Genomic DNA, 144,179 nt, shown 5'->3' on the forward strand with positions numbered 1-144,179 from the left:
TACCAAAAATAACTACTTCATCTACAAAAGGGAGCCTTTTGGCTTGACAATCTGCACATTAGTTGGTTACTGTTGCTTAGAGCCAGTAACACAAAATAACACAACTGTCACTGCCCAGTGAGGAATTCCAGTATGTGCACATACTCAGAGTTGGCATTGGGAAAATGTCTTACAGAAGTTAATAAGTAAGCCTGCACTGCTTTGATCCTTAAATCTTCATATCCTGCATGTTATGTACCATGCTCATTTATAGTTAGCAATTAACTAACTGATCATGTCATAGCAATGGCAATTATTAAACTTCCAAATTAAGTTGAACAAAATTATCTGTGTGCTTCTTTTGTATAAAGTTCCAAATGCAGTCATCACTAAATGATGCATTCCAATTTACACTCATCTATCTTTATTTTAGATCTATGTATGTTTTATTTAGTTTGGGGACAAGGATAGCTTTCTATAAATCTATCTTACACATGAGGCACTTAATTTGGACAAAATATGCAAGCAAATGATATTATGTCATTGTTCAACATTAATTCTTATTAGAGTCACATGTGGTGACAAGAGAGGGGTTAAATATGTGGATTTCCCAATACAGAAAAGAAAAAAAAAGTGAAACAAGTAATCTAGAATCCATGCTAGTGTGAGTGAAGTAGTATACTTTCTGTGCATAATCCAATCAGGTCTCTGCTTTTGGTTGTAGAAATATTGCCTCAGAGTTCTCCATATCCATGAATTCTTGGAAAAGTAAGTACGCAGGAAATTCTGGAAAGAGATCTTTTCATGATTTGATTGTTTTTCATGGTATTCTTTTTTTTTAACGTTTTTTATAATTTTTTTTATTTTACATATTGATCCCAGTTCCCTCTACCTCCCATCCTTCCATACCCCCCACAGATCCCCCCACTTCATCCCCCATCTACTCCCCAGGAAAGATGTTATGAGTAGGTTTTTCCTGCCAGTCTTGTCCCACCACCACACCAGCCCCCAATAATAAACTGAGACTCTCTGTATTAGATATAAAGCTGTAGGCCAGTTACTTGTTTCTTATCGGCTAGTTCTGTCTTAATTATTAACCCATTTCTATTAATCTAAATATTTCCACGTGGTCTTATCATACTGGAGACAGGGGCTGGCATTCTTTTCTCTATCCTCCATCTTGGATCTCCTCCCTCCTACTTCCTCTCTCCTCCTAGTCTCCTAGTCCCGCCTATCTTGCTTTCCTATTGACCAACAGTGCTTTATTCATTAACCAATAAGAGAAACATATTTACAGAATGACATTTCCCATCATCTTCTCTTTTCTGTCTAAAATAAAAAGAAGGGTTTTAGCCTTACCATAGCAAAATGTATAACAAAACAGTTATCAAATAAGAACCACAGTTAACAATATTTAGTCCATTAACATTTAGCAAGATTTAAAGAAAATATTTCATCATCTATCTTATCTTTGTGAGTCTGAAGTCCTATATGTAACTTATCTTTAATCCTAGATAGTGAATTTCATATATAGGCATGTAAATTAATATGAATGGCAATATTTAGATCATTTGTACCAGTTACTAGATTAGGTGCAAAGGAAGATATGTGTAAGAGAGTGAAACTCTGGCGTGCTCATCCGTGGATATATTTATCACATCCCCTCCCTTCTAGGACTGGGAGTGTGGGAGCACATGGAAAGATTGCAAAAGGCAGATATGGTGGATGATTTTAAGGAAACATTTCCACACACAACAGGACAGATGCATATATGAGCTCACAGAGACTGTGATGGCATGCACAAGACTAGGAAAACATAAGACAGACAAAAATTTTAGCATGAAGATGGGGAAATGGGTGTGTAGCCCTATTTCTGCCAAGAATGTATTTGCAACTGATAACTTCTGGGAGAGGCAACATCAGTTTTCTCCAGTGGAGTCTCACTGGGTATATCATCCACACTCTAGGGCAGGAGTAAATTGCCAACACAGGAGTGAGCAACCAACACAAATCAGGCTTTCGGGGGGAAGGGGTGCTATTTTCTTGTTTTTGAGAAAGTATATGACTTGAGTGAAGAGGATCTGAGGAGTTTAGAGGCCAGGAAAAATATGATTTAAATAAACTTTATGAAATTCTCAAAGAATAAACACTGAAAAAAAGAGAGATTTAAAAAAAAAGATATTTAAGGAGAAAGTAAACAAGATATAGGAATTTTATATTTTTTGTACTTTTAGATACTGCTCTTTAACTAACAAATCAAAAATCTAAACTATATATTTCTTAAATAGGTTTATCTTCTATTATAGTTCCATACTCTAACAGGTTAGGAAAGAGTTAAAGATGTCAATTGAAAAGTTTGGGTAAGAAGATTCATTCTGCTTCAGATTAGGAAGTTCTGAGTGTTTAAACAAAAACACAGTGAAAGATGGAGAAGGCTTGCCAACTTCATCCCAGTAGCCAAATTTCACACTAATTACATGGTAGCACAAATATGACATGTTTTGAAATTCTTTCTTTAAAAAATATTATCTAAATTGCCAGTATCCTAGAGAACTTTATCACACACTAGATATTGTTCATTAATAAAAATCTCTCAGTTCAAACTAAAGAAAGATGAAATCAAAAAGTCAATTAATAATTTGGTGTGGATTTTCAAAATATAAATTACATTTATTTATTGGGCATGCATCCTTCCCACCACACATGTGTGGAGGTCAGAAAACAACTTGACGGAGTCTGGTCTGAGTCCTGGAGATCAAACGGAGGTCATTTTGCTTGACAGTGGTGCCTTTACGTGGGAGCTATTGCACTCATCCTGATATGGTTTATCTGAAGGATCTGTTTGCATTTGTTAGAACCAATTAAAAAAAGGATGAGTTGTGTAAAAATACTCAGCTGTCTACTTAAACATACATTGTTTTCCTAACAAAATTATTGGACTATTTAGAGATTTTCATTTTTAACAATGATATCAAACTATCATATAAATTTAAGCGAGCCCTTTAATAAGTGAACCATGATCAAATTTTAAATGTAACATAAATTTTTGCAATGCTTATATATTTCAGACACTAATATACAACTAAGTAACAATTGGAGTATTTTAAAGAATATCTTGTCTAAGAAAAGTTAAAAAAAATGAAAATAAGTGGTTATATACTCCTCTGAATATTATTACACTGGATGTTAAAATACTATCCAATAAGCAGATTTATTTGTTGTTGTTGTTTTCTTTTATATTGAAGAGGAGAGGATTTCAAGACAGGGTTTCTCTGTGCAGCTTTGAAGCCTGTCTGGGAACTCTCTCTGTAGACCTGGCTGGCCTCAAATTAATACAGATCCTCCTGCCTCTGCCTCTCCAGGGCTAGGATTAAAGGTGAGTACCACCTGGCCAGCAAACAGATTTAAACTTGGATGTGTTTTAACTATTTTTCCCAAAATATAGAAAATTTAGCTTAAAATAAAAATAAAAAATAAAAAAAGAAAATGTTTCTGTGGTCCATTACAAATAGAGTAACAGTGTTGGGACAGGAAGCTCAGCAGCAAAGCCTTGCCTTGAATGTGTTAGGCCTGAACTTATTCTTGAACAAAAGATGACATTTTGCAGATTGAAAATTCCTGTCACACACATTATCTTTTCTTGTTCTTTGCAAATTAAATCCTCATTTCCAACTTTCTATGAGATGGTTTTACCAGAGATTTTGGAATATTTGCCTGTATATGATACTGTTGTCACCCCTTAGCAGAAGTAGGACATAACAACTGAGTCCTGCTTGCATAATACTTCATGTTTTGTTTAGTTCTACTTTGAAATCACTTTCGTTGCTTCTAAATCATGTCATTTATCCTTTTGTGCTACAGTTTTCTGAAACCCTTTTCCCCCTTCACCTAACTGTATGATGTATACAGCTCACTGAAGAGTGGAGCATGTATACGCACTTCTTTGGTGAACATTAGTCTGGAACCTTCTCCAATGGAAAAGCATCAAAGCTTACTTTGTTCATTTTCATTTGTCATTGTTGCTGCTCTAAATGCTATTTGACTTATTTTTAACCTTTCTATATGAAGTGTTCAAGAGGTATGACTGAGCAACCAATCAGAAGCACTGTTTCAGCCACTCATGCTATGAGAAGCTAAAACAAGAACATAGCTAAGCCCAGGCAATGGATTTCTCCTGACATCTCAACACAATGTTGTTTATTTGTCAGCTCATTAGACAAACCAAGCACAACAGAAGCAGTAGAGACAAGTCTCATACCCTTGTTGATGTCCCACAGTTCTGATTTTATCCTCAATGAATTTATTGGGATTTAATAAAATGTAACTAAAAGAAAAAACTGGAACACAACTAGGAATGTTTATTAAGTGTCATGGTATATAAGTCCTTCAGAAAATGAATGGAAGGAGAAATGACAGAGGTGCAGAAATGTTACAGTCTAGTCATTAACTGTTCAAACTATAGTTAATTAAGAGGCTGTTCAACATCTCTAAGAGGCTGATGACATCATAGATCTTTGTGTGCCACCATTCCAAGTGATCACAACAACCCAATATTTTCAATTTCTGGGCTTTTATTTTAGACTTAAATTTTGAGCATTTTTAATTTGTTATCAGCACATGAACTTCATAATGTTTTCTCAAATTGTAATTATAATCTTAATACAACCAAGCAGATTTAAAAAAAAATCTCCCTCATAGAAACAAATTTTTTGAATGGAACTAAGTAAGAATATTGGAGTTTATATGCAAAAAGACCTACCTTATATATGGATTCTTAAACCACAACTATTATATATATATTTTCATTGAACAATCCAAAACCATCAATATTTGCATAAAGGCACCTGCTAGGCTAACCAGAGTTTCTTCTTAAACTATACTTTTCCATAAACTGTTTTTTTTTTTTTAAATGAAGTGTCTAAGTCAGTCTCACTCTAAGAAAGAATCAAACCCTAAAAGTACTAGTTAAGTTCTCACTAAATTTGGTCAGTTTTCCAAAGAACCCAGGAAGCAGCCTCCACCTCTCCATCCTCCATTGGCAGCATCTGACTAACTCTTTTAATGTTAAATACAAGACAAACACCTTTATGAAACTTGGCTTCTCCACAATCCTTATTGCAATTGTCCAGCATACCTATCTGCTGTCATTAAATTCAGCCCCCCCCCATATTTTGCCTATTTTTAATCTTTCTCCTCCATATCAAACTGGCAGGAAAATAGCCTTTTTGTTTCTGATTTTAAGAATTTTAAGGACTAAAATAGGCATTTAAGTTCTTCCATAATGTTTAGTCATTCTATAATTGGGAAAGGGCTTCATGATATAAAACAGGATTCAACTTAAAACACTATAGTCTGGACCAAATACTGTGACATCAGGCAAAAAAAAATGTCCTTCATTGTCATAAAAAGAGACATCAACTCCAGTTCTGAGAATTGTTCCTTTAATTAACAAGAAACATATTGTTATCGTTCTTATTGAATAAGCAGTTACCATTTGCAGATGTGAAAATCATAAGGAATCAGCTCATTATTGATACTAAAAAATTCTTTTTGACAACATAATATGGCATGAGAATCAGTTTAACTGTTCCATTGCCATTATTATCACAGCTTAGTTATCTTTCCTATCAAAGTGTGCTTAACTAGGATAGGAGAAATCTTTAAATCATAAAGGCTTGATGTGTAGCCCAGACGATTTACTAGAACAAATGAATTTTAATACAGAGAATTTTTTCAAAAGTTTTTCAAAAATAAGGGGAGATAATCTGAATAAAATGACAATACTCCTTAGTATATACTAATCTTAGCTACCTCAATATAACTTTTTGCTAATGAAAAAAATCAATTAGGATTTTCCTCCCTGGGTCTTTGTCTGTGTGGGAAGCTGAATAAAGCAGCTTCCCTCAGGCCTGCCTGGTAACTACATCAAGATCCCAGAAACCTATGGATTGTTTACCTGTCAAAAAAGATGTGGCATGTGATTGAGAAGGCTGGGAGGGCAAGATCAACTGTATATATATATTTTTTTTTTTAGTAAACCCTAAGTATAATCACAGGTGTCCTTGCAGGAGATGTGACAGCAGAAAGGAAGGTATGTGATCCAGGAGGCAAAATTGAAGTGTTATAACTAGTAGTCAGGACATGCTGGCAGCCCAGAAACTGAAAACAAACAATGCTTCTCTAGAGTCTCCAAAAGGAAGTGGCTTTCCTAACATCTTGATTTTAGCCATTTAAGGCTGACTTTGAAATTTTTACCTCCAGAAATGTAAGGAGGTAAATCTATGTTGGTACTAAAGTTATGTAACTTGTTATAGCATCTACAGGAAGCAAGACTTCTGTGATTTGAAGAAATACTACACATTCTCTTGTTCGTGGTGTTTCATTTTGAAACACCCCAATAAAATAATTTCTCACTGATTATTTGGAAAGTAATATTCTTTGTTTTAAGAAATTGTTGAATATGTGCACATCTTCAATGAGACATTAAAAACTAGGGGATATATATTTTCATTTCTTTTACGAAGTTGAAGAGAAACATTACTTTACCAATTTGGATGTTTGGTAGCCAAAGCTATTGAAATACAAAATGCAAGAATCTTGCAAAAATCAGCTGCTAGATTTATTAATCTTCCTGAAAGAAAAAGAAAAACCAAAAAATCAAAATATAAAGTCTTTCATTTTGCTAAAATTTACGATGCTATATTTTGAAATTGTCTGTATCAGGAATATTCTTAATGTTTGCTGATGATTTATTTAGCTCATTAAGTCACTACCTATAGCAACAAAACCTGTAGTTGTCCTTAGATATCAGAATGAATACATTTATTCTTGTGATCCTTTAAAACAGCTCATGGTCCAATTCTTCCTCCCTGACTGACTAGGACAAGCATATTAAAAATGAAAAAGAAGAACAATAGAAAAAGAAAAGATTCCTCAACACAATTTACATTTAAAGATGCACTTAGGATTTCCTTCTATTTTGCCAAATAGCCCAATCATGTATCTCAGTTGGCTTGGCTGTCCAATAAACATTTTGCTTGTTATTTAGAAAGTCGTTTTCCATTCTAAGTGCTATAAGTAGCCACATGATCGTGGTGGGTGTCCTGACTTTTAAGGTGTACTTATCAGCCTGTGAAGAGCCAAGTGACATACATTTGTAGACATACACAGGCATCGAAATATTTCTGGAAGATACTGATAGTACAGGCTTGGGCGTGTGGAGAGTGAAAGAACTGTTGATTTAGAGAAACAACTGTAATAATCTGTGCAGCATAGAAAATGGCTACTGACAGCTCATCTTCCCAAAGTCTTTCTTGTGCTCAGAAATGCTTTCCTAGGGTTATTTGGGCTTTGAATTTAAGGATATTCTAAACAAAAAAAGCATTGTTCTATAGATTCTTCACAAAGTTTTTCTCCAGAATATTAACAAACTGAGCGCAATTCACTTCCTTTGCTTGGATGTTGAAAGCAGCTACTCAAGAGTTAGACACCATTTCTGTATGGTTTTCAGAGTGAACGTAACATGGCACACGTTTAATGCTGTTGTTTTTAAATGTAAAACAAAACAAAGGCAAAATCTTTGAAACGTCAGATCTTTGAATTGTTCTTTCATACAATCTGATCACATTTACAGGCGTGTCCAGAAGGAGATCATGGACAACATCAGTACCAGCACCGTCACACAAAGACTTCCTCATATTCTTTAACAGTTCATAAACAATGTCCCATTTCCCCAAAAGTTACAAAGGTTTCCACAGTTTCCCTTAGCAAGCTGAAGCTCACTCCTCATTTGTCAATGTGCATAAAAGCTGCTTATAGCATAGCATGGTGTAAGCTATTTCTTAAGCAATAAATGGTTTGAGTCATCTATTTTGTCCTGGAATGCTATCTGTAGTTAACTGCATTGCCTATAAATGGTCATATTAAATTCAGCATGAAAGAGAATATTACAGAAAAGACAGCAGCAGAAGCATTAGCATTATCTAATATTTATATATGTTATCAACAGAACACAGCAGTGAAACATTTAAATGCATATCAATGGGTACCATGTCTAAAAATTACTATCATACCTATTTAGTGTAGTGGATATTTTTCTTAAAGAGTGCTTGCTGTAACTAGAACAGCATTGTATGTGATTTAGTACAGTTAATTCTTATTGATTAAATAATGTATTTATGTACGGAGGATAGTGAAAGGAGACAGGTAAATTTTTTTTCCTTTTTTTTTCTTTTTTCCTTTTTTTTCTTTTTCTTTCTTTTTTTTTCTTTTTTTTTTTCCTTTTTTTTTGCTTCATTGTGATCCCAGATTTAACACTTAAATGAATATTCCAAAGGATCATGACATGTCATTATTTAACTGAAATGGGCATCGACATATTCAAAAGACAGTATTTGTACTGAAACAGTAAGATGGCACCAGATATATGTAATGCTACTGGCCTATGACTCAGTGGGAGCCAGAGTCTAAAACTGTGCCCCTCATTTACAGTCAAGGTGATTACTCAAATTTCAGAGAATTGCCCACATTTATGCTTATCTTTCACAAGTCATCTGTAAAGCAAATTGGAACAGAAAGAACAACAAATGCAATTGCTAAATATTTTTTTTTCTTTACAAGAGGTGCAAAAACAGTCATTTCTAACATTAAACTGCCATTTACAGTATTTTTTTTGTACACCTGCAAAGACTTCAGTAATGATGAGGAAATGCTCAAGGCAAATGGTCTCCAAGTAGGTATTTACACAATATCAAATCAAATGTACCGTAGATACTGAGAAAATTATCTTACGTTATTATGAAATCGAACAAACATGATATAGCTTCATCATACATAAAACCAGTAGGACCCCATCCCAAGCCTACGTAAAAAGAAATTTCTAGTTCCCTCTGCCCATTCACCCTCCGTCTTCCTGTTACAAAGAATGAATATCTAGATTACACCCACCCACCCTCAAATAAAGTGCGCAGTCCATGGCAGACCATAGAATAATGCAACAGGAAAAGCCCCCTTTTGTATTATTATTATTTAAAAAATAAAATACAAACAACAAAAATAAAACAAAGATTGAAGAGAGTTCGGTGACTCTAAGTTGAAAAAAAAAAAAAAAAAAAAAGAGGCGAAGCACAGGGTGCCCTGCTTGACTGTCATTCATTTTAGTACACATAGCCTTCGTTGTAGGGGTGGGGGTTGCAGCAGCCCCCTTCTGGCATATAGGCCATGCTCTCATCAAAGTGAGATAGAGGCACCGTGTCCTCCTCGTTGATGTGGCGTTCCATGTCCGTCTTCAGCAGTGGGCGCTGGTTATCCGGAAAGGCCATGGAGAAAAGAGCTTCCGGGTCACAGACAAATTTGTAGACATATCTCTCTCCAGCCACCTGAGAACATCATGGCAAAGGCCAGTGTCACCATAGGTAGGGGAGAGAGAAACAAACACTCATTAATACGCCAGCAGGGATGGAGGCCAAAAGAGAACATTTGACTACATAACAAACACATCTTCATGGAAACAAAGTCTTAATTTAAAGTGAAATAAGCCATGGTTCAATCAAGAGAAACACAAAATGTTGACCTACAGTAATAATTAATTTATTCCACAAATAGCTAGGAAACTCAGCAGTTTTATTTTTTTTCTTCCCCCTCTTTAACATAAAGGTGTGCTTACACTGTCATTTGGGAAAGAAAAATCAATGATGTAATGCAAGCAATTCACATTGAAGGTTTTGTTAAAATGGTAACATCTATGCTTTTGAAAATGTCTTTGAGCTTTATCTTCCCCTATTATATTTCTACAACTTGCAAGTTTTAAAAGCAAAATGTGCTTTATTCATAATAAGACTCCACTAGTCATCACTAATTCCTAAGATGCACTGCTTCCTTCCCCTTCATCTTTCTCCCGACACTGTGTATTCTCATCTAAGAAAACTCTAAAGATACATAGCCTTATTTAAATGAAGGATGGAGCAAGAGGACATTATCCTGAGCACATCACTTTTTAAAATGAAGGCTAGATACATTAGATGAAGCTTAAGGATGTGTGTAAAGTGTCAAATTGAAGTAAGAGGCTTAAAAAAAAAAAAGTGAAGGGAATCTAAAATACACACTGGGAAGGGAGGAAATGAGAAAAGGAAATGTGACAACTGCTTGAAATAAAGGAGATATAGCACAATTTGTAGAGAAAGACATGCCCCAAACTTAAGTTTTGAAGAGTAATGCTTCTGTAGAAAATGATAAACAATTGAAGGAGACAAGTGTACCTGCCATTAATAGACCCAGGGGTGCAATGGGAAGCAAAGGCAATTCCTTGTGCTAACTTTGTTCTCTCTCTCTCTCTCTCTCTCTCTCTCTCTCTCTCTCTCTCTCTCTCTCTCCCTCTCTCTCTCTCTCTCTCTCTCTCTGTGTGTGTGTGTGTGTGTGTGTGTAGCTTAAAATTTCAGAAAGCTGAAAAGAACTGAACATCTCATGTTTCTGTGCCTAAAGGTCTTGCTAGTTGATTTGTGACATGGGGAAACAGTGTGTTCACAGTTTATAAACTCTCTGTACATGTTTGGGAGAGAGGGAATGACTGCCAAGGATCTCTGCTGCTCTGGACTCAGATTTAGAATATTTGCTGCCCTGAATTTAAGTAAAAGGAACCATGTTAGCGTCCAAATAATCTGGATATCCAGAGGTTTGAAAGAGCCAACACTGAGCAATGTTTATGAGTCTGGACATGTTTCTTAAACTGCCCTTTAGTTCCTTGTCTTGTGAAATGGAGACAGGAAGGGCTCCTTGGAAAGCCTGCTGTGATACATAGAGGGAAGTCTCTAGCACAATGCAAAGCAAATGGAGACATCTAGCTTAATTCTTTTCCTTTAGTTCTCATTACAAAAGAAAAGGGGAGGGGCTAATGAAATGACTGTAAAATATGAAAACCAGGCAGTATCAATCAGACAAAAGCTGAGAGATAATTAAATCTTTGTTTCATTTCAATTTTTCTTTAGTTTTCAAGAAATAAAAGTAAAATAATTGCTATACTCTGTATACCTCTGAGTGTTTTATATTTTATAGCCCACTCTGTTTAGGGCTGCAAAACATAATTGTTTGACTTGGGTACTGGACCTGACATTTTGTCTGACATGTTGAGGTCTTTACTTAGAAGCAATGTTAATAACTGAAAAACATTTCATCATGAGGAATTTAAATGCACAAGAAGCAATCGACATTATAAAATCTCCTAAGGATTTTTGTCTTATGCTTCTTTCTAGTTTTCTCTAAATAAACATTGTTTTTAGTGCTACTACTGTATTTATTCCACAGTTAGATATTGCTGAGTTTAGAGAACTGATAGACAGAGTAAAGGATGCCTTCCTTTGTTAGGGATATAACCACAGTGTAAGAATATTAGGTAAAACTTAAACAGTGAGATGAAAAACTCAGGAAGTTTGTGGAGGAATATATCAGAAGTAAACAAGGAGGAGGCTGTGTTGTCAAATCCTAGACAGATATTTAAATTACATTTCAACTTTAAAAATGTCAGGGTAGCTCAGCTGGTTAAAGCACTTGCCTCCAAATCTGACAACCTGGGTTCAGTCCCTCAGACCCACAGAGTAGAAAGCCAGACCTGGTTACTACAAGCTGTCATAATGATTTGCACACATACACTGATAGTACACATAAACATAAACACACAGCAAAAAATATAATTTTCAAAATTTGGGGGAAAGGGAATGGAAGTATATTTGACCCAATTAAAGTATATCTGTGTAGGAACATTAAATAAAATCTCAAATGAAAACGGTAAAGCAAAAAGAAGCAAATGATTATATATGCAGAATACAAACATTACTACATTAGTATACCTTCTTCTAGATATTGTTAAATTTCTGACTAGGTGTGCAGATATTTTTTTTCTACAAAGTACAACAAGTATTTTTCTAGCACTTCTTATTTCTATTTCAGAATTACTGAAATTAATAATTTAAAATTTTTTACTTGTATTAACCCATTTGGTTAATTGTATCTTATTCTCCAGGCTTCTTATAGAATTGTTCTTTACATACATCACAAATGTCTAATTAAAGTTCTAAGCTGATGAACAAATACCATCACACAAACTTGGACTGTAATTCCCCATTATATATTTTCTATGTAATGAGAAGGGGAAACATGGAGTTCTTCTGAATAAACTATGCTACAATTTACTTAACCACCAGAAGGGTCCATACAGTAATAGATGCAATGAAAAAGGCAGATTATTCTAGAAAGAACTCCTACAGGAAGCATGCATGGGTCTTAGAGAAGCAGGGAAGTGGCTGTATGTGTATAAAGATGAAAAGTACATGTTAAGGGACCCTGGTTGGTTACTACCTACATGTAGAGTCCAAGCTCTGCAAGTTTGTATGATAAACAACCTGCCTTCCTCATGCCGAGCAATGGCATCTAAAAAGTCTGTTCTGTGAAGTATTCACATGAAACTGCACTGCCTGGATAAGCAGTAAACCACCCAAGGCTGAAGGAAATAACAAATATCCAAATGGTTTATCTTTATATATTCATTTATTCACAGCTCCTTTATTAATGCTATACTCTAAGTACATTTTGAATTTTACTCAAAACAACTTTTAAATATTAAAAGAAGCTCATTTGAATTAAAAGAAATTGAACTTTGTTCTACCAACCAAATACGATGAAACATTTATTTCAAGTAAGTGGTTTGGGATATTAAACTGCCAGGTGATAAAATCAGGCAAAATCAGGCAAGATATGGAGCAAGGAAAACAAAGTTTTTTTTTTCTTTTTCTAATAAGAACAAGTGATGCCTGAGTGTTTTAAGAATCAGAACAAAACAAAACAAACAAACAAAAAAAAAAAAAAAAAAAAAAAAAAGGAAAAATACAAGCAGCGGGGCCCACTAAAATTACAGCTTCTAGAGACATGTAAGTGTCCATGACTTGTGATGTCCCAAGTGTCCTGCTTGTGATGTCCCAAACAGGAACCAAGAATCTACTAATACCTGTGAAAGCCTATCTGGAGCAAGGCAGTGATAATGTGACTTTAGGACTGACTTGGAGACCAGTGGTGGGCATTATCACAGTGAGTTCAAATGTAATATCACCTCACCTTCTGCATGATTCCCTTCTCATAGTAATAGCGGAGAGAACGGCTAAGTTTGTCGTAGTTCATAGCTGGCCTGTTCTTCTGAATGCCCCAACGCCGGGCCACCTGCCACCAAACAGAATCACATTGTCAGTAAGCAGTCTTCTGCAATCACACTGTTCAGTGTTAGTGGCTTACACACACACACACACACACACACACACACACACACACACACACACACACAAGTTCATCAACGTTTGACTTCTAAATACACAAAAACGCCTGCAAATCCAAGGCATAAGTCAAGCAGCAATGGCTTTCATGATCTGAATTTCCTGTGCCCTGGTTTAAACCAGGCATGCAGTCCTCTTTCTTAAAGGTCACAATAGAATTCTTTGTCACCATTGTTTTGGGTAGAAATTAAATGGAAATAAGGGAATTTGTTTACATCAGGAAAGAACAGGCTGCAATTGACCAAAACGAGGCAGATTTTCCCTTCTGTAATACACAGGCAGTCTTTTCCTTCCTGGACATTCAGGCAGAAATTCCAGATGAACTGCTTAATGACCCCTTTGTAAAGGTGTTTTATTGCATTTGTGACAAATGATAGAGGAAAAAAAAAGAGAGAGAGACCCTGCTCACATTGTGCAAAAAGAAAGGACAACTGGCTGTGTGTCAGCCGAGGAAACAGAATGCCGATTAATAAGTTGAACTACAAATAATTGTTGTTGCCCAAGGCGGCCTCTGAAAAAAAGCTAGAGCCAACAGCAAACTGGAAAATTACACTCATTTAGGAAAACTTAATTGGATGCTAAAAATAAGGTGGAAGTGGAAAAGACACCATGAATATGAGTCTTTTTTTTGTTTTGTTTTGTTTTTTTTTTTTAAGCAGAATGTCCAGTTGTCCAGTGTGGTTTAGTAAAGGTCTCAGGAGGTTTACTCTTTGGCTATGTGGAACATGGCATCAGGTTAAGGAAGAGCCCTGCAGCAGAGCTTTGGAAGCACTTCCCAAAGGTGCCATTTGCCTCATCATCACACTGGGTGGATGGAGGCAGACAGAGGAAGTGAAGTCATGATATCTTTAACCCCTCTCCTTGGTTGGCTGAGGAGAAACCACGCACAGCCTAAGCAATGCCAGGACAGCATCTTCACCAGAGCCATGGCCTTTTGTTTCCAGGAAATTCTGAGTTGTCCTGTCCCACAAAGGAACTCCTCAAAGACATCTGTCTATTCCTCTCCTCTTCATTAGCAACAGCCTATCTGTTGTCCCCCACCCCCACCCCGTAATCTTTAAAAACAACAATTCTTACTGTTTTTCTCTGTCACTAGTTTTTATTCTTGGAAGGAACATACAATGGTCTTTAATCACATGTCATGGTATACTATTTGTAAGTACAGTGACACGATAGAGCAAAGACAACTATCCATTCTAGCTAGCAGTCATGATGGTGGATACATCTTAATTATCCACAAACTCTACAGTAACTATTTTAAGTAATAGTGAATAGAGCAGGGAAAAAGATGGCAATACAAAATAAATGCAAGCCAGGAGTGGTGAGATATGCTGGTAATTCTTGCACATGCGAGCTGAGTATGAGACTAGGGCTATGGCAGGAGAGTTATGAGTTCCAGATGACCCTAGGCTATGAAACCCTGAAATGTCCAAGAGAAAGGAAAGGAGGGGAAAACAGGAAGGAAAAAGAGGAGGAAGGGAGGGAAGGAAGAAAGGAAGGAAGGAAGGAAGGAGTGAGTTTGGGTTTTCTTTTTTTAAATAACAAAAGATGTCAGTGGCTCAATTCCCTGCATGGGAATCTCAAGGAATGTGAAGTGTTGGTAAGCAACAAATCCCCAAAACATTCATTTATAAATGAGTCTTTTCTAGAATTTTACCAGAGTTCACTTCAAAATTAAAATGCAACAAACTTTAAGGCACCATAGAAATCTCTGGAGTAACTTGGTAGTTGGAAATACTGTAAAAGAGGTTTGTAAGAGTTTGATTCCTATAATGCCAATTAATTCTCAGCACTATGGATTACTAGTCTGGGCTTTAGAAAGTATGCTCTTAGAATTATGCTGTCATAATTGGCATGCACCCTTACTGTCAATTTCATTAAGTAAGTCAGTATTTTAGTTTAAGTGTGACTCCATACTTATATTAGTGTATCTTTCTGGTGTTGGTGTTAGAACTCAAGGCCCTGTGTGTGCCAGGCAAGCACTATGTCAATAACCTACATCATCCAACCCACTAACTTTGGAAGGTAATGCTTGGATAAGAGACAGCAATCCTAAGTCAGGGTCTGGCAGTCTGACTGGTATCTATCTAGCTTGAGCATCATCAAGACTGTGGAATGGAACCCTACAGGTGTCTTACTGGGTTAAGGAATGTTTCTGGATGACTGATTAATTTGGAAATAATATACCGTTATCTTGGATACCTGGAAGAGACAGCCGTGTTTGCTAACGTTATCCTAACACACTCAGCTGATAAGTAGGACAGATTCAGAAGTGTACTCATCATTTTAAACTAAGAGAGGAAACACGAGAAAATAAAACCTATAAGCAGTACAACATGGTGGTTCCCATAACATCACTCATGGATTGTGGTGGTCACAACACTGAAAGGTCCGTTATATAGCAGAGGGTAAGAGAGGCAGTGTGGGCCACATAGATGAAAACCATTCACAGTTAGAAACTGGAAAAGATAACACAGTCATTGACTGATGGATATGATTATAAGTGTGAGCTAGGCTAGGCAGCAATCAGAAATAGGATATTTCATTTTTTAAAATTTGTATTTGTTTATTTAGTGTGTGTGTGTGTGTGTGTGTGTGTGTGTGTGTGTGTGTGTGTGTGTGTGTGTACATGAGTCTGATGACAGTGTCTTCATCAATCACCCTTGACTTCCTCTTTTGAGACAGGGTCTCTCACTAAACCTGGAACATGCTGATTCAACTACACTAGTTAGTTGGCCAGTGTGTCACTAGTATCTTTCTGTGGCTGCCTGCAGAGCACGGGGATTAAAGGTGTCTGGTGCCACACCAGGCTTTTATGGTGGCTGCTGAGAACAGAGACCAAATCTTCATGCTTGTGCAGAAGCACATTATTTACTGAGCCATCTTCCCAGGCCCCTAGGAATGGATATTGACCAAAAGCTTAGGAGACACGTGGTACCTATTGCACAACTCCCACTGAGCTAGTTACCATTTGGAAACAGTCAACCGACTGAATGACTCGGTCTTGCTTTTGACTTTATGCACCTGTGACAGCCAAGTTGTTGAAATGTCAGCTATATAAAACAGATGTGATTGCATATCTTCCCCGCATTTAACTGATCACAGAAACTCAGGATGACGGCACTAGCTGGCCAGCTAGTCAGATCTTCCACTCTTTTATTCAGACCCAAGCATTTAAATGTCACGGGTTGTTGTATGAAGAACTTCATCACTAGGAGAATGTGGGTTCTTCTGAGTGGCTCAATGTCACTGACATCATTCAGTAATGTCTCCTGTCCTAACAAATATGACAAAAGTGAAATGTCTGTTCCTGTTCAGTTTATTTTAATCACAGGTGGAGGGAAATGGCTGTTTAACTGACACAAATCCCTGTTGAACTTTCGCAGTCCAAGTCCTTTTGGTTATTAAAATCTTCCATGAAGGGGGAGCACACAATCCCTGGTCATGGAAATGGACTTTGGGATTATTTTGCTAGGCATCTTCAGTCTCTGCAGCCTACATCATATTTGTGTGGTTCTTCATTTAACTTCATTTCAGTACAGCTACAGAAAACCAAAGCTTCTTTATAGCCAAATGGAGCGTACACGCAGAACTTAAACACCCAAATATTTAGCAATGGTATTCCCACTTTTGAGTCCTCTGTGTGTGTTTGGTGTGAAGCCAGGACTCTGCTGCAAAACCAGCCCTAGGAACAGATGCAAACTGTTGTAAACTTAGAGAGACCATTACATTCATTGGTAAAGACCATGAAATGAATTAATAATGTTACATTGTTTTGACCTACTTTCAAATTTAAAATATGTGTATATAGTTTTAAAACTTTGTATATAACTTTCTAGCATATTAACCAAGTCTGTTTATATTATAGGACATTTTGATTTCCTATTCAAGATCTACTCGACTAACCTCTTCAGGCTCAATCAGTTTAAATTCCATGCCTCGTCCAGTCCAGGCAATGAAATGAGAATTTGAAGGGTCGTCCAGAAGAGCTACCAAAAACTGCCAAAGCTGAAGGGATCCTCGCCTCTGGTATGTGGGTCCTTCCCGGTACATTCCTGGCTCTTGCTTAATGTCCCCTAAGTTCAAAAAATAAACTATTATCAGCAATATTATGTCATTTGTATACAATTTACACCAAATCGGCCATGAGAATGGTTAAACACAATCACTTCATGTATTTTGTAACAGTGCCAATTAAATATAGATTTAAAATAATCAAATGTTTAAGTGCAGACCAACAATCTACAGAAACTTGCAGACAGCTTTAACAATATATATTCTCACTGGTAGGAATAAATTCATAAACATCATTTACTTATAAAAACCTAATACAGATTGTCTATCTTGCCTTCCCATCTTTAAAAACCATGGTACCTGATCACACTCGTTTGATTCTGCTGAGTTACTGCTGTTTCTCTCTCTCTCTCTCTCAGAAGACATAATCAGCTTTAAGCTCTGTGCATTTTACTTGTATAAATTAATTTCTACAAACTATAATTTGTAAATACCTTATTGACCCACATATGACAAGCTACTGAAAATCTGAGGGCACACATTTCAACGTAAATTCAGTAATATCATAAAGTCTGAGAGACCTGCACTTTCTATGAATTGGGAAACTCAAAGGAGTCTGTAGCATTATGGTTCCACCTATCCTGCCTTCCTCTGGAAGTGACTGCTTTTCACTGGGCAACAAAGGAAACAATGTTCTTGATATATGCACCTTGCCTGCATCTTGTTCATTTAATTCAATTTTTGGTCTTTTGATGTGTTTTCTGAGAAAATGGTTCTCTGCATAGCCCTGAACATCCTGGAACTCACTCTGTAAACCAAGCTGACCTGGAACTAAAAAATCTGCCCACCTCTGCCAGCTGAGTGCTGGGATTAAAGGCGGTCTACACCACCCAGTTTGCTAGTCTTTCCTTTAAACTTGAGAATGAATGTATATGAATGTACATGAATTCCTTTTAAACTAGATGGCTCAGAGACCTAAGGTAGAAGCAAATACAATTAACCAAAAAAGCAAAACAAAAGACAAACCAAGAAACTAGAAGAAGAAGAAGAAAAGAAGAAGAAGGAGAAGAAGAAGAAGAGAAGAAGAAGAAGAGGAAGAAAAGTAAAGATCCCTAAGGATATTCTGCTATACTCTTAGCCTTGATATGAGGGTATGTGCTTAGTCTTACTGCATCTTGTTACACCATGTTTGGTTATTATCACTGGGAGGTCCACTCTTTTCTGAAAGGAAGGGAAATGGAGGAACAGTGAAACTGGGTGGGGAGGACTGAGAGGTGTAGATGGAGGGAAGGATGCAGTCACGATGTATTGTGTGAGAGAATTAATAATTTTAAAAAGTATGTATACCAGAGCATTCTATGAAATAAATATTTTAAGAAAAAAATGTGAGCTCTATGTAGCTGGTATAAAAGCATAAAAATTTAATATGGGTAAATGTGTTAATAATGCTTTTGCTATATAACTGTTTTGGCTTTTCAATGCAAAATACTAAACCAGAACACTTGGCGTTGTGACCAGTAGTTATTTTCTTCTAATTCTGGCCATGCATTTCAAAACTACATGAGCCTGCCTGTAATTCACAGGGCCTGGCTAAAGCCTACAGATAGGTCAGATCTCTTCTTTGTTGAAGAAACAATTCAGGCAAGTAGCTCTATTCACACTAAGTGTGAACTACAAAATAAACTAAACCATAAGGTATCCAGTAGTCAGTAAGTAGAAACACACCTCATCACATGATCAGAAAAAAAAAAAGCAACACTTAAACAGCAACACAAACACACAGAATTATTCAGTCAATGACCACTAAAAAAATCAGGAAGTCCTTTTTTCTTTTTCTTTAAAGAGGCAATATAGGAGTATGTCTTTATATTGATTTCAAAGTCAGTTCAGTTTTCTTTATCTCAGATTATTCCTTCTAATATTTCCATTTCCCCCCCCCATGAAGCAAGTGAGCACTCATGCAGACAGAGTGAAACCTTGTGAAATGTAGTTTCTATGGTGTTGAAGTCCATACATACAACTTATTCAATTCACTACATGCAAAAATTCCTCTTTCCTTTGCTTCTTGTTCCCTAACACTTAAAATGCAAGACATATAACATATATCGTGTGTGTGTGTGTGTGTGTGTGTGTGTGTGTGTGTGTGTGTGTGTATGTGTGTGTGTGTATGTGTGTTATATAACAAAATCACAGTATTTGAAGTCAAAGAAAGCAAACTAGGATAGCCAGGTGCCAGCATTCTACTTTGCTCACAGTTTTAAGGTACTTTCCCTCTTTATATACCCATACTAATTTTAAGATTGTTTAAAGTGTGAAACTCACAATAAATGATACAAATTCCAAAAAAGCAAGTTTTAAGCACTATGTCAAAAAAAAAAAAAAAAGAAAGAAAAGAAAAAAAAAAAAAGCTGAATTTTAAGAACTATGATGGGGTGCTAATAAGTGTAGTTAACACAACTCACATTTCTGAAATACTATAGAAGAAAGCCAGAAAAGTGATTTCTTTTGGGGTTCATTCCATGACCTTTAATAAATTAGGCTACCTTAAGGGAGGCTAAAGAAACAGATTTTCCTAAAACTTACCATCCTTTCCAAAAACTACAAGAGCAGCAAGAAGCTTGGCAGTTAAGCCCTCAAGTAACTAATTATAGGAGACTGAACAGCAGTCTGAGCATACACTTTGCTGTTTAAATAATGACAATTAAAAACTCTGAGAGCACCAAATCATTACAGCCGAGATCCCCAAAGTTTTTGCAATCAGCTAATCAGAGGGCCCCTGCTCATTTCCTGTTTGACAATCAAAGCAGGAAATATGGAGACCACTCCGAAGAACCAGTAAATGAATTAACCGTTCACTTTTCCTCCAAGCTTCTTTGTAAATGTCGGCTTTTGCCACCACGCATGTCAAGAAAAGAAGATTCTATCTGCTTTGACGCTCTTTTCTAATATCTGGGACCCTTTCATTGCACTAGCAAGAGATGTTTAAAAGGTAATGCTTTCCTTACTTCCTTTTAAGCAATTACGACATAATGCTACATTAGCAATGTACATCTTCCTTGGTGGGAGAGTGGGGGGCAAGCAATCAGCAGACTCAATGGGCAGTTATGTAGGTCTTGTGCTCCATAATGCATCTTTTCATGAACAATAAAAAGAAAGGAGGCTGCATTAGTCATCAGTGCATCCACAGTAGCATGCTTTCTGTTCTGCTTTGTTAATTACAGGATCAGCTTTCAGTAAATCTCAAATAACAAGCTGCATGTGCTCAGCAGGGCAATGGAAAGATGCCTTGCTCTACACAAAGCACAGCAACAATGTTGTACTTCTGCTCAGTCTCCAAAAAAAGGACTCTCATGGAACCACAGAGAGGAGAGAAACAAAGGGAGGGGGAAGTGAAGGGAATGCTTAGTAACCTCACTAGTCCTTAGTGCTTAGTGTGTGATAAAGGATACGCATGGAAACCTCTAAGTGCTTTCAGAAAAGGAAAGTGTGTTCTGCACTCACAAAAATCAAACAATGTACCTGAGAGAAACCTACCATCGAACTTCTCTGGGACAACACAGGTGTCATCATAGAACTGCCTGGGGCCCTTTTCAAACATGCAACCTGTTGGGGGAGAGCAGGACATAGTTATAAATGATAGAATATGCAATTAAGTTGTCAATTTCCACATCTATCAAATGGGAATGAGAGTAAGAACTGAATAGTTTTTGTGCATTCCAGTTTAGAAGGACATGGTAGCATAGTGATGTGTAACCAGTAGAGATATGCTGACTTAACCACACCTTGCCAAAAATACTGGCACACCTGGGCTTTATAATGCTTCATTTAATTTTTGGACATTTTATTTCATTATTCATTATTCAAGAAAAGGACAGCAAAGTGAATTTCTGGCATTGTCCTTGATTTCTGGTGTTGTCCTGGCACTCAGAAACTGATTTAGTTTACCCTTTACTTTCTTGTAGAAATATCTTGGAATGAAAACCTTCTCACTTTAAAATCATTTTTATTATACTTTGTTTATGTGCTGTGCATATAACACAGCATGGGCCTGTCAGTTGTAGGACAACTGGCAGTAGTGGGTTCTTCCCTTCTGTCATGTGAACTCAGCTCACTAGACTTGGTAGCAATCACCTTCACTCACTGAGCCATTGGACTCACCTAACCCTTCTCATCATTAATAGCCAAGAGAGTAAGAACAGGGGTTTTATTGTTGTTTCTCTGCTGTGCTATAATATAACTGTGCTCACAGAAAAAGTAAAATTAAGCTGATAACTTTTATCATCTTCTCTCTCACATATACTGGATTTTACCTAATTGTCATCTTTAATTATGGGCTGAATTTCATAGAATCTAAACATAGCTTTACTTCTCAAATGTAATGTTCTTTACAGTAGGTTGGTAATAGTAATAACACCAGCAACAGTAATTATATCATTGGTGCAAAGCTTTTTCTCTGAATTATTCAAGATTTACTGTCTTCTGCTGTCACTTTAACATCTATTAACATCCTTCACATAACATCATGGATATTAATCCTAACTGAAGATGTTCTATCTAAGGCAATTTTTCTGAAGAAACATATTGTTTAAGTCATAGTTCCAGAAATCCTTCAGGAGGTAATATCCACATAAAATCAGTTCTTGTCTATTACTTTGCAGATGTCAAAATCTATTAGTGCAGAGAGTTCCACTGTGCTTACCTAAAATAATAACTCCTCTATACAGCTAATGTCAATCTGTTCTTAATAATGACTTTTCCAAAAGGTACAAAATCCAGGACATTGAAAGGCAAAATCATCCTACCATGTTTTACTACAAAACTGTGACCTTGGTTCATAAGGTCATAGCTGAATTATTCTTTAAGATCTATGTCCATCGAGTGGAGTAAGTTACATAATCTGTAAAGAGTAATTTCTAGTTAAAAAGATTGCCAGGTGCTGGCAGAAAAGAACACAGATATTGGTGTGGATAAGGTTCACTCACGCTAACACCCACGTACAAGCTACCAAGATGTTAAAGACTATCCATTTATTTTCAAAAGATAGAGTGTGGTTTGTGTTTATCTTTGCCTTGGTAGGGTCTGACTCCAAGGCCTTGAGTATATTAGCCAAGCATTTTGCCACTGATCATACCATGTCCCCAAAGTATAATTTTTAAAATATTTTGGGAACATAAATGTGTTTCCCAAATCACTCAATGAATGAGTAAGACAATCCAAATTTGTAATGTGAGATTGTTTTTAATGTTACTTATAAGGAATTTTTTAAAAATGGAGAACTTAACTTCTGTTCTGCTTGGATGAGCCAGGAAGCCTTCTTGCCGCATATAAATGGAGTGGCAGCTAGGCACTTCTGCAAGAAAAAACAAAATTTGTCAAGGAAAGGCAGGTTAGAAGGACAGGACAGGTGGAAGGTAGATAGAAACGAACTAAAACATAGAAAGTCGAGATAAGCAAGTCTGTCAGCACAGGCTGAACATTTTTAGTGGGAACATCAAGAAAGTGAGGCTTAATGTATCACAGTGAAGGAAGACTCTCTTAAATAAGCAGGTGAACATAGTTTTACCAACTCAACTTTGCTGAAGTTTACTAATACCATATGGATATCATATCAGTGCATTTAAGGGCAAGTGTAATTAATTTATATACTCCACATTAGTCTGTCTGTGCACACTGCAAAGAGCAAAGGCTTGGCAATGGATGACTTCACAAATACTAGAAAAAATAGAAACGATAGAATAATTTAATCTCATGAGTTATTTTGAGCCTTCTAACGTTTTTAACTGTCTTAGATAACAGCGTACCTGGCTTTTCACTTTAATTGGGAATATGTTCAAAGCTAACAATGAAAGTACATAATAAACAGTTTCATAATGCCCTTGCTAAGAAAAAGCGCCACCTATAGGGTCCAGTGATCTGGAAGAGAAAACAAACATGGCTAACTGTGAAGCTCGACTCAGCACTGACTCAGAACTGAACAGGTTTAATGATTTGACATGGAAAACAAAATAAACATAGTTCAGGAGACATATGATTCCAATTCAAGTCCTTATTAGTTTGTAACCTACTTAAGTTTGGACAAATATTTTTTTTTGTTTATTTTTCTTGTTATTTCTATAAAATAACGGGTTGAGAGATGTTTCCTGACCCCTATTACTGTTGTCTAGTTCCCTGGTGCTGAGGGCATATTCACTCAGAAACCAGAGATAGGTACAAGGCAAACCCCAAAATTAAAGGCCTTCCTGTACATGGGGAGTCCCTTCTGAGCCCTACCTAATACTTATTTTTGTACTTCATTTGTATCTATTTTTCTTAAAACTAGTTCTTCAAAACACAAGTTTCAGATCTTCCAAACTGAGGCATACCCTTGAATGTATAAACAATTGATCAAGTCAATTGTGTATAGTTTTTTGCAACACTAATAAAAAAGAAAAGGAAATATGCACCACAAATGCAAAATTTAATACAGAAAAAAAAAATCCATCCCTCCCAATGCTTGTCATTCAAGTACACCATCCTTAAAAAATGATTCTCAAAGGCCAGTCTTTTCAGGCCTGTTCATCTACACACTCATTGTAACAAGAGATAATCAATACCCTGTATTTGGCCTGGTTTATCCCTTGATCTAGAATTTCCCATTTTCAAAATCAGTATTTTTTGTTTGTTTATTTGTATGGTTTTGTGCAAGTGATAATTTTTCTGGACTAATGATTAACATCAACACACATATGAGCAATTTTAACATAAAAATATATAATCCATGTGGTTTTAAGCTAAAATGTTTCACCAATAAGCCATAATTTTAACAACATTTTAGAAGTATGGTTTTGGTGGTACATGCCTAGAATCCCAATAGTCAAGAGGCTGGGGAAGAAAGCTTGTGAATTTAAGGACATTCAGAGTTATATAGACTCTCTCAAAACAAAACAAAGCCAGGGATGGAAGAGGCTGGGCATACAGTTCAGGAGTAGAACCCTTGCATAGCAAGCATTGTTCCTATGCATAATTCCAGCATCAGAGGAATAAAATTAAATACTTACATGAAATAAAAGCACATAAGAAAGCATAGTTTATGTGGTAAAGACAGTGGAAAACTTTCGAATATGCACTTTTCTATAACATTGTACAATTTATCATTAGTGCACAATTCTGAGTCTATGAGGGTAAAGTAACTCTTTTCCCGACCGTCTTGATAACAGGCCAAATAGTTAGCAATCACTTTATTCCAACTTAAAACTAATGATGAACCTTCAAATTAATTTTTAATGTTATTCTGATTTATTGCCAGGCAGAAGGTCCCTCAAAACAGCTGGGCCTAGAAGGGACAGTGTTAATGACTTCAGTCAGTGCAACAGCTGCTCAGAGGCAAGCATTTTGCTGTACTGATGTTGATACCATGCCACAAAAATACTCTTAGTGATTTCAGCACACCTGGAGTATGGCTGTAAGAACAGCTGGCAGGCTCTGAGGAAGCTAGAGGAAAAGACAGAGGCTGAAGTCTATTACATGTAAGTGTGAGTAAAACCGCTATCCATCCCAAAGGGAAAGAGAAAGAGGAAACAAAAATATTTCTGAGGAAGCCAGTACTGAAAGATGCAGGACACTTATAGAGTATTCTAACGTGGTGCAAAAATAGTGTAATCCTGGAAATCTAGACATAGTGTTAGATATACTTTATGCATAATTTGTTTAATTCTCCTCATCTAGAAAAGCAGCTGACATCTCAATTGCTGCTCTCCCACTGTACTGTTCTTCAAAAATTCTAGGTCTACTTAGATATTTAAAACAAATTGTTCTAAAATTTATTTTAATAGTCAGCAACGTGTAATAAGGCTCAGACTAGAATTTTCATCACAGTTTTCATAAGACCAATATGTGATTTACATTTTTAAGAAGACAATGGGTGGCAATTTATGGAGAGAATTTTGCTTTTCCAAATCCTGCCATTTATTACACAAGAGTAAATAAAATTAGCAACTAGCTTTTAAAGGCAAGGCCTTGGCTAGCATTTTTAAATCCAGTCTGCCCTTTAAATGGATGCCATTTATATAGTCTACAGAAGCCAGAAAAAAAAAAAATCAAATAAAAGAAAAAGCTAGGAGGTTTATTCACATAGAATAAATGAAGTCATGTTATTCTAAAGTGATATCAGTTAATTTATGACTATCAGAGTGGGTCAGACTCTAATCAAATTGTAGAAACATTTCCAAAGTGATTATTCAATCAAATGACTAACATGGTTAATTAGGGGCCGTAAACATTGCTCTGAAGTTCATCAAAGTAATGACTTGCCCAGAAAAATTACTGCTAATTAAATTGCCTGCTGCTTTCATTTCTACCTTATCTAATAAAAAAAAGTCCAACTGGTGAGACTTGGCATTCCATTTGAACTTTTGCTAAATGTTCCACAAAGATCCAAGTTGGACTAAGTAGTGATTTCAAAGGACAATGTTTGGTGACAGAGAATGGAGGTGTCGCTGGGCAGGGCCTTCCATTTTCCTGTGGAAGGAAGGACAATGTAATAGCAACAACTCACTGTGGCCTGACCTATGCAAACATGCTAGGACAGCAGGACACATATATTATCCTATCTGGAATCCTCTGATTAAAATTTTAGGATAACCAGCTCAGCACAGTGATTGCCAACGGCCACTTTGTCACCTACTAGGCACAAAATTGAAATCTAAGGTCTCTCATTTAATGGGAGTGTGTAACAGCTTTTTCCTCAACCTCCTCATCTGTAAAATGGGAGTGCTTGTGATACTTTTAAAAGTGATGTTAAGAGGAACATATGGAATGAGTTGATGTTATATATCTACTAGTATATGCAGAAAGAATTTAGAATATAATTACATATTTAATAATTTACTTACAGACCTTAATTTTGTGCTCCTACATCACATGAACTGCTTGATTTTTTTTGGTTAGTGCAGTTATTCTGGGATAGACTCTGTAAATCTATCTCTTAATCTATGATATCTAAAACTATATTGATTAAACAGTCATCATGAATTTATGATTAAGCCAGAATTTCCACCAGATATTTTAAATACCCAAGGATCCATCTTTGAACTTCATATTTTTGCAATATTAACCCTTGTTGTTTGTTCTTAAATAACACTGGCTTAAGAAGGTTAAAAGTAAGTCTATAAATTGGATTATGTAAATTGAATTTAGGACAAAGGATTTTTATTGATGTAGAAACTTGTGGATCAAAGCATTCTAAAACTGGATATTAGTGCTGACCAAATCAGCTCACAGAAATCACAGTGCCTGTAATTTGTTACAGATGAGCTCTTGTGGTGATGACAGCTGATCTAATATGCTGTAAAAATTCAAAGCAGTCAAGTGCTGCTGGCATCTTCAGGCTTCCATGCACGGTGGTGGAAACAAGAACAAAGGACTGTAGGTCTCCAAACTTCCCACTTGGGTTAGGCATCATGTATTATTACTTTTAAAGGCATCAGATTTGAAGTGATACAAAAATATCATTTCATATCAGGATACATGTGCAAGAAACTTAAGAGAAAAAGCTGTTTTCTCCCTCTTTGCATTACAATGTACAGTTTGATGCTGGAAAATACAATATTGACCTGGGAAGCTTTACCAAAAGTTTTATCACAAAATGCAGTTTTGCATTCACACATGTAATATGCCAGGCACTCCTTTGATTTGCATATTTGCTGCTCAGTTGTACAAAATGAAAATTCCCCTAAGGTATCATTTGTGTAAGCTTCCAAAAGCCATGCCAGACCCAGAGAAGGAAGATTAGTCATGATTGGGCAGGGCATTTTTAGTGGTTGCTGAAACTACTTTGTTACCAAGTAGTGTGTAAACCTGGGATTATCTCATATTACAAATGGAATAAGGAGGTTGGAAAGGGAGTCTCCTTCATTCGATGCTTTTGCCTGGATCCCTGCAGTAATAATCATCGTACAACTTAATTCAGCTTTCCAATGTCTTATGGTAAGTGAGAAATCCCAGGAAAGTAAGAATGGCTCAAGATGGTGTCTTTACTTTCCTTTAAATCAGAATGCAAAAGTTAACTGGCTGTAAACTTTGACTCCTTGTAGAAGTGATAGGAATAAGTCAAACCCACATGGAACTATTCATTCTTTCATTCATTCACTTTTAAGATAAGGTCTTACTCTGTCCTCCTGACTGACTCCAACTAGTACTAGGATCACAAACATGAACCACCACTCTAAGTTACATTCAATACATCTGGATAATGGGAGAAAATTTAAAATGCTAAACATATGAAGTCAAAATGATGTATTCTGAAAGTAATATGTATGTAGTATGTGCACTTGCGTGTGCACTTCAATGAAAACCTGGAGGATTTAACCACTTTTTGTTAGTATTATTATTCAACAATTTTCTGAAAATACATCTATTAAATCCTCACATAGCTGGGGATATACACAGTGGTAGAATTCTTCCTAGAATGCAAGAAACACATGGTTCAAACTCAAGCACTAAAAAAAAAAATCATAACATAAGCTATACTAACAATTAATGACACCATCTTGACACAAGAAAGATGAATATAAGAACATTATTCTTTTCATTCCCTTCAGTTCTTCAAGTCATTACTTCATTAGTTTGTTTCTTCTCTCTCCTATGCTATCTCGTATTATTTTAAAGACCCAGGTTGGCATGGTGGCATGGGCCTCTAATCCCAGCACTTGGGAGGGAGAGACAGATCTCAGTGAGTTGAAGGACAGCCTGGTCTACTACACAGAGACAGAGAGAGGAAGGAAGGAAGGAAGGAAGGAAGGAAGGAAGGAAGGAAGGAAGAAAAATTTAAAAGGTGTCCAGGGCATACATAAAATAAGCTTCAGGAAGATATATATGAATGCAAATACAGAAATACCAACATTACCATTTAACTCTGCCTTTACATTTGATGCATGAATGAACTTGTATAGTTAATCAAGAAAACTACATTTTATAGTTTCTTAAAAGACACAATCATGTAAAAGATGATTTTAGCACCCATATAGTACTCTATATTGAAAAAATCTGTAGGTTAAGTTCAAGATAAGTTCCAGCAATAGCCTTGAGTCACATGAGAAAGATGATAAACAAAGAGTTAAAATAGTGATGCTTTAGGGACCAGCTGGTTTTCAGTCACAAAGTTCTGAATATAACAGTCTAAATATGCGGTGGGAAGGCTGGAAAGATGGCTCAGTGGTTAAGAGCATTTTTTGTTGTTGTTGTTTATTTTTTGGAGGACATAGGTTCAATTCAGAGCACCCACATGGCAACTCACAACCATCCATAATTCCAATTTCAGGGGATCCAATACTGTCTTCTGATCTCCCTAAGCACCAGGCACATGCTTGGTACCCAGACATACATGAAAGCAAGCACTCATACACATATAATAAAATAAATACATCTAAGAAAAGAAATGATGGATTTGGACATGGCTTAGGTTTTAAAAAGGGAGTTTGAATTCAGTATTGCTTCATCCACACTTGGGATTTTTTAGTTTTGTTTGTCTTTGTAATTATTTTCCTATTTATTTGAATTACTTGTTTTTATAAAATGTACCTGGTAATATTAAAATCAATTAAATAGAAACATACACACATGCAATGAAAACGATAAGTACCTACTTAACCCAACACAAATTGTTTGTCAATTATTTCAAGATATTCACATCCTACCTAGTTGAAAATATTTATGAAACCCATTCTTCCTCTTACCTAGCTAACTTATTTGAGTATGGAAGTTCTTCAGTGCCAAAATACTTAATAAGAATATTAAAAATCCAAAAACATACATTCCAGTAAATACACCACACACACACACACACACACACACACACACACACACACACACACACACACACACAGAGGAGGGGAGAGTTTTGAAAAGAAGATAATCTTTGCTTTGCCTCTTTTGTTTACTCTAAACAGCCAACAGTCTTTAAAGTGTTTCACTTAATTTCAAATCTCAGTTCCAGTTATAAAAAAACTAGTTATACGTTCATTTCACCAACTGGCAGTAAGCAACTCGAAGCCCGTGTCCTGGTTGTTTTGTTTAAAAGAAACCATAAATCACAGACTGTAAAAGTGTACTCCACCCCCTTCAAATTCCCTTTTCCAAGCTAGTACAACTCGCAAGCGCATTATCCCTCCCTTCCCCCTTTCCTGCCTGTAAAATCCGAGTTAGACAAACACAGTGGGGCTGAGATGACATATTTGAATGGAATTCAGACCCACCAGTTCCTGTTTATGTTTCTGATTTGAGAATGTTGTCTTCTCAGTCACCATACATTAGGAACTCTGGAAGGCCATAAATAGTGTCAGGTTACACACAAGCAAAACCAATGAGCATTAATCATTACTTCCAGGCAACTGGCAAAAGCAGCAGCTGATGGAACACTACACCCTCCAGCTCTACATAAATGACATTCCAGAGAGCCAAGCTGTGTGTGTGCTTGTGCATGTGTGTGCGTTTCCTTTCTGTCTCCATTTTATGAATGAAACTCTAGGCTCTATGGAGTCCATTCATGGAAGAGAAATGCTTACAAGGCTCTGCCCCTAGGGATCAATCAGTCATGGGCAAAACTGATATGATTGGTTTAAGACAGCCTTCAGCCTTCCATTACTGACTTAAAATGCAGTCCCTGTCCATTTGACCTGTGTTAATGCATAAAGAGTAAATCCAGACTGTAGTCTCAATTCTCAAATCAAATCACTCGCCAAGGCCACTTACAGTAACTGTAGATTTAGAGTATATGGAAGCATTTCTTAGAAAAACTGGTAGCATAGACCTGGTTTGGTAGAGTTGCTGCTTTAACGACAAACCCACATAATACATGGTAGGCAATTAAAAGCAGTCCAATTTTAAGACTGACCCATGACAACTATTATAATAATGAGATCAATTAGATAAATGCCACTGTCACTTTTCATAGTTCAAGCAACTAAAATAAATATCATCCTTCTTGTCCACAAATCCCTGGCTGAGCAAAATAATAATAATAATAATAATAATAATAATAATAATAATAATAGCAACAACAACAACTTTGGATGCTAGAGCAACAAATAGGAGGTTAATATCTCCCACAGAATCAATAGCTCATTCCTTAAAATTCCCAAGTGATTCTCAACTTGCATTTCCTCAAGCAACAATGTTAAAGTTAGGGAGAGGGAAAAACAAGCTGCATTATTCCATGAAATAAAATGTATCCTTAAATAAGGATGATTCATATGGAATAGAGCCACAGCTCAGCCTGTGGGAGCATCACATCTCAGGTACAAAAAGCCAGAGTTCATGGAACCATAATTATCATTGCACTGGAAATTACCAAAAATGGCAATGTTCAAATTATTTAATCTAAGCAATTATGGCAATGAACTGGAAAGGCCTGGTGCTAACCCAAACAATGTTATGTGGGTTTTATGTGCAATCTCTAGCTTGGGCTTTGTTTGTTAAGGAAAGAAATCATGTCTATCTTCTGGTGACTTGAAGCCTCATGGGAACATAGTTGTAATCAAGAGGCCCCGTGTTCACACCTGACCAGTTTGCTAGGGAACCATGTCATGCCCATAGAGGGCAGATGAGGAAGTCAGAAACAGTAAAGTGAGCCTGTTTTAAATCTGTTTCTACTATAGCATTATGGCAGTTCAGCATTTAACTAACAACCTCCAATATCAGCAATATCAGCAAATCAAGGCTTGAATTACAGCCCTATCTTCCAGGCTCAAAATTTCAATCATTGAAGAAGTCATGTGGGAAGATGAATGGTAACCCACCATAGGGAGTGCTACTAATGAATAAATATACACCATTTTGTGTGGAGTACTTTGTTTATTTGTTTGTTTTTTAAAAAGACAGGGTCTTACTATGTATATGTGAATGGCCTGAGGTTTCCTTTGTAGACCAGATTTGCCTCAAACACATAGAGTTCCATGGTCTTTGCCTCTAGAGAGCTGGGACTAAAGGCATGTGCCACTAGACATATTGTTTCATATTTTTTAAGAATTTAATGTGCTGCATAACCTCTGTGACTCAATACATTTGAAACCTAATTATAACAGCTCATGGAATATAACCTAACAACTATTTGGGGATGGATAATAAGATATTGGCATGTTGGTTGATGACTTAGGTTTAGTACTTGTACTGAAATATAGACAGCCTCTTACTTAACTTTAACTTTGTGATGGCGCAAGACCATTATGCAGTTGGAGGTGATGACTTAGGTTTAGTACTTGTACTGAAATATAGACAGCCTCTTACTTAACTTTAACTTTGTGATGGCGCAAGAGCATTATGCAGTTGGAGGTGCTATAATTCAAACTTTGCATTCTGTGATGCTGGGAAGAGGCAGTGGACCACAGGTCCTTGCAGTCACAAGACCACAAAGATCAGCAAACTATAACACGGTCCTACTCATAACTCAACAGGTATGTAAGTTAAATATTTTAAACATGTTTCACTTATTTTTTTTTCTTTCTGGATATGATCAAAGGCATAATTTCATCATACATGAAGGAACCTGTGCATTTTTTGAAGAGTTAAACAGGTCTAGACATTGTGACTTTTCCTACTTTAGGTGGGTGTTACAGTCTACCCACAAGGAGGTGAACTGAGATAAAGGTGTGCCTGAACAGAGAAGGTGTACATTAGGAAGGATGTGGTAACTCTCGTAGCTTTCTTAGATATTGCAAGCAGAAAAACATGTTCCACCTCTTTGCCCACTTAATTATCTAAATAGATTTGATTTTTAAAATAACTAAAAGTGAAAAAATGGTTTCTTCAATATGAAACCAGTGACGTGCCAATGGCATAAGAATGTTCATCAAAGAGAAATTAGACATTTCTTGCATTTTGAAACTAATGACAGCTGATATATTATGATGGCTTGGAATATTGCAACAAATACCAAGATCCTTTGCTTGCTACATCCTGTGTTATACCGATTCTATTAGAATGTTTGACAACTTTCTTTTGTGATCATTACACTCCGTATATTTCCTAGATGATATTCTTCTCTTTCTGAAAATACCCAATTATTGAGAACTTATTAGAAGGTATGTTTGAGATTAACTTTGCTAGGATGTTTGTCTCTTTCTGCAAGCAAATTATAAGTTGTTTTTTAAAGTGTATCTTTATATTGTGATTGGAGTATGCCTACCCCTTATTTGCTCCAGTATTGATGACTCGGTCTCCTGCTCTTAGGCTATTTGGGTTGTTATGGAAATTAGGAGTTGAGGAAATTAGTCTCCAGAGAAGGAACTTTGAAGGGACAATCTTGTCTTCCTCTTCCTCCCCACCTCTTTGTGGTTGTACTGGCTAACAGAGTCTCCTTTTCCTCCTCCCTCAGACATTCCCACTGGGAGGATGATTCGTTGCCTTCTTTCACCATAGACCAAGAACCAATGCTGCCATGGACGATGGATTGAGATCTTAAAACTTGATGCAAAATAATGTTACCCTCCAAGCTCCTCCATTGTTTGGGTTAGGCTTACTGTCCGATGAAAGAGTTTTGAGATATTGTTAAAGGGGGAACTCACAGTAGTAGAAATCATAATCTGCAGGCCCACTGTAAGTAATTTTAGCCTTCTTAATATTTTTATTCTTTTCTTCTGTGTTTTAGAAGGTTAGTCAGTACATTAAGTTTCTGACAAATCACTTCCAAACACATAGAGGCCTCTGTACTTCTACATAAATGCAAAACAAAAAATAAAACAGCAACAACAAACAAACAAAAGGACATTGTTCTTACTGAGTTTCCCAATTATTTCATCTTCAACTTAAAACCATGTCCTAAACCCCAAGCTATGCTCACTCATTGTAGAGGTAGGACTGACTTCACTGCTGTCCATCTAAATCAGCAGTTCTCTACCTGTGGGCCCTGACCTCTCTGGGAGTTGAACAAACTCAAATCATCAGGAAACACAAATGTCTACATTACAATTCATACCAGTAAGAAACTCTCATGCTCTGAAGAAGCAACAAAAAATAATGCTATGGTGGGAGTCAGCACACCATGAGGGACTGGATTAAAAAGTGGCAGCATCAGCGACATTGAGAACCACTGACTGAGGTGTTTAAGATGACTACTCACCAGCAAACCATGAAGTAGAACTCATGACATAAAAATCCCCCAGCCAGCTCCTTTGCTCAAACTGCAGAGGACTCAGAGCTCTTTATTAAAATGGCAACTGAAGCTCACAGAAATCCCAGATATATACGTCAGCTCTGACAGTAGAAAGTTAAAACAGATTCTAGTTTTGACATATTTAACCTGAAGTAAATAATTTGGAAGTATTTATTTTCCCATTTCTTTGCCTACACATCATATTTTTACTAGCTAATGACAGAAAACCAAGTCTTTATATTTTTCTAAGGTGATAAAAGAAATATATGTGGAATATTAGAGGTTGCCAAGGCAAAAAAAAAAAAAAAAAAAAAAAAAGGATGGAATGAAAAAATGGTCTGCGATGAAGAATGAAAAGAGGGACATGCTATTCTCCTAAGAGCTTCCTTACATCTGTTTTGGACACTGCAATACCTCACAAGCTTGCTCGTGTAACGGGAACATAGCTGACAGAAGTTTCAAGTTTTCTATTCTGGTTTAACTGTATGTATCACATATCAGGATATTTGAATAAAAGTGTGAAGTCCGGTGAGAGAACTTAGACAAAATCAAATTTCCTAAAAAGGACTTGAAACTAGTGGGCTATTAATTTGCTTCTCTTTTTTCTAATTATTACTGAGCTTTTGCCAGAACTTTGTAAAGGGACACCTCTGTGATACACTCAATTATTTCTCTTCAAGATCTATTTGTTTTTATTGTATGAGTATGAGGGTTTTCCTGCATATATGTATGTTTACCACATGTGCATCTGGTGTCAACAGAGGTCCGAAAACAACTTTGGGTCCCTAGAACTGAAGTGATATGCAATTGTGAATTACCATGTAGGTGCTGGGAACAAATCCAGGTCCTCAGCAAGAGCAGTGAGTGCTGTGAACTTCTGAGCCATCACTGCAGCTGCTGATAAACCAATTTTTAAAAAATCAGGGTCCACACAAGGTGGTACATGACTTTAATTCCAGCGTTCCTGAGACAGGTATCTGTGAATTCACTGTTAGGTTCACAAATTGAATTCCAAATGATGCAGACCTACACAGTGAGGCCCTGTCTCCAAAGGAAAAGGGAAGTTTGAGATAATCATATTAGAAAACAAAAAGTAAGAAAGAGAGAGGAAAATTCATCTTTTACAGGCTTTGAGGTCTGATAATTTGCTCCCCCAAAGCAGTGAACACGTAAAATTAGTGGAAAGTTTGATCACTGGCCCATGTGAAATATGTTCTTTCCTCAATTAGGGAAGCATATTGGCAAAAGTCTGAATGCAGTTGATGCTGTTCTAGCCCCTGGATATCATAAAGAGCCTTCCACCAAACAGACCTTCTTAATCCAGATTATGGTAAATGATAAGAGTACATGCAAAATTCTGTACCACACTCCCCTTTACTCTGAACAAATACAATGAAAGACAATGAACTGAGCAATAAGCTAAGAACTACAAAGAAAACACATGCATCATTGGCATTCTACAGTGGCATAGATAGTGACAAACACAGGCAAAGTGCCTCATACAAGTGGGATATTCACTAAAGTAACTGTTTCATACATGCTGAACAAGGCACTCTATACATCCTAACTATGTGGTCACTTGGCCACATAGTTATATCAAATTTTAGAAGGCAACTAAATAATAAACAAAATCCTGTGTGGTGCTTTACACAGAGCTACCTGGCTAGTGGAGAGGAACAAATCAACTGAGAAGACATCCTGCATTAACTTTCCAAAATAGTGCCATGATGTAACTGCTACAATATGTAGCTGGCTCCTTGAATATACAGTTCTTTTTTCTTCTCTGTTTTCTGATCCAAGGTTTTCTCCCATCTCATCCCTTGAATAAAGATTTCTACTCTAATAACATAATATTTTGAATTTTTTATCTTAAATATTCGGCAGTTGAAATTGCATTCCTGTAATTATAATTATAACTAATAGACCTTCCATTTCCCATGTCATAATTAATGTCAGGTTTTATTAGAGCACAATCATGCTGTCTTTTCTCTTTCAAGACATCTTTTATTGTCACAACATTTATAGTATATTGAATTAACTAATAAAGTATCCTAGAATCCCTCTGAAGTGATAACTTTATACCATAGATTCTAGATTACTTACTTAGAAAAATACATTTTTGGCATTGTTTTAAAATCACATATAAAGTATTTCCTAATGTGATACTGGTTCGAAACCAATAAGAAAAAGACAGAGTGGTGATTCAATGATAAATACATTAGAGTTCCTAAAAGGTTGTTTAATGTGCTTTTAGGAAAGATGAATGAGCTAATGACAACAAACAAAATATCCAGAGATCATCCTTGTTGGTTGCAATATAAGACATATAGAAAGGATCAAACTTTATAGCAGCAAAATGCATTTTGGTACCAACAGATGAATGATTTTCTTCTAAGTCATACCCTGACATGCTTTTTTTTAGATCATATCAAAGCTCAATCTTTACCTTTTAACTATTCATATAAAGCTGAATCCAACAGGCAAAACCGAAATTAGAATTAAGATATGCTGTGTAACTGTGTCAATTTCAAATATAATTGGAGCATAAAATTATTAGCTTCTCAAAAGGTAAGAAGTATTTTATAAGCCAGTTGCAAGATACATGGTGCACTTAGAGAGCTCACACTTAAGGTGGGATGCTGGATAGTTAGTTGGAACTCATGAGGAGCAAACACTTCTGAGGAACATACAATGTAGTCTCTACTACCCACACTATATTTGACCCATAGGCAATGCAGGCCATTTCTTACAGTGCTGCTCCTAAAAGTTTTATCTCATTAGAATCCTTAAATCTCTTCCTGCTTGGTTCACATTGTATAAACACTCAATTCCACAGTATACATATGTGTGTTTGCAATATATACATGAGGAGACACATGGGCACAGAATCACAGAATCACAAAAATGTTTAATGTTACTCTTTTTCAGCACTATACATTTAAAAACATAACAAAAACAAAATTCTGAACATGTTACACAAGTCTTAGTGATTGACTGTTTGAACTCATTTAAGTAATTTCCATCTGTACTTTTTTAAAGTCATTGATGAATTCAACTCTATTGCAGCAAATGCAAATACAGTTAGAGATAAGCATAATAGCAGCTAACAGAATTTGAAATTCTCAGGAAGAAATGTTTCCTACCTAAAGTAAAGTCTGTTGGCTTGCAAGGTATTTAATTATGGAGATCCAATGGTAGATATGGAAAGTCTCTAAAAAACTTAAATCACCAGGAAGAATTTCAAGTTCCCAAGATGCCTACCCTCACTGAACAAGCAGGCTTATTTTTCTAAATTGTAAATCATCTACAAAATAGATATCAATACGTCCTTTCTCTTCTTTAAAAACATACATTGAGTACAACCTAAAAGTCCAGATCTAATTTAGCTTTTAAGAAAACCTCTTAAAGGTAGCCCTGGAATAGGATGGAACCAACCTTTCTGCAGAGACTTGCCCAACCACCTTCCTATCCCTCAACCCAATGCATCCCCAGACCTAGCAAGGCCTGACATACAAACTTAAAGGCACTTCTGGCTCTGCCCCCTGGAAGACCCTGTGGACCTAGGTAGGGTCACAAAGAAGTGGGGTATCAAGAAACCAAGCCTGGGGTAAATCTACACAGGCCCTAGGAGGGTCAGCTGGGCAGGAAACTCAGTGTTATTGGGAAATTACTGTGTTTTCAGAATGGCGATACATGCTGTAGAGTAGCCAATGCCCTCGGTCCTTTACATTCCTGTCCTTTGAGGCTAGAGGATAAGGGAGAGCCTTTAAGTCACAGGACCATATTGTGTTGAATTCTAAGGGACATTCATAATACAGCAGCTTGTTTTATTCAAATTGAAACCTGGAAGCAGCTTTCTGCCCCCTCAAGCAGGACTCAGCACTTATTAGCACGGTGCAATAGTTCTTTCATACACTCACATCCACATGGAAGGAAATTGCAATGCACTCAAGTATCTCCACGTCTAATAGCTACCATAATGTTTGCAATAAAAATTTACAGGTATGTGGTGCCCTCCTTATAAAAATTACCCTTTACTTCACACATTTTTTTTCAAAATACCTAGAAGTGTAAAAAGTGTATGTCCTAATTTCACAGATTTATAGCAGGAACAACTTAATAGAGATGAGTTAGGTAAGATTTATGTTTCAAAACTAAGTGTTATCCAAACTTGAAAATAACATTTGAAACCATTTTTAAGCTTCCTTTACCTTCTGCAAGACCCCTTTCCTCTGTCAGATGGTATGCAGTAGAATTTTCCTGCTCTCTGAGACAAAGTTAAATCCTATGAAAGAAGCTTATGCTTGTGTTTGTTTGTTTTCCCTATTCCCTTTGTAATATATAAGAATTCTTACTTTAGTGCCACAGGAACATTTTTAAGTTACCAAGTGTAAATGCTTATCATAAAAATACTATTACTTTGCAAGAATTATTTCTAAATAACATTATCATAGTAAAATAATAAAGTAAAACACAGAATCAAGAAAGAAATTACATTTTGCTGCTCTAGGTGAATATATGTAATTTTATACATTGTTCTTTCTTTTGAGAAACTATTTTGATCACCATCTCACAGCAAAGTCATTTGATAACCATATGGGATAAAATCAGGAAGATGCCACTTACAAATCAATGGTCAGATGCCACCCAGTCTGACAACACTAATCAAATCGGCAAGGGAGGAGAAAAGATGATTTACATTTAATTATATCCAAGGATAGGCCTACCTGAATCATATGCAAAGTCTCTGGGTTCCTGTTTGATCATCAGAGGAGGGGGGAAGCTTTGACTGGCTGCACCTCCAACCATGGTGTTATGTTCATAGACTGGGTCATGGTACTCCTGCTTAAAGCCTTGTGGTGGGAAGGGGATGTTTGGCTCAGACATCTGCCGTTGGTACATAGGACGCCCTTCCCTTGGCAATGTCGGCAAAGGAGGAAAGGAATTACAGGGTTCAGAAAGCTGGCGACGAAATCTGGAGAAGAGAGAGTGTTTCAGATGAGATGGTAACACAACATTGTCTTTAAAGGACTGACATAATGCCTAATTGTTAGTGAGTAGTTTAATACCAAACGCCCAAAGTGAATAGACTTAATGAGCCTTAGATTTATTTCTCTTCCTTAGAACAGTAGTGCTCTGCTTTTGAAATCATACAATGACGTGTGCTCCCCTTTTAATCCATCCATTGCAAACACTTCAGCAGATCATGCAATTAAAGGTATACTGCCAGTAGCTGTAGAACAATGACCTGTTTGGAATAAATATGAACCCTAAGGGATAAAATGACCAATTTTAAGCTAATTGGATCATCTACATAACTTCTGGAAGAAAGGGTTCTCAAAGAATTACACATAAGAAAAAGCAGGAACAATGGAATCTGATCTCAAATGGCACTCTTTCTCTTTAGGTTCTGTCACCAAAGTAACCAGCAGCCAGACAAAAGGCTTCTTAGCCTTTCCTTCCACAGCCATCAGTAATGTGGGAAGCATGAGTGATCCGAACCTCTTCTCAAATAAGCAGGCCTTTAAATTTTTCAGCAGTGTCCAAATTAACAATGCGTTCTTGTAACAAATGTATTTTGGCATTATAGGAGCTTATGTTTATTTTTTAAAGATTATCTCTATGCTGTCCACGAACTCCAAACTGTTGAGTTGATAAAAACACTAAACATATGTACACAGCTGGCCTTGAAAGATGAAGATAGTAACACACAGAGGCTGCACAGATCTGGGATTAGCCAGGCTATGAGGACATGAGGAAGCTCTAAGGCCTAGTCTAGAAGTAAGGCCCATGCTCCTCCGTTCTTGGTAACGATTGGCTAATCACATAATTGTTCTGGTCTGTGTATCTCATCCGTGATATCATCATTGACCCACCACAAAGATGTGGACTAATTAAAGATTTAAAAGTACTCTAAAAATGTCCCAGGAGTGCTTAAAAAAAATAACCTCTAAAACATATCCATAAGCAAATATTAGCCTATTAACCCCCACACTAAAAGCATTCCTGAGGCTTTAATTTTGAAAGTTAGCATTTAATTTTAGTAATGTTAAATGAAAATAAGGTAAAAGCCAAAGGATGGCAAAGCAATTGCTCTAGCATTTTGAAGCAGGGCTTAACTCTAGGTATACCAGCTGCCATGAAAAGCATGGAAATTCCACTTACACCTGCACAAAATAAACTTAGAAACTCGGATATTGTGAAACAGCTAGGCTGGCTGGCACTGCATTCATTTCCCTTCTCTTGCTTATTTCATTAGCCAAAAAAAGAAACAGAAATTATCATTAAGAACTGTCAAGGAGTGAATCAGAAAATTGAAACTTGATGATAAAATAAGAAGCTGGCTCACTTGTGAACCCTTAAAAGGAAGCTAATAATGCCTGCACTAAAAGCTTTGTAAGGAAGGAAGCCATTTGCTTTTACAAGTCAACCTGATTTGTACTTGTTCTAGCTGGAGGCCATGTATGTGTTGGTGACACACTTTGCAGGAAGATGTATGGTCTGGGTATCATTCTGGCTAGCAACTGACCAGTGGGAAAGAGAAAGAGATGGAGGAAAACTTTTGGTGGCTGAGGGCAGAATGCTAACACGCTGGTGGGTAAAGAGAATCTGGGTGTGCACTGGGGACACTGCTGAGGAAAATAGACAGGTCTCTTGCACAGTGGGTTCAAGAAAACGTGCCAAAGGGCTGGCTTGAGGTATGCAGTGAGGCTGATGAAAGGAAGTGAGGTACAGGCCAGCTGGCCATAAACCGTTCCCAGAGTGAAGTGGGGTGCCGCCTGGAGGTGGCTATCTGGGGAAGGGATCTGTTCCCAGAGCAATTTTGCCATTTATAACCAAGGGACTGCCATTTGTTGGCCAGAGCCCTCTAAGAAATCCTCATCAGAAACATAAGGTATCAGAGATTTTCCTGGGATTGGCCAGCTGGTGCAGTCCTCAAAACTCAGTAGGAAGCCTATGGGAAAAGACCCCGAGCTTCCCTCTTGTAGTTCCGGGCCTGCTGTCCTCAGTCTCAAGTACTTGACTTCAAGTTGAGATACCAAAATGGATTTGGCTAAAGCATCTCCAGTTTGTTCATCTAAAAACAACCACACTACTTACACAGCAGTCACCTTGCCTTAGAAATAACCAGCCTGCACAGGGGGTAGAAGACATAACCCATAATCTAGTGCTCATTTGAATGGGGAAGGGCTTGGTGATGACAAATCTTCACAGCAGTGGACAAAAGCAACCTTGATAGTGTTTCATTGCCCCAGTCAGGTTTTTTTTTTTTTTTTTTTTTTTTTTTTTTTTTGGCCCTGCACAATGTGCTGCTTCTGTTTAATGGCCCACCCTGCAATAGGCATTCTTTCATCTGTGTTTACAAAACTGTTTACACAGATGCTTGCAGCCTTTCACTCTCAATACATCTCAAGTCTGGGGATGAGAAGGGAAAGACAATAGGCAGCATTTAGTAACTAAAGCAGGGGAGTCCCCGGGGGACAGGAACAAAGGTAGAATACATGACCAGATTTCACATGGGAAAATATGATTTCATTTTATTCTTTTAAAGTAAGAAGTGACTGTATTTGTGACAGAGATAATGCTCATTAATATATACATCCAGTTTTGCCTGTGGCACACCTGCTTCTTCTGATGTCTAGGAGTCCTTTCAATCAGCTATTTTAACAGTGATGTACCTCAGCCAGTTATGGCTATAGTTCATGGATAAACGTTTGGCATTTGGGGGAGGGGGTCCTACTGTTAATGTAATCCTATAGTAAGAATCTAATTATACAGCTTTTCAATTAAAAGGCAGATTGGAGACAGAAAAGTAATAGAAATTTTAAGCTCTGAGTTCCCTAATGATTTCATTCCTACTTGTGCAATTGGAACCTAATGCAGACTACAGACACTACATAGTGGAGCGTGATGCACAATCCTTTTCAGTTAGTATTCAGCGCTCTCACATATGAAGTCATATGTGAGGTCATATTTTTTTATAAACTCAGGGCACACTTCAGATAAGGTGTTTTATCTCCCATGGAAACTACTGTCAAAGATTTTCCAGGAGTGCATTGATTATGGGGGAAAAGTAGGAGGGAAGCCCTCAGGTGGGTAGAAGTACCCCGTGTTCCAACTCATATATTATGGCACTACTTTCCCCAGCATTGTGTTGATACTTGGATCTCTTCATCTCTACTAATGAACAGTTTTCTACCACAGCCCTCTCACTAGTTCCACACTCCTATTCTTTCCTGGCTCATTTCTAAGTAACTCTCATTTGGCCTCTGTCTCTTTGAAGCACACTCTTGGTCCACAGTCATACAGGTCTACTGACATTAAATAGTCAATTGAAAAGGAAAGCAAATAGATTAATCATATAAGTTGTACTCTGTAAGACTGTGTAGAACCAAATCATCCAATGTAAGGTAAAGAATCTAATATCATAAGCCACCTACTAAAATGAGTCTAACTTTGTGGAGCAAGTACCCACATTCGCTCATGGAGCAAGATCTGATGTACAGTTTAAGGGAAGCCATTTAAGAAGTGAAGAAGTGTTCAAATGTCAGTCTACAGACTGATTTTCCATTTTAGCAGCCAATTTAAAAAGTTTATAAAAGAAATGTTTGCAATGACCTTCTCCACAAATCACTGTGGATAATCAAGGCAAGCTTTGCTAGAACTGTTGGTGCAGATTTGCAAGATTAATATGCTTACCTGAAAACACTATAGATCTCCACAACCACCAAGGCTAATTCCTTCCACAAAAGCTGCCACTGGTGGAGGTTTTTTTTGTGTTTTGTCTGAAATAGCATCAGCGGCTTACCTGTGGTCCATGGGGTAGGTGCTGTCTGGTATGGACTGAGAAGGAGGGAGGTGAGCTGGGAAGGCCCGGTCAGGTTTCGGAGTATGTGTTGTGTTCGGAGATGCATGATGTAGTGGGGACACTGGAGTACTGGATGGCGTTGGGGGGTTGGAGGGCCTCATTCCCACATGTGGCTTCTGATCATAGGCACTGCCCAGAGAACAAAAGAGAGGACAGGTTGCATTGAGGTCATTTTTAAAGATTACCATCCTCCGAAAGAAAACACAGCTTAGGCATAAGTGATAAGGAAGCTAAAATCTCTGGGTTTTGTTTTTTCATTCTAGAACTTATAAACTTCAAAGTCCCCATGACCAAAACAGAAAACAGAATATGATATCACATAACAACATGAATAATTGGAACATAAATTTTTAGTACACGGACAACTTAGTTAAGGAAGACCCCTGAGACTGACCCCTACCACCTCCATCCATTCTCAACAAGCATACACTATCAGTAAGCTGAACAGATACTTCCCAAATCATTACATACCTCATCACAATTCTCCCTCCATATTACATTTTAAAACAAGACATAATATTAGCTTACTAAGAAAAAACATATTGGATTTGCCTTTATTTGTGGTAGAATTTTAAGGCAGTGTTGTTGCCTTTGTAGATGTGTTATATTAAATAAATGATGTTTGGCCTTGAATTCCTCCCATAAAATTATAAAGATTAATGGAGTAAATTAAAATGTCTCAGATATATTCAAACTTTCTTTGACCATGAGTACAAAATATATTATTAAGAATAAAATCCTATTATCTTAGACTAGCTTCCACTCTCAATTACAAAACAAAACAAAAAAAAAAGTAAGCTGTTTGTTTATGAATTTAAACTGCTCTCCAATGTGTGGCTTACTGAAAGATCATTGAACGAATATATCCAATATAGAGAAAAATCAGATTATCTTTTTTGAACTACCACAAAAAAAGGATATCTCTGTGTAAAGTATCTAGATTTAACTCTTCAAATAAAAAATATTAATGTGAGCTGGGTGAGGTGTTGCATGCTTTAAACACAGCAGAGGCAGGCAGGTCTTTGTGAGTCAATTGGGTCTATAGATCTATAGACTGAGTTATACATGTATGTAATATATATTTTAAAAGGAATACTTATATTCATATTACTGTGTAATAACTTAATTTCTCTATTACTACAACAGAATTATATCCAAGTTTAAACATGCTTTCCAGAAGTGTAAGGGCATGTGTTACATCTACTCCAGCTTTAATACAATCTATTCTCAAATAAAGAACACTGTGAAGGTAACTGGTGGAGGAGAAAAGAGAGGAATTGGAAGGGAATAGGGGAATAGATTTAATCAAAACACATTATACATATGTATGAAATGCTCCAGTGGTTAGTTATATGTATAATCTTTATTGATATTTCTGAACAAAAGCATACTATTTCATAATGTGGCTTGGTTGAGTCTTTCCCATAAAAAAGAAACAAATGGCTAATTATGCTAAGATATTACTTTCTTCCCCCATAAGGTGTTATATTTAAAGAGAGATGAAAGAACTAGAATGTATTGTATAGACCTTATATGCTGAGAGAGATGCTGGTTTACAGAAAAATCCTCCAAATTGTTGGCTAATTCCTCAACTGTTAATTTATAGATCAGAGACATGTTGTATCAAACAATGTTTTTATGGTCACCAGAATGATCATTGCTAAATTGCAAAGAGAATGCTACATCTAAGCTGTCAATGACTGGGAATTCTCTACTGTTAAAATAACAGTGAGGTGAATATATGTGTTAAGGAGAAAATGCAAACAGCAAAAATAAATCTTCAAACATGTATTAATATCTTATGTGAACTCAATATGCTCTCATAGCTCACTTTTATAAAAGATCTGTTTTATAACACTTTGTAGTTTCAACTGAGCTGCCCCATAATATCAGGCTTTAGTGAGCCTCTTAGTAAGTTAGTTAGTTATAAAGCAATAAATTTTAAGAACAGGAACAAAAGATCTCAACATTGGTCACTTGCCATGAGATGGCACAACTTTGTTTAGTCTTATATCTCATGGATGCATTTGCAACAACACAAGATTTCTCAGGATCCCATTGCATTATGAGCTTGAACTAATACACCTTATAAAACAGTGAATATCTTTGAAATATTTTTTTCATATGTTCTCAAACCAACTCCCTTTAAGAACTAAGTTTCTACTATAATCAAGACTAATAGTCAATAGCTAGAGCCAATTTTTTTATATGCAATTAGAGGCCAAGATGAAGAGTAAAAGCATGCAATTCACTACAAAGGGTTTTTAATGAACACATGTGTTATCAAATTTTCTAGCAAATGAATAACATACTCAGAATGCACCACCCTTTATTATCATCTCAAGAACAACTGGCTTTTTAATAGATAATAGCCTTGGCTAGGCCTTATAAAATTCTAGTTTTATTGCAATTGTCCATGAATGCATCTTATAGATCATCTGTAAAGCCTATCAGATAACTAATGTACTGCTTTTACTTGCCAAATGTTTTTTTTTTCCTGACAAACTATATACCTAAAGTAAATAATGCCTCCATTCTCATGAGAACTTCAAAAGCTGCCTGTGCCAAATAAGACCCTCCTTTCAAACCCAAGATACACCAGTACAATAGAAAAACAATTGATGACTGAGATGAGAATTATTACTTTAAAATGATGCTAAAAGTGAAGTGTGTGATTATATGGCAAATGGATCTTTGGAGTTCTGCTGAACATATTACCTAACTAGCTTATTATATAATGAAGAAGTAACCCCAAAAAAACCTGATTTCAGATTGTCATATCATTCTACATGTTCAGTTTTAGGAAGTGGCACTGCTCTCCTTGTGTGCACCAAGAAGCTTACCTGACACTGTACAGGCACTTTTCTCCATAGCTGAACTTAAAGGGCTGCTCTTGGCTGCAAGCAGACCCGAGTTCTGAACATGGGCTCTGGGGTTCTTTCTTGATTTTCAGTGGTAGGCCATGAAAAGCCACTAGAAACAGAACAAAATTATCCATAAAGATTCAATTTAATTATTTTACCTCTCTTATTAAAGTATCATTAACATTTCACAGTAACTTATGCTTGTAAGCATGTGATAATCCATGAGGCTGAAAAGATTATGGAAATCAGTGCTCTGCAGCCCTCGTTTTCTGCTTGTACTGTGCAACAACAACAACAACAAAATGCATATTTGACTTTTTTCTTTGCTTTAAGTAAATCAAATAGGTAGTAATTGGCTTTACTGATATTAACAATTCCAGAAGCTTGGTTTTCAGAAAAGAAGTTTTGGAAACATGTCATAAAGATTTCCAGTGACAAAACAAAACAGAGAGAGAGAGAGAGAGAGAGAGAGAGAGAGAACTATTAGGCTGGAGTACAGCTCTGGGTGTTGTTCAGTAGTAATGCTTCAATAGGAATGATTTCATGGAGCATAACAAAGAATATCCAGGTATAGGTCTAAAGGAAAGCCAGAATAGTATGGGAAGAGGAAAACCAACATCTTTAAGGCTAATGTTTTATTTGTTTGAGACAGGGTTTCTCTGTATTGCTTTGGAGCCTGTCCTAGAACTAGATCAGTAGACCAGGCTGGCATCAAACTCACAGAGATCCACCTGCTTCTGCCTCCCGAGTGTTGGGATTAAAAGCGTGCACACCACCAAAGGCTGGCTAAGGTCAATGGATATTTTTAAAACAGAAACATAACTACCTGACTATTTACCAAAACTATAAAGATAAAATGCAGGTTAGTAATTAGTCACCTACTACAATTAAATTGTAGTCATATTAGGCATGTTTTCAAAGTCTAAAGAGATATAGTTTAGACAGACAGGTTATCTTCAGACACTTCAGGGATCTACAGAATATGGCATTTACAATGTTTTGATAACACAGGTTCTTTGTTTATGATAATGAGGCATGTCTGCTCCTGGCAGCACCAGTCTATGTCAGATAAGATGATGGGTATCAAAACAAAAACAAAAACAAAAAACAGAACAACAACAAAAAAAATACAAAAAAAAAAAAAAAAAAAAAAAACTCCACATGGAGTTTATTTTCTTTGTGGCAAAAGTAGTCACTGGGCTGAAAAGTGTTCTTGCCTCAACTTCTAACAGTATGCTGTCCAAATTGTACAAGCACACACAAAGTCACTGCCAAACCTTCCTAAGATAAGGCGGACAGTTTCTCAAAAATTTTGCTTTGTATAAAAATCTGTTGCATATTCTAGGCCTGTAGGCTGAAGAGGGATGCCCCAACCTTACAGAGAACTTTGGGTGACTGTTCAAGCAGCCAGCTGTTTCTGTCATTTCTCACAAATTTGGAAGTTGCTTGCTTTACTCAGTCAATATTATTTCCTTCTCAGGTGTCTGATGAAGTTGAAGATTTTTATAGTTATACTTTGCCTTGTTATCAGATTCAGAAAAGAAATTCAATAAAGAGGTAAAAAAGTAAGCTTGAGAGACATTAAAAATAGTTTCGGCAATGCAAGTTAGAATAGAAAGAGAATTAGGTACCACCTTTTAGACTCATCAAGCTAGGATAGATATAGAGTATTTTCTCAGAATTTGCCAATTGCTTATGGACTAGACAATGTTGATAATATATTTATTGCCTATACATATTGTACATAGCTACTGTACTTACTGCAAATAGTCTTTTTATATTAGTTATATCCTCTTTAATTTTAGACAAAAAAAAAGAAACAACAGGTAAATGTGGTGATATTTTGTTTATACTATAACAAATAAAGCTTGCTTGAAGATCAGAATACAGAGCTATACCACTAGGTAGCCATAGATGCCAGGCAGTGGTGGCCATACCTTTAATCCCAGCAATCAGGCTCCCCTGGGTTACATGAGATTGAATCTGTCTAAAAGAGAAACAGCTCACACAAAGGTGATCCCAGCACTTGGGATCACATGTCTTTAATTCCAGCCCTATACAGGTAGAGACAGATGATATGGCTGGGTGGAGAGAGGAATGTAATGCAGGATGAGACAGGAGCTCAGGCAGTCTGAGGATTCAGTCTGAGGATGTAGTAGGAGTGACAGGATCTCCCTTTTGGTCTGAGACTGGTAGAGGTAAGAACTCTAGTGGCTGGCTGTTCTGCTTCTCTGATCCTTCAGCTTTCACCCTTTGATAGTTGACTCTGAGATTTTATTATTAAGACCAAAGAGAACTCATGCAACAATAAAATGTGATACATGAAAAATTTTCATCACATGAAATCCTCAATAAAAATTCTATACCAAATGATGTTCTTCTTTCTCATATGATTTAGTGTGTAGTGATGTTTAAAGCACAGTTACTCCTCATGTGCATTCATTTGTGCTTAATTTAATATAGGTTATGTCATAAAATTTACACTACAAGAAATCTATATATGTATATTCTCACATAAATGTGCTTATTTTATGACTATAAAATCAACTAATAAGTTTCCCTGTAGTTTTAAAAGTCTGATGAGCACTCAAGGGTTCACTATATTCTCTTTAGATTTATTTCATTACTAAATGTCCATGATAAAAATTATGATACATGGAAAAGAAAGCCACAAAATTGTTCACTTAGGAAACTTTTTCCTCCTGCATACATGTATGATACATGTGTGTGCACTATTTCACTAATTCTTAGAATAACAAACATGTATGTTGAGACATATTTTTGATACCTTTGGCAGAACTTTTTAAATTATTTAGTACCTTTTTGAACATAGGTAGCAATTTCTAGCACTTTGAATTAAAACCTAGGTTTTACATTTTCTTAAAGAAATCAATTAGCCTTCAAAGAAGTAACAAAGATCTGGGAACTCAGATTTAATAAAAATTTGTGAAGACCTAAGATGTGATATTTCTACATTTTTTGCACAAAATGTATGAAAAGATTACTAAACAGCTTGAAAAATATACTTAACCACAAAGAAAAAATTAGCAAACTAAACTTTACCAAAATTAAAATTGTCTCTTTAAAGGTACTATTAAAAGAATGAAGGAGAAACCATAAGCTCCATGATGCTTGCAACAGAAAGAGATGACAAATAATTCTTATTTAACATAAAAGGGTTTGTTGTACAGCAATACAAATGACTAATATGAATGAATAAAAGGGGAACAAGCAGTTCATAATAGAAAATACCCAAACAGCAAGATGGAGGGTGTAACAAACAAGGGAAAATGTAATCAAATTTTGCTCATCAGGAAACTGGCAATAAAACCACAAATTATTACCAAATAATTAGAAAAATTAACTATAAAAGTTGACAAAACTGATACTGAAGAAAGAAAATAATCAGAACTCTCATTCATGCTGCTAAGAGGACGGGCTGGTTGGTATAAGCATCTCAGAAAAGGGTGTGGCTACCTGCTAAGAATGTACCTTATGATCCAGTAATTTCACTACTGTACATTGTCATATATGTGTGTGTGTGTGCATATATGAGACAGGAGTGCATAAATTCCCCCCAAAAAATGTAAGTAGGAATGTTCATAAGAGTTTTATTCATGAAAAGCAAACTAAGTCGGTGAAGTGTGGCATCTGCGGCAGAGAACATTCAGAAATAGCAAGGAATGAAATACCTTCCAAGAGGTCCACAAACACAGATGCTCTCACAGCTATGGAATTAAGCCTCGTAATTTCTAAAAACAAAGCTAACTGAGAGTGGAAAGATGGCCTTCTGTGTTTAGTGTGTGGTTTTGTTCAGAGGTTCAGTTAAATTAAGTCTCTAAGATGATCTATCACTCCATGGATTGCCTCTCCTCACAAAGCGGGGATGTAGACAAGAGATACAGACTCAAGAGATCATCACATGAAGCTGAAGGCAGAGATCAAGCTTAGGATTCTGCAAACCAAGAAATGACAAAGATTGACAGGAATGTGACAGAGATTGGGGGAAGGATTGTGGAGCGAATCTTCTCCATCATTCCTCAGAACCCTGTTCACATCTTCCCCTGGCTCTGTAGCCTCTGAAAACCAAAAGAAGCCTCATCTGCTTCTTAAGCCACCCAGTACATGGCACTTTGTTATTGAAGCCTGTCCAGGAAGAATGTCCATTCCCAGTAATTTTTTCACCAAGCTGGCTGTGTAATGATTTTATGTTACAAAAATTTCTAGGGGATTATCATAGTTGGATAAATGCTGACTCCAATGTGAGGATTGGCAACACCAGAGTACATTTCATTCAAATAGATCCAGCACTTGACAAATGCATTTAGATGCCAACACTTGTAGCATCTTTACCTTGCAGGTTCTCCAGCTCTAGGAGTGGAGAGCTTCAACTCTTTACAACTTCATTCTATGTATGTGGGGCTGTTAATCAGTAAATTTTGTCTTTACTAGTCAAGCCAAATGTCTAACGTGACCAATCTAAGATACCCAGGAATTTTTAATTTGTTTGGTTTGGGTTTTATTGTTTTTGTCAGGTTTTGTTTTACATTTTGTCTGTTTTTTTTTTTTTTTGGTTGTTTTTGTTGTTCGTTTGTTTGTTTGTTTTTAATTTCTGCATATGAGACATAAAACTTAAACCTTCAATTTTCTGCACAAGAATAAAGGGATTTTCTTGTGTTCCTCACTTTAGCTTGCCTGCCTAATGGGGGATCTTATTTATCTATGACTTCACGTATACCACATTTTTTATTTACCTTTGCATGAGAGATGCAGAGACTCCCAGTAGAGAGGGCTGAGCTGGAAGCTGGCTAGGTATATTTCATCACAGGACTCGAGGCTTAGCGTCTGTTAATAGGAGGTTTTTCCAGATCATTGGCACGGGCACAAGAGAAAGCAGCACATTCATTTCGTGCAATTTGCTGTACCTTCCCACATGGAGTTGGTGCATGTAAAAGGCTGTTAAGTACTAAATTATTCCTTATCAAATCACCATCATCTGGAGTCATGATCAACACTAATTAAATTACTTTCGCTGAACATGGCTCCAGCCTGCTGCCGAGGCTGCTTATACTCCGCTTGCAGTGCGGTTCTCCCCGGGTCTGGAACACAGACCTGCAGGCATCGGCATTGTTTGGAGTTTAATTAAAGTGAATCTTTCCTTTTCCAAGTGAATTAAATCAAGTGAGTTAGCCTCTTCATTTCATTGACAAAGAAATGATGCTTTGAAATGATGTTTTATTCCTGTCTTCATAAAGTTTGAATCATTGATATATTTATGAAATTCTCAGTTCATCTCAGGCCTCCTGTGCAAACTTTGAAGACCCACAGCTCTAGAAATCAACTCTTCTAGGCAGCTAGAATACTCAAGAGATGGACCTTGCATTCTTTGCTTTGATGGAGATTTGACCTTTGAAGCCATGTCTTAAGTCTGACTAATGATGACTGAGTTTGTCTAATGGTTAAATTTAAGACTTCCAAAATATCAGGACTTAAAAATATGCACTTCCAAAATAAATTTAACCACTTCTTAATCTAAGAGTTTACTATGGGTTATAGTATTCATTTGTCAAGTGATTGGCAATTTAGTAATTGTTTTATTTTAGAAATGTGAACTATAAGACATGGCTTACTTCCTTTTATTGGCTACTTACATCTCAGAAAGGGAAATAATTCAGTCACAACACTACAGAAGTATTCAGACACCCTCAGTTTTCTAAGAGTGAGGGTGCTGCTTTAAAAATGCATCTTTGATTGTGCAAAAACACAATCACAACATAACATGCAGGCAGGGAGAATGGAGTAAGTTCTCTCAGAATAGTTTCTTATCCTTGTAACCTTCTACTAAGAACAGACCATGTTTGTTGTAGCTATCCACCAATAACTCATCCACAAATAAATGTCATTTCTGTATATGGCTATTTAGAATCCTAATGAGAAATGGCAACCTTGTTTCAAAATAACTCATATGTACATAATATTTTATAATTTTCCAAGAACTGCCACAGTTATTTTAAGATTGGACTTGATATTAACTCAAATGCTCAGATGTTGAAGTCCTGGTCCCCAGTTTGAAGCATTATGGTGAAGACAGGGAACCTTTAGGAGTTAAGGCATAGTGGAAGATTTTTGGAATGTGACTTCTAGTCATAGGTGCCTCTTTTCCTTCCCAGTTGCAAGAGACCTCTGTGGCATGATGCATTGCATACTGCAGATAAGAGAAGCATAGCCAGCCACCTAAAAATCTCTGAAGTCATTTGCCAAAATAAATCTTTCTGCTTTTTAAGCTTATTTTATTTGGGAATTTAGTCAAATAGATGAGAAACTAACATAGTGATTAAGAAGCTAAGCATGCTGTCTCAGTAAAGATCTAAGACTACTACATTTTGGCAGATGAAACCTTAGAGCCTTGTGCTAGAGAGATGGCTCCAAGGTTAAGAGGCCTGTTGCTCTTGCAGAGAGCTTGGGTTCAATTCCCACCATCTACATCATGGTTCATGACCATTTGTAGTTCCAGTTCCAATGGATCTGATTGATGTCCTCTTCTTCCATTCCCAGGCATCAAGCATATTATGTCTCCATGTAGACATACATGGAGGCAAACTATCCATTGGGAAATGGAAGCAAAAGGATCAGATGTGTAAGGTACCCAAGGCCAACGTGGGTTACAGGGGACCATGTTTTAAAAATAATAGCAAATAAACAAGTGTTTTAAAGAACCTTGGGATTTAGGTTGCAATAAAATTCAAATTTGTTTATACTTGCCCTTATAATTTTTTTGTGCACAAACACACTGTAACATTATATAGGAGTAGTTCAGAGTCTTTCATTCCTTTGGTAATTACTGTATCTACTGGGCCCCAGATGCAACAGTAGGTGCTGAACACTAGAAAGCAATATGGAACTGTGGAGTGCAGGTGCTGAACAAGATGACTTCATACCATTAAGTGCATATAAGGGTCCAAGAAGAGTTTTATTTAGATTTCTAAAAAATATTTCCTCTAGTAAAGATCTTAGCCTGTTCTATATTCCTTATGTTTGATTAATTCATGTGTGTGTGATATACACAGCTGTGCACATGACCTTACTAATATATTCTTGGCACTTGTATCTAAATGCAAAATCTTCTCAGAGAATTTTATGTTTTTTTAGGCATTCTGCCTTCTTTCAATTTATCCCTGAGACCAAAGTCATTTAAAATTTCACACTACTTATACTACACTAAAGCAAAGACGGTCCTGTCCCACACTGAAAGCCTGCCCTACCCCAGGATAACTAAAATATCACAAGCAACATACAAGTCTCTATTTAGACAAGGGTAGAAAATGGAAATGAGCAGTAAGTGGGCTTGGCTCTGACCTTTGTCTTTTTTTTTTTTTTTTTTTTTTAACTCCTTAATTCTTCTAAGGTGAAAATATAATAATAATTCCTATGAATACAAAGCATTTGCCTTAGGTCCTTTTTTGGTCCTTTTCAAAAGAGAAACAGGTCTTTGAAACAAACCTATAATTTTCAAGGGTTTCAAACCAGGACTGCAGTGTCCCCACAAGAGTCTCCTCACCCTAGTAATGAGACTTCTGGTCTAATCAGAAAATAAAACCAAAACATGATGTTAAGAATAATCTACTATACAGTAATTGAGGCATTCTTGAATAACAGGCTGTGGCCACCTACAACTTATAACCTGCTTTTGTAAGTGCATTTTTAATGTAACTTTTCCATCCCGTTCACTGGTGGACAGTCTGGGGCTAGTTTCAACATAGTGGCTGACTTGAGTAGTAGAAGAGCTGCAAAACCTAGACATTTACCATCTGACTCCTTTCAGAAAACAGTTTGCTGATCCTTGTATCAGATCATGGTCTATAGTGATAAGGGAGAAAGAGGCTGGCAGAGTGATGTGTGCTCCTATCCACTTGTTCAGTTACTCAACAAAGGCCACCCGAATCTGTTAAACCTTTGTGTGGTCTCACATAATCAATTCATGGTGCTATACAAACAAGCTGGTGAAAAATGGTACAAAATTGAGACTAAAACACTACAAATTTATGAGGCATGACGAACCTCAAAGCACTTACTTAGACCAGCAGGGCATATAACATGTAGAACTTTTTACACCTGTCTAGAAAATATAACTGAAAAAGTCAAAATAAAAACAAATCACGTTGTAGACATCCAAGTGCTTATGGGGGGGGGGGGGAAATATTTGGCTATAGAAGTGGTTTGGAGGAAAAAAAACCTCTGTAAAAGGTGAAAAAAAAATAAATGGCATACATAATTTAGATTATTTAAGACCAGATACAGGCACACCATGAAAAATGCATTCAGCCTTTTATTCAAATATATGTAGTTAGGAGTACACTCAGTAGATGAAACATTTACTTTAAGTTGGTATCACTTCAAGTCCAGGTGATAAATGGATGGCAGTGTCCTCAATTAGTGCTCAGTTAAACTTAAGAAGCATAGAGGAAGGCTTAGTACAAATAAGGACATTGATGTCACATGTTCTCTAAACACACCTTGCAAGGTAAGAGGCTCAGAGTGTCCTCCAGCTCCATTTGAGCCTCTCCAAAGATTCTTTCTCAGTACATTTACCTCTTGAAGCTCTCCCTACCCTCACAAGACACACACACACACACACACACACACACACACACACACACACACACACACACACACACAGACAGACATCCATTACTAAAGAGCTTAATCTCAGCTATCAGCAGAGTGCCTTTATGGAGCCATTAAACCATTTCTCTTGTTTACAGTGCCTGAAGAAAGATGTGAATTATGTCCGTGACAAAACAAGCGATAACATTTCTAAACTGCTATCAAAATGCAAACTGAAATACATTTAAGGGCAGGAACCCTGATTTGAGCTTTCATGATTTTCCATTGTTTGCAGCATCTGGAAATATATTCACCTATAATATCTCTGAAGCAGAAATTCAGAACATCGCATAGCAACATGATATCCATTTCTTTTTTAAATAAGATACTTTAAGTAGTTATAAGAAAGATGACACAAAAATTTTAAGGGGATATTTCTGGTTTACAAAAATCCACTATGTAGTGGGCCCCTTGATGTTTTCACAACTTAAAATTTATTCAGCAATCATAAGAAACAACCATTGTTTTCTGAACCTCAGAATTTTTTAGTCAAGAAGATGTTACATGTGGGCAATGTTTTGAGACTGAGACAGTGTTGGTTTAATCTTCAGAAACCTCTGAATACAGCAATACTAAGAGAACAATGACAAGAAGAAAATAGGTCAGCCTGGGGCACACCCAACATGACTGTCAGCAGGGAATCTTAGTGGAATCTTGCATTTCTTAGGAGAGGGACCTGGGCCTTCAGTGACTCCTAGGAGTGATAGTGAGTGTGTTCTCTACTACATGATTTCTGAATGATTCTGCCTGAATAAACAGAACATCACATGTGAAAAGACCCTGCAGGTGACAGTGACCTTAGAACTCACACCCCATCCAATGTCACATGTCCTCAGACTTGTGACCTGAAGGCAAAGTTGAACTAGAAGCCCAGAATCCTCATCATCTGAATAATGGACCTCTTTGTGGAGCCTTGACCTCCTGGGGTACCTATTCCTCAATAGTTGACTTAGTCAACTTTCTGTACATTGTTCAGCACCAATATAACAACAGAACAAAAGTCAACGGATGAACTCTGGGTTTAGATGTGTCATCCTACTTCACCAAGAGTGGTGGCCTTGCAAAGTGGACTTCTCTCACTTGACTGAAATGACTTTTCTCAGAAGCTCTGATGATCTCACTCAGTGGTTGCCAGTATTTCATTGGTTTCAACTACATGTGGTCACTTGTGATAATTTTAACATATCAGATTCAAGCTATTTTTCTGCTTTAAAATTTCAAACTTAAGAATTCTCCAGGAAGGGATAACAACAACAAAACAATGTCACTGGTAGTGGTCAAAATTCCACCACGAAATACAGGTCAGAGGTTGACTGAGCCATGGTCATCTGGTCCTTTCTGTGAAGACCTGGGTTTTCATATTTGACACACTCTCTTCTGTTCCCATACCAATCTCCAGCAATATCTGCATTAAGCTCACTTCACCTACTTATGTGCTAGGCATGTGAGTACTTTTCCCCCTATATAGCACATAGTCATCAAGTGCCCACATGTAGGCATGTATTACCTGCCCACTTATCTATCTATCCAACCATCTATCATACATCCATTTATATTCTTATGTGTCTTACACACACACACACACACACACACACACACCACATCCATCAATTTATCATCCATCTATTTATATTTCTGGGTCTTACACACACACACACACACACGAACAACAGCTCCAATCATAAATGTTGTATTAATGGCATACATCCACAAGGCCTTCCTCGGGCAGCAATGACAAGTAACGAAGTTACTCCTGAATATACATAGGAGAAAATTTGCAAAGATGTGATACTAGACTTTGGGGCATGATGGGGATTGTCCTTCTGTATATATGTTTCTCTTGTTGGTTAATGAATAAAACACTGTTGGCCAATAAGTCAAGAAGATAGGTGGAACTAGGAGAAGAGGAGAATTCTGGGAAAGGTAGGCAGAGAGGAGTCACCATGAAGGACTGGGAAAAAAGGATGAATGGGGCATTCTCCCATAAGATAAGACCACATGGAAATACACAGATTAATAGATATTGGTTAATAATTAAGCTAGCCAATAAGAAGCCCTAGTCATCTCGCCAACAGTTTTATAATTAATATAGCATCTGTGTGTTTATTTGGGGCCCAAAGTTGATGGTAGTATCAGCAGGGACAGAAACTCTGCAACAGGAGCATATGCTTTTCAGGGGCCATATTGTGAAAATGGGTACTGAACTCGGCTCCAGGCATTTTTTCACTGTGGAAGTAATAGTAACTCACATTCAAAATGAACCTTAATCACTATGAAAAAGTAAAGATCAGGTATAAATACTGTATTTAAGCAAGGAGGGTACTAAATGCACATTAGAAAGCTGTATAGGCAATATAGTTGCCATTTTAAAGCACTCAGAATTTTAAAAGGTATTTCAAATCTCTTTTAAATTCAATTACATGGGCCACCTATTTCCTAGTTGATATGGGAAAGTAAGATATTGTATTAATAAAACAAAAAGCAATATAAAAAAACAGAATGTTATTTTCTTAATTTTAAAAGCACCATTAATTGAATATGTAAAGAGACTGAACACACAATGTGTTGATTCAGTCCTCCAAATTTAAAGCCAGGACTTCATATAATGGCTGTTCAGCTCGGTGGTACTAAATGATCTGCCCCTTCCCAGGCTAATTGCCAGCAAGTGCATCCTAGGAGGAACGGGTTCTACTATCTGGAAAAGGACAGGAACAGGGAAATGAAGTTCTGATGGAGGAATGATCCAAATCGAATCACTTGCATTTTGCATTGGCTTTGAGTCAGATCTTCCTACCCCTACTGGTCCAGTAGATGGAAAGCAGCACGACACTTTTTTTTTGGAAACAAATTCTGTGCCGTGAGCCCAAACATACAGCTCCACATCCAACTGGCAAGAACAAAACAGAACAAGCTGCAGCTATTTGAGAAACAGATCTAATCAATCGAAATAAAGTTCCCAAATGAGTAAAACCATCCAAATCCACACCTCCCTAGAGCTACCCTATTTAATGAGGTCCTAACCCTGACCTTTCTAAACCCAGAAACTACTCTTCTACTGAACCTACTCCACTATGCTTTAATACAGACAGTCTTCAAGACCTGCAACCCCCCAAAAAAGATGACTTCTCTGCACCCCAATCTGTGGTTTCTTTCAAATGATAGGTTACAGTTATCTGGGAATGACTAGGAAGGAAGTTATTTCCCCTATCTAGCGTATAGCCTGAAATATTCCAATACTTCTTGGTGCCTCTTAATCCTGCATGAACATACTCTGAGGAATGTTATAACACATGGGCCTGTGTATTCAGACACAAGAGATGTTCTACCCTGGTCACAATGAAGACCACCTACTTGCATAGAAGGAACCCTGCACTCTGACCTCCTTCATCATCTACCGCAAATCTTAGGGTGCTGCCCTCAGTAGGTAATGAAGACCAATCTCTAACAAATAGTTTTTTAAAAGTGTGACAAATCTATTCTTCAAAATATACTGCTATAAGGAAGGAAGGGAGGGAGGGAGGGAGGGAGGAAGGGAGGGATAGAGGGAGGAAGGAAAGAAGGAAGGAAAAGAAGAAAGGAAACACATAATACACAAAAGAAAACACTAAATTGTATTGCTTAAAAGTGACAAATGATAAATTTGACCTTCAATTTTCCCTTTTAATTAACTCATGAGCACAAAAATCAAACCTAAATTTCATAGTAATTATTTTAACTATGGGCCACAGTAATGTGCAAAACAAATTAAGATAATATTACGTTGCTACAAAAAGCCTGCCAAATACTTGCATTCCTGTCTCTGTGGAATAAATACTAAACAATTGTTCTTAAGGCTTCTAAGTTTTACCCCCCACCAAAAAAAAAAAAAAAAAAAAAAAAAAAAAAAAAGTAGTCAGGCAAAACCAAGTAGTCAGGCTAAACAAAATGGCTCAAGTCAAAAAGGCTAAACCTGAGGATATGAGTTCAATCCCCAAGACTTAGGCAAAGAAGAGACCTCACAGAGATAGTTCTCTGACATCCACATTCATGCAGTGGCATGGGTATACACATCACACACACACACACACACACACACACGCACGAATAAATATATTTCTAAAATGTTTACCAAGCAACCAACATTTTTATGAAAGAAAACAAGCTCTTTTTCAATTTTAAATGCAATGAAATGCGTAGTGGAACAAATACATGTTTAGGGGAATCAACTAACTGAAGTCTTCAGCAGTGGGGCGATATGATTGTAATTTTAGAAGTCATCTCACATATATTAGCATGATTTGGAAAAGGCTTCAAATAAACTTAGGAATAGAACAGGGTATATGGTCAGGGGCTTGGAGGTAAGGGGAAGAGCCTGTGCTAGAGCTGGAGTGCTGACATTGCATCCTATAATACACAGCGTATACTCGAATCTAACGAATTTTTATTATTCTGTGACTTTGGATATTTTTTGTACTGTTTTCATATGTACCTCATCAAAACGATCTTTTGGTTACTTGGTAACTCATTACTATTTGTATAACTCCACTCCCTTTTAAGCTACTGAGAATCCTTATGTTTGATTAATAATTTCACATACTTTTCTTCTCATCTGTATGGGAAAAAATAAAGTCTGCAATTTGCATGGTCTTAAATTGACCATTTTAGCACCAAAATAATATGTAGAGTTAAGTACTGAGCAGGCCTCATAGGGTTGCAGCACACCTGCTGCATTTCTGTGGGACCTTACAAAGGACATGATTGACATCAATTCAAACATTATTAGTCACTTGGCTCCTTGTTCAAAAAGACCCCGACAGTAGACAATCAAAGCTGAAAACATGTTCTCAATACCAGAGCTAGGAAAGTTTGCCTGGAAAAAAGAAAGCCAGCTGGCTAGAGCCTCCAGGAAAAAAAAAAAAAAAAAAAAAAAAAAAAAAGCACCTTTCAGTAAATACCAATAAAATTTTACAGGCTGCCAAAATAACAAAGATACAGTGATCACAATGGAAACCTGGCAATTTTCCTGACAAGAAACACCTTCTTCAGAAATGATCTGTCACCTGGCCATATTACAGCTGTTAATATTAGCTCAGGTAAATACTCTGAATGCATTTTATTTAAAACAACTACTAATTGAACATATGTACAATTTGTCTCCTAAAATAAATTTGAGAAAGGTCCTTCAGAATGCCTCATAAAGGGATGGGTGAGAAGGCTCAGCAGGTAAAGATGACTTCCACCTAGGCTGATGGTCTCAGTTCCAGAGAGGACTCCGTAGGGACAGGATAAAACTGACTCCCACAAGATGTCTTCTGTCTTCCACGAATGTGCCATAGCATGCACATGCATGCACATTAAGTAACAGATATATAGGAAGAATGAATAGATGAAAATGCTTTCTAATGTTTAAGCCATGGTCACATGAGTGTGTGTGTGTGTGTGTGTGTGTGTGTGTGTGTGTGAGTCACCACTCTTACAGGACTGCTTTATGAGACTGAGAACTGCCCAACAGAGTGGGAGAGGTGACTTAGCATTTAAAACCACTGGCTGACCTGGATTTAGTTCGAAGCACCCAGATGGTGCTCACAACTGTCTGTAACTTCAATTCCAGGGGTTCAGATGCCCCTCTTTTGGTCTCTCCAGACACTAAGTGTTCATGTGGAACATGGACATACATGTAGGCAATACATCTCTATACATAAAATATAATAATAAATCTTAAAGAACAACAACAGCAACAAACAAAACTGAACAATCTGGACAGACGGTGTGCACTGCTATAATCTAATCCACACCGCTGCCCCTGCCAAAAGCCAAATCATCAGGATTGAGTGTCTGAGGCCAATATGGCTATATAACAAGAGCATGTCTCAAACACACAACTAGCAAACAGCCTCACCAAAAAAAAAAAAAAAAAAAAAAAAAAAAAAAAAGAAAGAAAGAAAGAAAGAAAGAAAAGAAAAAAGAGAATGATGAGATAAGTGGGATAAGTGGGAGTCACATTCTTTAACCAATCAGCTCCCCTGTTCCATCATTTTAATCATAAATAGTATCATCTACTGACAAGTCTGACCTATACGAATGAAACAAAAACCAATCAAGTCAAACACAGTGATAAAGAAAGCTAAACAAGGAAGACTTAGATATGCATAGCCATAACCATGCGTTCATCAGTAGGCAGACATTGTGGGAAGACACTTCCGCAAGAAACTGACTTTACAAGCATTGTAAGAACAAATTGTAAACACACAACTCACATTTCCATAGCTAATGGAAATACTAGACGGCAAGAAAACTGATACTGGAAGAGACAATTTCAGACTTTATCACGGTTTTTTTAAGCAATGTTTGCAATCACTTTGACACACTCATTCTTTTTATTTGTTTATTTTTCAGCAAAAACAATCTCTCATTTTTAAGTGGAATCCAGCTGAGAGTTACAATCACAAACAAACCAGGTCACTTGACAATATTTCAGATGGAGTGTAATAGAACTCTCATCCACCTTCACAAACTTGAGAATAAACAGTGACTGAGAAGCAGTCCAGTCATGGATATTTAGCTTCTTAAATCAGATTTCAGTACCTCACAGAAATCAATAACAAGACATTTATACAAAATTATAATTCTATTTAACTGAGATGATCTTGTGTAACTGTTGGGATCGCTGGAATTTATACCCAAATACTCATTATTGCCCATGCTTATGACCTAGGAGATATTTTTAGTTCTTGTTCTGTTTATAGAATCAAGGTCTTCAACAAAATGTATAGAAAATGACTTTTAGAATTTTATTTTGCTTTACTGCCAGTTCTAGAGACTCCTGCCCCTTCCATTCTGCTCTACCTCCTGACACAATACCCACAAGGCTCCTGAGGCTGCGGTACAGAACTGATTCAGAGTAAGACCCATCAGGAACAGAGCCAGAGCTGAGGGGAACAGAGGCATCTCACCTGCCACTCATTTAACTCTACAGCAAAAGTGTCATGGCAACACTCCAATGTATATTTTTTACTTCGACTTGCTAACAACAAAGCAGAATAAATTAAATTAAAGCATTAGACACATACTGTAGACTATAGAGCATAGCAATATAGACATGATGTCCAGGAACTATTGGAAATGGAAAAATCATACAACAGATATATGGTATTGGAATATTACAGATCTTTTTATTTCTATCTTGAGTGGAACATTTTGTGGTAACTTAAAAACCTACATAGCATTTATCCCTTCACGGTGCTAGATAGTCTGTCATTTGGTGTATACATTTGATTTTATTTTCACACAAAAAAAATTCACTCATATAAATTAGTTACTAATAGCCTCTGAATTTTTAAATGCAAAGATATGTTTGTTATTAGATAAGGCATAAGTGGCATCTAAACAATAAACTATTCTAGTGTTTAGCTGCCTCATTTAAAACTGACAAAATTATATTTATTGCCATGCCGGCCTACTCAAACTTAAATTTAATCTTTTGGAATTCTTGTGTCCTAGACTAGACAAAATAATGACTATGGCAGATCACAACTACAGACATATTGCTTTTCTATAATTTAGTTATTGGAGAGTGACAATGACAACTAGGCTTCTTGTTCACCAACACAATATGATGTAGATTTTATGAAGAATGGATTTTCTCCCTACATTTCTCTTTCATTTCCCCCCCCCCAACACCACCACCATAATCTCCTTCAGAGAATCATTTGTTGTCTCACCAGACTAAAGGGGCCATTAGGTGTGTCAGATGACAGAGCCAGCTGACAGATTCACCAGTCTATACTAACACTTAAGACAGGTGTGTGTGTTATACAGTCCTCTTTGTAACTGATAGTTCCAAGAAACTCAAAAGCTATGAAGACACAAGAGGACTTTGCTTTTAAATGTTCAAATAAAAATGGATATCAAGATAAGCTTTGGAAAAGCACATTGATATCAGCTGCAAAACAATATAGAATCCCAAACATAATAGGCTGTTTTGCATTCCCCTCCTGGCCCCTTGGAAGTAAATAGAGCTTTGTAAATTAAGGATGTGTAGAGGATGGTCCTGACTCTCCTCTTTCCTTTACTACACAAGCATGAATTTTAGGCACTACATATTTCTTTGAATTACCACACATCAGATTCCAAAAGAAGCTGTACATTTCCCAAAGTATATTCATTATTTAATATGTATTTTTGTAAATATGGTTGAGTACAAGTGTACTGATATGCTAAAATATACTTGAAAGAAACTCTTCAGTTTTATGGTCCCTCTTTCTCTCTCAATACTGTGATAGCTAACTTGATCCTGAGATATTTCCAGGCTCATCTGTTGATCAAGTAAATTCCAAATGCATCTAATAGACTTTTGCTAGTCCACAGAATTTGACTTATTCCCACTTACCAGTCTTATGCCTTCCTTTTCCCCACTGTCTAATGCCTATCTTCATATTGAGACACTGAGCCTATCTTTGCTGAAATGCAGGAAACAGACTTTCCTATCTGCAGTGTCAACATCTGATCATCACCCAGCCCAAAGACCTTTCTTCAGTAACAAAATGAGCGACTAACACAAATACATTGAAAATTCTGTGCCAAGAGAAGTCTGTCACCATTTAGCTACTTTAGTCTATTTCTATCACTACTTAGCCCTACTTATTACAACCTTGACCAAACTGCTTTGCTTTAAAAGCCTCAGTTTTGACACAGCTCCATCTAATAGGCACTGGTTAAAAGTAATTTTTGAGCAAGATTTATCTATATCTTGTCTTGGTGAATCCACACTTAACTCCTCTGTAACAGAATTTTATCCCTCAAAAAAAAAAAACCCATAAACTAAGGACATGGCAGTTTCTACCAAATTAGGCTGTCATGAAAATCAGATGCCTTAAGATATATGGAATGCTTAGAATAAGATACAACACTTAGTGTGCCCTAGGCAAGAACTATGAATATCCATCAAGAACAGACAAAATAGGTGGAGCCTGGTCTGTATTTGAAGGGCATACTTCAATTTCTTCATGAAGCTTTTCTCAATTATTCCAATTTATGTTAATGTCTTAAACAGGGACAAACAAAAGACAACAAAGTAGAGAACTTGGGGTCCATGCCCACAATCTGTCCTTGTGTTTTATGGTTAATATCATACATAGTAATTGTGCTAATAATAAATGCTCTGAACAAATTTATTCTCAACTCTATCCTTACTATCCTCACCACTTTGGAAGATGAAGAAATGGAAGCAATAGGACATTGACTTAACATGATTATAGTAACAGGGGAGGCTGGCATGATGGCTTAGCTGGCTCCCAAGTCAGAAAAGCTTGAGATCAACCTCTACAACCAGCCTAGGAGAAAAAGAGAGCTGACTCTCACAACTCCCCCGAACTCCATTTGTGAGTCGTGGCACACTCACATATGTACACATATATATAAACAGACAAAATAAAAAGAAAGTAGTAGAGGAGGAATTGAGCCTGACTTGAAGGACTTCATAGCTCTCTGAACGTACCCTACACTACCGGTATTTAAATATTTTGAACATGCCTCCTTTCTTTCTGCAAGCTTCTTAAAATGTTTTCTGAAAGCAAAAATCAGATATTTTATTTATATTTTTACATAAGAATTACTTCTCATATGAATGAATAACCATCATTTTGGCATTTTCATCATGCAAGCAAAACCAAAAACTTCTAAAACACAATGACTTAAAACTGGCTTAAAAGTGGTGAGTGCTCCAGTAAACCATTTCATTGTTGTTACTGTTGTTATTATTCCATTGACAACCATGAATATAGCAAACAAAACATAGAACACTGTGCTCAGGCAACATTGCCCCTAAAACAAGAAAACAAGCAGGGTCTTCTAGAAATTTGGAATTTGCTTGCTGTTAGATCTGTAGTACTTCTTCCCTTTCATCTTTAATGATAACTACACCAACCTAGGAAGGTATGCCACACGCACATGTATCAGGAATGACATCACAAAACAGTTTTTGATTGCTACATCAATCAGCACAATCACCTCACATTTTTTTCGTTTGTACTCTTGGCATCACTATCTAATTATTCATTGCTATTAATGCATCTTATAAATTTTCTGACATTCTGAATAATTTTTGTTTAATAGATACTGATATTGTCACACTTCCACGGAGCTACTGAGGTTTTCCAGACTAGGTAATAAAATCTTGACAAAATACAGCTCCTTCACTCCCCACATCAACCCAACTACCTTCACCATTTTTGGCTAAGTTTGGACTTGTGGATTCTGTGCAGCCAAGTGTGTTGTTGATTTCTAAGCTCATAGCTGTTTTGAGATCCTCCTCCGATGCTAATAGTCCTTGAATGCTAGCTTTTCCATTTGATGGGCAGGAAACCTAGCATCTGCTCTTCAATATATTCAGCATGCTGATGCCAACAGTTGGAACTTCAAAACTAAGTTGCTTTGCTGTGATTGGTGATCCTCCCTAAGACTGTTAAGAACCATCACTGATACTTTTAGTCAAACACATCTAGTTCTGTTGAAACACAGTGACTCCTTAGCAGTTGGAAGTATCTATATTACAAGGGTGATCGTTTGCCACCACAATGTCCACAGCCAATTGCTTGTAAGTGGGCTTCATAGAGCTGCATGTAAAGTAGAATACCAACCCAACAGAATAGTACCACAGTAAAGGTCCTGTGAAATTTCTATTATTTAACAAGAGAGGATCATAATACTAATACCCTTCTGATGCTGTTCTCATCTTGATTATTACTATTTAACTGTTAAAAAATTTTTTTCTTCAGGATGAATAAACACTGTAATTATTATACATTGCATTGTAAATACTGCATCTTAATTGAAAAATCAACACTATTTTTCCATCAATGATTATATCAACTTCAAAATCAACAAAAGCACCGAAGATGTAGGCAATTTTCCTAGACCCACAAATTAATATGTCCTTGATCAACCAGAAATCATAACATATGATGCTATAGGAATCAGAATAGTGTAGCTGAACTTTCTATTTATGAATTCCCACAATCACTGTGTTGACAGGTCTGAAACAGTATTTAATAATTTCTGCTCTAGGCCATTGTGACTACTCCCTGAGCTACTTAGAGTAAACAGAAAGGGTCACTGTTCTAGCAATCATTTTACAGTATTTGCAGCTATGACCTAAACACCAGGAGTTATACACACAAGTCCCAAGCACATGGACAAGAAAACAAACAAAATATATAAAGCAAATGGTAAGTTGATTTCAATGAACTCAATAACATGAATAGTAAGCTTGAGATAGTTTATGGATTATAGTTTTATACAAGGTAAAAGGTTATATGGTTTTTGCTCTCTATGTCCCAAACATGTATAGATGTCACATAAGCACATACAATGTTACAGGAAACACAGATATATTCTCATGTTATGCCCATGTCACCCATCATACACTAGTACCTAGTCTTTTTATGCATGAGATAATTAAGCCACAATGATCTTTAGGCTTGCAACAGGCCACATACCTAGTTAACAACATATATTTGAACTCAGATATACAGGGACAGGACATTACATTTGGATCTCTGGGTGGAAACCATGACGATTATAGTACATTGGTTCCATTGTCTACAGCATCAACACTACATATAGCAAAAAGGAATTTTTAAAAGCAGTTTCAGATAAAATATGATAACAAATGTGGCATTCAATTAATTTCAGCAAATATTAGCAAATGTTTTGTCCTAATTATACATTGCCCAAAGATAAACAGTGTCCAAACTAAAATTTTAAAATTCCCTTTTGGGAGCATCATTATTTTGTTAAGCAAACATTCAGGATTCCCTAAAGCTGAAGTTGTGTATACACAAGACTTAACCACATTTCTCCAATTCAAAGCACAAGGATAGAAATTTTCATAGGTTAATAAGGAACTTGGGATGCTGTCTACTCCACCCTTGCTATCTGTATGTGCATTATTCTGTCCAATCAGGATAAATGAGAAGAAACTTATAAATAAGAAAATGCATATTTTTCCATTTCCTTTACTGCATTTTATGAGCAGCAAATGTATACATGCATGCATGTAGCAAAGCACTTGCTTACATATATCCCACTCACTGAAACAGTAACAACTCAGTGAATGCCAGCCAGTCTAGCAATTTTACTGCAGAGTACAGAAATGAAAATGTTATAAAGTGAGTCTTGATGATGCCATACATATGTCTGTGAGACTGGGAGAGCCACTGAACTAGTATGAGTCTTGACAAGTATACCTACATACCAAGGTCATGTGGCTAAGTAAATCAGGTCTGAAATATAGAAATGGTCCATGAACTCTAAAGTGACAAACAGATGTCAAAGATCAGTGTTAACTAGTTCCTAGCACCTAGCTAAATGCCTGGCTGTCAAAGGATATCGGCTTAAGTGGTTGGTTTGTACACAAAATATATAATGAAAGGGACAAACTGAATTTGATTAAAATAAATATGATAAATCTTACTAGAATTCATATTCATTTAACTATATACTTTATATGAATAGAAACAGATTTTCAAGTTTTGTATTAACAGGCAGCTTAGAAGATACTACAATACTAAAATACAAAAAAAAAAAAAAAAAGTTACTGTCTTTCCATATGTATGTGAAGGCTGTTTCTTCTTCATTCCTTTCCCTCTCATCTCTATCTCTGTCTCTTTCTCTCCCATCTGCCCTCCAGCTTCTCCCTTTTCTCCTACTCTTGCTCTACAGACACACACACGTGCACACGCACGCACACACACACACACATTGAAAGAGCTGCTGATGATTAAAAATTAACAAAAAACTAAGAGATGTGAGTGTAATTTTATGTAGCATACAAGAAGAATAATTTTATGTAACATGCCAGTAGAGGTATGGGTTTGTATATGTTATACTTATGCATAAATGCATGCCCTCCTTCTAAATGTAAATACTATACTATATTGCTTAAGAACTCTCTCTTAACCTTCTAAAATTGCCATTTAAAAGCCCAGGGCCTAAATTTGCACTGTGATCAATGGATATCTTCATCACAAAATGGAGTGACTGAAGCTTATTGATTAACTGATAACCTTCTAATGTACCAGCCTTTAATCTGCAATAACAGTGAATGAAAGTAGAGCTTTCCGAAAGGAAAACACTGTTTGATTATCCTGGAAGAAAACAGAATAGGAGAAATCTAAGACTGGCAGAAACACAAAGCAATGTCCTCCAGTCACTCGGATTTCTTGGCAGGCCTGTGACAACCTCATCACCTGACAGTCTGGCTGGGTGCCAAGGAATGGAGAGTCAAATCAAATCAACATTGCAAGGTTGTTGTGTCCATGAGGACAGAGGAAAACAACCTCAACCAGCGATAAAAGTTCACTTCACAGCATGACCACCTTTCAAAGGGAAAGCGAATACTGCCCAGAGTTGACTTCAATGCTATCCATATACATCTTCTAGGAAGGGGTCATGGGGAGTGAGTTCTGTGGTCTTGATAGTCTTGGACAGAACTTGTGCTGCCAAGTCTGCAGCTAGAGGAGATTCTCCAAACAGGCTCTCAAGCTTCAACACTAAATGTCAGTGTTGAAAAGTTCAGTGCAAAAAGTGAAGAAAGGGGGATGCATGTTTCTAATCCGAATTTATCCAGAACCTAACATGGGTTTATAGATCTTGATCACAAATCATGTAAACAATCTAAGTAACAGTAAACTAAGAATTATGTGTACATACATATATATTATAATTAAAGTAGATAATAAGCTGAGCATAGCAATAAACTGCATTGATCTTTTCATCTATTTCATTTTGCGTTTATTGGGCAGTAGAATATCAAAATAATTTTTAAACAAGAAAATGTGTACTGTCACATTCCAACATTACAAACAGAAAATTCTGATAAAGAAAATAGTTTTACAGTTTTTTTTTTTTTTATGTTGGTTTACAGTTTTTTATTTTCTATTTCCTGGCACATAACTAAGGGCATACAATCTTCTTCTAAAACCAGAGAGAACCCCCCCATGAACTCTTTTGGACACCAGTTTTTCATCTTTAAACTTAAAATATTGGCATCATTAACTTGTAATATCATCTCAAACCAAAGCTCTGAGCTCCAGTAGAAATTGATCTACTAGCTACTGGGAACTCATGAAGGCCACAGTCCTCCAAGGAGACTTGCTGATTTCTCTCTCCCTCTTTTTCCTCTCTCCACTTCCCTCTCCCTCAAATCATGTTTTGGATTCTGTTGCTTGTTTGTTTCTGATTCAGGGTCTTGCCATAAAATCCAGACTAGTCTTGAACTTGGGATCCTCCTGCTTCAGCTTCCACGGTACTGGGATTATAAGCCTGTGCCCTCTAGCATTCTCTTTGATGCCTCTAATGCTATGGCATCATAGACCTCCTTAATTCCAGAAACCAACATCTCCCCATTAGTAGCATGCAAATAGACTGCAGCTTAATAATAGCCTTCAGAAACATCCTTGAATAAACAAGAAAAATTCTTCAAGACAGTGAAGTTAAGCACACCTTCTCAGATGACAGCTGAAGTTTGCAAACACTAAGCTAGCCATCTTGTTTGTACAATGAAACCAAATGTATTCCCAAGGTATCTTTCCAGAGCCTATCACCTGTTAGATTTCTTTTGCCATTAATTCTTCAGACCTCCTTAATAACAATTTTCAAAAGTATCAGTGCCCTGTATGAGCAATATTTGTTAATCATAAATACGTGTGTGTGTGTGTGTGTGTGTGTGTTTGTTGGGTATGTGTGTGGGGGGGGTGTTAGATATAGTGTGTGTGTGTGTGTGTGTGTGTGTGTGTGTGTATTTTGCCAGGACTCAAACTGAAGGACTCATGCAGGTTACTCTACCATTGAGCAATTTCCATAGCCGTTGCTATGTATGTTTTGCTTTGTTTTTTCTCAAAGTAGAAAACATTTTGATATTTGTAGGTGATCTTAGAGTTGGATGTCCGAGAAGGAAGATTACCACAAACTAAGCAACTAGGAGCTGACAGCCAAGCTGCATGACATCATTCATCACATGCTATACCCATCTGATTATGCTCTCTGAATTTCTCTTTAAATAACAAATAATTTCTCAGTATTCAAATTAAACAGAGATTACTGGGAAATGTATTGTGTTAGAAGTAGAAATTAATATTTACTAGAGGGCTCTAATATGATAACTAAGGTCTAGTTCTCGTGTTACATACATGCAGTCTCCATAATTCCTCAAAGGAAATAAAACAGAAAACAGATATGTACATTTGATTTCTGAAAGGAAGGATAAGATCAGAATGTAGATGAACACATAGTGACAAGTAGAAGTTATTAAGTCTAAGAATAAGTGCTATTGGAAATGGATCAAAAGGAGCAATTATAGCCTCAAAGCAAAGAGAAAAGAATTCTGTACACAGCAATCATGAACATTATAACAGAGAGCTGGGGTATAGCTCAGGAGTAGCACACTTGCAAAGCATATAGCATGCACAGTCTGATCCCCAGCACTGAAGAACAAAATGACCTCAAAGTAAAAAGCTATCAACCATAAGTTACAGTATTAATCCTTAAAATCTGCAGGATAGCAAAGGGGTAGGATTACAAAGACTGAGGTGTTAGCTGGGAGACCCTATGACTAACACCCACATGCAAGGTGTACTTTGTGGGAATAAATGTTAAATTAAAGAGACAAGACATAGCAACTTTTTTTTCTGCATATAGAAATGTGAATGGGCTGGATCCACATGTATCTACAGGATACCATAAGATCTATGTGCTATGATTGCAGAGATGTTTTACCTGGTTGTTTACCACATGCCTGCCATAGAGCAGAGGTTCAAATCATGTTTGCTGAGTAAATAAATTTGTAGCCTTGTAAGTCTCTTGCACATCTGTATAAACAATTATACAAACATGTACTCAATACAAGTAACACTAAAGTTTATAAGGTGGTGGCCTGAGCCCAGTTGTAGTATACTTGTTGCATAGCTCAAAGCATCCCCAAATCTTGCAAAAATGAACTAAATTGGACTCTTGATATGTGCCTTTAATCCCAGAACTAGGCCAGGTGGTGGTGGCACATGCCTTTAATCCCAGTACTCAGGAGACAGAGGCAGGCCTGGTCTACAAGAGCTAGTTCCAGGACAGCTTACAAAGCCATAAAGAAACATGTCTTGGGGGAAAAAAAATCCCAGAGCTAGCACTCAGAAGATGAAGATAACAAGACCAAAAATTCAAGGTTACCCTCAGCTATATATCAAATTCAAAGTCAGACTGGCTATACAGCACTCAGTCTAACAAGGAATTTAAGAATACTTTGACTATTAAAATGTGTTGTTCATATTTTAAAATCACAGAATGATATACTATGAATACTGATAGGAGATGCCATTCTGTAAATATGTTTCTCTTATGGGTTAATAAATAAAGCCTGTTAGCCTATAGGAAAGGATTAGGAGACAAGGAGGATTCTGGGAGAGGTAGTAGAGAAGAGTCAAGATGTAGGATGTGAGAGAAGAGGTCCGGACCCTCTCTCTGGTAAGATAAGACTACGTGGAAACACTTAGATCATTAGAAATGGATTAATATATAAGACAGAGCTAGCCAATAAGACATACTAGTAACCGGCCAACAGGTTCATAATTAATACACTGTCTCTGTGTGTTATTTGGGGCTAATGTGGCTCTGGGACCAGGCTGGTGGGAAAGTGCTCGTAACAGAATACAGGCTACACTTGTAAAACACAATCATCTCAACATTATAAACAGAAATAAAGGCATATATTCTGGTCTGTAGTTCAAATGGTCGCATTTGCCTAACATGCACAGGACCCCAAACTCAATTACCAGTAAGATAACAACAACCAAATACAAATACAAGATCCCCCTGCAGAGTAAGAGATAAGGAAGAAGTCATCATAACTCAAAAGTTTTATACAGGGTCCAGAATCATGTGTACCACAACTAAAAAGTATAACTGTAGACAACTATGAAATACATGTTGTTTAAATGTCCTGATATGTCATCTACAGCTAAAAGGGTTCTTTGTTAAACCCAGCCTTTAAATGATATTTACATGAAAGATGGTAGCATCAATCCCTTTATCCTATCCTTTATTAATGCCTTTAATGCCAACACTTGGGAGGTAAAGGCAGGGGGATCTCTGTGAGTTCCAGGCCAGCCTGGTCTACAGATTGATATTCGTAAAAATAAAAGACAATAGTATTCAAAACTTTGCATACAATTCCATTTCAGTTAAATGTTTATTTCTGTTTAAAATTTCACCAGACATTCTATAAACAGGACTTTTTCCTCTGGTCATTTACAGTAATTTATGAATAATTAAATCGATAACTAATAATCACCCTCAACTGTTGTCAAATGCAAATACTACTTGCTGGAGTATAAAGCTTTAGATTTAAAAAAACAATAATATCAAACCCACATTCTTACTTACTAAGGCATATCACAAATTCTCAAAGAAAAAAAATTCAGTAACAAGTGCCAATATGTGTCACGAATCTAAGTGGTTATTCCTTGTGCCAAATAGGGAGAAATACAGAAATGAAAATCCTTAAGAAACAGCAAATATACAAAACTCCATACATGTATCCAGGTACTCATTTAGCACATATTGCTTCCAATTTACATATGACTTAATGATATTTATCTATATTTCAAACAGTAATTTCAAGTAATAATTAAAGCCATACACTAGACCAAACAATGAATAAGACTGGACAGGATAATGTATACATGATAAAACTCTGTAACAAAGACTACAATAATTTTCTACTCTCTTCCTTCACCTTTCATCCTTTCTAAACTCAGTGGGTGCATAATAACATGTCTATTTAATACTGAGTGAATTTCAACCAAAGATGTCACAGATCACTCGGTCTTAAAATAATTTGTTACTAATCATAGGCAGGAAGAATAAAAAGTGTTTGCTACCATACTTCTTTGGACATGTTTTAGAAGTAAGATTCCAGGGCATCTTCCTGCATCAAGCGCAAACTAAAGGAAAGGAAAAATAGGGAAGACAAAGCTAATGATTGGGTTGAAATAAGCACTTTCAACCTTTAGCTATAATGAAATAGCAAACCTCAGGCCTGGTAGACTTAACAGTCTTACTTTGCTTTTGGGTTTTTCTCTTGGGATTATCTCAGACTTATCTACCTTGAAATGAAGAAATTGATCAAATCAAATGTTTTTGTTAAATTCTAGAGAATGTGTTAAAGCCAAAACTAAAGGATCTTTCTAGCTATATATTTTCTAGTTTATCGTAATTTCTACTCCTATATTAATCACATGTCTTTTTGTTTTGTTTTGTTTTTTGTTTTTTTGTTTTTTTGTTTTTCTGAAGTCCATCTTTAAATTCAGGCATGCATTTCTCCACATTAGATGTTCCCTTTTTTCTTGTCCTTTAGTAAGGAAAAGCCATTATAGGATCAAAATGTGGCCTGTGTCCAAGAAATCAGTCAGCTCTTCTCCATTCCATGGCCAAGCCAAGTTTGAGTGACAGGCCCAGGCTAGGTGGTTCAGTTTTATTTCTTCTCTTGGACTCATATGGATTTCCATATCACTTAACATAAAAATGCATGCAAGACAGAGTTTGTGGTTTGATTTTCCCCGTTTAAGTACTAGGCCTATGATGGGAGATGTCATTCTGTAAATATGTTTCTCATACTGGTTAATGGATAAAGCATTGTTGGCCAATAGGAAAGCAAGATAGGCGGGACTAGGAGACAAGGAGGATTCGAGGAAGTAGTAAGGAGGAGTCAACATGGAGAGACTGGAGAACAGAGGTCCAGGCCCACTCTCTCTGGTAAGATAATACCACGTGGAAGTACTTAGATTAATAAATATGGGTCAATAATTAAGACAAAGCTAGCCGATAAGAAACAAGTAACTGGCCAACAGAATTATATCTAACACAGGGTCTCTGTGTGATATTTGGGGCCGGCATCTCGGTGGGACCAGCGGCGGGGGAAAAAACATACTCGTAACAGGCCTAGACTACCTTGGCCTCTGAGGGCAGAGGGGATATGGCACAATAATGATGCCATGTCTGGAGACTTCTCATTAGGTTTCTACCTTGATTTGAAAATACACTCCGTATGAAACTATCCAGGACCAAACTAAGACTTCTTCCTTCATGCAAGTGTGTCTGGTGGGCTACCTGTGGAGATAGACACAGGATACACCTGCTCTGACAGCAGACAGAACTTCTTCTATGTATGAGAATCCTGGCTAGAAAAACTCAGTAGAGTGGGGACAGCAATGTCTAACTCCTCTCTAAGTAACACAGAACATTCTCTGTTCAACCACACATGGTTCTATACTAGAGTCAGCAATGACTCTCAAAACTAAAAGAACAAATAATTAGAAAATAGACTTTGGGATTGAAAAATACATATTTGTAAAAACTTCCAGAGAAACATTTTAGAGTATCTCATACAGACTTAATTTTGTAATTCGCTAGTATGCAGTAAAAGGATGATACATTATCTAGATAATATTGTTAGAAACTGGCCATGTTGGTTGCATAATAACATCTAGAAACAAACACAATCTCAAATCAGGGACCAGCAGGTTACTGCAGAAGACCAATGCTTCTATCTTGGCACTGAGTGAGCAAATGACAGGGTAGGCAAAATGTCTAGCCTTATACTCCATGGTAGGCCTACATGGAAATCACCTAATAGCCCCTTGGAGATTCTGAAGCCCAGTTCTATAATTTCCTATCTGTTACATTATAAAGTAACTAAAACTTAGCAAAAATATTTCTTTATCTACATTTGTCTTAGGCAAAAGATGAAATCTAGAACTAGGCATGGTAGATAATGGCTCTAATCCTAGCACTTGGGAGGTAGAGACAGGCGTTTATAATATTAAGGTCATCATTGACTACACAGCAAGTTCAAGTCCAGAATGGGCTGCAAAATATCCTGACTGAAACTCTTAAAGAAGAAAAATGAAAAGGGGAAAGATGAAAGAGCAAGACCAGAGTCAGAATTCATCTCTAGTGTTGATATGCTCAGAGTTGATCAATCATCTTCAAGCTCCTTCCATTATACCTTCCCTACCATAACAAACTATGCCACCTCAAAACATCAGCCAACATAAAAAACACCCTTCCCATCCAAAAAAATAAAAAAAAAAAAATTAAAAAAGGAGTTGATGCAATGGCTAGACAATTTAGAAACTAACTGATTTCCAATGCAGTCAGGATCAATTTCAAGCACCCACATGGCTCCTTACAACCATCTGTAACTCCAGTTTCAGGGGTTCCAGTAACCTTGTTGATCAGTGCAGGCACTGTGCACACATGGATGCAGAGACAGACATGCAGGTAAAACACCTAGACACATAAAATTTTTAAAAGAAGAAAAGAATTACAATCTACTGTGGTTAAATGGAGAAGGCAACATCTGCATATTATTTGAAACTTGAGACAACTAGAAAGGGGAGAAGTACATGTTTACTTCTAGAAAGGGCTGTGAGATAAGGAATTGTAAGGAAAAGGAATTGATTTAAATGTATATATTGCCTATGTTGCCTTAGAAAAACATTTGAATTGTAAACCAGGAAGAAAGAAAAAACAAAAACAAAACACAGCAATGAAAATAGCAAACCAACTACCAACAACAAAGGCTCCCCCAGAAAGATAGGACTTAGATCTTGCTAGAACCTCGGGTGAAGAAAGACAAGACTAGGGAGATGAGTCTTACTAGGACAATATGCTTGATGTTGCCTCAAAAATTACAAAGAGGCAGAGGTGGGAGATCTCTTTCCATTCAAAACCATGCTGGTCTACACAGAAAGTTCTGGCCCAGCCAGAGTTACACAGTGAGATCCTGTCCCTCCCCAACCAAAATATTTAGAGAAAGGAAGGAGGGAGAGAAGGGGTAAGGAAGGGGAGGAAAAAAGGAAGGAGAGAAAAAGCCAACAGCACACTAACAAAACTCATGGTCGAAAACTGTAGCAAAGGAAATACTCTGAGAATACCCTCACTCTTTGGCCAAAAGTCATGAAAGGAGACCACAAAGTCCTCTTGGCCAGTCAAACTACAAAATTTAATTTTGTCAAGAAAGATGTCAAGACTAACACCATAAAGCAAAGTGTTACAAATGTCTCACTGTGTGCACAGAAAGCAACAGGTGCAAGAAGTTGTAGGTTACTAGAAAGGCAAAAAGTTAAGAAACACATAAAATAAGTGTAAATTTCCAAAATAAATTAGTCACTGAGAGTCTGCATAGAACTATTAGAAAGTAGATCTACAGGGCATACGACACAGCTCGGTGAGAAACTGTGCTCAGCTTATGCAAGGGCCAGTATCTGCCCTTCAAGAAAGGACTGGAAAAGAAGATTTCTAACAGGAATTTAGATGTACACCCCCTCCTATCCCCAAAAACCCAAGGTTTGTGTTGTATTTAATTAAAAAAAAAAAGCATGAGAACTTTCATTGAGGTTTTTATCTACTCGAAGATATCACCATGTTGTAGTTGCTTTTAAAGCATTGATTCCATACACATGGTCTGTCTTGACCAATTGTAAATGCTACACTAGTACTCCCTTACACATATCAGGTCTAGTGAAGTGGTTGAAAATAATTAGTTCCATAAACATACTAGGTTATTCTTCAATGTCACTCCACTGTCCTTTTGAAAGTAAGAAGACAGGGTAGAGATTTGAGGTGTGCCCTGCTGGGAATCCAGCAGAACTCCTAAGAATATCCTGGGAGAATGTGAAATGTGATCATGAACATATACCATCCTGAGAATCCCTACAGAGAAAAACTGAAGTGATGAATGTAACCTAAAGGAAAAGCCAGCTGGGAAAATAATGTATAGCTGAATGATGAACAAAACGAAGGGTAGATTCAAAAAAGACTCTTGTGACATCACTGCATTTAGAATAGGTGGATATATGGTTGAAATAATTTTAAATGCTTATTTATAAAAAATTCAGTTCATATGCAAACCTGTATATACTTCAGAAAGAAAGGCTCATCTATGTAGTTTTAAGTTTTCAAAAGATATTCCCTCTCTTTGTATAGGTGTGTCTGTGGGTGGGTGTGTACGTTTGTGGGTGTGGAGGTCCTCTTCGGAATCAGTTCTCTCCTTCTGCTCTGTGTATCCTGGGAACAGAACTCAGGTCATCAGACAGGGTAGCAATTGTCCTCACCCACTGAAACATCTTGCTATCCATTTCAAAATACCCTTTGAAGTTCCTTTTCTAGAGAGATATGTACCACTGTTAGATCCTCACTAAAGTCAAAATGGATCACGTAGCATGTCTAAATTATGAAAATATATTCATACAAAATAATGTGTTCAAACCAATTGTTTCTTGGAATGAATTAATAGTTATTTCCTTTTTATTTGTTTTAATGTCTATCCTATCCCTTTTTCAAAACTTAAAAATTCTCAAAATTTAGCAACAAGAGTATAACATTGGATTCTAGATTTCTAATTCAAATATTTTGTCAATAAAAATAAGAAATGTTCAAAAAATATTCAAGAAAGTCCCAAGTATTATAGTTTTATATCTATTCACATTTTTGAAGTTTTCTTCTGTACTTAAATATGGCATAGTACCATGGATATTCTATGGTGTGACTTCTACGGTGTGGAATAAAATGTTGCTATTAATATGGGTAAACTTGCTTTACCAAAGGACTGTAGCAACAAAGACAAATACAGAAAAGTCTTGTTGTGAGGAAGTCTGTAAAGAAACGCACCTATCTATGTTCTTCGTGGGTAAATGTAGAAATGATTGGTCACATTTGGGGTGAAGAATTTCTTCCTCTTCCTAGAAGTAAAATCATTCTTTCCCAATAAGCATCCCCAGGGAGAAAGCCCTTCAGAAACCAAGATCTTTCCAGTCTAATTTCTGAGCGCTTCTGCATGAAGAAAGCCTTACTTCACTCCAAGCTCAGATACTCTACTCCTTTCTTCAAATTATTCTTATTCTCTCCATGGTACCAAGTGAAATTAGCTGGACAGCATCAGCTGAACAAAGTTTGCTACATCAGTTAAAACTCGAAATATGCCTTACCTCCAGTTTTATTAGACAATTTCAGAATTATGTATACCCTTTGTTTAACTTTCTTTTATAAAGAAAAATGTTTCCTTTATGAGTTTCAAGGTCTCATTAACCTGTCATTATTCAGTGGCTAAAATAACATTAAGATGAGTAGGATAACTGTCTTACTTCTAGTGCATCTGTAACATGACAGTCATGTTCAATATGACATGATCCCCACTCTTAGGAAATTCACAATCTCTGAACCAGGTATGATGACAGAGACAAACTCTCCAAGTTTGAATATAATCTGGTCTACATACTGAGTTCTTGGCTAGTCGAGACTGAATAGTGAGACCATGTCTCTTTAAAATATATATATATGTATATATATATATACATATATATATATATTAATTCTCTAATACAATAGATACAAGACACATGATGCTGTCGGTTAACTTGTAAGTCAGGGCAGCAAGAAAAAGCCTTGAAAGACAAACAAGATGTAGTCTAAAGTGAATGTGAAGTGGGACCACTGAAAGTTAACAGTGAAGTCTTTTAAAGCAATATGAGCCATAAAAAGTGTGTCATGTATGAAGAATTAGAAAGTGGAAAAGACTAAAGTGTAGGGACAACTGGATGGGATGGAATACTGGAGGCACGACAGTCAAAAATTTGAGTTGAAAAGAAGGTCAAGGCCAGGGTTATAGAACAATTTTCTACAGAGTGCAAGCCTAAGGACTTTGTCCAGCAAGAGGTGCAAGGAGAAAATTAACAAGGCCAGACAACTGTGTGTGGATACAAAGGGCAGGCTAGAAGGAGACAGGATCACAGGTAAGAAAACCAAACTCAAAACCTATCCCAGACCTCTGGCAGCAGCCTGAGGGAGCAGGAACACATGGGGACGGGGATGAAACAGGCAGAAAATTGGATACTTCTGAGAGGCAGGTTAAATAACTCAGTAACTACAAGTTTTTGCAAAGAACTGAAGGCACAGTATAAATCAAGGATTTTTCAGCTTGGACAGCAATATCTTCATTTAAAAAGACAACAGAACTAAAGAGACACATTTTGTGGCAGCCAGGTGTGGTAGTGGCACATGCCTATAATCCCAGCATTTGGGAGGGGGAGAAAAATAATCAGGAGTTCGAGATCATCCATAATCATCTATAATAGTGAGTTTGAGGCCACTATATAAAAATAAAATAACTGCCAATCTGGAAAAACATTGGTCTTTTTAATGTGAATTCTCAATAGGGTTTCATGTTAATTTAAACACTGTTTTATACCAACAATAGAAAGGAGGAGGGTGACTCCAGAGATATCCTCCAGAGGATCCCTGTGGGGCATTAGAGGTGAAGATGAAGGAGATACAAGACAGGAGACCAAAGATGGAAATATTGGCATGTTGGGTGTGGTTGCTCAGAGACTTGCTGACCAGAACACTAACCAACACTCACATGAGTCTCCAATGGAAGTAATCAAATTTCACTGAAAGAAAAAATTCATTTCTGTGTTTCCACTAACCACATATCATCAACTTAATAGATGGACAGTGAGTGGAATAAGAAGGAATCAAAGGGGGAGAAAAAATATATAGGTCCACATTGCTGAGACTGAAGGCATGAGGGATGGGACACTCAGAATGAAAGCTGATAAAGACACAGAATATGAAAAGGAGCAAAAGTCACCTTCTGGTATCATTCTCTACCCTGGCAGCTAGTGCAGTACTGGAATCACCACCAATTCATTCGGATATGAAATGACTCAATGAGACCTCATTCATTCACTCAGAGGACATGCTAAACTTGTATAAAAATTCAAGTAACTTCACTGGAAAGGAAATGGTGAAAAAATGACCGTTCCCTTCCCAGGCTTTAAGGGCCTTGCATAGCTGCTGTCCTTAGCCATTGTCCTTCTGAGAGTTTTGAAGCTCTCTAGTTGAAATCTCAGAAATACATTTCAGAGATACATGAAACTTGGACCCAGACACCAAAGAGCATGTCAAATCGTCTTCTTTGATGAAAACTAAAGAGACTGGACCACGTTGGCAGGGGCCGAGGAGACAGAGGCTGTTGCACTGTGAGTATAGAGTTTCCGGCTAATTGAAAATTCTGAACTGACTTAATGACAGTCCAGCAATCAGAACGTACTTAATGCCATTGAACTCTACACTTAAGAGAATTTAAAAAGATGGAATTTGTTTTATGTGCATTTTACCACAAGGCTTTAAAAAAATCAACTTGAATTATTTTTTCCTACACATGAAATCTGTCATCCGATGAATGAAGTTTCGATGCGGCATTTCACATTTGAAGAAAGTGGTGAGGGTTCTGGTACAGCACCAGCTGCCAGGGCAAAACAAACTACTGTGAGGTCACGCTTTTACACCCTTTCTTCTTTTGACTCCTTAAGTGGCTTTTATTCTTAGGAAACCTCTAACCACCCCTTGTGCCTGGGAAGTTTAAGATAACAGACATTGAAAACAAACAGTTCTAGCAAACAGCTGCTGCTTGAAGTAGTATAGGTGCTTGGGAGATCAAGGTCTGCAATATGGGTTTCCTGAGGTCTAAGCTAGTAACAGTCTCTTATATCTGTGGACATCCATCCACTCATCTGACACCACCAACAGTCTGAATACACAAAACAAGTTAGAGCTTTAAACAGCACTGAAAGAAAAAAAGAACACGTCAGACACGTTTCATACTATGGACAATATTCTCCACTCACAATCACTTTCACTTTCTACATATTTAGTTTTCTGCAACCTGCCACAGGCCAGATAGTAAAAGCAAAGTTCTAGAAATAATTATAATTTTAAATAGCTTTAATGATAGAGCTTTGTTAGGATTCTTCTAGTTTCTTACTACCACTGTTAATTTTGTGCCTTGACTAATTTATAAATTAAGCTTTATCATAGAAGTGTGTGTACAATGAGAAAACAGCCTCTAGAATACAGGCTCCACGGCTATCCGTGGAGACATGAATCTACCAGCTATATTGGAACATGTCCCTGGGGGATGAGGAGTAACTATACTTCTCCTTTGGATTTACTTCACGGGTCAGTAGCTTCAGTTAGTGCTAGAATTGCAAAGTATAAATATCAGCAGTAAACCCTGGGGCAACTATGTTTGTGCAGGCAAAATGCTCACTCTGCAATTAAGGGAGGGCAAGTATCCATGAATCACTCTCCCTTCATTCTGACAGGCCCAGGAGCAAAGCTCAGGGATAGGAACACAAAAGGGATGCTGTAAGAAGCCAGTGGCTACTTCCATTTGTGCTACTGCAACCTGGCAGCTCAAAACTTCAGGCTAAAACCTAAATCAAATGCAGGTGAAAGTTTGTGAATATAGAACACATAATTAACCAATGGATGTTCGTGCCAAGGTCTTTTTACAACTTATAGGATAACTACTTCCACTTGGGTTTTTACTCAGCCTGCCACCAACATCCAGGCTTTTTCTTGTGAACGCACTGGCAAAACTGAACTAAACACTCGCACATTCGCACAGCACATCCTGTTTCCTCTCCAAGCAAAAGTACTGTGTATGGAGAAGGCGGCCAGCATTTCAACGGTTCTGCTTTCCTTGCCCACCCCTGCAAGCCTTGCACTGATTGCGCAGATTCTGCTGATGTCACAGCCTGACAAATAAAAACACCTCATGACTGGAAGCCAAATATAACACTGGAACAAAGCAAAGACAGACACTAGAAGTGGAAGGCAACCAGGGTGGAAGAATGAGAGAGAAGACATACAAATGGACGACATGAGTCATGCTGTACTTACAACTTTCAGCCTGATAGTCGGGCACAAACTGCTCATCATTGTCAGGTACCTGAGCTGAAGAAGGAAAAAACAGAAGGTTTTAACAATTAAGAGAGGAACTGCCAAGATGTAAGGAAAGTCATGTCAGATTCGTCAAGCAAGGCCTATTTTGACGGAGCTCAGACCTGTGATTATTTGCTAATGACCTCCTCTTTACAACAGTCTTGACAGCATAAGAAATGGAACGAAAAGGTGCATTGATGTAATTGGAAAACATAAGTGTGTCAGAAATAGTGGAATAGCAGGTGTGATCCCTCTGAATTTCACCTGCCAGATGAAGTTAAGGAGATGGCAAATTAAATGGGCAGGATTCCTGTATCCTGCATGGTTGCATCTTGCATAAGTTGAGTTGAAGGCATGTTCATTCACCCACTACTGGTACTTAAGCTGACCATGGTGGTGAACTACAAGGAGTTTATTTTTCCAAGTGATATGCAGTTATCACACAAATTCCCCATAATTTTGAAATGACTTCTTTGGGTAAGTTCTGTCTTCTGAAAATAAGACTACCATAATTAAAAACATTTTCCCTAAGTTTGTTCAAAACAAGCCATAAAGCTATAAAAATGACAGAACCATCTTTGACTTGGGCCACATGTTACAAAGCAATATATTTTAACAATTGTATTTATAAAAAAGTAGATAAATAACAAATAATAAGACCAATATCATCTTTCCATGCAAAATATTTTCCTGGTTATTCTAGTCAGTGCTCAGGAAAGAACCACACCATCAGCCCCTAAGGTCAGTTGACTTCCAGCTTGGTTAAAGGAAAAAAACTAATTTGGCAAACATAATACATTCAGCTGCAATTAAAACAAAAGTCCATTCTTTCACCTTGAAATGTTTATTAACTTTGATGTGGACATCAAAATAACCTATTCAATCTCATAGGATATGAGTGAAAACTCACTAAGTTTTCAAATACACAGATATGCATACCTTCTATATAAACTACACAAAGCAGAAATCAGGTTACTTGTAACTTGGTGAACATATAATGAGCTGTCATCCTTATTAACTTCCAATGTGATCTCATTAGCTAGTATTACTTTACTAATATTGTATAATACTGTACATTTTTATCTGATCAAGTCATATTAAGAGAGACGTCAATCATATATTTTTAATGAACTTATTCTGTGTGGGGAATATTAATTAAAATAATCGGTTTTAGACAGGCATGTAATCCTAGCATTTGGAAGGCTGAGGCAGGCTCACCAATAGTCTGAGGCTAGCCTCAGGCACTTAGAGAACTTCAGGCTAATGTATGCTACAAGCTGGAATTCTGTGTCAGGAATCAAATAATAACAATAACAGTAATTACTCTCTGTTGAAATGTTTCAGGATGATAAGTGAGTTAAAAAATAAACATACCATAAAAAGGAAATGTATGATATAATTCCATGTAAAAACAGAACACAGCCTCAATAAATTTTTCTTTTCTACATTTATCTAATTGCTTTCATTGTAAAAGGAAACACTTTGATGAGTAAAGCAAGTATTACCCTGGTTAAGAATATAACTATCCTAAGCTAGCCTTGCCTAGTATTAAAATGTGTATATCACAAAGTTGCTTTCTAGTGATTTTCCTCATACCATATATGGAAGACACACCATTCCCTACTGCGAAAACAAACAAAAAGATTAACCAATGGTAATTTCTAGTCATAACTGGTAGCAACTTGATCAGCCCATAGTAGAAGCAAGTTTTTCTTCTTAATCCACCAGTATTTGATGCTGTATTTAACAGAGTTCAAGTTAGACAGTTTTACCTCACAGACTAATGATTTGCCACCTATAGGTAATTTATTTAAGTGCCACTTGCCACGCACACACCACTGCAACTTAATGCAATAATAAGGGGACTTTTTAAACCCACAAATGGGGTAGTTTAAGCATGATCCCAGATACTTGGATATTAGATACATTCTCCTTTCCTATCTTCTGTCACCACCCACTCCCTAAAAGTAACACTCACAATGCACTTACAGGCATTATCCCAGCCAGCTTAATGTTTTTATATTTTACTTCTAACAAACATGAGTGCACAAGATGGGTGGTGGCAGTGCACACCTTTAATCTCAGGACTTGGGAGACAGAGGCAGGCAGAGCTCTGTGAGTTCAAGATTGGCCTGGTCTACAAAGTGAGTTCCAGGACAGCCAGGGCTACACAGAAAAACCCTGCTCCAACAAACAAACAAAACAAAACAAAAAAATCAAAAAGAAAGTAGAACCATGACTGGATGCAGAAAAAAAAAAGGTGCCTTAGCATTCTCTTAGCCGTTGACAATGTATTTTTGCTACTGACAACATAGTTTATGACTTTCTGCACAGACTGACAAAGAAATGACCTTTATAATATGATTTTTACATCTAAAATAATTACAAATGCTTTAACATATTTAATGGCAGCAAATAAATCACCAAATACTCAACTTTTAAAAAGTATATCCATATTTTAGCTTTCCCTCTAAATTAAGGGCTAAACAGATACAGACCAGGTGTGGTGGCACACACCTTCAGTCCCAGCCCATGAGAGGCAAAGGCAGGGACATTTCTGAGTTTAAGGCCATCTTGGTCTACAGAATGAGTTCCAGGACACCCAGGCCTACACAGAGTAACGAAAATCAAAAACAGATCTGCTAAGGAGATACAGCAATTGAGGTACAAAATATGATTTTTAAAATGACAAAATTTGGGGCTGGAGACGGTTCAGTGGTTAAGACCACCTGCTGTTCTTTCAAAGGACCCAGGTTCAATTCCCAGCACTACCTAATACCCCACATGGTGGCTCACACCATCTGCAGTTCCAGTTCCAGGGGGTCTGATCTCCACAGGAACTAGGCACACACATCGTACACAAACATACTTGCAGTATCCACACACGTAAAATAATAAAACAATGTTCTTTATTTAAAGCAAACCATCCTTCCAGTGTAGAGGCACAAAGCAGACAAATAAAATAATAAAATAAAATGTGATTTACAATAACCTAATGAAAATGTAGCGCTTGCTATAGGAATGGTTGAAAACAGGTAGTGAGTTATTTGAGGCTTAACACGCTTGCACAGCCAGACCTTTTCCTTCATTTCATAAGACAGAGCTGCAGCTCCACGGAATAGATGACAAGAGGGACAGCATGAACGGTCCCAATACAGGTGTGTGGTGTGTGCTGGGTTTCAGTCTATGTGTGTGGCTAAGTGGCAGAAGAATCTAGAAGGTATACCTCACAAGCACAGGGAAAATAGCTCCATACTAACAATTTGTAAAAAAGAGTAAGGATGAAGGATGCTATTTCTGTTCTAACTCCTTAACATACTGAATAAGTACTTCACACTTATGCTTGAACATATTACAGAATTTTAACAAAAAACATATGACTCACATTTTCCCAGAAGCTAATCTTAAGACACGGAATAGATTGAACGAAGCAGCACACTACTTAAATAGACAAAGGCTTAAGTCTACCTCTAACTTCAAATTGGAGTAAGAGGAAAGCATTTAACCAAAAACACAACTTGGATTTGGGCAAGGAAACTATGGCACAGTATCATCACAGTTGTAGCATACATTTTTTTCTTTAATTCACAAAAAAATCCTGTGAAGGAGCAGACTACAGCTGCCTAAGATAGTGTTGCAAGCCATACCAAACCCAACATTGAAAATTAACAATATAAGCCAACCTAAACTTTTTAAGTGTTTTTTTTTTTTTTTTTTATTACATTATTGTCTAAACTTGAAGTGTTGCTCCTTGGGCAATGAAACTGTTTCTCCATACAATGCAGTAAAAGAGGAAGGAGGACAAGAAGAATGGAGAAGGGGAGAAAATATAACCAAAGAGCTGAAGCAACTCTATCAGTTCATTTCCCATTAATAGACCAGTTGCAACTGACTCTCTGAATCTTTGCTTTAAAGACATAGCAGTGGCACTCTCAGCTTTTGGCTTTATCTAGTCTCCTATCCAAAGCTGTTCTTTAATACCCTTTCGTGCTAGGCCATGGCAGAACTGTGTGAAATAAATTCATAACAGTATTAATCACAAGCAAAATGTCACAGAATCAATGCCCCATTTTCCAACTTGACTGTCGGTCCTTCCTTAAGCACCAGTGCCTTGGGGAAAAGCAGTTTTAAATACAGCTTGCTTTTACTTTATGCCAATTTTCAATTTTTAAATAAAACAATATTCATTACTTAAGAAATGGTGAGCATTTAAAAAATTTTCAAATTTAGCTGCAGGCAAGTAAAATCCCTTTTATTCTTACAAACAGCTGTCTGATGGGTTTTCTTTTAAAGCCATGGGGGGGGGGTGCAGAGGGAGTGGGAAAATTACAAATGAAACAAATGTCAAGTATTAAAGGGGTTAATATTTAATTAAAACCAGTTCTATCCACTGTAACAATGACCTGGAGCCAAACAAGGCGGAAGATGTATGACTCATTCTTTCTACCCGTGAATGAGACAGCTGATCTCCTCAGCGTTTCCTCAAGACAAGCAGGCAGAACTGGATTTCTGCCTCCATTCACAAAAACACAGTCCAGCATGGACCATGTGGCTCAACCGCAATCTTTTCATGTCACACCCTTCCAGAGAACTAAAGCAAGTAAGCTGAACTTGTAGGGTAAACACACCAAATTTTATTGAGCTGCCTCACATTAAAATAAATGACATGTATAAAGACGGGGTGGGAGGGAGAGAAGGAGAAAGCAAGATGTACATACACATATTCAATCCATCATAGTATACAGGGAACCTTGGTGCGAAAACACCCATGTGCAAAACTTAGGAAAGAAAGTGGAAAATAAGGAAAGCTGATGAAAGAAGAAAGAAAGAAAAAGGGGGTGAGGAGAGCAAAGGTGGGTGGGTGGATGGGGTGTCCTAAGATGGGTTGGGTGTACCTAAAGAGACAGGGGGTTTGCTGAGCATGCTGGAAGCCATTAGTTTGATTCCCAGCAGCAAAACAATACGAGTAATAAAATAAATAGATGGCCTTTTTTGCTTCTCTGTCATTCAAGTTTTGAGTCATAAGCATGTGGCATATTATTGCGGAGGTTTATCTGAAGAAATTTAAATTTTATTTTAAGTAAAACAAGAAAATCAACATTTGCACTGTGGTACTGCTTCTAATCCTAAAATGAGGCTTCGGAACAAATAATCATGAGCTCTCTAAGCCTACTTTTTACACCACATCCGGTTTAACATTAGAATGATTGCAAAGTAAAAGCATTAATTAGTGCAGAAATATAAACATATTTCAGTAGAAAGGGGAGGGTGGCTTTCCTAGATAGAAAGGCCTTGAAGGCTGGATGCACTCTTTGTATATGTGTGAAAAGCAGGGAAACAGGAAGGCCTCCAGTCGGCTTCAGTTTCTCACTAAACTGACCTGCAGTGACTTGAAAACTTGAAAGGCCAGGCAGGCAGCAGCAGTCTGCAGCCAGAGTTTCCCTGTCTCCTTCTACAGAGGCCTGACTCTGTCATTATTCTTACTACTTGTAAATACAAAATTGTACATAAACCAAAGACACAGAGTTGCACTGCAGCATGAAAGACACATTCTCTGTAAGTCAACTGGAAAAGTTCAGTATTTCACATGTCAGCACTTTCTGAAAAAACTACACTATGCTTCACCAAATCCAAAGTTTCTATTTAAAAATAATTTTTTCTTCTTTTCAAAGAAGATCATAGATGAGCTACATTTACATTCTTCCTATGGATATTTAGAAGGAAAATACAATTGTTCTAGCTTTACTTCAAATCAGTGTCCTTTCACATTTTACAGAGATTTCTAGCACACAAAAAAACAGATGGTAGCAGCCACTATTCCAATACACACACCAGACAGACAGACACAGACACACAACACACACACACGCACACAAACGAATGAGACTCATCTCCCACCCAATTCTAAGACCTGTGTGGACTTCCTTAATGGTGAATCATCAGATCCTATTTTATATAACCACATAAAGTACTATAGTTATAAAAACTGCACCATATAAGAAAAAGAAATATGAGCATATTCAATGCTAGCATTGTGTTCTCTTTTCTTTTTAAAGTAGAGTGTCTGAGCAATTAAATTGAGTGCCTCAAGAGTACTGTGTATAGTGGAGGTCACATGTAGAGATAATAGCAACTCATATTCCCAGGAAGTATCATGAAACATAATTTGGACATAAATTTTGTATCAGAAGCAAACTGAGGAAAATGCAGTAACATCCCTATTTCAAGGCCAACATGACCATTATTTGACAATTTCATAAAACCAAAGGCAATCAATTTCCTTATTTATATGAAATTATAATGAAGTTTAGTGTAGCACATTGCTTTTGGTGATATAACTCCAAGCCCTAGCTGTAGTTGCACCCTGAAAGGACTTCACTATGTCCCAGAAAGCCTTTTACCCTGATGGTGGTGAATCACCACTGGTAACTTTCTCAAGCTCATTCATAACAGGAACCTCAAGACACCCAGACCACAACAAAATAAGACAAAAGTGGTCATGTTTCATTAGAGATGTACACTGAAATATTCTACTTTCCTGTAAGTTGTATTAGCAGGTACATGTTGGTAGGAACATTTAGAAAGACATTTCTTGACTTGTTTTTCACTCCCTTCTGTTCCGCAAATAAGAAGTTTTGGACAGCACTTACTATTTATAGCTCTCAAAACAAGTTAAGAGCAAAAAGTTGCTAAGATGTTGATAAGGGTGACATTTTAACTAGTTACTCCAATTGCCTGTCAGTAGCAATCTAATTCAAAGGACTGGGAATCAATAAAGAATTGTCCATAGTGAAGTTCAATATAAAGCAGGTACGGTAACATTTAAAATAAATATCATCTCTATTCCTTTTATCGGATACTGTAGCCATTGAAAATGTTAGCTTTATACTCTTTCTTCAGAATGTGATTATTTGCAGTTGTGGTGTGCTTGTTACCAGCCTTTAAACTGCAGCACTAGCGCTTGGGAAAGTGCTTCTAATGTGAAGTTACATTCTACAAACCTGTTTTCCATCTTTGTTTTCAGACAAAGCTGCAAGGAAGAGTGCAATCATTATCTGTACTGAGGACTTTAGTAGAATGAATATACCAACTCTATCATTACCCTCTGAAAGTCCTGCCTTATCTACCTCAACTGCCCTTTAGAGATGGAACACGTTTTATACTCCACAATAATTTACTCATGACTAATCAATATGCCATACTTGGTATAAACATTCTTACAGAAAAGATATGTAAAATTCTAAGATGCATCATTTCTATTTAGGGACTTTTAGGATTTTCTTCTTCTTTTTTTTTTTTTTTTTTTGTAATGTAATTATCATATGACACTGTGCAGCAAACTTGATTCTTATGTCTACAAAAGATTTTTAGGATCCTATTAGACTTCCTAGAGGGATTCTAATTCATGGGGAAAACTTGGTAAATTGTCAATCATCTCCTTCTAAACGATCAAAATGCCTTAAAAACCTATGGTCATTTTCTTGGCTATGTGTCATATAGTTTGCCAGTTTAGCAATCCATTAATCTCTGCCTATCCAGAAGAGCAGAAATGATCAAAACTAGCAACAAATTAAGTAGTCTAATTTTGGGAATCTCTTATAAGTTATAAGATAAGCCAAATAAAAAATACATATACACAATAATTATATTTAATTGCCAAGGACAAAACTAAATATGTAGTTTATTAACATTAAAAAACTCTCCTCACTATTAGATTTTTACCTTAATAAATTTTTCTTACATCATAACTGGATAAATTAATGTAACTACTTTGAAAATGTTTATATGGTTCTAAACTGCAGTTTGTAAACATTAGCACACCTGGATATTCAACTAAAAATACTCTAGTTTAATTTCTGAATTTAATTAAGCTTATGAATTTTTTTCTAAGTAAAAGCCCGAGTTCCTCCCAATACATTAATCCTTATCTAGGTTTACTTTATATAAAGATAAGTCTTCAGAACTGATTTGCAGGTAATGAAGAGATAAAATAATCCCATTCTGTTTTAAAAGGCAAACTCGGATAAATTATCAGCTCTCTTATCTGAGGCATAAGGCACAAATAAAACAAGGGAAAAGTGAAAAATGAAAGAAAGAAACTGCACTGAAATAATAAAAGTCTGCCACAGATCCACACTTTAAAATTACAGAAACAGCTGCTATGTACATTCAAAGTCTGCCAGCCAGTGCACTGACTTGGATTCAGTTTTCATATCTAAACATCTTAAGAACCAATAAACCTTCCACAACAATTGAGGTAAGTATGGTAACTTATTTTGGATAAGCGAGTAAATTCCTGAATAAAGAAAATTCCACGTAACCTTTAACTTGACAAAACCCACAGATAAAAGTTAACGCAAGAGCCTTTGCAATTTCCATGAAAAAGCTATTTTAATACATGTTTTATGTTGCAATACTAAGTAATCTATTGCAGAAAGTTTCATTTAGAGACAAGCAAAAATGACCTTAAATTTAAACAAAACTTTCACTAAGACTTACCATTCATTAACATATAAATGCAATCCCCCTTTCAAAGGATAATTAAGAGCTATTTAACTTAAATGATTTTGAATCATTTAAGATTGTAAAAGCCTTTTGAAGAACTAGAATTATCAACAAGACAAAGAAACTTGTTTACATGCTAAAAGCAACTTGATCAACTGCATACAAGACCATAGCTAAAAGCTCATCTGTCTACTTCAGAGCAGCTACAGCAGCCCTGAGTTCCATTTGGAGACCCTCCCTTTAAAGTGTTTTGAAAATCTGTTGCCAGAATCAGATTCCCCACAGAAAGTATACATACATACATACATACATACATCAAAATATACTAAATATTTAACAAATATACTAAATATTTAAATATCAGCAACTTTCATTTTTCACACACACACACACACACACACACACACACACACATCATGAAATAGCATCTCACAAATATGGGAATTCCAATAGAAAATTTTAAATTGTAGATACTAACAAAAACCCTTCCACCTTAAGCATATATAAACATACGTCAAGCAACAAGCTCATTGTTTCAATAAACAAAGTTGCACACAATAAAAGATACAATATATTGCAGCTTGGAATTGTTTTTTAAAATCCAAAATGACACTAAATGTCTGCACATTAAATCCTAATAAAAGTGACAAGACATCAAAAGTCAAACTTCAACAAACATTACATGCTTCATAACACACAAAACAATTTTAAAATCCTCAATTCCCACTAAAAGATTTACTTGAAACAAACAGATTTCCTAACTGTGAGATACACACCTAATGTTCTATGTTGTGAACAAGGAGGAAAGAAGACACCTGCACTTAAATCTTGAAGCATCCCGTCCTGATGAGCCCAGAGAAACTAATTTCTGCCATCAGAAAAGTCCACCACCAGAACAGCAAGTAATCATATGCGCCGCTCGAAAGGAAACAGCAAGCCAGCCGATCCTGACTCTAGGTCTCTCGAGGTACAATAATATAAACCTGATCAATTGCAATTAAAATCTGAACAGAGACTTAGAACCTGAAGTCTTGGTGCATTAGTTCTTGCCAAAAGCAGATGTGATTGTGAGCTGGAAGCAATTTCTCCTGGTAATTTGTGATGACACTGGGTAGTTCAGCCCCAGAGTCCCCAAAGACAAGCTCATCAGAGGCTCTAATGTATGCATGACACATGAGGTGGCTCTTTTAGAGCTCAATTAATTGGGTTGAACATTAAGACAGCAAGTTCAGGACTCCCTCCACCCCCTTCTAGAGTTGCTTTTCCCCTTTAAAGGCTTTTTTTTTTTTTTTTTTTTTTTTTTTGCCTTACCTTCAGCAAGCCATGTTTCTTGTAACTGACTCAGATCTTGAAAGAGTTCTAAAAAGCAAGTCAAAGACACAAACATAAGACTCAACAGTCTGCAGTCTTCATTAACTGAAAATGTTTGTCATGATGCTGGCATTCAGTATGATTTCAATTTAGAGGGCATCAACTGAACATAGCATTCATCTCCGAAGTAGCTGAATAATCCTGCTTGCTTATAACATCAATTAGGTGACACTTAAGAGATTTCTTTAGACAACTAAATAATATCGATTATCTTCTTTTTCTTTTTTAACAAATAAAAAGCAAGCTCAAAGAGAATGAAAAACACACATGCACTAAAATTCACCAAAGTGCTGAACTAAAGACGTCTACATACAGAAATCTTTCCTAACAACACTTAACTGGCTAAAACAGGACCAGGGTAAAGATTAAAAAGACAAAGCATTTACATCTTCTAAGTTTATAAACAAAATACCAACAAAACTTGAATTAATTCCCAAGTTATATTTTCCAACCGAATTACCTCAACACTCCAGGGACAACTTCACATATAGGCATATAAAGAAAAACTTCTACATTAGCAGACTTATAAAAGTGAAAGACAGACAGTGCCCTGACTTTGGTTTATTATCAATTCCAAATTGTACTCTGGCATGGAGGTGGGGGGAGATATCTAGTAAGAATGAAAATTTGCTGGAGTTTAGAATTCTGTACACCTCATTTAAATTCAAACTCAACTTTGGTAATTAAGTTTCTTCAATCCATTATGAATGCCCCACAGGGTTGAAATAATTCCTAATACATTGACATTTTACCAACAGTTTACAGAAAAATCTGCAGCCTCATTTACCAAATAATATAATAACTACTCATTTAGCCTGAAATTTGATCTAGTGAATACTTCAAGGCCTATTAACAAGACGTTATGACTTCACAATACAGTCATCAAACTCACCCATAAAATTTCAACAGTAGTATATAGCTTCATTTATGTTGTTTAACTTGTAATAAAATTTAAAGAAAAACGTAAGCAGTGTGCATAGCTGCTTACTCTGTCTAGGGGTGTTAGATAGTTTTAGATTGTTATCTCAGGGTAGGGGATTAGTTATATGCCATATGGACAAAAACAAACACTAAATAATGTTTGAAAGAAGAAGGTAACTGTTGGGTGCTAATTTCCTTCTTTCATTAGTTTGTGGCAAGATAAAATAGTCTCCAAGGCAAACTCACTGTGGAAATGATTGCATGTAAAGTTCATGTTAAATTCAAGAGTTTCAGTGTTTATTATTTTTTAGATGAGATTGAGATGGGCCTCTTCTTTGGAGATTTCAGAATGTAGGTAAGAAAGGGCTTCAGCTCAGAGTCAAACCTCACCTTCAGAATCATGAGCCAGATCTCTGTTAATGACTTTTCTTTTCCTGACATTTGTTGGTTTCTCGTTACAATTTCTCCCACGCTGACTCTACAAAGGGAAAGATAAAATCCTTTAAAAGAGTATAAACCTCAGATGTCACACATTTAAAAAAAAAAAAAAGCATGCATACATAACATAAGCCTACTGGGTCCTCTCTCTGAGTAGAAAAAAAAAGTTCATAGGAGAACTTCAATATTTATTGTCTGACTTTGGCAGTGAAGGCTCAGGCTGCGAGTACAACAAGAGAGTGGCTCCCAGAGCAGGTCCTGACACTCTTGTTTCTTCTCATCATAGTTACATGTAATCTCAGCATCGACACATTAAACTAAAACACTTCATTCTTTTTTTTTTTAACTAAATCAACTCTAGATTAAAAGCGATTCCATTCCCTCTCAGACGACAACCCCCCACCCGCAGTAAGATAAGCCAAAGTAGTGGAAAACTGGAAAAAGCAAGAAAATGAGGGGGGGGAAGCAACCCCCAAGACACCCCATGTAAACAAAAAGGGTCAGCATTTGTCTCAACTTCGTCCTTTTCAATGTGGCAGACAAACCCAGCCACAAACTTTGAGTGCAGCTTCCCTTCGTCTTCTCTTCCACCCATCGTGGACACTTTAACCAGAAGGGGTCTTAAAACAAAACTATGCCTTAGCCAAATCTCTCAAAGGTAAGCTCATTTTGTAGATGGGGCTTCTAGAAGCAGAGTCGCCCTACAGTGGCAACAAAGCAGATAAAGTGTCTGCAGTCCCAACCCCCTGCCCCCTCCCTTTGCTTCTCTCGCTCTCCCCACCCCCGTCCGAGTCAAGTTTATAAACAGCAACTTTCGAACTGATCACTCACGTTGGTGACCACGTAAGGCACTTGCTGGTCATAAAATCCATCCATTCTGCTGCTCTTCACAAATATTAGCTCAGTGTTTTATATTTTGAGCATTTAGCAGGAGATTTCCTCGGAATCTGGACTTCTATAAACCTAGAGGGGAACAAGATGGCTTTTAGGCTTAAAAAAATCATGAATGAAGCTCTTGCATTTGCATAGCTAATTACCCTCGACAGTCCCATTCACAAAAATAACCCTCCCCTACGCCTCCTTCTTCACCTGGATCCAAAGAGAGCCAAGAGAGTTCACAATTTACATATTTTCGGTAGTATCAAAAGTCCTAACCAGAGGCAGTGTATTTATTTACGCTCTGGACGTCCCCTGTTCGGTCAGTGTACCCCAGGCAGCTCTGATTCGCAAACGTGTGCAAAACTAGCAATGGCGATCAACGAGACTTGCTTTTCACCTAACGGGACTAAAGAGAAGGAGACACCTCTTTCATAAGGATAGTTTTTGCAACCCACAACCATGCAATTATCTGGAGAGACATAAAAAGTTGTTGGAAAGACCCACCTGAAGGCCACGCTAGGCGAACGGCTGCAAAAAATTCCCTCCAAATTTAATAAAAACATTAATTATTGCCCAGCACTTCCCCTTGGAAGCCGAAAGCGCCTCTGACAGAGCTCAATTCGGTGGTTTTTCCTCTACTTCTCCTCCAGGGGCCTCCAATCCAAACTGATGGATCGCTGCCTCCCATTGGCTCCACGTCTCTTTCACAAGATCAGATTTCGGGCTGTCAATCAGGCGGCTTTCGGCCCCTTCCCTTGGGTCTCTCGCGCCCCTCTTGACTGTGCGACCGCTCTGCGGAAACGCGCAGGGTCCGCACCCAGGAAAAACCACCAAGGAACCCTTCCTAACTTGCTGTTTTGGACAAGACCCGGGGGATACTGAAACCTAGTGTACCGAGTCAACCATTTCTCCTTCCTAGCGTGTTTGGTCCATTATTAGGCAGATATACTTAAAACCTTGTCCTGAGGTTCAGGTACAGATCTACAAAGCCAGTGTCCCCAGTTCCTCTTCTCTACGTCTGACCCCGAGCCCACCGCACGCTCCAGCATCGCTCCCCACCACCTTTCGGCCCAAGCTATTTTCCCATTTTTCAGCACTATAGGGCTTATTGAATCTTTTTTTTTTTTTAATACATCCTCAACTGAAACGACCTCCTTTTGTCCGTGGGATTAAAAAAAAAAAAAAATGCCTGTAAGGAAAGCAAGCTGGATAAGCTGCTTCTTAAGAGAGGTGGAAACAACGGGAGGGAGGATCCGGAGGAGTGCGGGGCAGCGAAGGCGAAGAAAGTATAAAAATCAGATTCACTCCGGAGAGTGGTGAGGGAAAAGAAACCTCCTGCGGGCCACAGAGGGGTGGGGGAGGACTGTGTGGTTCAGACGTCCCCCACCCCACCCCACCTCCGACCCGCCGTTTCCGGAGCTTTTGTTTTGTATACAGAAAGGCGGAGAGTGTCACTTACTGTACTTGAGGATTTCACTTCCTCCACCGAGGAGGGGAGGAGTGAGCGGGAGAGCTCGGGTTACAAGGACAATGATGGGACGTTTGGAAGCGGGGACATATCTGAAGCTGCTTGCCCGTGGGGCTTAGTGCAGAAGTCCCCTTCGTAGCCCCTGTCCCACCCGGAATGAGAGGCCGGGAGGAGCTGGCTGGGAGCTCCCTGGTGTTGAAAGTCACTTGAGACCCTAGCGGCGACCAGGGCTGGTGACTTTTCCACCAGCTGCTCTTCCCGTTGAGCAACGTGCTGCGGCTCTCCATTTCTATTTGAAAGTTTGTTTCTTTAAATGGAACATGGTGGAGACATTAGAATGGGAACGTGCGCGCCTGGCACTCCAGACACGCTGAGGAAGAGGAAGGTCTATGACAAAACACTCTTGCGTTTCAACTTGGGGAGAGTGTAGTCTTCCAGGGCACACTTAGCGCTTGTCCCCAGGGTAGTCAGAGCACGGTGCACGTCCCCTTTCAGGGAACTGCATCAGAGCCCGGGTGATGGCTGCGTTCCGGGCGCAGTAAAGCTGGAGTCGGGAAGCTCTGGAGTGCTTTGTGAGGGTGCAACCCGAACAGGGGACAATAGAGCTGGTACCCCGCCGACCTGCAAACCCGGGACAAGACAGCAACAGTTTCCAAAACCCTTCTTGGAGGCCAGAGCCGGACAAGTATCCAGGACAACCGGGAGAGGGAGGAGCTTCTCCGAAGGCCCGGCTAGCATGTCCCTGCAGCCAATGAGGAACCGGAGATTTCCAGTCCATTGTTGTTTATTGCTGACCCCTCAGCGCTCCGCCAGCGGATTGGCTGCATTCGAGCAGGGGGCGTTGCCCGTGCCTTCCTCTGATCCACCTTTCTGCTCCATTCACAAAATCCCGATCTCTCTGGGTCACGTGGTCGGGGGTGTGGAGGGACAAGGAAAAAGACACAACAAAGGCCAAATTCTCAAAACCACTGAAGTTTTTATCAGTCGCTACCTCCCCTATGCAGCCTTGGTAGCAAACCACATTAGATGAGGGAAAGTATCCTTTAGTCTGAGAGAAGTAGAAGAGAGTGAGAAGGAGGAAGTCCAGGTTAAAGGAACACTCACAGGAAATAATTCCTGCCTAAGGGAAAATCCTGCTGATGAACAGAAAACTGGCGGGGGAGGGGGGTAGTGGGGGTTAGAGAGGTCTAACAACTTTTGCTTTCTCTTAGCAACAGGCTGTTTAAAAGTGCAAGCTGTCTCTATAGAAGTATTGAGCGGCTCTCCTCCACCCCCCCCCCCCCACCCAAGGTTCTTTTGTTTACATTTTTTACTTTTGATTTATCCCAGTGTCATTTTCTCTCCAGGTTCTTTTAGTGCATGTTTTCACTGGCTGACAATTTTAGTTCTGGCTTCCAAAGCCTATCACCCCTACACAGGCCCCCTCTTCCCTTAGGATGGTCCATCTTGCTGCTGCAGCTCTGAGTTTCCCCTTTGCAACTCTCTCAGTAGTTGAGAGTGATTTTCTTATTTGACTAAGCAGTCATTCGCTCTAAGCAGCCAAACTGCTGAGCTAAGTATGTGCTTTTTGTGATGGACCATTTACCTCTGCAGCTCTCTTTCTCTAGCTTCATTGTAGAAGAGACATGTTCTCTCTTGCTTGCTCTTCTCCTGGCTACTTACAGAAATACCAGGAATTAGCCTGGTGCCTAGCTATGTTCTACTCTTGGTAAGTCCAGTAGCAGAAGGTAACTAAAGGTTTTAATTTCCACTTGGGTTACAAAGATGGAAAATGGCTGCAGAAGCAGCTGTATGCACAAGAAGAGGTACTCTGAAGTTGCACAAGTTTCCACAACTTTTTGAGATTGTCTTTTTAAATCCATTTAGTATATTTTAGTGTTCCTTGAATGGAAAATTTAACTTTGGCAAGATTTCAAACATAGAATGGCAGCTCAGAGGCCAAGAGGCTTTGACATTTATTTACTTGCATTTTGAAATCCCATTTGGATTTTGAAATAAGAGCACTTGAAAGAACATAGCCTCTCCCCAATGCTTTTTTTTTGCAAAGATTTTTGTTAAACTTGTATATAAAGTTATTTAAAGTTTTATAGTTCTTTTGCTGCTATTTTATGAAGTAAAATAATATGCATTAGTGGTTTTCTGCAGTTGACTTATGACATTGAAAATGTATGTTCTTAAGTAGTTTAATTTATAATTTGTCTATAAAAATACAAACTATTATGGTCCTAACTTTTTAAAAATGGTTAATATAGCAAGCAGGGTGCCCATGCCTTTAACCCCAGTACTCAGGAGGCAGAGCCAAGAAAATGGCTGCAAGTTTGAGGTCAACCTTGTCTATGAAACAAGTTCCAGTCAGGAATACAAAAAGACACATACCTCTCCTCTGAGAGGGAAAAAAAAAAGTAAGTAAAATAAAATTACTAGTATAATGAAAATTAAAAATTCTAAAATTTATATTATGTAAACTAGCAATTTTTTAAATTTATTTTAATAAAATAGCATATAAGTGAATTCTTGATGACCTAGTTTTTTCCCCCATAGGACTACATTAAATAGTTCAGTATAAGATATACCATTATAAAGAATTATTAGCTATGTGGAAATAATCCAAGGGGAAAGATGGTGTCCCATCAGCATGATGATAGATAGCTGAAAACCTCACGGGGATATCTTTTCAAGGCAAGCAAGAATTTGAGGTGACAGTTAAGAGTGTTAAACAAAGACAAAGGTGTTGGTCCATACCTTTAATCCCAGCACTTTGGAGGCAGAGGCAGAAGGATCTCTGTAAGTTCAAGGCCAGCCTGGTATCTAGAGTGAGTTCCAGGGCAGTCAAAGCTACACAGAAGAACCCTATCTCAAAAACAAACAAACAAACAAAACAAACAAAAAAGAGAAAGAAATACAGGGTAGAAGACATTCTCCTCTCTATCATGACACAACCACTGTCATCTAGTGAAAGTCTCTTTACCATGAAGTCAAAAAATGACTCCTAATGCCCAGAAATGTAGATGATAGAGCAAAGGAATTCACATACACTGTATCTTGGATTTTATGTAATGTGTTAAAGATGAGTTTATATTATCTCCTGGTCCTTAACTTGGGAACTGTCTGCTAAACCATAAGTCAGAGCCAATAATCCTGTCTTGAAAAATCCCACAACTGCCACAGAAATATTTATTAGAAGAAAAACTCTGGATGCAATCCAATCCCACCAATAAAGCATTGGGGTTTATGAATTATAATGTTTTGGAATTCAATTATGATAATGTACCTGTTTCTTTTTCTTTTTTCTATGTATGTGATTTTCCTGGTTCTCAAATGAGATTATATAAGAAATGTCTTAGGAATTCAGGTTATTGGGTGCATTGGGTCTTGGGCACTGTGAGCTGGAGCTTGGATGCAGGGGTCTGAACCCTGGAGTACAAGGGGAAGTGCTTAATGTGTATAGTCAGACATGTGTTACTTGACCCACACATTGACCTTCACAGACAACATTTAAAATTCAAATTATGTCCAGCAACCGAAATCAGCATGCCTGCAAAAACATAAATAAAATAAAATAAAAGACTGGTAACACTGTGCCATGAATGGGAAAAAAAAAAAAAAAAAAAAAGCCTAATGTAAAAGTAAAAGGAAAAAGTTTATTATAAATATGTTGTAGGGCATAACCCAGACACAGAGACATCTGGGAGAGTACAGAGTGGACATGACCAGACTGACCTGGGCCATGTGGGGATAAGGGGATGGAAAGAGAGAAGATCATGTCCAGGAGCCAAGAGACCAAAGATACAAAAAGGGGTGGGTACCAAAATGCCTGCATTACATAGAGAAGAATGCCTTGGAGAGGGCTGGAGAGTTCAGGGTAGAGAGCAGGGTATGCTAGTCACTCTCTAACAGGTAGGGGCTGAGGGATGCTGGGAGAACCTGGAGGCCAGGTGGATTTGATTTGTTAACTAGGCACCATGGCTAGTTTGTCACAGGTTTGAAACTTAACAGTCCAGAACTCATAAATCTGTTGTCTTCCAACAGAAAACTGTCAAATGTTCCTGTGAGAATAAATTGTTTAATAAAGAAGTTGACTGAACGATAGCTGGACAGGATAAGGTTAGGTGGGAGAGCCAAACTCAGAATTCTTGGTAGAAGAAGGGTAGAGCCTAGGAGTAATGAGTAGACCCAGAAAGAAGCAAAATGGCATGTCATACTGAGAAGAAATACCAAGCCACGTGGCCTAGTGTAGATAAAATGTACGGGTTAGCTAGTAACAAGCCTGAGCTATTAGTTAAGTATAATTAATATTGAGTTTCCACCTGGGTTACATGGGAGTGGCTTGCATGACAGAAACTTCTGTTTACAGAAAATAAGTGCTTGGGGTGGAAACTCCCAACAGGAAGTAATGTTTACAGGAGATAACATTCCTTGTGAAGGGACATAGGCTGTCAGTTTTGCCCTTATTCACTTTTGTAATTTCTGTTTGTCTTGTTTCCTTTGTCTCCCGTACTTTCATACTGACTTTGATGTGCTATCCATGATTTCAGTTGTTGTGTGCATATTTATGTTTTCAAGTGTCTTTGTGACTTATTTCCAAAAGAAGTAGTAAAGAAAACAAACCAGGGAACATGATCTATGGTTCCATATATATATTTTTTTTTTTTTTTTTAAGGAGATAGTGTGAGTAAAGACAGATATATCTATGTATAGTATACATATCCTCAAACTTTTTTTTTTCTAGATCTAGTTCTGAACACCACTGGAGCATTAGAGAGACCTGCACTATTTGATATCTAAGGGACATTTCTCTGACCTCTGTGTTCCCTGTTAATGTTTGTCACCGTTTATCCACTGATAAAATCCTCAGAACCAAAGCATTTATCTAAATTGTCATATTATTAATAAAACTTGAGAGTCAGATACTGGGGTAAAAACCTGATAGATTAAAGAAGCAATGGAACAAGGATTAGCTGTTCCTCTCTTTCTACCTTCCTGGATTGCGAAGGCCAAGAATTTCTCCAAGCCCCTCCCTTTCTCTTCCTGTGCCTCTCTATCTGGGTCCTCCATGGCTATTTCCAGTCAGACAGTTGTTGATTCCATTCTTTGATTCAAGGTTTAACTTTATTAATAGTCTCAGAATATCATAATGCAATCAAATATCCCGAAACACAGAACTCTAGTGACATAAGACAGTTTTGTGTACATTGTCAGGTGAATGAGTTAATAAACAGATGGCATATTTCTGAATGGCTTCCTCCAAAGTATAAATAGAATTCAGATACTAGCCTTGACTAGTTTGCTCTCTTTTGTTGTGGGAAAGACTATGACTAAAGCAGATATTGGTGGCCTGCATGCCTTTAATCCCAGCACTCTGGAGGTAGGGGCAGGCAGATCTCTGAGTTCAAAGCCAGCCTGGTCTACAGAGCAATTTCCAGGACAGCTTCCAAAACAATACTGCGAAACCCTGTCTCAAAAAACCAAAAAAAAAAAAAAAAAAAAAACTATGACCAAAAACAACTTGATATGCTTTGGGAAGTGGGGGCAGAGGGTAGGGACAGGAGTGATGGCTTGATGGCTTGATGGCTTGATGACTCATTGCCCAAGAAAATTTGCTTCTCTTGCTGACGGCTAGGAGTTTGGCTCTTCCCAGAACCCATATGGCAGGTCACAACTGTATGTAACTCCATTTCTAGGGAACCCAGTGCCCAAGAGCACCAGGAATGCAGGTGATTAACACACATGCATGCAGACAAAACACTCATAAAGGCAAACAAATCTTCAAACAAACATTTTTAAACCAAGTTGAGAAGTAAAGGATTTATTTGGCTTACACATTCCTATCACAGAACACATTCCATCATGAAGGGCAGGAATTCAAACCAGCAAACCTGTAGGTAGGAAGTGAAACAAAAGCCATGGAGGAACACAGTTCATTGGCTTCCTTTCCATGACTTAGTCAGCTTTTTGTATATAAACCAGGATCATCTGCCCAGAAGTGGCACGCTTGACTCTGGGTTGGCTGTCCTGTACCCTCATCAGTCATCAGTCAAGAAAATGCTCTACATTCTTGCCTATAGATCAATTTTATAGAGGCATTTTGTCAGCCTTAGTTCTTTCCCTTGTTTACACAAGCAAAGCAAAATAAAATCAAAACTGTCCATTAGAGATCTAAGAAGGGCCAAACATCTGCAGAAAATGGCCCAAGGTGAAAGTTTGTTCTTGTAGCATGAGGATGCACGGCTGTCATATAGCTAATCAAGAGTATCTGATGTCTTGAAGATAGAGTTCCAGGTATTTCAGAATTCACAGCCAGATGACTGGGTTAAGAAAGATAATGTTGTCCTTGATTTTCATAGTAGATTTCAAATGTTTCCAACATGAAGGAATGCATACATGCACCTGTGTATAGGTGGTATTTTCCTGTGCCAAATGCTGCTCCCAGATAACTGGTAGCCATTTCCCAAATAATTGAATCAGAGATTTAGTATAAATTTTAAATGCTCAGCTGATAGCTCAGGCTGGATGCTGTCTAACTCTTTCAAGTAAATTAATCCATATTCATATCTATCTTTGCCATGTGGCTCATGGCTTGTTACCTGCTTCCTTGGCAGCTGGCCAGTATCTTCTCTGATTCCACCCTTCCTTTTCTCATCATTTTTCTAGGTTGATTGTCCTGCCTACAATTCCTGCCTGGCTACTGCTAATCTGCTTTTTATTAAACAAACTGGAGTGACAAATTTTCATAGTATACAAAAGAATTATTCCACAGCAAGCAAACATGTACATATGTATGACAGTTATATGAATACGTTCATGGCTATGTTAGTTTGATTGTAACAATCATTTCACAATGTACATACATATTAAAACTATAAATTTAGTCTGAGGGAGCAGACCGGCCATTCTGGCTATGTGGGAACTGGGGCAGAAAGATCACAATTTCAAAGCTACCCTGTGATGGGAGATGTCATTCTGTAAATATGTTTCTCATACTGGTTAATGAATAAACCACCGTTGGCCAATAGAAAAGCAACATAGGCAGGACTAGGAGACAAGGAGGATTCGAAGAAGGAGTAAAAAGGAGTCAGCATGTAGAGACTGGAGAGAGCAAAATGCTGTCCCCACTCTCTGGTAAGATGAGACCATGTGGAAATACTTAGATTAATAGAAATGGGTTAATAATTAAAACAGAACTAGCCAATAAAAAACTAATAACTGGCCAACAAAATTATATCAAATACAGAGTCTCTGTATGTTATTTGGGGCTGGTACGGCAATATGACCAGGCTGACAGGAAAAACATACTCGTAACAATATGGTGCCAACATGGCTAATAAGAACTTCCACTTAAAATTTAACAAAAGCTTAAAAATGGTTTTAAAAACAAAAAACAAAGACAAACAAAATATTAAGGTTAAAACCTTTCTTTTTATTTAGACAGAAAAAAGGAGATGATGGGAGATGTCATTCTGTAAATATGTTTCACATACTGGCTAATGAATTAAACACTGTTGGCCAATAGAAAAGCAGGATAGGCGGGACTAGGAGACAAGAAGGAGAGAGGAAGTAGTAAGGAGGAGTTAGCATGTAGAACTTGGAGAGAGCAGAGGCCAGCCCCACTCTCCGGTAAGATGAGACCATGTGGAAATACTTAGATTAATAGAAATGGGTTGATATTTAAGACAGCTAGCCTATAAGAAACAAGTAACTGGCCAACAGCGTTATATCTAAGACAGGGTCTGTGTGTGTTATTTGGGGTGGCGTGGCTGTGGGACTGACCGGCGGGAAAACTACTAGTAACAACCCTGGACAACAAACATAGTAAGACTGACTCAAAGTAAAAAGTTGAGCTAGGCATGGTGGTATGCACCTTTAATCCTAGCACCTGTGAGGCAGAGGCAGGTGGATTTCTGAGTTAAAAGCCACTGTGTCTGTAAAGTGAGTTACAGGACAAAAAGGGCTACACAGAAAAACCTTGTCTAAAAAACCCACCACCACCATCAACAACAACAATAATAATAAATGAATAAAATGTTGGGAAAAGAGTGTGGAGTCTGGAAATATATTTCAGTGGAAGCACTTGGCTAATGTGTATGAAGTTTCAGGTTTCAACCATAATATTGAAAGTAAAATTCATTATGTATATTAAATGAATGCAACGTTTGTGTTTTTCAATCTTACTTCAAAAAGCTGGGAAATAGAATTTTGCTCTAATGATGATTTAAAAGTGATACAGAGCTCAATGTATTTCTCAAATGTACAGGTTTATCTCCTTTTCTTTTTTAGCACAGAAGCATATGTTCTCTGTGATTTCTAGAGATGTAACATCGATGTTTGTAACAACTAAGTGTCCAAAGTATATGACTCACAATCCCAGTTGTACTAGTGCCTCTGCTGATTTCTTATTTATTAAATGAAAGGCTTGAACTCTCATTAAATAAATCCTATGCTTTTTATATTCCTAATAAATGGCTTTGCTGGACATACCAGTTGGGAGGAAAACACACACACACACACACACACACACACACTACACCAGAGTAATGGAAAGACAGCATTCACAAGTCATTGACTGGAAAGAAGTCTAGCTCCAATACAGGTCAGATTATTTCCCTTCAAGTGTCAGTTTCCACATTTGCAAATTGCACATATAGATTATTTAAAAAAAAAAATTCTGCAAGGACAAAATACGCCAACAAACTGAATTGCCTAGCAGAAGAGGAGTTCCATACAAGTTGCTATCCATGTACATTTAGAGGGTTTTCCAACACTATATAGAGATTTCTTCTCTAGGCAAGTCTTCATTGAGATCTGTCCATACAATCTTATAGAGGATTTGCAGGACTATGCTTGACACAAATAGCAGCCTGACTTCCTCTCTCACAATGAAAACAAAGTTCTGTCTCCCATCCATGCAGGGGCCAATTATTGGTCCCTAACACAGATGAGGGACTGTCTGATGCTCAGAGAATTGACACTTCAGAGTCCTCTCCCTGTCTTTGGTAGTTAGCTGACTTGATGCCTGTCACAACACACCTATTATCTTGCAGTTAAGATCTCCTTTCTGAGTTCAAAAGTCTGACACAACAGAAGACTGGGTTTCAAGCAAGTAAAATATAATAGTGGTCCAAAACCAAGCAGTTTGTGAAAGGGGGCAGAGGATGGCCTTGTGTCCATCACTTCTTTAAATCCTAGAAAGTTTCCCCTGAATAAGGGTCACCAATGATATTTAAGTCAGCTTCTTGATATTTGAAGAACAATGTGTCTTTGAACTTTGTAATAGTGATTTTACTTCTTTGTGATCTTCCTGAATTCCCTTTTATATTTAAAATGTTCCTTTTGTCCCGAGTTTCTTCTCAAGTTTAAAAATAGCCGTTTGACTACAGGCATTTCATGTGAGCACATCAAAGAGAGCTACAAATCTTCCTTGTATCTGTGTGACACACTCTAAATAAAACTCAGGGTTTTGTTCTTGGTTCACTTTTAGATTACAGATTGCAATCACTCATTGTAGCAATGGTGTCAAGTAATATTAGTGCTCCTTGGTTTTTCATGTGTATTTGGGGCAACATAGTATACCTAGGAAAATGCTGTATATGTATGGAGTCTTATTTCTAAGGGAAGATTTACATGCGATACTTCTGACACCATTTGGAATCATAAAGGAAGGTATTGACATCTACTCAGATTGATCTCCTTCTCCCTTTCCTCTCCCCCCTTCAATTTCTCTTACTCCTGTTTTCCCCTCTCTTCCTCTCCTCTCTGTTTTTTTTCACCTTCTTTCTTTTATTCATTTTACCTTTTGAAAAAGGGTTTCACTACATAGCCCAGACTGATACTGAACCTCCTATATAGTAGAGGTTGGCCTTGAACTCCTGACCTTCCTGCCTCCAACTAATGAGTGCTGAGATTATAGCCATATACTTCAATATCCTGTGTGATTATTAAAAATAATACATTATTATTTAAAATGGAAGAAAAGGTTACAGCATTTATTGAACAGCTATAACTGGTTCTTTTCTGATATAATGTACAATATTTAGTACATGATTCTATCGCACAAAAGGAAGACATATCATTAATTTAGTTGTTAGCACTCTTGTCATTTAACATATGGACCCATACTTAATAATATCTTGTCCATTTTATTTATGCTTTTTGTACCTGACCACTGCTCAAAAATACTCTATTGATTCTCAAGTTATCTGTACTTGACAGTCATGTTAATCATCTACTTTTAAGATATAGGTTAGTATTAAGTTTAGAAACTCAAATCAATCTATATTCATTATTACTATGGTACTTTAACAGTCACTATAGCATATTTTACCAAGTTAGGATCCTAAAGTAAGAACAGAGACAGAAAACAGAAAAATACCTCTCAGAGAAGCTTCCAGAATATGTCATGTTTCCCTGTTAAGGAAAAGACAACAGACCTAAAAAGGTGTTGGTGTCTCTTGTGTTGAGGTTCCAAATCTTCTACCAAACATCAAATTGTTTATTTCTAATATATAATTTCCCAGGGAATCTGGAAGATAACACGATCACCTCTCCAGCAATTATTCTTTTATGTCTGCATAAGAAAGTGACCATTCTGCTGCCAGGGGCTCACCTTTGTTTACTTATTTTCTTCTGCTTCTAAAAGTTCCCCATACATTTCAACTCATTGATGTCATTTTCCACTTAAAGACTGAACAACACCAGGCTCATGAATAGTAAATAAAACTCTAATTAAATCATTTATATATAAATTGGTGAAATTTGTCCATTAACATTTCTGGTAGTTTGAAAGTGCTCCCCATAGAGAGTGACACTATTAGGAGGTGTGGTTTTGTTGAAGTAGCTATAGCCTTGCTGAAAGAAGTGTGTCACTGTGGGGTGGACTATCAGATCTCCTATGCTCAAGCTACTCCTACTGGCACAGTTCACTTCCCATTGCCTTTGGATCAAGATGCAGAACTCTCAGCTCCTTGTCCAGCATCATGTCTGCCTGCTTGCCATCATATCCCTCCATGATGATAATGGGCTGAACTTTTGAACTTGTAAGCCACCCAATGATATGTTTTCCTTTATAAGTGTTGCTTGGTCATGGTGTCTCTTCACAGCAATAAAACCCTAAACAAGGCAACATTCCTAATGTAAGCATTCTGTCACATGATAATTTATGTAGGTGACTAGAAAACTTATCATGTTCAAGACAAGATGGAAAACTTTTCTCTTTTCTATTTTCTTCAAACACTGTTTCTTTTAAACTTAATGAAATTTTTAGAATTTGGAGTTGTCATCACCTGGGGTTAGGAACTGTTGCCGATCAGCTCAATTGAGGTTATTAGCAAGTCTCAGCTTCTTATTGGCAGTTTGTCATATAATCTCAGCTTTTTGAATATAGGTTTCTTTGTAAGATTGCTCATCACTTGACCCCTGTGTGAGTCCAAAGACAGAGCTCAAAATGTAGTCTTTTTGACCTTGCCTTAGAAGTGACTCATTGTTACCAATCATATGTATTCTCATATGTATGAGAATACAAGCCAACCTATTTGACAGAATGGTCTAAGAAGGCTGGAACCACTAATAGTCATTTTACAAATTTTTAGTGGTCTTAGGGTATTTATTGCTGTAAAGAGACATAGCAACCCTTTTTAGTCTAAAATAAAATTTATTTATTGTGTATGGTTTTCACATCATGTATCTTGATCCCATTAATTCCCTATCCCTTTGCATCTACCCACCTCCATGTACAATATTCAAGAGAAAAAATGAAAAAAATAAAATGAGAAATATATAAAAAGAGAAGTAATTAAAAGTCTAGTCATGGAAGCTACTGTTAAACTCAACAAGTCATGCAGTATATCCCTTTTTCCATAAAGCTCTATTTACAAGTGTTCATTGCAAAGAGTTATTGGTCTGGTTCGAGGCCCCAGGTCTCCACTACACATTCAATGCTGGGTCCCTACTAGGACTCTTCTTGGACATCCTGCTGGTGCTCTGTGTTGTGGAGATCCTGCAACTTAGGATCTGTGGATGACCACAGCAACTTTTATGAAGAAAAACATTTAATTGAGGTGACAGCTTAGAATTTCAGAGGTTCAGTCCATTATAATCATGGCAGGGAGCACGACAGTGTGCAGGCAGACATGGCACTCCAGGCAGACATGGAGCTGGCTACATCTTGATCAGAAGGCAACAGGAGTTAATTGTGACACTGAGAGATGTTTAAGCCAAAGCCTGCCCCCAGAGTGACACACTTCCTTCAACAAGGCCATACCCCCCTAACAGTGCCACTCCATATGAGCTTATGGGGGCCAATTATATTCAAACTACCACACCCATTAAAGGGCTGTTACTTCTGGCCAGTTTATCCATGGTAGAGACATGCCTTTATCTGTTCTGCTAAAAGTTAGTACTGTTGTTCAGGTCAGTAACTTGGCAAAGGGACTAAGTCCCATGAAAGCTGATTCATCTTAAGACATGAAAAGAGATGGAAGAAATAGTTACCCTTTTTATAAGATTATATGCTTCTTCTTAACAGAACCTCTGCTGTCCACCATGAGGTGCTGTTAGATCTGCCTCCAGAACGGTGGCTCCCCACCCCCTTCTGTCTTGTTCTTTTGGTTGTTGGCCAAAACATAAGTATAATTCCCTAGTACTGTGAACTTTTTCTCAATCCCAGGTTCTTCTCCCTCTCTTTCTGACATGCATCCAACAGACCCCCTCCCCCCACCACCACATCCTCCTTCCACTCCTCAGGGAGGGTAAGGCCTCCCAATGGGATCATCAAAGTCTGTCATATCATTTGGAGTAAGGCATAGGCCTTCCTCCATGTACCTAAGCTGAGAGAGTATCCTCTATAGAGGATATGCTCCCAAAGTCCATTCGTGCACTAGGGATAAATGCTGTTCCATGACCCGAGACCCCATAGACTGCCCAGGCCTCCCAACTGATACCCATATTCAAGGTGCCTGGTTAGAACTTTTGCTTGTTCCCTATGGGCTTCTGCTTGTTCAGGACAGCTGTTTCTGTGGGTTTCCCCAGCATGGTCTTGACCCCTTTGCTCATCACGTCTCCCTCTCTTACAGTAGTTACTCCTTAATAGCATTGTTTCCCCTCTTTCTCATCTCCATCTCACTCCTTCAGGCAACTGTTGAGATTGATGGCTTGACTGACCTAGGAATTTTCTCTTAACCACTACTCTCTTCTGAGTCTCTTCTCATTTTTTTTTTTTAAATTAAATTGACTAAGAACCCTAACAGGGACTCTGATTTTCCCAGTAGCACAAAGTGACAAAAGAATCTTTGTTCTTTTCAATATATGAAATATAAGGCATTCTATATCAAATTACTTCTTTTGGTAGATTCCAGCTTACATTGCCATCACTCTGGAGCAACATCCAAATGGAGACATTAAGTGATTGTTAAAGCAGTTGATAAGTACATTTTTGTTTATCTGTCTTGGTTTATTCGGAGACAGGATCTCATGTAACCCAAGTTAGTTTTTATTTGCTGTGTAGCCTAGACTGGACTTGAACTCTAGTCCTTCTGCCTTCATCTCCTCAGTAGTGGAATTACAAACATGCACTACCATAGCAGATAATTTTTAAATTTGTTCAGATAAAGGAGACATGGAACTTGAAGACATAGTATCATTTAGGGACTTGCCAATGTAGAATGAAGCTCTGTGTAATTAAGTATGAGATCTTAATGTGCTGGAGTTCACTCTTAATTTCTCATTCTGAGTTCTGTATTTAGTATTCACTAACATCATGAAGGGGGTGGAAGAGCATGATTTGCTGAGTGTTTCCTTTGTAAGCATGAGGTTAAACAATACTAAACATTATGTAATCGCAGTACGAAAGGGAGAGGGGAGAGAGAGAGAGAGAGAGAGAGAGAGAGAGAAGCTCCTGAGACCTAGTGAGCTTCAGGACAATAACAGACCACAGTGTGTGTGTGTGTGTGTGTGTGTGTGTGTGTGTGTGTGTGAGAGAGAGAGAGAGAGAGAGAGAGAGAGAGAGAGAGAGAGAAAATTTTGTTGTTATTTGAAAATAAATTCTTTTCTCATACATACCATAAATACATCCAAACCAAAGCTTCAAGAGACCCTATTTTTTAAAAAAGTAAGCAGCACCTGAGAACTCCCACCCTACTCACCTCTGTCCTCCTCACTGTGTGCATGTACACCCACACAAACATGCTTCATAACTTACCTCCTTTCACCACTGGCCTGCTCACTGTGCTCATGCACACCCACATAAATGTGCTTCATGCCACGACAGACTACTATTCTGTTTATTTATGTGTTGGCTTAAGATCTTACACTTCAACATTTTGATAATTGTGGATATTTTATGCCAACTCCTAGTTGTTACCTTAGTTTTTTTTTTGTTTTACATACTTTTTGTCATTTATTTATTCATGATTTAAGTTGCTAAAGATTGAACCAACTGCCCTGAGTAGGCTATGTCTTAAGTAGGATAGGAAAGAGTTTACTGACACAAGATAGACAGGGAAAATTTAGGGAGCATAAGAAAGAAACCTCCTCATCCTGGTTTCCAATTCTTCATTTATTGCCTACAGGTAACCAAGAATATCAGCATAGCACTGGGGATGGCAAAGTGCCTACACAGCATGTGTGAAAGATTGGATTTGATCCCTAGTACTGTATATATGATCCTAGTTGACACACTCTTCCAGTCTCAGGATGGCCAAGGCTGGAACGGAGGATCAGAAAGTCAAGGTCATCTTAAACTGCATAGAAAGTTTGAGGCCATCAGAGGCAATATGAGCTCTCCCTCCTGCTCTCTCTCTCTCTCTCTCTCTCTCTCTCTCTATATATATATATATATATATATATATATATATATATATATATGTGTGTGTGTGTATATATATATATATATACATACATACATACATATATATATATATATATATATATATCTCCTTCACAATTAAAATTTTCTAGAAGTTACTAGAACAGGAGCAATATCTTATTTATATAGAAATATTTCAAATAAGATTCTTAATATAGAATCTTTTAATGCCTAATTGTATCTGACTTTTGAGAACAGTCTTACTTCTTCCCAGGTGTAAGCCTATAGTTTTCTGGGAATCTCACACAGAAAGACAAAACAAAACAAAACAAAACAAAAAAACAATCAAACATAAAAAGAAAGCAAAACTATAAACTATAAACCATGTGACATATGGTTTTTAACCTTATCAGCCAATAATCTTACCAATGCACCATAGGTACCACCATATGAGCTCAATTACCATTAAAATGAACCCACAAATCTTTGAACTATGTAACTTCAGAGGTCACCAAACCATATGCATACATCTGTAGGTACACACACACACACACACACACACACACACACACACACACAGCGCTCACATATTATATGCATATCAGTATGATCAGCTTTTTAAAAACCTGTTCTCACATTTGGTGTGTCATATCCTTTCCCTAAGTACCTATATTTCTGTTAACGCCAGTGCTTAAATCCATACAAAATTGTTTTGTTTTATTTTGTTTTACAAGACAAGGACTTCCTTAGTATCCCTGACCATCATTGAGCAGGCTGGCTTCAAACTCAAAGATCTGCCTGCCTCTGCTTCCTGAGTGCTTAGATTAAAGGAGTACACCACCACCTCCCAGCCCAAAAATTTACTTTAAAATATATATATATATATATATATATATATATATATATAAAATTATATACAATTATAACTGGAGTTACAAATAGTTATGATATTATCTAGAAAAAAATAAAGATTTGAGAAATGTTGATTTGGATACCAGTAAATTTTAAACAAGTCAAAAAGTCATCTGGGATTATCAGAGCTATGGCTTCATGTGGCTTAGATCTCAGAAGTAGCTAGTGTGGTGAAGATGGAGAGTGACTACAGGAGGTGGGAATAGTGAAAGTGAGGTTAAAGACAGTCAGCACTAAATTTTAAAGACACATCTATCTGGTCATCTGACATATTCTGCTCTGGGTTAACATCTTTCTTAACCAACATTGCATGAGTTATATTTGTGAAAAATGTGGAGACATTATTAAGATAAAAGTAGGCCAATTTTGGGGAAGTTTACTGCAATGACTGATTAGTTGTACTGGTTCTGTGTCCCCAGGAGGACAGAAATGATGTTTCTTCCAATGAAAGCTTCTAATAAGAGTATTAATTTGGTATCAATCAATATTTGAAATAGCAACTGGAGGTTCAACTTTCTCACTCTGTCTTCTTTCCTTCTCTATTTTGAATTTCTTTGATAGTTCCCTAACTTTACCAAGACACAAAGCACCTATGTAGTCTTGAACTCAGGAAAATGGAAGAATTCTTTCTCACCTAGAAGCTCTTGAGAGACTGTTGTACACACCTGCAGTCCCAGAGCTTGGAAGCTAGAGGCCAGTCTGAGCTACATAGCCAGATATTTTCTCAAGAAACAACAACAGAAACATAGGGATTATTAGCTTATGTCTGTAACTGAATCCCTACAAAGAAATTTCCTTGGAAATCTAAGAGATGATTGGATGATTTTTTTATTTTGGAAGATGAGACAGGGTCTTACTGTGTAGCCTAGGCCCGTTTTGAACTTGAGATCCTCCTTCCTTAGACTCCCAGCTCCTCTCAATGTTTGTATGGTGTAGTTGAAAAAACCATGCACATAACAAACATGATATGTCCTCAACTTAAAAGGCAATGAGAAAGTGAGATAGAAAGATTACATATCTTTAACTATCAGTTGATTCTATAAAAATAAAATACATTCTACCAGGTAGATAGAGACAGGAGGGTCACAGAAAGGCTAAGGTCAGCTCCAACTATATAGTCCCAGGTCATGCAGGGTCACCCTGTCTCAAAAAAGACAAACAACAAAAGTACAAAAGTCAAAAAATAAAAATATATATTAAGAACAACAAAAAGTCAGTATACTAAGAGGATATGTAATAATTAGAGTAAGTTCCCAGAGTAGAATAACCCTGTAACATGTGTGCATATGTGTATATGTTCTCTTTAGTTTGCCTCACACTTCTGAGAGCTTTATCTGGTCATTAGACTGTAGGCCAGAATTGAGAAACTACTGTTTTAACATCAATCACCCAACCACATTACCAGTTCACAAATTTTTGTTTGCTTTTCTTTCTTTTTTAATATAATTCACTCAGTTACCTAGTATCTGAGAAAACTGAAAATATCTCCCCTACTGAAAATAAGTAAACCAAAAACATAATAATATTGTGGTTGTGTTTCTATATGAACAGCATGTGAACCTATGGAGAGCACTGGGCCTCTTTGATTGGAATGTGTGTGCAAAGCTGCTGAAATTCATCATATTTCTCTCCTATTCTCTTCTATCCTTGCACACTCTTAATAACAAAATGTAGTGGATTGTATCTGCCTGTATTTTGTGTGTGTGATCTCATTCTAATAGCTGGCTCTTGTTAAAAAATGTAGCATGTCTTTAATGGGAGAATCATGGAATCATGAAAAAAAAATATGCATCTCCTGTTTGCTAAAATGGATACAGTTTATGGGATTTAATGGAGATTTGTTAATATTACTAGGAGGCAGGATAATACAGTATAACAAAAGATCTGACTTTCTGACTTAAATCATGTGTGTGTGTGTGTGTGTGTGTGTGTATACATATACAAACACACATAGGAGTGTGAGTCTACAGTTTCTGGGTCTATAACAGAAAGAACTGAGAACTTTTCAATATACACACACGCGCGCGCGCGCACACACACACACACACACTTTAAAGTATAAAGAGGAGACAGGAAATACATTCATGACACATTTACCATCATAAAAAATTTATTAGAGTTTGACAACTTGGTTTATGTTCAAGAGTAACAGAGTATAATTCCTTTGTTGATTTGAGATAAAAATTTCTTAGGTTTTTTCCACACAACTGCATACTTCTTTGACATTACTTTTGAAAATGACTGTGTATTTGTGTGAACGTGTATGCCTGTGACAGCAGGTGACCACATAGGCCAGAGGCATCAGAAAACCATGGAGCTAGAGTTACAGGGAGCTATGAGCTGTCTGATGTAGGTGCTGAGAACCAAATTTGTGTCCTCTGTAAGAGCAGTATGCCCATTCTTCAAGTCTTCCCTTGCCTTGACATTAACTTTGTCTTCTTTGGCAATTTTAGGGATCAGACTCAGAACTTTGCCCATTGCTAGGCAAGTATTCTATCATTAAGCTATACCCCATTAGTTGTTCATAGGTTTGTTTCTTTATAGAATGGGTGAAATCTTACTTTATTGGTTAGATATTATTTTTATTTATTTATTTATTTTTGTTTAATTGAGACAGGGTTTCTTTTCTTTTTTTTAGACTGTCAGTATTATTAATTAAATTTATTCATTTATTTCACATCCTGACAACAGTTTCCCCTCCTTTTTCTCCTCCTATTCCCTCCCCAAAGCTGCTTCCAGCCAATCCACTCCTCTGTTTTGAGACAGGGTTTCTTTATGTACTCCTGGCTTCCTGGAACTTGCTTTGGCTACCCTTGTACTCAGAGATTCACCTGCCTCTCCCTCCTTAATGCTGGGATTGAAAACATATGAAAATAGTCTTGAGCTGAAAATAGACTTGAACTTTAATATGTACTGTGGCCAGAAAGATACACTGTGAAAATTAGTCCACCTGGCTTTCTTTATATCTATTGTCTCGAAATGAAATGATAAATGTTTCTCTGTGTTCTAAGTTCAATATTGCCCACTCCACAAGTTAACAGAAGTCAATACCTATCCTTCAATTTCATTAACTATGAAATGAACTTACTGCATTTTGCTGTTTTCTTTCCTGTCCCAGAAGCACATGACAAAATTCAAATATTTGTAGTTCAGGCGCATGTCTCCATTTTAGTCATTAAATTATTTTTTAAATTCCCCATTGATAATGAGTAATCTGGAAATATACATGCAGACATAATGAGTTTGCAGTAGCAGATCTGCCTGCTACTAGGGCACAGGAGGAGGTGAGGTATCCCTGGAGAAGCTTGCTTACCAGGACAGCAGCAAGAACAAGCCCCAAGGACAGCAAGAGAAGACCAATCAGTGGAAACACAACTGTTAACAACTGTTAACCGTGGACCTACACATTCATGTGCATATATGTGCAATGTCTGCACACATGCACAGCTTATACATAGATACTGAAAAACAAAACCACTTTCAGAAGGCCCATGTTCAGTTCTTAGAACCCAAGTCAGGTGGATCACAACTGCCTGTAACTCCTGTTCTAGGGGATCCAACATGCAGGTATAATCACGCACATAGCATGTGCAGACACAGGTATATATACATAATAAATAAACCTTTAAAAGAATTAGAATCTTAAAATTAATAAAAAACATAACCAAAAAAAAAAAACAAAAAAAACAAAAAACAAAACCTGCAGGAGTAGGGCAATTGGAAAAAAGGAAAAGGAAAAGAAAAGAAAGACAGGAAAAACCTAAGGGATTATTAAGCCACATCTCTGAGTGTATCTGGTTGTCATCTAGTTTCAGAGACAGTGAGGTTATGAGAGCTCTCACCTAATAGAAGGATCACTACATGCTGTACTTCTGCTATGATAGTGTTATTTGGAACTCATAGGTGGGCCATAGTTAGCTCCGTTAGGTTGTGTCCCTGGAGCTATCTTGCTCTCTGGTCTCTTCCAGTATCCTCTTCATATTTTTGTTCACTAAGAAATGAAGAGCAGCCTCTGCCTTCTTCCAACATAATTTTCTGCAAATTGCCATAATTGATCCCTAAACAAGGTTTTTCTCTCCTCTAAGTGGTATTGGTTATTGCAGCAAAACCTAACTAACACAAGAGCTGTAAGTTTTTGATGCACTCGAGATTTCTAGAGAACTATTTCCTACAAAATAACCATGTAGAATCCATTCTCACAACATGTGTAACTCTTCACATTCTCATGGAATATGTATGTTTATTTAATACACTGTATGAGCTTGAACTCTGTCTTTCTTTGTTTACAACACAAAAACAATTAAATTTTATTCATTTAGATTTGTATTTGAACTGCACATTCAAAGGATATTTTATTGTTCATTAATTTCAACCATTATATTATTTTGAGCTCATAGAAATATTGTTGTATGTTGTATTATTAATCAAAGTGAATATGACTCCAAGCACCATCTTAATTGGTTAGTAAGAGAGTCATTTGGCCAATATTCATCATCTCCTTTCTAGGGTCATAACAAAACTCAAGAGTTTTGTAGCTGTACTTGAGCTTCCTCAAAATTCATATTATTTCTTTGTTGAGACAGGCTCTCATACTGTAGTATCAGCAGATCATTAACTCTAGGTAATCCTCTTGCTTCAGTCTCTCAAACATTGGGATTTTAGTTGTGAGTGATGATATGCTGATTATATTTTGTTATTGTTATTTTTAAATTGTCTATTATCTTTCAGGAAATACATCAGGGGAGGCACTGTCTCGGAGGTCCTAGCACATAGATTTATACAGAACAATAAGAACCCAAACAGGTCAGAATCAAGATGTTTGTGACAGATCTTCTAGCATAATGCACCAAAATCCCAAATAACTCTTTATCTGTGTTTTCTACCATTTCATTTCATCATTTCTAGAAAATGTGATACAGCTGTGGGGAAGAAAGAGACAGGTGACTTGGCTGGTTCTCTTTCTAGTTTTGGCTGAAGCTCTCCATGAACCAACCTTATATATTTTGTACTTTAAAACTTGGCAGTCAGATGCAGAGCTAGGGCCTGGTGACCAAGTGGTTCCAAGAATAATAGAACTAGTGGGAAACTGGAGAAGACCTTGCTACTCAACAGCTAAACTCTCATTCTCATCAAAGTGGACAGTGTCAGTCAAAGGACTCTGCCAAAACCATGAAGATTATCCCACCCAGAAGTTCAGTATATGAAATTAACTCCCTCAAGCACTTTAAGATCTTTGTATTTCATCAGGGATGTAGCCATGGGTGCCATCGTGGGTCCAGTAAATTCCTGTCCCATCTAATTTTGTGCACTCTCTCTTTTTAACCTATAAAACACTGTTTTGCTGTTCATATATTCTTTGCTTTTTTAATATATATGTACACACTCTAGGAGAAAGTATTTTTCCACGTGACTATTTCAAAAGATCTTTAGCATTGTTTTACCCATCCACATATTCACTACCTTTTCAAACCATCTTCCATCCTAATTTAACCCTTTCAGACTATCCTTTAAAACCAAATTAAATATTTTTATTTACTCTTTCATCTATTTCATCCTGACCACAGTTTCTTCTCTCTTGTTTTCTCCAAGACGCTCCTCCCTACCTCCCTTGTACCTCAATCCATTACTCCTCCATTTCCCTTCAGAAAAGGGCAGGCCTCGGAGGCTTGCCAACCAGTCAGGGCATAACAAGATACAACAAGATAAAAGGCCACTTCTCATATTAGGACTTCATGAGGTAGCCCAGTAGGAGAAAAACAGTCACAAAAGCAGGAAAAGGAGTCAGAGACCACCTCCTTTCCCCTTGTTAGGTGTCCCACAAAAAGACAACTGTCACATATATGCAGGGACTGCAGGTCAGTCCCATGCAGGCTCTCTGGTTGATGGTTCAGTCACTAGGAGTCTCTATGAGCCTAGATTAGTTGATGCTGTGGTTTTCCTTGTGGTGTTCTAGACCCCTCTGGATCTGACAAAACTTCCATACCCTCTTCTACAGGATTCTCTGAGGTCTACCTAATGTTTGGCTAAGGGTCTTTGCCTCTGTTTTCATAAGGTGCTCGCTGAAGCCTCCCTGATGATTATGCTAGGTTCCTGTCTGCTATTTTAGCAGAACATCATTAAGAATCAGGCTAGACCACGCATTGGTTGGTCATTCTTACAATTTCGTCTCCACCTTTACACCACCAGCACATCTTGCTTGCAGAATAAATTATACATCAAAGCTTTTGTAGCTGTTTTGGTGTACCAGTACCTCTACTAGAAGTCTTGTCATGTCACAGGAGGTGGCTAGTTCATTCTGTGTGTCCTTCACTACCAGGAGTCTTAGCTAAGATCACCATCATAGATTTCTGGGAATTTCCATTGCACTGGACTTCTACCTCACACCCAAAATGTCCCCCAATTCCAGCTGTGTCTCTCGGTACTCTCATCCACCCCTCCACTCCTGTTAACAGGATTCCTACCATTCCCATCCCTACAAACCCCAGATCAACACATAAAATAAGTTCTATTTCCTTTGTGGTTTATAACATGATTATCTTTTACAGATAATTTCTACTTATAAGTGATTGCATACCATGTGTGTGTTTCTGGGTCTGGGTTACCTCACTCAAGGATGATTTTTTTTTTCTAGTTCTATCCATTTCTTTGTAAATTTCATGACCTTATATTTTTTTAACAACTGAGTAATAATCCATTGTATAATTTTTCAATTCTTCAGTTGAGGGATATCTAGATTGTTTCCAGTTTCTGCCAATTACAAGTAATGCTGCCATGAATATAGTTATGAGTGTCCTTGTGGTATGGTGTATCCTTTGGATACATTCCCAGGTGGTATAGCTGAAACTTAAGGTAAATTGATTCCCAGTTTTCTGAGAAACCAGCATTGATTTCCAAAGTGGCTGTATAAGTTTGCACCCTCACCAGCAATGGAGGAGTGTTTCCCTTTCTTCACATCCTCTCGAGCATTAACTGTTACTTGTGTTTTTGATCTTAGCCATTCTGCAGGTATAGAATGTAATATTAGAGGCATTTTGATTTGCATTTCCCTAGTAGGTAAGAATGTTGAACATTTCTTTAAATATTTCTCAGCCATTTGAGATTCATCTGTGGAGAATTCTGTTTAGACCAAGTTTTTTGATTAGATTATTTAGTTGATATCTAGTTTCTTGAGTTCCTTATTTATTTTGTAAATTAGCCCTTTGTCAGGTGGAGAATTGGTGAAAATCTCCCATTCTGTAAGTTGCTGTTTTGTCCTATTGACAGTGTCCTTTGCCTTATAGAAGTTTTCCAATATCATAAACTCCCATTTATTGATTTTTGTTGTTAGTGCCTATGCTACTAATGAGAACTCAGGAATTTGTATCCCATGTGAATTCATTCAAGGTTGTTCCCCACTATTTTTCCTATCAGGTTCAATGTAATTGGTTTTATGTTAGGTTTTTGATCTACTTGGACTTGAACTTTGCACAGAGTAATAGATATGGATCTATTTGCATTCTTCTATATTCCAGCATCGAGTTCTAGCACCATTTGTTGAAGTTGCTTTCTTTTCTCTATTGTGTAATTTTAGATTCTTTATAAAAAATCAGGTGTCCATAGTTGTGTGGATTTACATCTGGGTCTTTGATTTGATTCCATTCATCAAACCTGACTACTTTTTCCTTATAACTCTGCAGTTCAGCTTAAAACCAGGGCTGGTGATATTTCCTGAAAATTTTTTATTGTTCAGGATTGTTTCAGCTATCTTGGCTTTTTTTTTTCATATGAAATAGAATACTATTCTGACAAGGTCTGTAAAGACTTGTGTTTGGATTTTAATGGGGATTGCACTGAGTCTGTAGATTGCTTTTGGTAATATATCTATTTTTATTATGATAATGTTACTGATCCATGAGCATGGAAGATCTTTCCATCTTCTGATATAATCTTCAATTTCTTCCTTCAAACATTTGAAGTTCTAGTCATAAAAGTCTTTCTTTTGCTTGGTTTCAGTTATCCTAAGATTATTTTACATTACTATGGCTATTGTGAAGGGGATTGTTTCCCTGATTTATTTCTCAGTCCATTTGTCATTTTCAAATAGGTGGACTACTGATTTTTTTTTTTTTAGTTAATTTTGTATCCAGACACTTCACTAAAGATAGGAGTTCTGTGGTCAAATTTTGGGATTCCATATACATATATTATATATTATACATATATGTATTATATATATATATATATATATTCTGCAAGTAATAATACTTTGATTTCTTCTTTTCCAATTTGTATTTCTTTGATCTCCTTTAGTTGTCTTATTGCTCAACCTAGAATTTCAAGCACTGTATTGAATGGATATTGAGAGAGTAGGCAGACTTTTCCTGATTTTCTTGGACTTGCTTTGAGTTTCTCTCCATTTAATTTGATGTTGGTTATCAGCTTGCTGTATATTGCCTTTATTATGTTTAGGTATGTTCTCTGTATCCCTGATTTCTCCAAGACTTTATCATGAAAGGGTGTTGCATTTTGTCAAAGGCTTTTTCAGCATCTAATGAGATAACCATGATGACAAATATGAAACTATTAAAAATTTAACACCTTTAAATTCTCCTAACTAAATCAAGGATTTTAACATTATTCTATGTTTTACTAAAGGAAATTGGAAGAAATTTAAGGACTTGACTTTTCTGTATTACTTACAAGTTCTTCTAAAATATATATTACAAATTTAAATAGAAAACATTTTAAAATAAGACTTTATATCATAGGCTATTAAACTATTTTTATATACAGTTTTGCTTAGAGTACAGGCAGTTTCTCAAGGAGGCATACTTTCATAAAATATTAAATACTTTTTTATATAATTGACATTGTTTTAACAGAGAGATCACCTTAAATGTATAAAACATACTTTAATACATTTATACAGACAAGCCATAAGATGTTTTATTTAGTGTGGGGTTTAAGGAACTTGCCATTTTGGGTACCATATACTAGAGTCAACCAAGGTAAGTATTAAACATGCAAACAGTATTCAGTGTTTTATTTGTTGCCAGGTGATTAAATATATATCTTTTCATTCTTCTGTTCAGTGCCAATAAAAATAAAGCAGAAATACACCGATACATTAAATATCAGCTTGACTTAACTACTGTAGGAAAGAAATTATTAAATTTTTCTTATACTAATGGGGCTATGAGATAGAAGGAATGATCCATATCAGCAGGGATGTAGACAGCTTCCCCCCCTTTTAAATTTAAATTAGAAACAATATTATTTTATATATCAATCCCAGTTTCGTCTCCCTCCCATCCTCCCATCACTCCCACCAACCCCCATCCCATTCCTTTTTTGCTTTCATAGAATGGGTGAAGACTTCCATGGGGGATCATCAAAGTCTGTCACATCATTTGAGGCAGGGGATAGGCCCTCCTCAGTGTGTGTAGACAGTTTTTAAGTATGAAAGTTAGAATAGAACTATTTTTTTTAATTTGATAGTATGTCAGTAGAAAATATCTATGTGATTGGTTTTATTTTTGTATAGGATGCATGTAAACTAATAAGGAATATATACATACCATACATACATATAATTTTGCCTTTAGAAATGAGTATTTTAGATATTATTCCTATTTTATGTATCAAATATAACTGTCTCAAGGATAACAAGGAGTTGCAGAAATTCCTATGATATGTTGATCACTGGTCTCACATAATTTATCTCTGACATTCTTTTGTGTACCTGGCCTTGTGATTTAGGATTTCATTCTAAAAACAAAAATGATGGACTTGGTCTAATTATCTCTGTAAAATATAGACAAAATATAGTAAAAGAGAGACAAAAGTAGTTACATGAGCTTAATCTATTTTTGTTTCAATATCACATTAAGCAATACAAATCAGGGCATGGATAGTTGTTACCTGGCTAGTTTGTTCCCTAGATAAACAACACACACACACCCACACACCCACACACCCACCCACACACACACACACACACACACACACACACACACACAAATTAGATCTCACCCAGTGTGAATTATACTGCCAGTACTAAGAAGACTGAGGCAGGAGGATCTCAACTAAAGCACATACCAGGCTACAAATGGAGATTGTCTCAAAAACGTGGGAGCTGGAGATGCTCTTAAATGTCATTCTGTTGCAATCATGTCCACTAAGATCTGGCTCAAAGGTTACCTCCTTCCAAGGTACTACTTGATGTGCACATCTAAAGTTTAATCTTAAGTGCTCAGTCCACAATAGTCTAGCAAAGCTGACATGCTTTTCTGTGGAGTTTCTTGACTGCAGGGAGGGCATGGAAGTGGAGGAAAATCTACTCATTGAAAGTGGGAGGGAAGATTTTTTTTTTAAAGGTGGGATATCCTGTGTCAGAGGCTGGATGAAGAGAGATCTGAAAGGGTGAGTATGGACCAGACTTATTTTTCATGCAGGAATGGCTGCTTCAAGATTCTAAAAAGTTCCTAAGATTGTTTTAGAGAGAATCAACTGCTCATGTGAAAGGTAAAGAAAAAATTCAGAGCTTTGAGGATGGAGACACTTCTGCCAGTGTTTGAGCTCACATGGACCAATGTGAACCAGCAATGTGGTTCAGTTTTCTTCTGAAAAGCATAACTTCAATAATGGGACATGATGCAGATATCAGAAAGGAACTTTCTAATGCAAGACTATAAGACAATATTTTGAAAGTGAAACGTGGGTATTTGGGCCATGGAATTTTAATGTAAGTAAGAATCAGATGGGGTTCTTTTTAAAACTACAGATGTCTGAGATTCAACCTTAGGAAATTTAAAGTAATAAATACCCAGTAAGCTATAATTTTATAAGTATCTTATTATTGATGTTTAATATGGATCAGGAGAAACAAATAGGCCGAATAGATGTTTTTTCACAACATAGATGAACACTACCAGGTTCCTGGTCCCAAGGGTGCCTCTGGAAGTGCTCCTGTCCCTGTGCTGCAAGCAAGAGAGCTCTCCGAGAACCCTCCTCAGCCTTAGTTCCCACAGGTAACATCTGGCCCTGTCTCCACCCCCCATGGGCGTGGTCTATGCCACAGGTGTGGACAAGGTGAATATCTCACTACAATTCCCCTTTTAGTCTAAAGAAAAGATTTGGGCTAGATACACAAACTATATACAAAATAGTGCATAACAAGTGTGCTCCAAGAAAAGGAAAATTGAGAACATACAAACTTAAGACCTAACTATCTAGTCCTAGGGTGAAGTCGAAACGGGGGCTTACAATAGAGTTGTCTTAAGCTGGAAAGCTTGTCTAGTACCTAATATATCTAACTAGGAAGAGAGAATAATAGTTGTGATAATTTAGTCTTCAACCTTATCAAAGACATGAGAAGGAAAATAATAATACTAGTGTAGGCTGGAAGTGTGGATGGACAACTTCCAAAAGGTGCAGCAAGGACAGAAACAGCAGGCTACCTGAACAGTCACCCAAGTTCTCACAGCAACGTTGGTACAGCCAGTTTTGGCTAAGGCCAAGAGTACTTGACAGACCACAACAAAGCAGGGAGGTAAAAAGGCTGTCTTACCCTGACTCGGCAATCTTCTATGTTTGTTTCCTATAAGCACATAGGACCTCATGTCCGAATCAGTGGTCGAGGTGGGGGCAGTTCTTTGCCCAAGAGGCCATAGTTGAAGCAAAGATAAACTCCAGAAGGAGCAACAACAGTGTCCAACATATTTTCGGGAAAGTGCACGATGCTGTCAGGAGCAATAGTGTCTCATGTCAACGGAGTACTAATATTAAAACATTTAAATGCCATGGTCTACATATCTATGAAGTGACTGAATATTAAGCATCTATGTCTGAATAATCTCATAGGTATTGGAAACATGGGTGAAGATAATTTGTAATACTTAGGAACTTAGCTAAAAGAAACTGATTAAAACTTCCTTGAGTAAAGCAGGGATAAATACCTAAACAATATAAATATGTACATATACATACATGTAAATCCCTAAAATAGAGGTAGAGTAGAAATGTCTAGGCAAGAGGTAGAACTATAAAGGGCAGCAAGATAAATATCCCCAATTGAATCAATTTACAAAATGTCTTGAATACAAGAAAAAGTATACATACATAGAATGTGGTAAGAATAATGTGCATAAAACATCCTAAGTGGAAAGGTTTCACACAATATGACAAAATATAATATACAGTTCTTCCAGGAAGGGAATATAAACTTAATTTTACATAGCTTACCACAATTAACAATATATAACAATGTAAGCTGTATAATACTATTATCTCACTCTTACTAAGTAATTAACGAGAAGATAGGCTAATCTACTTATATCCCATCTAAACCATACCTTTCCCAACCATACCTTATTCCACTCTAAAAGATAAACACAAGTTTAAGCATCACCTTCCATACCCAACCCTTGGTAACTAGATCGAGTACATATTAAACATATTGATATTTAATATGAATCAGGAGAAACAAATAGTTTGAATAGATGTTTATTCAGGGAGAAATAACTCACAACATAGACAGATGAACACCAGCAGTTTCCTGGTCCCAAGGGTGCCTCCAGAAGTGCTCCTATCCCTGTGCCTCTTGCTCAGCCTTAGTTCCCTCAGGTCAAGTCCAGCCCTGTCTCCACCCCCATGGGCGTGGTCTATGCCACAGGTGTGGACAAGGTGAATATCTCACTACATCTTTTGGTACAAGGAAGCTGATAGTCTATATATCATACTTTGGCCCTGGTTGGAGGTCACAGCAGTAAAAATAAAATGAAACATTGACTGCCCATTTTCCACATATCTGATGCTGGACAAGCATACATTCATTATCTCCTCCATACATACCTTAAAATTCAGTTATTGATACTATTTTCATATTTAGTAAAAACTCAAAGTGGAGAGATTGAGCAATCATAGTGTTTGCTTAGGACACAACCAGAGGAAGACCCAAAGATGATCTGACTTAGAATTTACCCTGGAGAAATCAATGACACTAAAAACTAGCTTTTGTCTTTCCTCTTGTCTTCCTCTTTTCAAAAGTTTCAACTGATTGGGCCCAGTGCCACATTTAACAAGATTGCCTGATTAAATTTACTCCAGTAAAAAATTTCATTCCTAAGTAGAGAAAGACCAGCTGGGACATAATCAGCCATCGTAGTGGGTGCCCTAGATATGAAGATGCCCATCCTACCAAGAATAATACATATGCACATAGCAGTAATTCCAAAATAAATATAGAAAACTTCCACAGCATGTGTTATTATAACCATTTAAGCAAAAACATAAGAACTTTAAAGTGGGACATTATCATTGCTTTGAACATTTTTTTTTTCACTCTGTCTCAAAATTGACATCTCAAAATAAATTCATGATCATGAAGCTTAAGCACTAATTGTGTAAAGGAATGGTCTGTAATAAAATATAATCACAATCATATTTAACTTTATTTTCTCCAACTACTTCTTGACCAAAACAGCTATATTGTTTTAGATGGACAAGACACCCCTATTTTGTATGACACTGGAAGCCGAGGTAACTTATGCTCTTTGAAACATTTAAAGTTAATGGGTTATATTTAAAGTTCAGTGAACCTACTATAGTTGATAATTCTGTCCATATGAAGAAACAAGCTTAAAGAAATAATAATCAGGCTGGAGATGGCTTAATCAGTAGAGTACTGGTCAATTCCTTCCCATCTCAACCCAACATGGTGGCTATAGCACCACAAGTCCCCAGATGAAAACTAAAGGCCATTCAAGATCATTCTTGGCCATAACAAGTTGGAAGAACATTTGAGCTAGAGTTCTGGGGAGAGAGGAGATATTAATGGATATTTTCCCCATAAATCTTCAGATAAAATGAAATGTTTTCATATATTGGGTTACGAGGTGACATCTGCCATTAGTTATGGTTTCTTTTATTTCTTTTTCTTTTCATTTTTTTTTTTTTTTTTTTTTTTTTTTTTTTTCGTTTCAAACATAGTAGCTATCCATTGTGATTGTGTTTGTTCTTAAAAATGATGATGGCTGAAGAAAACATGATGGCAGTGTGTTTTCACTTTCAACTGGAGGTTTTATTTGATTTTGATGAGCAGTTTTCTTTCATGGACTAACTTTATTTATTTTTTTTTTTTGTTTTGTTTTGTTTTGTTTTTGTAGAGCAGTGCAATGACAGTACTAGATAAAGATACTTTTAATTTCAAACTAAGTAATAAATATCGATTGTCAAGTTACTTTCCTAAGACCATTAGATATGGCTTTTATTTGAACTTTACTCAGAATCACCTATGCCCCCACACTGCTGAACAACATCTGTGTACCTTGGCCACTGATTTTTCCTTTCCTTCCCATTTGTATCATGCTTGAAGTGTACCCTTTTGTAGCTTTAAGGATATTATTAACTCAAAATTAAAGAAGAACAAACAGCCTACTTAGTTCTGTTAACACTGCTATTGTAAAACAAGTAGACATATAAGCTTAGTCTGCTACAAAGTCCTCTTCTCACTGACCTCTGGAGGTTTCACAATAAACTTTGAATTGGTTGGCTTCCAATAAAAGGCACATCCATCAAGCTGGCAAGTAGATACATACGTGCCTCACCATTCAAGTTTGAGCTCTGGGACCCATGTAAAAAAGCTGGATGTTGTGGCAAGCATCTATATTCCCAGTGAAATGAGTGGCAGAGATAGGAGAAGCCTCAGGATGTTGGCAGTTGTGCAGCCTTGACAATACAGCATGGCAGAGCCTGTGGGGGACATTTGTAGAACCAAGGCACTATTATCTCAAAGTAGCTTTCTCAATTACACCTTAGAATAAGCTGGTTTCTTCCCTAAATTTTCCCAGACTGTCATGTGATACTCCAATATAGCACTTAGCAAATAATATATCAGTTGTAATTTCTTGTTCTAGATAAATAGTTTCCAGAAGCTATAAACTTTTTTTGAAGACAGGTGCTCTAATATTCTAAGTTCGGCATGGCACCTCCAGACAAAGGATACCAATTAGTGTTGTTGTTTTGTTCCTTCACACCTGTCACTGATGTGCAAATTCACACTTAGCATTTATGTCTTATAAACCCTATATGTGGCTTATTTCCTGGCTTGTATGCCTTGCTCAGCTTTTAAACCAATATAACTCTATTTGATACATGCCGATTGCTGTCTCATTTTACCTTCTTTTCATAATATTCAATTCTGAAAATGTAAAGCAAAAAGAATTTTCTTATTTGATCATGGGCAGTTTGTTTTCATGCTTGCCATCTTTATACCTTTACTTCATGCTAGGCTGTCTATTATTATGCACAGAAAGAGGAGACAATGAAAGGAATGTGGGTAATCTACAAATTGGGCAATTTGTTGTGAATATTTGCAAATCATCTACTTAACACTAGTGAATCCCACTAATTAAGAACACATATTTATGGTGTCACAAAGAATTTTAAGCTTTTATTGGTAAAGATAGTTCTTATTTATTTAAGCTCAAGATACCAAGTAAAGTCCCATAGTAATTCTCTAGCTTTAGTTAAGACCCCTAGTTAATATTTCTTGAATTCACTGGATATACTATATGAGTCAAAGAAAGAACAAACTAGCACATAAATATATGCATTTTCTTTTAAAAAACAAAAACTTTTTTTTAATTTAAATTTGAAACAAGGTTGTTTTACATGTCAATCCCAGTTTCTTCAACCTCCCATCCTCTCTTATTACCCCCACCAAACCCCAGCCCATCCCCTTTCTGCTACCCAGGGAGGGTGAGGCCTTCCATGGGGACTCTTCAAAGTCTGTCATATCATTTGGAGCAGGGCCTAGGCCCTCCCCCCAAGTGTCTAGGCTGAGAAAGTATCCCTCTATGTGGGAGGAGCTCCCAAAGACCATTCATATACTAGGGATAAATACTGACCCATTACTAGAGGCCCCATAGAATGCCCAGTTCTCCTAACTGACACCATATTGGGGGGGGCTGGATCAGTCCTATGCTGGTTTCCCAGCATGAGCTCCCTCTTTTTCAGGTCAGCTGATTCTGTGAGTTTCTCCACCCTGGTCTTGACCCCTTTGTTCACCACTCCTCCTTCTCTGTAAATGGATTCCAGGAGTTTTGCTGTGGGTTTCTGCTTCTGCTTCCATCAGCTATTAGATGAAGACTCTAGGATGGCATATAAAGTAGTCATCAATCTCATTATCATGGAAGGGCATTTAAGGTAATCTCACCAGTATTGCTTAGATTGTTAGTTGGGTTCATCCTTGTAGATCTCTGGGAATTTCTCCTTAAATCTATAATGGTTTAATCTCCTTAACTCTATTATGGTATCTCTTTTCTTGTTCTTCTCTGTTGTTTCCCTATCTAGATCTTCCTGTTCCCTCATGCCCACCTCTCCCCCATCTTCTCTCTTTCTCTTTCTCTTTCTCTTTCTCTTTCTCTTTCTCTTTCTCTTTCTCTTTCTCCTAACTCCCTCTCCCCTCCTTCCATGCTCCCAGTCAACCCACAGAATGAGAAAAGATATTCAACAACCCCACATCTGACAGTTGGCTGATTTCCAAAATATACAAAGAACTAAAGAAGCTAGTTACCAAAACACCAAATAATCCAACTAAAAAGTGGGGTACAGAACTGAATAGAGAATTCTCAGTGGAGGAATTAAAATGGCTGAAAGACGCTTAAGAAAGTGCTCAACATCCTTAGCCATCAAGGGAATGAAAATCAAAACAACACTGAGATACCATCTTACTCCTGTCAGAATGGCTAAAGGCAAAAACACCAAAGACAGTTTATGCTGGAGAGGGTGTGGAGAAAGGGGCACACTCCTCCACTGCTGGTGGGAGTGCAAATTCACTTGTACAAACACTTTGGAAATCAGTATGGTGGTTCCTCAGGAAAATGGGAAACAGTCTACCTCAAGATCCAGTAATTCCACTCTTACACATATACCTAAAAGATGAACATTCATACAACAAGGACATCTGTTCAACTATGTTCATAGCAGAATTATTTCTAATAGCCAGAACCTAGATGCCCCTCAACTGAAGAATGGAGTACACAATGGAGTACTACTCAGCGGGGAAAAAAAATGAAATCTTGAAATTCTCAGACAAATGGATGAAACTAGAAGAAACCAGTGAGGTAACCCAGTCACACACACACACACACACACACACACACACACACACACACACACACACACACACACACAAAAGCCAAACTAGGTATGTACTCACTCACTCATATATAGACTTTAGATGTAGAACAAAGGATTGCCAGCATACATTTCACACCTCCAGAAAAGCTAGGAATAAGGAGGACCCTAAGAGAGACATACATGGTCCCCTGGAGAAGGGAAAAAGGACAAGAAATATATACATTTTCACATGTTTTTCTGAGTCTGGAGGAGTGGGAGGCATTTCCAACAGTCTACTTGGTTATCTACTTCTTAGCAGTATATTCAGGTTTACAGACCTATATCAATGAGTCTAGCTCTATCCACAATTCCCACCAAACTCATCCACAGCTTTATATTGATAGTTAATGATAATTACTTGGACATGGGAGTTAAACTTGTAAATCTTTAGAAACATCCTAAGCCTATCTAATTCCTTTCAGAACATGTAGAAGGTCAGTTTTCAATGTGTACCAGCTTTCTTGCAGCTTTTATCTCCTGCCACTAGATCCCTATAGCTACAGGGAAGAAAACAAAACAAAACAAAACAAAACACTATGTGGTGTCGCAGAATTATGGGAAAATATTATAGAAAATGAAAAATTACTTAATTTGCACACTGAATAATGAAGACTAATACCATTTGTTAAACAACTATTAAACAGAAATATTTCACTAATAGATTTTAAAATAAAGAGATGGTAGAGGGAGGAAGGAAGGCAGGAGAGGGAGAGATTGGTTTAAGAATAAAGAGCTTTATTCCTTTCTTATAGGCTGTGTTCCTTCTTGAATTCTTTCTCATTCCACACTATGGATAGAATTTTAAAAAGCTGTTCTTTTAGATTAAAAAATAATTATGACAGACTAGTTCTTCCTTGAAATGTGTGGGTATGTTTTATTTATTTTTTTCTTGTAATGACTTCTGACTTCCAACTTTTGCTTCATTTTGTGATAACTATTTATATTCTTTAAATATATTAGCATGCAAACCTTCTGTTTTTTTTTCTTTTATTTTACATACCAACCACAGTTTGCCCTCCCTCCTCTCTTCCCATTCCCTTTCCCCACCTGACATCTATCCCCCACCCCATCCACTCCCACTTCCTTGGGAGTCAACAAAGCATGGCATATCAAGTTGAGGCAGGACCAAGCTCCTCCCCCAGCATCAAGGCTGAACAAGGCATCCCAGCATGGGGAATAGGTTCCCCAGAACCAGCTCATGCCCCACTGCTAGAGGCCCCCCACACAGACCAAACTATACATCTGCCACCCACATGTGAAGGGAGTAAGTAGTCTGTGAGCTCCTACAAACTCAGGTTAGTTGTTTTTGTGGCTTCATAGTCACAATCTTAACCCACCCCTTCTCCCTCTCTTCAAGTGAACTCCTTATTTTTACCAGTTTTTTAAACCTTTCTTGTCCTGATATGTTGCTTACGCTAATACTTGCCCCCTTCTCTTCTTTACAGTAAAACTCTATTGAATATTTAAGTATTTTTTCATCTAGCCATTGTTCCTTTAATTCTATTGGTGCTCCAGCAGATGTGCCTATCATGACCATAGATAATTTCCATATTGATGAAGTAAATGCTCTATTTTCAGTCTTACTCTGTATAACCTCTCAACAGCATTGGACTGAGTACATGTATCCACACAACATATTGAATAATTTTTCTTTTGGTTCCTTGGACATGTATTTTCCTTACATTCTTATTTATTTATAGCTGTTCCTTTTCAGTGTGCAATTTAATGTACCCCTGAACTCTAATCTTTAGGATGCCTCCCAGTTTAGGCTTCTATCTTTCCTCATGGTGTGTTGCTCTCAATGGTCTCACAGACTCAACTCAAAACTTTAAGTGCTGCCTACATTCAGAATATTTCTAAAGTCATATTTACAGCTTGGACCTTCGCCCTGAGCACTTGACTCATACACTGAGCTAATCACTTGGAACTTAACAAAGGATATCTAATATGGATATTAAATGAAACAGTCTTCTCACCCAGCTACTTTTGTATCTTTTACCCCCAACCCACTTCTTGCATAGCTTTCACCATCTCTGAGACAGTAGTCTCTTTTGATATTTTGGAAACACTTTTGAATTCTTCCTTTCTTACTCAATTCAGTATTCCATTACCAACTGCTCTTGGCTCTTTCTGAAAATGTATTGGATTCTAACTGCTTCTCATTTCCACAGGTTCTGCCTTAGTTCAGGCCTGAATCATCTTCCATTTGAACTAGGGCAATAGCTTCTTAATTCTTCTGGATACTTCTGCCTTTGTGCCCCTGAAAGTATGCCCAGTGTGGCAGTATGAGGGCAACATTAGTCCCCTCTTTTGACACAGGTTCCATAAAGTCCAGGTTTAATCTGAACTCACGATCCCCCACATCAGCCGGTTGAGTGCGAGCATTGCAGGTGTGTATTCCATGCCTCAAGATCATTTCAAAAAGCTCTTTACTTCCATTCCCCAAATCATCCAGTAGTTTTATATTTCACCCAGAAAGAAGAATGAAAACCACCACAATGCAATAGAAAATCCAAATGAATATATGATTGTATGATGTCATACATATATCTATCCACATGTTTTCTAATAATTTACCCTCTAACCTCATGATCTCATGATGTAAGAAAAACAATTGTATAAGTATAACATAATTTTTTGTTTGTTTATTTGTTTGTTTGTTTTTTTTCTTCTGGGTCAGGATTTGGGTGCACCCCAACTCATTCTTTTGACTTAGGGTTTTGTATATGGTGTCAACTGGAGTTGTCTGATAGGAAGAACCCACTTGTGGAAGGTCCTTTCCAGTATTTCTAATGTGCTTGTTAGAAGTCTTCAATTGCCGGCTGGTCATTGAATGGAGGATTCAGTACTTTTCATGAACATTTCTGCAGGTCAGCTCACATTGTGGCAGTTGGCTTCTGTCAGAAAGAGAAAGTAATAAAAATGAACCAGTCTTTTTCATAGACTAATCTGAGAAATTACCTTTTCTCAGATCATTTCCTTGGGTACAGCCCATCATCACTATTCAAGAGTGGGTGTTTTGGGGTCTGGAGAGATAGTTCAGCACTTAGGAGCATTGCCTCCTCTTCCAAAGGTCCTGAGTTGAATTCCCAGCAACCACATGGTAGCTCAAAAACATCTGTAATGAGATCTGATGCCTTTTTCTGGCCTGCAGGCATACATGCAGGCAGAATACTATATACATAATAAATAAATAAACCTTTGGAAAAAAGGTGGGTGTTAAATCAAAACACTAAGGCCAGTAGCAACATCAAAAGCCACAATAAAAGCTACTTATCATAAAATCCCTCCCCTTTCCCATTACATATCTGACTTTATCTCTTGTTACTTTCTACTTATCTCTGGGTTTCCATTTCACAGGTTTCTTTGCCTTTCCATATGTGAGTCATATACTTCTATGACATTTGGGCTTAACATGTGGAGTTACTTTAGATTCTTGAAAGTTATGCTCAAGTCCTAAAAAGTTATCTTAAGTAACTGGGATGGTAATTACCTTGTGGAAACTTCACAGAGTCCATTGTCTTGAAGCCAGTAAGGTGTTTAAAACTATTGCTGTGTGTCCTCACCATCATGTAAAAAGGAAAAGACTTAAGGACTTAGAAGGAAGGAGCTGGCTTGCCATATGCTTCACTCCAGTTATAGCTATATTAACAGGTAGGAAATTCTTTTACTTGTCCCCAAACTTGTTCATTGCTTAAGATAAAATGTCATGGTGGCTGCAGTGCTACATTGATGAAAGAAGAAATATTGCATAAACATTAAAGTACAAATTCTGATAGAATGTATAAAATGTATAGCTACAATTTTTAAAAGAAGCAAACAGGATAACTGCAGAAGCTACCTAGATTGAGTTTCATAGGGATTTGAAGCAAGGACTCCATACACCATGGGGATAGGAGATACTTGCAAATGGCTGGTTTGCAATAATGTATGATTGTAGTCCCTGTGTTTGGGTTGAAACCCAGGAGTTCAAGGCCATTCTCAGAGTACAGTGAATTTGAAGCTAGCTTGGGGAACATGAGACAATGTCTCAGAAAACAAAGTAAACAAAGAGGCAAACATGTACATACTTCACAAATGATGTTAAAACTCAATTTGAAAGGGTTCAGTTAAAATATACCACTACTATGAAAGAAAACCAAAAATATGGCTCTAAATTGTCACATTAAAACAGTGAACAACAATAGTCTGTTTTGATAGAATGTCAACAGAAACTAAGGTCTAAAGGAGAAAACTGTTGTCAGAATTCTATTTTGATAAGGTATTTGTTCTCTCTGCTCTTTCATTAGCAAGCCCCTTTTAAAGGTTGCTTATGTTAGCATACACTCCTTCAGACAAAGATCAGGCTTTATGGGTTCCAGTGAACTTCATAGATGCTTCATAAATATTAAATAATCAATTTCGACTCAGCAAACAATGACAGGATTTTCAACCAAAGCCCTACACTTTCCCGATCATTACATTGTATACAGATAAATGCATTTTAAAAAATTGATTTAGTAGTAGGTTTATTTAAAACACTTTTTAAAATTAATTTACAATCTCTTCTAAACATGCATAGCTCATATTTTGATAATCATATTTTCTGATGAAATATCAACATAATTTTGAGTACTTTAATTAACAGCATAAATATCAAATGTTAAGGATGAATATTTAAAAAGAAGTGGTTTTATCCCATTTTTAAAGGTCCAGACCTTTAAAAAAATCATATTAAAAATGTTACTGTAAGTTGGATTATTAAGGCAAATATTCTCAATTGCTATGCATTACACAAGTAGCAAGGATTTTAATATATTAATAGATGGGGGTCATGGTTTTATTTAATATATTTAATGCTAGCTAATCATATTGTAAGTTCTTTTTACTCAACAATGTTTACCTGACATTTAAAAATTAAATGGAAAGAAATGCATTTAAATCTATACTATACATTTGAAATTGATAGTTTATATTTGGTATAAAAGGGATAAAATTTATAGTCCTGGGTGACAATTTTATGTAACAAGGCATGAGAATGTAAAATTCCATTCAAATTCCTTTCTTATCACTATTCATGAAAACAGCATTTCTCAGCTGGGAAAGCTAACAGTGATATTACATGGTGACATTATTTCAGAAGAGTTGTCTACGATGCAGAATATCTAATTTTTTCGCACATGAGTAAGGACTATGTAGAATTTAGCATTTAATTTGCATTTTCTTTGCAGAATTCTAAAGGGCAGGGTTAAGTATTTTTGAATAATTGTAATAACCTAAAATTAATTTTGAAACAAGAATTTAGTATTTATGTATCTTTTTTTGGTCCAAATCATCCCAAATAGCTTTGCCAAAAGAATAGTATATCTTGATACACTAAAGACACAAACACTATTATTGCTGCTTTAGTAAAAAGGAAACTGGAGCATGGAATTGCATAAATGATTTTTCTAAGGCAATCCAAATAAAGAACAGGCACATAACACATGCACAGTCTCAGTATTCCTCAGTTTAATGGTTGAATGCTTTTCTTTTAAATATTAAAGTAAGAAGAACACAGAATCCCCTCACACACAAGGGAAGACTCTGTTACCTGCTGTTTTGTAACCTTATAGGATCATGGTGTAATGCTATGCAGTTTAATCCATTGCCTATGTAGATAAGGGTGCTAAAATCCAGAGGTTCTAGGGTTTGTCTAAGGCTTTGGTGTTTGTAAACTATACAGACTGGAAACAAACCCAGGTGTCTGGTTTTCACATATACTGCTATGTCTACTGAGGTTATGGTGAAAAAATTATATCAAATTCCCAAATACAATATTCCTTTATGTAATTAAAAAATGGCACAAAGAGTTTTTTCACAAGAGAAACTGGGTTTAATGTGCTTCAAATATAATCCATCCTACATATGTTGTTCTCATTCACCTTTTATACTTAACATAAATTAAAAAAAAACTTCTTAGCTCAGGAGACTAAAATTTTCCACTCATTTCTCATTACCTTTGATTCTCCACTTTGATTTATTTCTTATTTAATAACAAAGTCACATTTCAATTCTTGAGGTATAATCAGGGCCAATAAGAGTTTCTGTAAAGTGTCTGGTAATACATAGTTTTGAAACTATTCAGTTCTGGTGTGATTATTGGTTGATGATTGTAGATTCAAAGCAGCTATAGTGATCTCTCTCTCTCTCTCTCTCTCTCTCTCTCTCTCTCTCTCACACACACACACACACACACACTAGGTATAAATTCCTTTATAAACATAGAGGCTAGCTCCATGGGGTCTGTGACGTTGATCCAAAGCAAAGTGACAGCATAAAGCTTCAGGATGTCGATGTATGCAGTGGTGATTGAGTTCAGTAGTGATCCAGTTTTAAAATAAAATAAAATTACCATCAAGCACAGTTTTAAGGTGTCTATCGTCTTCCCAAATTGGCAACTTACCTTTATCTCCTGTGAGATTTCCTTTTCTTTCTTCTTCTTCTTCTTTAATTTTCAGTATTATCATTGGCATCAATCTTGGGAATTAAAACTAAGGGGTTAGACAATATTGGGTTTAAATAGCACATTAAATTTTTTTTAATGTAAATAAGTATTCCAAAACCATTGATGCGCTCTCCTTTTTCCTTGGAATTCCCAATAAAATACTAATTTTAATGGGTGGAAAACCACAAGGAAGACCGTCACGACCAGGAGGAGAGCAACATACACAACAGGTTTCTCTACATGCATGAAAGCTGGGGAGCAGCACTTGCACAATTCAGAGCACTGGTGGAGGCAGGGCACAAAGTCATGTAGAAGAGGGCATGCAGGAGAAGTGGCCCAATTCACACTTCAGGCTACAAAATTTCGGAGAGACTGAGAACTGAGATGCATCAGTTACCAGAAAAAAGATGAAAGACCGTCATGAGAAGGTAGGACTATCACTTACTGCACGCACATACACATAAATGTAGTCTTTCTTCAACCAGATCCCACGTTCTCAGCACTATCACCATCTTAGAAGAATCTCCATAACCAGGAACTTGGAGCTCTGTCTGCATAAATGACAGGAAAAGCTCAGAATGCAGGGAAACACATCTAAACAGGAGCCCAAGAGAGTTAGCAACAGAAATCAGGGACGTCAAGTCTTTCTGGGCCTCTTCTGCACCTCGCTGTTAGAAAACTGGCCATAAGCTAGAGGAAACTTCTTTTAAGGAATGCATGATTCATATCAGTTTATATGTTCAGGCTAATGCAGTCCTCAGCTTTCATCAAAGAAGATACTCTTTGCAGTGAGTGGCAGTAAATGACACTTCTCAAGGTACTGAGTGCAGGTGACTGTTGAATGCTCAGTGTTCGAGGGGACACTCATATCACCCCATCACAGAAGAGTAAAAAAAAAAAAAAAAATGAACCCATGAACGGGGCAATAGGGAAGAAGGCCAGGAGACAGTCTTACGGGCATTACATGTCCATGGTACCCATGAAATCAGAGCAACTCCTGTTGCCTCCATAGGATTGTAGAAGACTGAGCCAGTAAACATTGTTATGTATTGGGGTAGAGGCACATGGGACTTTTGAGAGATCATGGTAATCCTGGGCCCCTTTAGCTATTGTCGTCAATGACATATCCTTTGATGAGTTACTCATAGGTGGCTTCACCCACATCGTGCCTACACAAGTGGCCCTGGTTAAACTCAGTGGGTCACAAAGCCAAACAAAAATAAAGTAAACAGACATAAAAGATAGATAGGAAGTCAGTGGAAGGAAGCTGATCATTAAGTCTCATTAAATGCCAGGTTGGCATTGTGCTCACTGAGGATGAAGTTGAACATGATCTTGAACACCTGAACCTTATTCCTCAATATCCCACATGCTGAGATTGGTGACAATGCACTGTTGAGACACACTTAGGAGGTTGTTTTTGCTTTTTGTAATTTTTGTTCTAATATGATTGCATTTTTTTTCAGTATCCAGGCTGTAAAGTAGTGTGCCTCTTAAAAAAGACTCTCTTATACTAATTGGTGATGCAATCCTATCTAATAATAAGCAGGAAAGTTGAAAGAAGCTGAGGGTAGAAATCAGAAAGGAAGAGGTTAAAGGAAAGGCAGGAGAAAGCAATTGGGAAATTTATCACCATGAAGCTGGTATCTCACAAGTCAATATATAGGGGAAAGGTTTTTTTTTTTTTATGCAGAAGCATGAATTACTTTTATAATTTATTATATGACAATTTCATACATGTATATAATGTATTCTGGTCACATTCATCTCTACTCTTTTTTGCTCTCTTCTCTCTCCCAACAGTCGCCATTCTGTGGGATTCTCAATTTGGGTTTTGGTCAGCTGAACTGTTCTTGTTTTGATTTATCAAGTAACTCCCATCAGCTAGTCAATCTGGGGCTGAACGCCTCCTCCAAGTATTTGGAGACTAGTGGTAACTGACAGTTTAGTTGTCTTCATCACGGTAAGGCTAGATTCAGTTTCTTGTGTTTCAAGAGAGCTTATGTTTAAAACACCTAGAAAAATCACCTCTGATGTCTCCCTGGTCAAAGCAAGCAACAAGACCAACCTGGATTCAAAACTGTTGTGCACCACTGAACTATAGCATCCTGTTCTTGGAACAAGCTCTAAGTATGTAAACACACAGAATGAGAGAATGTGACTATTACTGTATAATCTACTGTATTTAGGTCATACAAGGAATATTTTATTTCATAAGAAAGGCTGGATGAATCTGTGAACCACAACAAGGGAGCTATGGTAGATTTTTTTTTGGACATTTGGACTGATACAGTATGAATTGGCATTGAATTTCTTATTCTTACAAGCCAAATGAAATATGAAGAAAAGAAAGGGACCTCAGAGTCAATTTATACCCAACATAAAGCGGGAGTATTTTAAAGTAATTGTAAGATTTCCAATCCCAGGAGACATTAGGTATGTTTGGGGGCACATTTGCTGTGGGTATGTTGAATGGATGTAAATACAGAAGGAGTTTGGGCTGCAGGGCTTGTATTATTATATCTTCCAATCCTGAATCCCCATGTATCTTTACAATTTTAGATAGTGTAATCCAGAGGCCAGGATCCAGTGTCGTGTTTGGGATGGCCTGGAAATGAATGATTCACCTCAACTGCCAGGTCATAATGAGAACAGAAAAAAAGACAGGGAGATTAGACCCTTATAGAGAGTTGAGACCCTGGAAAGGGAGTAAGAGGCAGCATCTAACAAAGGAACAGCAGAGGGATGGAAAGAAATCCAGAATCACTGATTTTACATGGGTCACCTCAGCACTTAGCTCTGCATGGAAAATATGATTCAACATTCAAAATACCCATTTTTCTCCATTCCTCCCTGACTCATAATTTTTTTTTTCACCTGAAATTCCTGTTTGTGAAGTTATTACTTGGTTGGAGTTATTCAGGCTCAAATGCTCCCTCCCCTTGGAGTTTTCCATCTATAATAGCATTCAAACTAGAGTATCTTTCCTGGGAGGATAAATTACCACAGCTGTGGGTTTAGAATCTACGGTTACTTCCACCCTCCTGCATTTTTAACTGAGTGTAAATTCAGGCACTTCAGAGAGAAATATGACTAAGCAACCAGAAGAACGCTGCATTACCTAATCCAACTATACATTAGTGGCAGGATAAAGGCAAAAATCCAGACCCAATAACCAAGGTAGACAATTCTCAGGGGACTCTTTGGCCTCCTTGCTCTCTACTTAGCTTTTACCTGGGGCTAACTCTAGTCTGATAGTGATAAAAGTTCTTCATAAAGAGACATCTACATTTCTATTAATGCTTCTCTTCTGGCATTAAAAACAAGAACTTTGTCTACAAGCAGAATAAATATAAAAATTGATAATTAAATATTAATTGTTCTTGCAAGTCAGAGTTTCTCTGTGTGACAGATGTGACTTGGCTATCCTGGAATTGTCTTTGTAAGCCAGGCTGGCCTTAAATTTACAGAGATCCATCTGCCTCTGCCTCTTGAGTGCTGGGATTAAAGGTGTGTGCCACTCCACCAGACCTGACTGTACAGATTAACTTTAAGAAAGGCATTTTCAAATGGAGTCATTCAGACTGCAGGCTCAACTCAAAACAGGTAAGTTCAGTATAAACAGGAGAATTTAGGATTAAATAGGTCTACAGTAGACTTTCTTTCAAAATAAAATTTAGAATAGGATATAATTTGAATGGAGAAGTTGGAGTGAGGGGAATGCTACTGTTGGTTCTGGGAAGATGGTATGTCTGACTCTCATGCCTTCCTCCTACATCACAAGGACATGATGCAGCAATGTCCTTGGATGGTGCTGCCTTTTTTCTACCTGGAGATTCTTTGGGTTTCATAGCTGGGTCTATTTCCCTGAGACATTTTATTTAATAGAGATGCCATATGTCCCTAGTAGTATTTCTCCATTCTTTCTTGGCTTTCTAAGGAATTCACATTCTTATTTCCAGGTTACTCTAGAATTTTGTGATGACAACATTTGAATGGAAAAAGATTAAGTTTTCCTTTTCTATGTCTTAGGAGGTTTGGAAAAATCTCAAAAGATCTTTTGAAGATGGACACTCATTTTCCATTTTAGCTTTGCTGAACCTTGGTCTTTATCCTTAGCTACCAACAATCAGAATCCCCAGCATCTTATTCCCACCCAGAAGATTGAATACAGTATTGAGTCTTCCTTGCCTTTAACTCACTGAGGGAGGTTATACTGCTTAATTTCTTTATGTCTTGTTCCCCCAACTCCTTTGTCATTGAGGACTGATCCCAAGGCTTATACATATAAGTATGTTCTTAATTCTGAGCTATATCCCCAAACAGGCAGGTGCTTTCCCATTGAGTCACAGCCCCCACTCCTCTCCTAGTCTTTTTAACATATATATTAGTGAGCATAGTCACCATGTTGCCCCATGGGTTTCAAACATTTATCCTTTTCTCTAACTGAAATGTCTGGGCTTTTTGATCAGTCTCTCTCCATTCCACTCCTCTTCTACATTTGTTTCTGGTTAGCTACTGTATTATTTGATGCAGAGTTTAACTTCTGAACATTCTACAAGTAAATGAAACCATGTGGTATTTGAAGTTCTATGCCTGGTTTATTTCACTTTGCTGTGTGTCCCTCAGGTTCATTCATTGTATAGAAAAGGCAATATTTCTTTGTTCCTTAAGAAAGAATAGCATTCTACAACATGTGTATAACACATTTTCTTCTTTATCCATGGTAGTTGTAGAGGCTGATTCTGAATCTTGTCTAATGTGGATAGTAATGAAATTAACATGGGAATATAGGTCTCTTCTAACATTAATTTCATTTCCTTTGACTATCTACCCCATGGTGGGATTGCTGAATCATATCTAGTTGTATTTCTTTTTCTGAGGAACTGTGATACTTTTTTATGTTCTAAGCAATGGTATTCAAAGGTTGACTTTTGTCACAGGTTTACCAACATTTATCACCTGCTGTTCTAGCTATTGAGATACCTGTGAGGCATCTACCAGGGACTAGCTCATTGTAACTTCAGTTTGCCTCTCCCTTGATGCTTAGTCTTTTTCAGATGCCTGCTACACATTTGTATGTCTCCATTTCATACATACTTTTAATGTCATTGACTTATTTTTATTTGGGTTATTTATTTGATTATTTTGCTATGGAATTGCTTGGGATCTGGATAATACCAGTCATCAGTTGTATGAATAATTTACCTCCCAAAATATTTTCATTAAAAAGTATCATTCATTTTTATTTAATAAACTCCATTGGTATATTTTGTACCAGAGGCAACCATAATATAAATGCAACTCCTAAAAAGACATTGGAATGCAGTCAAAAGGGAATAAAGTGAACCATTAGGTTCATTCGGAAGTTAAAGAACATCACTTGTTAGAAAATCCATTCACACGTGTTATATTATGTAGCATACACAATAGTATATTGAAAACAAGGTTATGTTATGTTGCTATGTGTTTATGATACTAACCATTTTGACCTATAAAAAGAAAGACTGTGACATTTAAGTAAACTATTTAGAGGAGTTTAGGAATAAAATAAATTTGAAAAGTTCAGTCTATTTTTCCTTTAATGGTTTTACCAGATGATTACAATGTTATGAGCTCCCGAAGGACAACAATGAAGTTATTGTCACTTTTCATTCTTAAAAACTGTGGTAAATGATCAATGCCCATGTATTTGATGGATGTAAAGTGGCCCTTGGGGGGAAAGGAAATGTAATTACAGTTCAAAACACACTTGAAATGGGACTAGTAAACATGTAATTGTGAAGGTGAACTGGCAGACCCTGAGCAGGAATGTGTACACAGAAGCATCAGAACTGGAAAGCAGAGGTCACACTGGGCCTGAGCTAGGAAGCCAGCACACACGATGACAGGCTGCTTCCTCAACAGCTGTCCATCTTCCTCAATGCTAGTGCCAGCTTGGCATTCTCCCCAGTTCTTTGAAACTATGCAGATTCTACAAGAATCTAAGGAATATTTCTCTTTTATGGCTTTGAATCTTTAAATCATATTTGGTTGATATTTGACATACTCGTTGACAGCCCAAATGGATTTTTTTAAAATAGTGTAGCTTAGATAAATCTTTCTCTCGCTGTAGGGGAGCCAAAAATGTTTTTATGGCTAACTCTAGCTTAATAAGCAGCCAAAATTTTGTCTTTCCTTTTTTTAATGCAACAATTTAATTTTTAATATGAATTGGTTGTTTTGGGTAATTAAAAACAAACATTTTTGTAAAATTGCCAAAATATTAATCAAAATAATGTAGGATTTTACACATCAGGCATTTAAACCTTCTGAGGTGAAATCATGAAATGAAATTAAAACAGAATGAAATAGGTGCTTTCATTGCTTTTGTTCTATGTAAGCCAAAGGTCATGTGTAAAGCTCAGCATGGGCCATATTAAATTTCAATAGATTCCAAAGTTGACTTGGGTAATGCATATAAGAATGTTTCTATCACCATAATAATATACAGCTCCAATAAATAAGAGAACTGTGTGTTTCCTTGATTATATAGCCGTCGAAGCTTTTGCTGCTAGCCATCTCTGATCAAGGATGACTTAAAGTCCCCTTGAATTTCACTGGTGCTCATCATCTGATCTTATATCAAAATTTGGCTACTTGTTTTTGTAATCATTGCTAGTAAGTCTCTAGATTAGTCAGTCAATAAACACATAAATAATAAAAAGAGGAGAAATTTATGTATTTGTTTGTTTGTTTAGACACCAAAGGCTTTGACTCCAGAATATTTTCAGACACAGGATTTTATAACCATCATCTTGTGGTAGTACCGTCTTTCTGTTTTGTGCTCTGCACATGATTTCAATTACTTCTATTATTCCTCTTGTGGTGGATTCCAGGATTCCTTTTTTTTAAAATATATTTTTATTTTTAACAATCTTATTTTACATACCTGTCCCAGTTCCCTCTCCCTCCTGTTCTCCCATACCCCCTATCAACCCCCTATTGCACCCTCCATCCACTCCCTAGGAAGGGTGAGGCCTCCCATGGGGGATCACCCCAGTCTGTTAAATCATTTGGGGCAGGACCTAGGTCCTCCCCCATGCATCTGGACTGAGAGAGTATCCTTCTATAGGGGAATGGGCTCCTGAAGTCTATTTATGCACTAGGGATAAATACTGGCTCCATTGCCAGAGGCCCCATAGACTGCCCAGGATTCCTTTTGTCAGCAAGTTTATCAGATGGAGATCAGCACTACTTCCCTCACTTTGTCTTGTAGTAAAAGTCAGCATGTTAACTGTCTTAATGTTGAATGGCGCATGTTTCATTCTTTTGCTAATAACTTATTTAATTGTCCACCTTTAAATGCAAATTATTTAGTATATATTAAATAACATTTTGATACAGAACCTTGTATGAGTCCCACACAGGGCTGGAGCTTGGTATGCAGACCATTTTGGCCTCTAATACAATATATATTCTATTATGATATCATGCTTGGCAGGCAGCACTTTTGGTTTTGTCAGAATGCAAGATTATTAACATACTATATAATCAGCTGCATTCTAATTGTATCACTTCAGTTTTTTTTTTCAGAAGCACAAGCTGAAACCCTAATATTCTTAATACTGAACTTCATTTCACTCAATAAGTAAAGTTAGTTCAATGATAGTAAGTGATGATTGTCAGTAAAACAATTATCCTCCATGAACTTAGTTTAACTTACCGAATTCAAAGAACATTCCTTCTGCTTAAAGACAGTGCCACATCATTAATAGTAAGAGACTTAATGTATTCAAGGGCTTGATAGTGTGGCCTGAACTACTTAGAAGTTTGAAGTAGCATGAAAATATATGTGGGGGTAGAGTTTGGGTTGAAAGTTGAACTGCCCTATAGATCTGTCTGCTTCCTCCTGCTCGTCATATTTTCCAAGTATTTTTACAGTGATGCAAAAGTAAAGATCACTAGACTCTCATTTTCTTTATGTTGATGGAGCCTTTGAAAGCCCCAAACCACCACAAAGTCAGGAAATGCAAAGTGTGGTCACTTTCCACAACCTATTATGAAGTAAAATTGCTTAATATTCTTGCATTATATTATTGATCTGAGCATACATCATCACCACCAAGCCAGTGACTGTGTCCCCCTTCCACCTTTGTGTTCTATAGGAATCAGCCAGCTGTAGACACCCATAAATTCTGCTGTTCCCCCCAAAACACTTGTATAAATCTGCTGCAAAATAATAATAAGTAATCTGCTTTTTCTCATAGTACTTAGTCAATGTATTTATTTTTGAGATGAGGTTCTAAAAGTACTTTATAAAAAGAATAATGATATTTCTACATTTAGGAAGCATAAATATTGCTGTAAAAATAATTCAACTGAAATACGTTGTACTAAAATTTTGTCTCTGAGGCTATGAGCTTATATAGCAATTTGAAAGAACAGGCATGTAGAGGTCAGAACTGGAAAAAAAAGAGTCTTGTATCTTGAACTCTAAACATTTGAAAATGTTTAAAGTGCTGCATATCATTTAAAAAGGGTCATAACACACAAGTTGTACAAAATGAAAGATCAGATTAGAGTTTTTGTGGATCATTATGACTTTTAAAAATGAGCAAATGGAAATCACAATAAGATAGTATTTTTTTAGACTTAACTAGATGATAAATAGCAATAACCTGCCAGAAAAGAAAAATGAAGTTTCATTAAAGTGTTTATGCTTAAGAAATATTTTAGAAAATCTTTTGTATAATACAACTGAGCATAAGAGTTCCTCAGCTGAATTTCGGAAAAATCAGATTGAGATTTAACTGCATAATAATTGTAATTTAGTTCCAAATGACTTAAACTCTTAGCATTTCAGCTTTCTTATTTCTATCTTCAAAGCAGCTCATCAGCACACACCAAGTGGAGAGCCTTAGTCATCATATCTACAAATCAGGTCTTATGCATATGTGCAGGGTGCAGGTGAGCCTCCATCCCTGTTTACAATAGTGAAATCTTACAGCACAGATAGACCAGGGAAGGCATAGAATTTCCTCCATTGAAAAGTTCTCTACATTCAGCATGTGCACAGTGGGGAAGCCAAGCTGTGTTTATATCACTTAAACCTGTGTCTGGTACCATATAAAATCAAAAGTCAGGGAGGTAGAGGAGAGAATTTATATTTTATTCCTTTTTAATTTTCTAAGTCACTAATGTTTAGAGATTATTTTATGAAGAAAGAGGAGGAAGAAATTAAAGCTCCACTCCTTACAAAAGAAACCCCCAAAACTAAATGAGTAGGTGGGTGATGCTCCAAATTGGATCTTTATTTTGATTTTGAATTAGTGGCACCCCAAATGTCTGTCTCCTGAGGGCTTTGTTACCAAATAGTGATACACTGGGGGACGGGGGTGAGTTGGGTCATTGTGAGGAAGGTCCAGTGGAAGGATTTAGACTGTTGGGTAAGTGCCTTGGAAGGGAATATTGGGCCCTTGCCCTCTTCTTTTTGATTTCCAGCCACTATGAAGTTAACAGAATCTTGCCAGGATGTATTTCACACAAATGGCTAATCAGCTACAGATTGTACCCTCCAAACTGTGAGCCAGAATTCTCCTTTAAATTTATTTGTCCAAATGGTTACAAGATAATGGAAAGGTGACTATAATAATTTTTCAGGGACTTCTGAACTTTATTGTAGAAAATGAATGTTTTATTTTCATTAGTTTCCATATTGGTGGCAATGTCAAAAGCACTTTCTGTAATTTATCAGCAGTAAAGATCAGAAGCAGAGGTCATGCTTCTTAGTGGAATAACAACCGACATTTATGGTCCATGTTGCTTATTTCAAAAATGGTAAATGTTGATACCTACTGAGTTAATAGAGCTTACAATGGAAAATGTCATCAGAATTCCTATTTCAGTATAATTATACTGAATTCAGTATAATTTCCTTTACAAACACATGTATCTTGTTTTGTGCATTTCAAAATATTTTTCTGAAATTTTACTCTGTAATAGAGAATCCAAAAAGGTCCATGGCATAAAAAATCTTAAGATTCTGACAGATTTGTGTTTTGCATGAAGTCGTTATGTTTTGCTAAGATTTAATTTTTTAAAGGCAATGTAAAGGACAAGACAAAATTGGAGGAAGTTTCTTGGATATCCTAAAACTAACATTGCAACAAGTTTTTAATGATTAAGGAGTTAACATTTGCCTTGGGATATGGGCCTTTGGGCATGTCTGTGGGGGAATGCCTTGACTATGTGATTGATGTGAGAAGAGCCATCTTAATTCTGGATGGAACCATTTTGTATGCTGGATGCTGGCCTGAATGAAGAGGAGAGCAGAATTGAGCACAAACATTGATTTTGCACTTCTTCCTTCCCTTCCTCCTCCTCCATTACCTCTTCCTCTTCTTTTTCATTTAAAAACAATTTATCAGTGTGAGTGTATGTATGTATTTGTATGTGCAGGGGTGCATGTACAGAGGTTAAAAGATAATTTTGGAATCAGTTTTCTCCTTGTACCTTTCTGTGGGTTCCAGGGATGGAATTCAGGTGAAAGGCTCTACAACAGACAATTACTCAATGAGCCTTCTTGTACAACCCGAATTCTGCTCTTTGACCACAGTTGCAATGTAACAACCTACCTAAATGTT

At 37.1% G+C, this 144,179-nt stretch overlaps 1 protein-coding gene across 1 annotated transcript; it reads right to left on the reverse strand.

Moving 5' to 3' along the window:
• Positions 1–7,655: 7,655 nt before the first annotated feature.
• Etv1 (ETS variant transcription factor 1) lies at positions 7,656–93,537 on the reverse strand. Its single transcript, XM_051175081.1, has 14 exons — positions 93,259–93,537; positions 92,707–92,838; positions 91,828–91,915; positions 90,457–90,504; positions 80,599–80,652; positions 45,142–45,271; positions 42,239–42,427; positions 38,157–38,404; positions 22,589–22,656; position 21,470; positions 20,841–20,909; positions 17,199–17,368; positions 13,081–13,182; positions 7,656–9,356 (listed from the first exon to the last, which is right to left on the reverse strand). The coding sequence occupies exons 2-14, from the start codon at positions 92,749–92,751 to the stop codon at positions 9,135–9,137; spliced, it is 1,434 nt and encodes a 477-aa protein (XP_051031038.1). The 5' UTR covers positions 92,752–92,838; positions 93,259–93,537; the 3' UTR covers positions 7,656–9,134.
• Positions 93,538–144,179: the final 50,642 nt, after the last annotated feature.

Source organism: Phodopus roborovskii, unplaced genomic scaffold, assembly GCF_943737965.1.
Source record: "Phodopus roborovskii unplaced genomic scaffold, PHOROB, whole genome shotgun sequence".
NCBI lineage: Eukaryota > Metazoa > Chordata > Mammalia > Rodentia > Cricetidae > Phodopus > Phodopus roborovskii.

What these genes read in the sequence shown, in the direction of transcription:
- Etv1 (XM_051175081.1), bottom strand. Translation starts at nt 92,751, where the DNA reads ATGGATGGATTTTATGACCAGCAAGTGCCTTACGTGGTCACCAAC. An exon ending in AGACTTTGCATATGATTCAG is followed by an intron (nt 22,657 to 38,156) that starts GTAGGCCTATCC and finishes TTTTTCTTGCAG; the next exon opens with AAGTGCCTAGCTGCCACTCC. An exon ending in AACTGATTGAGCCTGAAGAG is followed by an intron (nt 13,183 to 17,198) that starts GTTAGTCGAGTA and finishes GTTTGGTGGCAG; the next exon opens with GTGGCCCGGCGTTGGGGCAT.